Here is a 123,547-nt window from a genome sequence, read left to right as displayed (position 1 = left end):
GTATAGAGTATAGAGTATAGAGTATAGAGTATAGAGTATAGAGTATAGAGTATAGAGTATAGAGTATAGAGTATAGAGTATAGAGTATAGAGTATTAGTTTTTTTCACCCGTGAATATCATCTCATTTAAATTTCATCCTCAAGACCGTAAACACCATACATTGCTAATAAAAACCAAATAAACTTTTCTAGTTAACAATTTAATAAAATCAACTTTAATTAATCTCATGAAATGAGTGCTTCAGTATCTAATAATAAATGTATAATATAGATAATATTATCTATTGTAATTAAAAAAAACACTGACATTTTAGAAACAATTGTTTTTGTATATACTTTTTTTACTTTTGTAGTTTTGAACACTGTACATGCAAAGTTACGTGTTATGTATTACATAAAACTTCTCCATCAACCGGACTTGAGCTTCGATGCGTTTCAGTGACCTCAAATGGCTTATACACTTGATCAGGCTATTGTTTCCAAGTCTATACAGATATTTGTTGTAGCTACAGTAACTGATTATGTAAATTTGGTGCAGTCAAAACACATGCAAAAATAAAACTAAATCTTATTTTCAGCGTTTGTATAATTTGATTTCTTCTTAACTTTTAAATGAAAGAAGTAAACGCAAAACAGTAAAGTAAAACGCAAACAGGAAACTTATAAAGCTGAAACAAAATTACTTGTCACACGTTCAGGGAGTGGTAGTAGGGTTAAATTAACCTTTGCTTTTAAAAATTAGAATTTTTTAGGATTCAAAACATTTTTACGTTGAAACAATTTTAAACATTTTTTTTTGACTTTAAATTACAAATTAAAATTGCAAACGACTCATTTCTTCAATACTATATTTATTGTTATAGTATTATAAAACAATGAACTGTTGCCTGAGTTGTTTATCACGAAACAAGTGAAGTGACGAGTGCTGTAAAGAGAACAAATAGAAGCGTTTTTATAAAAGTGTGTTTATTTGGGAAAACACATTTGCAATTAAAAATCAGTTATTTTCACTAAGGTTTGCAACAAATCACTCGTTGGAGTATTCAGAGCTGTGGAAAACGCAAATGGTATTATATTCTCTGGGGTGCAGTGCAAAATAGAGCTTATATTAATTTAACCTTGGTTAATAAAAACAGTGAAATTGCCATTGTGTGCATTTACCGAAATGAGGGAGGATTAAACAGGAATATACATACATATGTTTTCAAAGCAGCACTTTCTCAACCCTTTCTGTCCTGTTATAATCACAACCGTGAATAATACCTAATTTAAAATACAAATTTATGTGTATGAAATGGTTTACAGTTGTTAAACAGACCAATAATAAACATAACTTTAATTGTAGTTCAATTATTTAGTTATTTGTAACAAACACTATTTGGTTAATACTTCACTTCGAGCAAGTACATAACAGATACACTTCTACAGTTTTTTATCAACAAATGAACAAATAACCACGAAACATTTAAACAGAGTTTAGAGCAGTTTGCAAACTATGTTAAATGTATTAATAAATTAGCAGGATCACATTTATAAAACTTTCTATATTTTAAATGTAAAAAAGTGTACTTTTTCAAGAATGAACTCACTGAAAGCTTTGTAAAAAAATTATTCACACGTTGAAGGTTATTTCATTTTGTTTGTGTTTTACTTCAAATAAAAATAAGGCAGTTATTTGGACAATTTTGTGAAATGTGAAATAAAAAAAATTGCAAAATTTGTTACTGCCCGAGTTACAAAGCTTTAAATGTACTAGATCTTACAAAATAAAATTAAGGAAGCGGCTATTAACGTATAATGTCATAAGCAGTGCCAGCGAGCAGACATTTTCTTGGTAATGACCAAAAGTATTACTTTCTAACCACGTTGTGCTTTTACGATGTTAGAAAATTAGGTTTTGACCAATTAATACTAATTAATTGCTCAAATTCGTTACATCATTTATCAAAAGTTGTTTCTAGAAAGTGACAATAATTTTGTTACCAACGTATGAATGACCATCTATCTAAACTAAAATTAGATTAAAGTTAGATCTGTGACCGTAATTTTCAAATTAGGTATTATTAAATGTTGAAAGGGTAACACAACAATATGACCTGGAACCCAGCTTAATGAGCGTATATTTTAAGTTTACACAGCGTGAATAATAATTAAAGATGCAAACATCTATCGCACTTTGCATTCTTGCCCTTGCTAATTTTGATATTTAAAAACCTGCCAGAAAAATCCCATTTTGATTGGATTTAATATCGCTTTTAGAGCTAACTGCCAGATTTGAGAAACTACTCTCAGAGAATAACGTGATTTCCATAATCAGTAATCAATACGCTATTGGTGGTTTTTCTTGTTCTTTTAACTCGCAAAAAGCCGTTATAAATGAATTACTTGAAAATTGTATCTTTGAAGAAAATTGTTGTGTCAGGTGCTCAGATTGAAATTGTTTTAAGTAAATTGCGTTTAATATTTGTATTCGAAACATGGTCTGAGTGCCGATCTTAGACATCTGCTTTAGGAGAACTCTATTTGTTGAGCTGCGCGAATTGTTAGTTATTGGTTTTGGATGTATAAACAGTTATGAGTATTGCAGATATAATATTGACTAATCACAATTTCTACTAAACTAAAGCGATTTTTTCAAATGTTGTCAATAAATTAATATTTTTTTGCTTTTTCGAAGAAGTGCCTTTTTCTGGATATTGTAGTTTTTTAGCACTTTGGTGTAACCATTTCCAGGAGACAGTGTTGCATCCCTAGTAATAAAATTGAAGCAAACTTGGAAACTGTACGGTGAAAAGGAAAATTAGAAAATTGATGAAGCAATCCTTTGCACTAGGGGAAAACTAAAGAGTTTAATTGTGCTAAGATATAACGTAACAGCTGTGCTAATGTATTATTACTTCAAAAATTGTATCTTTTTTTTGTTTTCAATACAATTAAAAAAATAAAAGATGATTTCATCAGTTTTTCGAATGCACAAAAATTGCTATAATTTTTTTAGAATCAAGCGAATTGTTCGAATCAGCGTGAAATTGGCCTATTACCTGCCTTCCTTTCGTTTTAGAGACGGTTAAGATTAATATACCCTCTTTTTTCGTACCTAAATAAATACGAGTCATTTTTATTTATTGCGTAATATATAGGAAAAAATATGTTATTAATTGAATGAAAATATAAGTTTTCGCATCTAATCTAAAGCCAAGTTAATTAAATAGTTTGAAACATAATTCGTAACAAGTAAGAAACCACATAAAACTTTTTCGATCATTGTTTGTTTTATTGTCGAAGTAAAACAAGCATTGAAAATTTTACTAAGCATTTTTTACGTCCAAATAATCTAAATATTACTAATTTTTTTTTAGAAAAAATATTGTGATTAAATTTTTCAGAATTACTAAACAATATACACATTTGCAAAAATTATTAGGTAATAAGATTTAATAATTTACGTCAGTTTTGGTGTCGCATCTACTATTGCAAATATATTTTTAAAGAACATAATAAACAAAAATACAAAGTTTTATTTAGTAGGTTTACAATGAAAACAAAAATGGTGGATGCGCTGGGATAACTATATTGTCTTAATTTTTAAACAAAACTAATAAACACAACAATTAAAACTATTATATCAATTAAATAATATATTAAATTAATTAATTATTATTATTATTAAATAACAATAAATATATTTAGCAACTTTTTTTTCTTGTTATTGAAATTAAAATTATTAAAGTAATAATAAAAAAATAAATAATAAACTATAAAAAAAATTACAATAATCAAAATCATAGACTGAACAGTTTTTAGTATTCAATTTGACTTTGCCATTATGAAACACTGGCATCAAATTCTAAAACTTTTACAGTATTTAAAAATATAATGTAAAATTTGAATATAAATACAGGATGCGCCAGAACTCGCGCTCCAGAGAAAATTTTCAAGTAAGGTAAGTTACCAGAAACATGAAAAAAATTGTTTAAAAAATTCTATCTATCAAAAAATTTTGACATTTATTTTTTGACATTTGACATGTTTTTATATCTATTTAATGATACTGATGCCACATATAACATTGCGCAGAGTTACAATTTAGGATACAGCTTCCTTGTTTCCTCTTTTAAGAGCCTATAGCAAAAAAACTTGGAAAATTATTTTTACAACAGAAATAAATAGAGTCAAAGTGCAAACTTTAAACCCTCATAACTTCGAAATTTTTACAGATAAAATTTTTTTAACATTTTTTCCATGTTCCTGGTATCTTACCTTATATGGCATTTTTCCCTGAGGGCGCGAGTTCTGGCGTACCCTGTATACTTATTTTAAATACATAGGCTTTTTATTGTTTGTATGTAAGAGTAACCTTCAAATAAAAAAAATAATTAAATGTTGGAAATATTCCAATTAGTAAAAGACTAAAATCTTTTCTAAAATAAGTGTCCATTCATGAAATTTGAATGAATACTCTTTCAAAGCCTTGAGAGAGCCACTTGAAAATAAGTTTTTGCAATTTCGCATTTTTTACAAATAAATACGTCAGTAGTTGTTTTACAAAGAAAAAAGAGGTTTCCGGCTTGTTGAGTCGAAAGCAAATATTAATTTTATGGAACGCTTTTGAACAATTTATCTTCAGTCAGTTTGAAACTGGCCTAACCATTTCATAGAAAAAAGTCAATCTGTAGAAAAATTTGAAATAAAGGCTATTTGTTTAAATATTCTGCAAACAAGAATGTTGGGTGTCACAATCCAACATAGGAGCAATAGTATGCTTTTAACACAAAACTGATTTATTAGATTTATTATTTAATATCAAAAATACTATGCAATATTTTTCCACTAAGTACATGATTGTGTACCCATTTCTCAGAAGATTGTTTACTTTCTCCACTACTAAATAAATTAAACTAATTTATCTTTGTGTTTTATCTTAAATTTTATCTATCTTTTTAATGGTAGGAATTGGAAAAATAAAAAAAATGAATTGAATTTTTATTAAATGCTCAGTTGAATTGTCACAATCTCTCTGATATAATATCGACAAGAGCACAAAAATAAAAGATTCTATTTCAGGGCGTCTTAGTTTTCCGTACAGCCGTTACAAAATTGTGTGTTTTTGATTGAAATAATTATACATCAAAGAGGAATAAGATACTCAATTTATGTAAATAAACTCCACCTCCAAATTCGACAAAATAGCGGATTTTATTCACAGCCCAAATAATAAATTTTGTTAATTCGGGGTTGCAAACGAGGAAGCATCGATTCAGCAACCTAAGCTGAATTTACATCAACTATTGAAAGTCCAACGCTGGTTTAAATTAGGAACCATTGTGGACTTGTATTGTAAGATAGTGAATGTGTTATTAAGCTTTGGAGATCCCCGGAATTACTCCCTTTTTGCCTACAAAGCCTGGCTGTGACCGATGGCTGAAGATCTTTACGGGAAATCATCGCGCTTTTAACGCTAAATATCCACAAGTCGGTTTTACTCACCGAGTTTTTGCTTTTCATTTACATTATTATCTCACTTTTCAGTAGAACTTTTTGAAAATGCTAATTCAATCAAAAACGTGTTTATTAAACAACTGGAATACAGAATAATTTTACACGGCTGTCGTTGTTTGTCAAGTATGATAAACGATAGATATCGGATTAAAATTCATTACAAGGTATTCCTTCATGCTATAGCAAAATTGATTCATCCATCACAACAAATAAATGACCGTTATTGAATCTGCCACTCCTTCAAATAAATGGCAAAGTGTATGTTGAAAGAATAAGTTCATAAAATTATAAATTAGTTTTGGTTTGTTTCCATTTTTAAAAAAGATTTTTTAAAAGATTAAAGTTATAATAATTCTTTTTTAATTGATGTTCAAGTTTTGTTGCAAAACAAAAAAAGTATGTAAAAACTTTTTTTTAATATAATAATAACTGTCTGTTTACCACTACAAAACTTTTTATTTTTTTCATATTTTACTCGTGTAGTAAATTCATATTGACATTTTTCAACATTTCTTAATTATTTAACAGTTTTTAGGACTATTTTTTTATTGAAAAAGGGCTTACTGGTAAATTAATTACCCAGTAAATTTGAATCCTAGAACAACAAATTAAACAAAGGACAAGCACTCTAGATTGCATAAATTACTATATTATGACCAAATCCTTCCTGAACTTTCCATTAAGATAGCTCGTAGGAGAAATTATAGGATCAGAAGGCTTTCGCGGAAATTTTTTCACCATGTCAAAGTAAGTGGGTTTAAGTGCTTTGACATCTTTAAAGCAATTCTACTACTACGTCATAAGACAAGCACCTTTAAACACTTTTTGATAAAATCAAGTCTTTGCTTTATGTTTAACTAACAACCGGAACTGTAAATATTTGCCAACTGAAAATATATTTCATTATCCATTTGTCATACTTTAGAGATCAATGACTGAAACAGGAGGCCTAAATCACGTGATTTATTTCGTTGAATTCCGTGTTTTTTTTTTTAAATTGATAGTTTGAAATTTATACCAGTCGTTTAGGTGTATATTAGAGTGTAGCATGATTGAAAGAAAAATCTAAACATAAAATTGTAGGCCATATTTTTCTTAGATAAGAGCACACTCTTTCACAAAAAGACACCTTGTATCTAACAAAGTAGATTTGACGCTAATGTGACATATTCTTGGCAACGATATAAGGCATGTTTATTGGACAAACGACAGAGATTCTACAAATAGCGATTAGCACGTGTGGAATTTCGTCTATTCAATTTTGAGAAAAAAGTTATTTAAAAAAATATAAACATCTAATTTCATTTAATAATTTGTTTACATTAAAAAATGTGTTTGATGTTGTTTTTAAACAAGATTACATAATTTTTTTAAAACATCAAATACCTACTTTTAAATTGGGTTATTTTACATTATGCTAACTACAAAAAGTTCATTTTAATTGCTTCAAAAATGTTCGTGTTTTTAGCGGCCAAATTCAGACGTCTTTTTTGAAGAATTTTAAAGATGATTTCATCATAATTCTTGCTTGCGTGATCTGCTTATGAAAGGTTTGCTAATATATAATTCGCAACCGAAAGTATTAGGTAAATAAATTTGAGTGCAAAATATACAGCTTTCAAACTGAATTTATTTCGTCCAAACATATTTAATGCCATTCGTAAATTTACGGAAAATTGCCATCACTTAATTTCATTTTGTTTAACTTTTTTAGATAAGAACAAAAATAATCACTAGATAGTATTGATTTATTCTGTTAAGATACTTGTCAAAGTGTATTATTTAGTATTCACATCAAACTTCACATTGTGTAATGTGAAGCCAGCTAGACTTGATACCAATATCATACTATTATAATACAGGGTCGCTAAAAATACCTACAGTTAAATATTATAGAAACTATTCATTAAAACTTATTGAAATTTGGAATATGTTTAAAAGTATTTAAATTCCATCGCCTCAGATGTTTATCTTGTTCTGGGAATACAAAGGTAACTTGTTTTTTTTAATCTCAAGAAAGGTGAAATTTGATATTTTTAAGAAGAGCATTTTTCTTTGAGTTCTTTAATGTAATAGATGCATACTTTATTTGAAAAAAGAATATCGATCTAACTAAATTTTGAAAAATGTAAAATTTTTTAGCCTTGGAAATGTCGTCTTTATCTATCGTTAGCTTTTTGCCGCCTGAATTTTGACCAAAAATAGGTAAACTGTTTCCCAAATTTCAACTTGGTCTGCTAATCCGTTCTAAAAATATTTAACTGTATCCATACTTTTTAGCAACCGGTATAATAATATTAAATTATAATATCTATTAAATTCTTGAAACAAACTAACTAAAATTGATAACTCTGTGTGTTTGTGACCCCATTTCAATTTATTATAATTAATAAACTGAGTTTCAGCGTTCTTTGTTGAGTCTCAAATTCCGATATTTTGACCAGATGTAATTGTATCTCTTAGATATATTACGTCGGGGTGGACAACAAATGTAGGAAACCACTATACATAAAATATACGCATTGACATATTTTTGCATTTTGTAGACTTTTAACATTACAAGTGTAAAATATTCTTGAAGTGTCAATAACTATTACCTACCAAAAATTTCAACACTTTATTTTTCTGCAATTTTTTATATTTGAGTGGTTGGAATTCCACGAATTTGAATTGTGAGGATATACTCGTAGTGTATTTACATATTCAGCAAAGATTCAATAAAATAAATCCGGACACAGCGTCTAGGTAATAAAATAGATTCTAGAAGAACTCAACTGAAAGCAGGAGTATTGAAATATATCAAAATGTACCATAGAGCTCTTCTCTCATGTTGCATTTACAATAATGTGCTTTAAAAGTTGAATTTCTTGAGCATGCAATGTCTGTTAAAAACTATTATTTATTATCTACAAACCTAACTAATGATATAATTTAACAATTGTACTTAGTTAATTAACTTGCAGGAACATGACTGATGTTTGTATTTCATGCTCTTACGAACATAAAAAATTTAATTATTAGATAATTCTCAAGAATCTATTAATAAGTTTTTGCAAAAATGTTAAATGTTTTAAACCAACAGTTACATTTTTAATACTTTTGTGTTTTTGTAGGTTGCATTTATTTGTGTATAACATTTACATTTTACTTATTGATTCATTTTTTATTAAATTTTTTAGCATTGGGTAAAATCTATAGTTTCGAAACCGTGGAAGAAATAAAGTAGGTCATTTGATAAAAAAATGCTTTTTGTGTTTTATACAACTTGAGAAAGTATGATAAAAAATTCAATATTTTTGGCCAAAATTCGTTTCTTACAAACACTTGTTTTATTTTTTATTAAAAGTATTTTTTTTTAATTAAAAACAAATAGTAACAGTGTTCGTTTATACGGAATGTTAAAAAGGCATTTAATTTAAATCAAATACGTCAAACAAAGGTAGGCATGAAACACATTAATCTGTGTTAATTTTTTATACCGTAATTAGCTTAAAGTTTGACATTATTTAGCTGGGACACTCGGCATACGTAATACTGACATAACAGCCAACGTAACTTTGTTGGTTGTGATTATCCGAAATTTTACTTTTTGCCTATTTGTTATACTTTTAGAAAGTTTAATTTTCAGAGAATTTAATAATCCATTGTTTCAGACACAAGCACACCTGCTTCCTGAAACAATCAAAGATATTAATCTGTTGTTGAGCTAGAAAATTTGTTATAAGCGAAATTGACGTGGATATTTTCTTCGTATAGGCACAGATGAAATTCTTATCTGACACTTATTGAAATATATATACGAAAGCAGAAAGGTGGAAGCTTTCAATCACACAAGAATGTGCCTAAGATGTAAATCTACTCATTAAATGATTTTTTTTTGATTAAATTATCAACTTAAAGCAAAATTGAAAACAAATCTATTATGAGTACATTTTGAGTAAACACTTTTTTGGATTATTGTATTTACAAATATAAATATCACAAAATTATGTTTGTTTAAAAAAAATGCAAAAATGGTGGATGCGCCGGGCTAATAATATTTAAAACCATTCTAATTCTTAATTTTAAACAAACTTAAACATTTATATTTTTAGTTAAACAGTTATAACAACTATAATAGTTTTATAAAAAAAGCGCTCAATAATAATAGTTATTTATTATACAAGACGATAAAGAAATTGTTTACCTACGAGTGAAAAGGTCAAGTTTACGAGTGACGAAATCACGAGTGGACTTTTTTCACGAGTAGATAAACAATCTTTATCCTTGTGTATAATATTTCGTTTTATTTTGTACTCACCTACCAGAATTTCTTGTGTCTGGCTGATGGAGTCTGGTCAAAGTGGAGTAGATAAAAATAACTTTAGTTCACTAGACGATAAAAGACTACTTTATCTAGTGAAATTAGTTGATAAAACTACTCTTTACCATTGAGTACAAAATAAACACATTTTAAAACCAAGATTATTAACCGTGGAATTACGAATTAGTCACAATTTCTTTTTGAACTTACATTTTACAATTCGCATTTTTTATTATAAAATAGATTTTTTTAATTAATCAACAGAATATTTGTGTTACTTAACAAAACATCACAGCGTTTGCCTAATTAACAATCAAACCTTGACAACAACAAAATTTTGCTTGCATTATCGTTACTCTATCGGAAAATAAATTACGATTGTGACAAGTGCAGCAAGCTGTAGAGCTAATGAGCGAAAAATGCTGCGCCATTCCACCTGTTTAATTAAATTTGTGTTGTAGAAAAACGTTTCTGTCAAACTGATGATGAATCACATAAAACGAAAGAGAAAACTGTGAAAATCTGTTTTAGTCTTGTTATTTTATTTTTCTGTGGTGACAAACAAATTATTATCTTTTTTAGACCAAGTTACAAAAATATTTTATTAGCAGTTTTCGTCAACGCTTCCGATTAGAATAAACCATCCTTAATTTTCTATTAAACTTTTCTTAAGCTGACATCTTTAAATTGCAAAACTTTTACTTTTGTAGCAAAGAGTGAAAACTTTCAACGAAATGTTAATTGTGTTCTTTCAAAGAATGTTTCTTTCATTGGATCAAATTTAGTGTACAAACAAATTCGTTGCACGTATCTGATGTCAACAGACGAATATTAATTTACTGACTTTGATTCGATTTCTGAATTTTCATCTATTGACACCAAGGGATATTTTTTGCAAGAAAATTTTGTTATTTTTGAAGTATACGAGTTTCCTTGTAAATGTTATACAATTTAATTTCAACAAATGTAATTTTGATTATTTTACGCAAATATACCAGTAGGTACAACAAAATAAAAATAAATTCGTAATAAATAATGCAAGCAATACTGCACCTGGGCATTTTATATTTAGTTTATTTTACAATATTGAAATATTAAAAATATTTGAAAAATGTAAAACGCATTTACTTTTTGCATTATCATGAATTCAGCATCTTTAATGAATGCAAATCGCAATGACATGTAGCAATCAATAAACTTACACAATAAATTTATATCAAAAGTTCGTTTCAAACTTTTCTAGAGTCACTTAAAGATTTCGATAATTTAGACTCGAGCTTTTAATCGAAAAAATTTTAAAATGGGTCCAACATAAATTACTTACCAACAATCACTGCAAATTAAACGGAAAAAACTAATTATAGTAGTTAAAAAATAGCGTCTTTATACTCTAATTATCAAGTCCTAATTTTGAAGATATCAATTACTGAAAATTATTTTATTTTTTGATCTGACATTTTATATTAATTTGTTATCAGCCATCACTACTGTAATAATATGCTCGTGCTAAAATAAATAAATCTTGTATATTGTTATGATATACTCGTACAAGGTTTTATCTTCATTTACTCAAAGTTGAGAAAATTAGATTTTACACCTTCTTATTTTAATATCAACATATTAATTAGATTGATATATAATGGCTATGCAGTACAAAATTTCTATCTACACTTAAATGCAACTATTGATAAATACGTTCTACTTAAATGTAAATTTTTATCTTCCTATCCGCAATATGTTAGTAGCAAAATTATCAATCTTCACATATAAGTGTTCTTGTGAAGACTATTCATGTTTTTTTAAATTTGCGTCGGCAGTGTAAAGACGCTGTTAAACTTGCTTTTGACAACTATTTAGCAAACATCAAATTTGTGTTGAACCAAAGAAATTTTCCAATTTCATCAAGAATAAGACACCAAAATCAAATTTTTTTGCTAATGAAACATATTGATAATAATATGCTGTTTGATCTAAAATCGGTCAGTGATAAAATCGAATTTCAGTTCAAAAATAAAAATTAATTTGATCATCATTACCTTAGTGCCAAAGAAGTAGACTTTGTTTTTCGAAACTTGGATGTAAGCAAAGATCTTGGTACTGATGAATTGATTTACTCCTTCTTTTTAGAAATAGTTATTATGTCTTGACCTGATCCCTTCATATTTTATTAATTTATCTCTACACTTGGAAGTTTTTGCAACCACATGGCATTATAATTCCGATTTATAAGTCTACTTTAAAGAATAAGATTGTAAACTATCGGCCAATCTCTATTTTGTCTATAATTAATAGGGTGTGAAATCTTTCTCAGTTCAAAATTCCCTCTTCTATTTTTTTCCAAAGCCATTCAACTGCTACTAATTTATTTTTCTACGTGGATTTTATATGAAACGCTTTTTTTTCAACCTAGTGTAGCACTTTTCGAAACAACAAACTTGCAATTTCCTACTAATTAACTTTTGTCGATTTATTATTCACTTGTAGCAAATTTTTACAAATTGCTTAATTATGTTACTTTAAATTTAATTAGTTAATTGGACAAAGTCTTCTTTGACACGAATTTAAATGAGGGCGTGGCTTACCTACTTAATAAAAAAGAGGTAAAACCAAAGGAACCGCGCTAAAAAATTATTATAATTAAAACAATTTAATTAAAAGCATAATTGGTATTATAAAATGCATTTAATAAAAACGTCGTAAATTAAATTATGTAAAAAGCGCAACGACAAACATTTAAAGGTAAAAACGTAATGTTATTGCAAAACGATTTTTACATTAGCATAATGTTTTTGTAATAAGAAAAATGCATACAGCATCCGGTGTTTACCAGTGTTCTATAAATGACTTTATGGTAATCAGTTTGCAATATAATGCAGCGACCCATATTTGTAATCTAAGCGTCATACTGCCATTATTCACTTCAAAAAAATCTTTATTTTAAGCACCCTAAACATATTTTTGTCTAATTACTGTCATACTTCCCATTTCCTAGATTTAGATATAACAGTTTTTAGTTCCAAATCCTTTGTGTCCACGCAAGATAGCCATCGTTTCAAAGACTTAAAAAGGGTCGAGCTTGATAAATTTCAGGAAGGGTGTAGTCGAACACACTGTTAACTTCTAAATTCGTTTCCGCATATTTTAACGGAAACCCAGAGAATTCTAATAAAGTCTTTGTAAAATTTCACTTGTTTGCAGAAGGTCAAATGATAAATATATGTTGTTTAATTGGCTTTTTTTATTTCATGTCACTTTGAGGGTTACGCTACACTTGGAAGAAGATGGAATATTTTCCTTTGAGAGTCATTCAAAAAAATCTAATCACATAAATCAAATGAATTTTAGATGCACGGTTTCTGGTACTTTAAAACACGCGAGATAAATATTTAGTGTTTTTTGTAAAAATAACAATAATTAATATCGTATGTGAGTGTGTCATTATTTGTTTCTTTTATTTTTCTAGTGCTTTAGTGAGCGTCACGGGAAATAAATTTAGTACTTTACTTTTTTGGTTACTTTTTTCATTTTTCAGGAATTGTTTCATAAAAAATTAATCGTGTTTTTTATAACATTTTATACCAGGGAAATATGTAATTACACCCGATTTATCTATCTCTTGTGGCATTTTTAAATCGCAAATGAGCTTTAGTTTACGCATTTAATTTTCTTTTTTACCTTAACAAGAAAACATTAAACCTTTTATTCATGTTTTAACATAAATACGTAAACATTGCTTTGTGGAAAATCTGTCTTTAAGCGGTTTGTTGATTTTAGATTTTACAAAAAGTGATTTTTGAGGTAATATGCTTGCTTTAAAAAACGCACTAAATAAACAAAAATTAAAAAATTATGTAACATAACGAGAATTGTTTGTTTAATTTTTTTATAATCGAATGGAGCAGATTAATCAATGTACCTACCTACATAAAAACCGTTTTGAAAATATGGGCTAAAAATAAAATAAATGATAGAGATGTGACTAGACATACGATATCAAGGTAAGATGGATGACCACATGGAAACGACCTACCTGAAAAAAATGCACAACATACATATAGAAACTTGAAAAACTGTAGTAACATTATTTCTAATTTTTAAAAATTTTTATTACAGTAAAATAAATAATTCAAAAAACATAAAAAATTTACAAAACTTTTAACAAAAAGAGAAACTACGTAGATTGTTTCGTTTTTGCATCATCGATCCATTTTTATTCAACAAGTTAAAAGAAACACACCCGCCATCGCATATATTTCTATTTCCTTGTGTGAATTACCATTCAGTAAGTTTATCCAAAAATCTAGAAGTTTTAATGAAAAAATCAAACATACCTTATCGAATGTTTCAATCCTGCAATAATTGACACAAGATCAGACTTTTTACGTGAAACACGTCACGAGGGAAAAATCAAACATAGTTTCACTCGAGTGAATTTCAGCTCTCGCAAAATTCAGTTTCACGGCATGCAGGCTTTCAGGATACTGAAGGAAAGTGCTCTTCCATTCAAAAGTTGGCTGACATGCGCTTTTTATCGATGATACATTTGATGGTGGAATAATTTAATTTTTTCTCAATATTTCTGTTTACTTCATTGAATAAAGAGACTTAATTGTAATTCGGTATATTGCCTCACGATTTCATGAAAGAAAGTTAATGTAATTATGTTGTCGTTAGTTTACTACTAGTAAGGCGCCTTCCAGCGCACAACACGTTTTAAAAATTTTAGATTTAAAAATGGGAATTATTTCAAGGATTTAACAAAGTAACATTTTTTACGTACCAGCCCAAATTTTAAAGATTCTGCCCTGTTTTTAAGAAATATAAAATTTAATTTCGGCAAAAAATATCCACCTTTGAAAAAACAGTTACAATTTAAGGATTTTACTCCGTTTTTAAAGCATGTAAAAAAGCCTTCGACTCATGAGCCTCGGCTGCGATTTCAAGACATTTCGATCTCTTTTTTAAGTTTGTACTATATGGGTCAGTTCACCACATAACTTATTTCATCTCTTACTACTCTGTTTTTAGATACGGGGTAAGGTAAAAGATAACAGAAACATGAAAAAAAAGTGTTAAAAAAATTTTAACTGGAAAATTTTAAAGTTATGAAAGTTTAAATTTTTCATTTTAACTTTTTTGAATAATTTTCCAATTTTTTTTGCTACAGGCTATTATCGAGCGATCAAGATAATTTGTAATCAAGTCATCCTTGGATCCGAAAACGTATGTCTGTAAAATGTCATGTAAAATGTCGAAAGGTAAAGTGGCATTATCAAAAAGGTGATGATTATAATACCTAAATTTATTCTTCAAAAAAAAAACGGTCCTACTCGTGGGCGAATAATTCCAGCCCATTTCGACGTTTTACCTTTTGACTTGTCATTTTAGTTGACGTTTCATGTGCAGTTAGTTCAAAAATAGACATATGTTTTCGGATGCAAAAAAGACTCTATTACAAATTATCTTGGTCGCTCGATATAAGAGGAAATAAGGAAGCTGTATCCTAAATTGTGACTTAGTTTAATGTTATTTATAGCTCTTATTGACAAAATTGTTTTACCTTTACTAAATAATTGTAAAAAAACATATGCAAGATCATCAGTAACATTAAATAGACATAAAAAATTCAAATGTCAAAAATAAATAAAAATTTGTGTTCTTGGTATTTTATCTTACTTGAAATTTATCTCTGGGCTGCAAGTTTCGACATACACTGTAAAAAAATTCTGCGAATCAAAAATTTCTGTTTTCATTTTTTTAAATTATGTAACTGTAATTTTTTTTTCTATGAATTTTTGTTCTATGAAGCATTTTTATGTTTCGTTTCTCTTAAACTGCAGATACACTACTATGTGCTATGTTCAGCGAAATAAAATCCCCAGTGTATATTTTTAAACATTTTTTAGTACTTAATAAAAACTAGTATTCAAAAATGCCCTGTCTCACGAACCCACTCGTTACGCTTATGGCCAAACTCTACGTGTGAGATCGTGCTGTACTCGTTTGAAATGATCCCTAACATCATGCCTTTTTTGTGAAATTGCAACATTTCTAGCTGAAAAATTGTTATTTTTTCTAAAATATTGATATTATTTGATAGCCGCTGCGGAAACTGCTTGAAAAATGATAAAACTTTTACACCTATTTTACACATCAGTCCTACCATGTGGTCGTACCATATCACTCTCATTTAGTGTTTTGAAGAATTCCTGAAAGTCGTATCCAAGATAAACACTTTCAGTGTGCATTACATATTTTTAAAAAATAAAATTTGATAAATTGCTGACTGCATTTTTTTGTAAATGACATCTAAGTTTGTTAAAAAATTAAATTAGCTTTCTAAGCGGGACGATCCATAAAATCAACTAGTTCTTCTACCGGAAAGCATTTATCCTCTTATTAAGAGAATTCGTAAAGTTCAGACTATTGATTCAAAATAGTTGATACTGCGTCGTGATTTTTTCTCAAAATTTCTATTTATTTCAATGAATAAAGAAACTTAATTGTAATTCGGAATATTGCCTCAGCTTGATGTTTTTCACAAAATCAAGTTAATTTAATTATGTTGTCGCTAGTTTTGAATCCAAATTAACCCTCAACGACGTACATCTACTATAACGTTTTAACACATACCTTAAACTTTAAACGGAAATTCATTCAGTGAGGTATGTGAACGTTTTATTACCCAATCGTCATTTTAATTTTGTTAGAAGGGGGTTGATAGCCTTGTAAATAAATTATTAATTACTACAATTAAATCTGACAAAAGTAATTACCAAAAATTACGGAAAAGCAGTGTATTTGAAGATACTTCTTTGTACAACTATAATAGGTAGGTACTTACTGTACAAATATTTTATTAGTTCAGCTTTAAAGTTAAAGAATTTGATTAAGAATTGCCAAAAAACTTGTGGAAACAAAAACAAAAAATACCTTAAAAAGATTGAAGGTGTAGGGTTTCACAAAAATAAAAAAATACGTGGTATTCAGTTGTTGTCATTTATTTCTTTCTCCTCGGTAAGAACGAAGGATGAAAGTTTGCCAAAGATCGTGCAGCTATTCGTTGTGACAAATATTGCCTAGTCAGGAAATTGGATATAAAAATATCTTAGTGTTAAAATGTTAATAAATGTCTATAGTTCAAGTTCAAATTAATTTAACATTAATAACAATTAATAATAATAATGATTGGTTACTTTAAATTACGCTTACTCGGAAGAAATCATTCAATAGTTGCAGCATAGGATAGTCAATACCGAAGTTACATTTGAAAAACTTGAATTGTTGAAATAATGAATATTTATTAATTTTTTACCAATTAAAGAAACGTATTTCTAAAACATCCATCTGTTAAATGCGAAAGCGAAAATTTGAGTTAATTAACACTCAAAATGCAAATGGAAGTAATTTTGTTACAAAGTTACATAATTTATTGTAACTAATTTAAAAACAAATGTTCACGTATTTTACAACAAATAAAATTTCTAACTCCCAACTGTAAAATTTAAAGTTGTTTAAAATGAGAAAAAGTTTTATTAGCAAACATTTTTTCAACACCACTTCAAGCTTTTTAAAACTCTGACGAAAGTGGAAAAGTTCTTGTTATCATATTATCATTTCAAACATCCAAAAACATACAAGAGTCACATCGATTTACCAATATGAGCCTTCTTCGTCATGTGCGTGAGTGAATGAACCAATTCAGAAGAAGAAATCCGGAAAACGCTTTTAAGAGTGTCATAAAAAAAATAACTGCGAAACACGACCTAAACAAATACGTATTTAGAATGAGAAATACACTATTATTTTTGTGAAATAAAAATCTACTGTAATTCTTTTTCCACACAAAGTATTATGAGTATTATGACTTTAAAAATATTGGTTGCAAATCTTACACTAGTTAGCGTTAGTTATGCAGAACTCAAAACATTTTTTTGTTTTTTTTTTGTATTTGGCGATGTGGTGATATCTGTTGCAATTTTGTTTTTTTAAATTAGAATAATGACAGTTTGTGGTGGTAAATCAAATAATGTTTTAATCACAGCCACTCCATTTGTTAGTACATAATAAAAAATAATAAAAAAGCCTCAGCTGTTACTGACACTGAATTAAATTTTATTTGCTTTAAGCTGGATTACACACGAAATCTTTTTAATGAAATTTTTATTTTACTTAGCTTAGTTAAATACTGATATATGGTTTTCATTAATTATTTTCATGTTATACCTACGTATTTTGATTAGCAAAGAAATATTCTTAAAGATGAAGTTTCAAAGTAATTAATTTCTTTGAGCTGAATTAAATTTCTCACTCTTCTAACTCTTCTGTTTTGTTTTATCAAAGTTTTTAAATTTTACACAAACCTAAATCAAACTTTATACTACGGATACCTAAAGATAGTATATAGTTCTCCGTACTTTATACTAAATACATAATGTAATTAAAAGAGTCAAACAACAATTATTTATTTATTAGATTTTTTTATTACATGGAGTAAATCGTTCTTTTTTTCTGCTCTATAGGGCAGAACTAGTGCAAATCACATTATGAAAACAGAGCCTTTTATGATAAAAATTTTGCAAATAATATTAAAATATTAACTACAAATGCAACAGATGCAGCTTGCTTAAAGGAACACACTGGTTCCATCAACAATTTTCGACGAGAATTGGAGATACATTAGTTCCGCTCTAATAAGAGAACGAAGTATGTATACTTAATTATTTATCTGTTTGCTTCAAGTTTTTCTAAATTAAGTTACAGTTGTTTCTTTTGCACTTTGAAACACGATCTGATGAACACAAGTATAATAAAAAAATATCTGCAAAATATGATTTCTCAACTTTGCTAAAAATACATCATTTTATTCATTTTGATTTTTGTCGGAGTTTTCAAACGTTTTAAACTTATTGTATTTGCATATACTTATTTACTTTTAATTGACTGGTGAATGTACTCAAAGAAAATTAAATTTAAAATGATATTACAAGTAGATGAAAACATTAAATTATAATAAACATTTTTACATGCTTATAAAATGTTGGGTAATAGCAAGTAATTACTTTTGCTACTTGTATAAAAAATTTCTTTTACAAATTCTTGGAATTTCATTATACCAAAAGTCCAAATATAGCTAATAAATATTTGCCAAGGACAAGAACAATTATATTAAAACTTTCTCATTACGCTAAGTTTCTGTGGGTGAAACAAGAAAGTTAAGCAATACTTTTCATAAATATGGATTCCTTTATTTGCATATTAATATAACAATTTTATTGTACGCTTGGAATCTAGCAACTGCCTGTATTGTATTTTACAATCGCATAAACATGTAGAACACAAATTTAGTACAGACTTTGTGATATTCAACCTCTTCAAAGTGTAAAGTTTAATACCTATTATCATGTTGCTAAAATTGGGTTTAGATTGGACAAATCAGGATAAATCCCGGATAGAAACAGTCATTTTTCGTGAGATGGGGATTGTAGTAACAACGACCCTCGCATTAATTCTCAACAAAACATAAGGCATATTTGTCCCGGGAATTAATTTGAGTGGAAAGTAGAAGCCTTACAAATTACGAGTATGAGATATCACCGAAAATTTACCGTAAAAATTATCTGTGCTTGGACATGAATATAATAATTGTAATAAGCTTGCCTCAGATGCACTCACATCGTATGCTTATTATTCTTATCCTCTTGAGAACAATTTAAACACAAAGAGAAGATAGTTACGTGAAAAGTTATATTTGAAAGTTTCATGAAAAGGAAAATATAAAAATGCAAAATTAAAAAGAACACACACATATTATGATCAAAATATAGAAATGTTTACTACACAAAACAATGGGTAATTAGAGAGATTTAGGTTTTATTTTCTGACCTATTTTTATATCGACCTAAATTGAGTTTCGAGTTTCGATTCAAATACAAATTCACTAGAAATTAAGCAACTAACGAAAAAATAGAACCGTGTAAAATAAATCAGAAAGATAACGTAAGTAGTCGAACATTTCTTATTTTACATCCTTTTTGTAAGCCGGTCACGTAAAGCAGCTTGCCAGCAAGCTTTTAACTTTAAAAGTATAGTCACCTTACACGTCTCCTAAACCAAACTATTTTTCAATTGTTAAAGGTCAAAAAACTCAATCCGATAAAATACACATCGAGAGTGAAATGTTTAGAACAAAACAAATATCACACACAAAGTCAATGGCCTAACAAGCTTCTGTATACTTAATCTTAATGAGACGAGAGAGTAAACAGAGCTTGTCACCAGTAACGAATCCACGAGACTTCCTTTCAAGATTTCAAGAAAGCTTTTTAGCAAAACTGGAAACATTAATTTGGTTCTAAGTTTTCAAACCGTTTTATTTTGCTTTTCGTTGATCATTTGCTCCCTGTTAGGCACTTATTTAACAAATGCAATATTTCAAATTATTGAATGAACGACAAGAGGAGTTATTTAAAGCGTCACACTTGTGTCGTTTACGTAACAAAATAAAGAGTGTTTTATTAAAAAAAAAAAATAGAAAAGCGGATTATCTCATCCTTGTTTAACAAAACCATTTAAGATTAATTGCACAAAGCATTATAAACTTAGACAGTCACCTCATATTTGTTATTTAGGTTCGGCAATTATCACAATAGTACGTTTAATCTCTCGGGAGTTATCTGTTTGATAAATTTCTGCCTTTGTATAAAAGATGGAAGCGTTATATACCACTATAAAAACCATATTGCCTATAATTTACCCGAAACGATGTAATAAATGATCCGCCAGCTTATAACGTAGTATCTCTGATAAAATAAACAAACTCTGCTCAGAATATATATTTTCTGAAGTGAAGGACATTCACCCTAAAGGAGAACCAATAACATGATAAAAAAGTCTATGTATAAAATGTATGAGAGAATAACATAAAGAGGATTTTAAAAATAAAATCTTTTACACCCTGACAAAATAGAGATTTATTTTTGAAGTAGGTAAGAATACAATAATGCATTTCTTACAAGTTTGAATCATTGAAATTTGATAATAGTCGTATAATATTTAAAAAGCATCCTCTTTGTGCTATTTAATATTTAATGAATTTGGTATTTCAAGAAAAAATAAAGAGTTAAATTTTATTTTGTTTACTAGTAAATAAAGTAAAGTAAAATAAAATTTAATTGCAAAATTAAATTTTTGTAATAGTCGTCAATGTTGTGTCAGAAATTTTTTACAATACTCAATGACACCCTGCGCTGATGTCACTGACGATGCATTTTTCTAAAAAGCCAAAGAAACGTAGTCAAAAATCCTTTAATTACTTATAGATTTTAAACATGAATAAAGTAAAACTAACCAATCTTGAAACAATTAACTGAACTAAATCATGAATTAAACAGAGAAGTTTAGATGCAAACATTTGACTCCCACGGGTTAGCCTTTAGGCAGGCTATAAACTGAGGTCATTTACCTGGCGCCTCCACCATTTGTCATCATCATCGTCAAAGTCACGTCCTTTTATTTCAAGTTTCAGCAATGGAAGAGATAAACCGGTCACAATATTCTCGTCTTTGTTTCCATTTACCTTTCAGAAATCAATAAAGCGGCGGTAACTACACCTACAGAAAACAAATTTTCAGCAGTTTTAATTTCACAGGAGATTGGGCTTTTGTATTTATACTCCGTAAGCTGCTTAACTGACAAAATGGCACGTTAGAGTCACAAGATGTCACCAAAAAATCCTCAACCATTTTTTAACTAAATGTATCTATTTGGCTTATAATAAACAAATTGCGTTGTCATTACAATAATGTATTATTACATAAGTAGTTTTCGGTATTTACTGTCTCTGATATAAACAAAATTATTAAAAACTATACAGGATGTCCCAGCGAGTTGAAAAAGTCGAACTAACTTTTAAATGGTAACATTAAAAAAATTATATATCACATTGATAGATACTAATCTAATCCATCACTTAAAATGATTTCCAATTATTTATACAGCGTGTTTCAAAAATAAGTTACAATACAAACTTGTGTTTTTTTAAATGAAACACCAAATGTTTCTTAGCGTTTTTGGATGTAGGTTTTTATGACAACGTTTTTAAGCTAAACTTTTATTGGTCGATTTTGCTTAGTTTTAAAAATAAGACGGTTTTTTTTGACAAAATATCTAGAAATATTTTTTTACAACCGCAAAGAAGAAGGCTATAAGGTTGTAACATTTTTTTAGTGTGTTGCATTTGCAATGATAAAAAAATGAAGGCGTTTGTTAAAAGTTACATAACTTACAAAATTTAAATGAAGTACCGTATTTACTGTTTTTCCATTTAAAAAATGATTAAATTGTTTTTCTAAAATTATTTACTTTTAGGTAACTAAAATAACTAAAAAGATATTTAACCTTAAGCATTAAATCAAATAAATAAAATTTTTTCAGTAGCACAGTTGCACAAGAGATGGAAGAACTACACTTAATAATCACATTTGTGTTAAACTGAATCCACTATTCTTTATTTTTACCATAACATAATTTCAATTTCAGTATTTATAACGACTTTTACAATCTCTGGATAAATCAACGAATAAGCGATCCGTGGTATAATTACTATGGTTGCTACAGGGTGTTTCACACAACTTTACGAGGCTTGCGTCTAATGTCCGCACCCAAATATACAAAATTTACAAAACACTAGATACAAAAAATTCACATTTAATTATTTAATATTTGGAACCCATGACAGTAGCAACACCCTGTATAGTATCAACAATGCTCAGATATTGATAAGCATTGTTGCTACAATTAATATTGAATGTTAAATATGTATTTTCTCAAAGAAACATACGGTGTTTCATTTGGAAAACACATGTATCGTAACTTATTTTTGGAACATGCTATATAGTTGAAAATAATTTTAGGTGATGTACTAGATTAGTATCTATCAATGTCCTATACAATTAATACAATGAAACCGGAAATTGAGTAGATGTATCCGATTTTCGTAATTACTAGTTTAAAAGGTATGTTCTCACAAGTAATCATTCCAAATTTTATAATACTTGGTCAAATGATTCCAAAGTTATTACAAAAAAAATAAATTTCCATACCCACATTCCGAGGGCTATAAAATTCTTATAAATAGAGATCGGACACGAGTTATTATTTAAATTAACATCATTTTATAGGTCATTTTTGAGGTTCAAATATTGCTTCATATTTATGAATAATCCTGTATTAATAGCTAATTTGTTTACTACACCTTTTTTTTATTTAAATTATCAGTTCTAGGTTCAAATATTGCTTCATATTTATGAATAACCCTGTATTAATAGCTAATTTGTTTACTAGACCTTTTTTTATTTAAAATACCAGTTGGGCCCTAAAATTTGAATCACTTTACTCCGCAAGTAACTTATGCAACCAATAAAACAATTTTCTATTTATGATTTTTTTTATTGTTTTAAAAATTTTGCGTTTATTAACAATAAAACAAAATATAATAAATTTCAGTAAAGTTCAAAATAATTTTAATGTTAATATTGTGCCAAAAGACAAAGAAAATTTCAGACTTTTTCCTTCTTAACAGCTGACAGCTCCTGTCAAAATAAAAGTCAAAAATGGCGGCGGTAATATTTACGGGTGCACAATTATTAAGTGAGTACCTAATGTTTAATGTTTAATTAAATAATTGTATAGAAAATATCTATTTTAATTTTGTTTTAAACGGATTTTGTAAATCATGCGAAATAATTTCGAAAAATGTATTACATAACATAACCTCAACTGTATGTTTCAGAACAACAGGGCGGTTTTATAGGAATCGCCTACGTAAGAGCTGCTAATTACAGCACCGAGAGCAAAGCATACAACTTATCAGCATTAAAACGGGGCACTGGAGGCAGATCGAGTTTCAATGGAATAGTAGCGACAGTTTTTGGTTGCGGGGGTTTTATAGGACGATATGTTTGCAACAGGCTTGGAAAAACAGGAAGCCAGGTAAAATCTCATACTGAACCCAAGCAATGTTACCAAATAAAAAATTTTAGTTAATTTTGCCCTACAGAGGCGATCCCTACGATGTAATGCGTTTGAAAGTATGTGGGGATTTGGGACAAGTGTATTTTCATCCATTCGATTTAAGAGATGAAGAGTCAATTGAAAAAGTCTGCCGTTATTCAAATGTGGTCATAAATTTGATTGGACGGGATTGGGAAACGAGAAACTTTAGTTTTGATGATGTTCATGTGAAGGGTGCAAGACTTTTAGCAAAAGTTGCCAAAAGGTCAGGTGTTGAGAGATTTATTCATTTATCTGCTTTGAATGCTGAAGAGAGGCCCGAAGCAGTTATCTTGAAAGGTGGTTCGAAATTTTTAGCCAGTAAATGGAGGGGGGAGCAAGCAGTTATGGAGGAGTTTCCAGAGGCCACTATTTTCAGGCCCGCGGACGTGTATGGACAGGAAGACAGATTTCTGAAGTATTTCCGACTTAAATCGTTTGTTTTATTTTTAATAACAATACTTTTTTCTGTTTACTTTAGGTATTACGCACACATTTGGAGACGCCAAGCTACCTACCTACCCTTGTGGAAGAAAGGCGAAGAAACAATCAAACAGCCGGTATTTGTCAGCGACTTGGCGTCTGGAATAATGGCCGCTTTAAAAGATTCTGATACCGCTGGAAAAGTCTATCAAGCTGTGGGGTACTTATTTTGAATTTTTTGTAAAACTGTTATATTATGCAATATTTTTGCAGTCCAAAACAGTACTACCTCTCCGAGCTTGTGGACTGGTTTTACAGGGTGATGCGTAAAGACAAAGATTGGGGATATTATCGGTACGACATGCGTTATGACCCATTCTTCCAAATGAGAATCACGTTGACTGAAAAACTGCGGGTTGGTTTTCCTATTGGAAATTTACACTGGGAACGTGTTGAAAGAGAACATGTCACAGATGTTGTTCACAGTGAAGTTCCAACACTTGAAGATTTAGGTGTCGCTTTGACTCACATGGAAGATCAAGTCCCGTGGGAGTTGAAACCTTACACGTACGGATTGTACCAAGGAATTGATGTGGAGGAACCCTACTCCACACCAGCGCCACCTACTCCTGTAGCTTAAATTATTGTGTATATTCAATCAGAAAAGAAACTAATTATTGTATAAATTAAATCATGAGCAGGTGTTATTTAAAGAATAAGATTCTTTTTATTAAAAACGATAAATTTGCATATCACTCTTCAGAATTCCTTCTGTTTCTTGCTGTTCTTTTGCTGTTTTTTGTCTTTTTAGGTAAAGAATCTTCCCCCGAGTCGTCATCACTATCAGACTGCACTTTTCTCGCCCTTTTAGCTCTGTTGTTTTTTTTTCTTGCTGACTTTGTAACCGTTGGTGGTTTAGCGGGTTGTCCGTTTTCGTTTATTTCGAAAACGGACGCAATACAGTTCTCTAACTCCGTAACAATCGGCTAAAATGAAGAAAACATCAATTCCGTTGGCATATCAAATTTTTTGCTTACCCTTAAATCAGCTCTGCCGGCTTTTGTCTTATTGCATTCATTCAATATTTGTTTAAAGATCGAGTAAATTTCTTTATCAGTCAAATTGTGCCGATAACAGGGGAACATATCTCGTAATTTTCTCAAAGCTTTGTCGTTATAATTAACTAAAGACAGGCAGTAAGTTATGTTTCGGTTGAGTCTAAAGTTTTCATCTGGCGTGTATTTGTGACAAAAACGGTCGACCAAGTTTTCCAACCGTTTAGGCGCGTCCACCAAATCGAACAAATATCTGCAATTTCAAACAATTTTAACAAATATTTCACTAGAAAAAGATTTTTACGAAAAACTGTATCTACATAGGGCAAACTCAAATAAACAATACTCACTTCAAAACATATCTTAGTTCTTCTTCACTGATCTCCTCTTGTTTGACCAAATAAGTGAAGATATCGGGAATGATATTAACGAGATTATTGTTATCTTTTTGAGCAATTTTTTTAAAAAAGGTCTGACATATTTCATTAACTTCCGGATCCGGGTCGATCAAGCAAGCCGCCATCTCCGATATGCGGCTGGATGCTCTGATCATGTTTCTCAGGATTAAATTTGATAGTGAGAAAAATGCTTTTTTCCTCACTTCAACTAGGCGATCTTTCAACATTTCGTAAAGTCGTGGACTCCACGGATCGACGATATTCGGAAATCTCGTCAATAAATCGACGCAGTGGAGCAAAATCGTGGATTTGATATCGGAATAATTCGTTTTTGCCAGAATCGTAAATAACAACTGAATGTTGGCAGAGCAAAAGCTACTCGAAACCAACATGTACCTGTAAAATTTTCTACTGTTATAAGTTTGCTTAATATTACATACATATTTAAATGTGTAGAAAGATAATTAGCCAGCTTTGATGCTAAAAGTGCGAAACTAGATCACACTATTCACTTTTTACTCAATTACCTCATAAGAGCTGTTACTGCAACCATCTGCAATAAAATATTGCTGTAAAAATCCGGCCTTTGACAGATCTTCAATATGAAAGCAGCATATTGGCCTAAAACACCTTTCGTGGAGACCACATCATTTTCTAAAACCGAAATGATGTATTCCGTGTCGACATCTTCAGCATCGGCTCCCATTAAAATACTTCCATTCTAAAACATTTTTGTGTAATTCTTAAAAAAAAAAAGAAAAACGAAATATTACCAGACTAGATTCGCTTGTAGCACTAGTGTCGAGTAGTGAACTTTGTCTTTTAACTTTCCTAGTGTTTTTTTTGTTGGACTTTTTGCGCTCTTCTCTTAGAAAGTTTCTTCTTTTCAATTCTCGGTGCACGCTGTTATCCAAATACTCCAAAAATTTCACGGCTACACATCCCAACAATTCAAGCAATCTAATAATTAAAACCAATTCTTTTGAACGCTTTCTGAATCGTTGATCGATTTCTTTAAGCATTTTCTCGAGAATTTCCATCGGTTTAGAACACAGTCGGAAAATAAAATCAATACCCGCTTGCATAGCCTCCGAATAATACGGTAAATTTTTGAAAAAATTCTCGATTAAAGTATCTGATAACTGTTGAAATATTTCATCTGTTTGTTTGATTCTGAATGGTGTATTTTTACTTTGTATATCAATTTTATCTAAACCCGCAACCGCCAAGAGACGACATGAGCTTGCCAAAAACAACATATCGTCCTTATGGATATCGCTGAATGCGATTTTTGAAACAACATTGATGTTTTTTGATATTATCGTGCTTCTACCCATCGCAGCCATTCGGAGTAATTCGGCCGCTGCTCGAGCATCATCATCGGAGACTTGTTCACGTTGAGTGTAGAATTGCCAACATCTATCGATGACGGCGTTGTCCAAAATACCTTTAGAAGTCCATTCCGAGACAACACTTTGGAAGTCATCCAAACTGTCATAGGTTAAAGCCCTCATCAGTGCAAAAAGACGGTTCAAAATGGTCGTAGTGTGCTCGCTACAAAACCGGTTATTATAATTTAAGCATATTTAAAAAACGTAAAATTAAGAACTTTTATTTTACACATATTTTTTTCGTAATAGTAATAAGATACTATACTTACGCCATACTCCTAGTATCAGTCACCAAATATATAGTTTTGAATGCCTCAATGACTGCAGTTTTACGGTCTTGTTCATTACAACGCATCATCTTTAACATTTCTGAAATAAAACAATCATTGTTAAATGTTCAAGCAAATAAATCAGTTTACCTAAAATCCCCTCGGACGCATTGTCAATTTGAAAATGATAGGCCGTAATAAAAAAATTAATGGCTTCATTAGAATCACTCATCGTTTGTGAAAAAAGCAGTGTTTTCATTGGTTCAATGGCCGAATAAGCTACTCTTAAAAAGTCCACCGTGTCTTCAAAATATTTAATGACACCTTCCAGAGTTTTAATTTTTTGAACATCTTCTTCTTTCATCCCGGCTCCAGTTTGTAATTCTGTCACAAATTTAACAGTGTTGATATAAAATGAATGCAGAAGAGTCATGTAGAGTTTGACTCGATCTTCGTTCGATTTTAACACATTTCGACATTCGGCAATGTTGTTTTTGAACCGGTGGCACAATTGGAAAGCTTCAGCGTACTTTTTCTCATGCAAGAGAGACTGAAGATGTTCCACATCCTGTTCAGTTTCAATCACTGGTGCTCGTTCAGTCCCCTCATCCTCATCGTCACCTTCTTCATCCTCATCGTCTATTCTCTTCAACTCTTCCTCCACCACTTTTAATACATCATTTTCTATCTCCGCCCATTCAGTTTCCAACTGTTGTACTTTCATCAAAAGCTGTTCTTTGTAAGCTGATTCCATCTTGCTCAACAATTCCCTTTTTTTAGCCAACTGTTCTTCAGCTTTCGTCAATTGAAGCTACAAGTTTTCATTATGAATCAAACTCATCACAACAATAAAACAATTACGTTTGCTCCGAATGGATTGTGTTCCAAAAAAGTCGTAACACAGTTGACTGCACATTTCCTAACCGCTGCTGATTTATCCAACAAATGTTTAATAACTTTACTCAAAACCTCATTTTGAAAGGCCAAAGGTATAGCATTCTCCTTCTGAAGTTTGGCCAAATGTTGTATAACTTTGGCTCGAATTACGGCCGAATTGTCCAAAATGTGTTCAATTAAAGTATCAAAACATTCATCGCGTGATTCCTTTTCCTGGTCGCTTAAATTGTGTTTTGTTAAAACGTTCAGAATGATTTCAGTTATGACGTTCAAAACGGCTTGACGGAGAGGAACTGACTGAAATGATTTGGATTAATTTTAGCAAAAAGTAAGTACAGAGAAAATACGTCGTGTGCTAGATATCGATTGAGATTTTCCAATTCGGGAAGAATTAAATTGGGGACTACCATAGCCAACTCTGTGAGAAAAATGGAACAACAACGAGTGCCTTGAACATCTTGAATCGTTTCGTCCGCTTGCCATTCGGTTGCCTCCTTTACGAGATGGTGGACCAATAATTGACAATTAAACTGTTCAATTATCATTTTGATGCCTTCGGGAACACAGTGCACCACGTGTTCGTACGTACATATATTTCTTATCATTCGCGCAACAAATGTCTCACCGTAATTGTACGATTTTACTAGATTACCAAATATTCCAAAAATATCCATTACCACCTGTTTCTCCTGCTTTATAGAAGGATTTTGTAAAAGAACAAAACACAATTCGCTCAACAAACCGATATAATCATGTTCTACAATCGGTGGTTCCCAGAGGGTATTTATCGGTCTTTGGATTATATTATTCAATGCGTTCAAAATTTCGGATTTATTTATTCCGGAGTTGTCACTTTTATTCTCCTTTTTACCTTTACCGAGCAAGTCGCCTTGTTTTTTTTTACTTTTTTCTTCTAAATTTAAAACGAATTGAACGAAAATGTAGGTCAGCATCTTTAGGGTGTTGACCATTTTCAATTTTGATTCTTCACTTAAGTTTTCTGGATCTTCGAGTAAGAAGAGAATCGTGTTGTTGAGCTCTTTGACCGCTTTAAGTAAACTGTTGAAGGCTTTCTGAATTATGTCCAAACGTACTTTACTGTCTTGATGTAAAATAGAGTAATAGGTATCGAAATTGTCCAAAATGAAGTATGGGCCTTCTTCGCGAAGACTTGTGTGGGCCTCTGTGACAAAAATTCGCAATTAAAAACTGACAATTACGATTTTCACTAAAACTGTAAGTTTTAAGAACAATTTGGCTTTATTTTTGTGATAAAGTTGAATTGTGATAAATTTTGATTTTTTGGATATTTTATAACTTCGTCACTTAGAAAACAACTTCTAAGGTTAGTCAGTTTCCAGTTTGTAAAAACGTTTGCATTGTTCAAAAACCAAACTATTGGTCGTAGATTGAGTTTCTGTAACCAAATCCATGGTTTGTCAAAGTTTTACCTTCTAGTTTTTTGACGATTTCAGATGGAACCACAACATGTTTCACTGAGTAGTTTCTACCACTCACGTCCAGAAGATCTGCTCGATCAGTGGGGATCGAAAAAAGCATCCCGTTCATTTTTTATCTAAAAACAAACATAATTATTAATTAATCATTTCAGTAATAATGAAACTTACTTAATAAGTAAAAATAGATTTAGGCACACTTACTACAGTTCACTAATACACTTTAAACAATTACAGGAGAAATAAAAACGTCTTTTAAAGAACACAATAAAAACATCCAAACACGACAGGGAAAACACAAATGACGGTTTAAAAATCATACAGCCAGGTTGCCGGATGTCGTTTCCGTTTAGTAGATATGTCTAAAAATGACTTTCAGGTAAAAAAAAAACATAGTTTTTTGAATTATTTTACTAAATTAAAAACAGCAGTTGTTTGGTATGACCCAAATAATTTTATAATTGATAATAAATATGCATTTTTTTAAATTGTCAATTTGGCAACAAGGTTAGAGTATTTGAATTTGAAAAACGGACGACGACGTAAAATTTCAAATGTTGTTGGTTTTAGGTTGAATTGTAAAAATTTTTATTACTATATTGTGCCATGGGGTTTTTGAAAACAATTATTTGTTGCGAAAAAAACATAACAAAAAAATATTAATGAAATGCGTGAAGATTCTGTTTGGTCCACTCTATTTTTCGCGCTTCGACGCCTCGTTGATTAAAACCAATTTACATATCACTTTTGACAGGACTACAATGTGACACGAATTGCAAAAAACTTTTCAACAAAAATAAACAATTAAAGGCAAGAATGGGTGTTTCCCGAGTGATAAAGACACTTTTATTAATTGTTGTGTGTTGTGTTTTTGTGGTGTCGGAAGATGTACCCGCCCCAAGCCGAACTTTACCAGCAGCTGTCTCTCCAGTGGCCGCCGAGGGGGGCCCCATTATGCTTCCAAACGACACGACTCACATGGGCCGCGAACACATGATAAAGGTGAATCACAATAAAGTCACACCGGATTTTGTGGTGGGTCAGAAAAGTGATAACAAGACGAGTGTACCTAAAAAAGGCGCTGTTTTGCCAGACTCTAAAGTCAAATCGACATCGTCGTCAACGACGACTACAACTACAAGTACGACGACGACGACAACCACAACCACCACTACGATACCCCCTAAACCAACGTTGACAATTGGCGAGGACGAAGAACCTCTAAATGAAAAACACGATATTAACAGACAGTCAGTTGTTGAGAAGCATAAAAAAACTGACTATGTTGTGCCTATTGTTGTTGTAATACTCTCAGTTCCTTTGGTAGCTATTATTTTTTCAGTTTTGTACAAACGCGGCTCAGATTGGTGGCAACATAGACATTATAGAAGGATGGACTTTCTTATCAACGGGATGTACGATAATTAATTCAATTCTCCAAAGATTTGACTGTGCTAACTGTCATCGCATTTATCTTAATCTTAGCTGTAAATACTTGTACTGTGCCTTACAAACGCAATTATTTTGTGATATTTCCAGATAATAATTTGTTGATTCTGTGTATTTTTCTACCATAATAAAAGTGAATAGAAATTGAAAACATTTATTATATTTGACATGTACACATAACCTCCTTGTTGTATATTATTTTTATTATATGTAAATATGACCCAATTCAAAGCAGAAGATAATTATTTTGAAATAATTTATGATAACAAACTGCATGAGAAAGTAACTTGAGCCAAAATACTATTTTTTTCTTTTGATTTTACTAAATTTGACATTTAAACATAACCTCACCTTGTCCATCATGACCTTTCTTCTAATTCCATCAAATCCGCCCGAATAGTGCGATAATGACTGAAAAATACGCTTTAGTCGAACATTCCAGTACGTTAAACAACATTATACGCAACACATTTGAAACGACACACCGAATAAAAGTAATTAAAGGTTACGAGCTTTGCCCCTTTTTCATAAATCTGTTTCCAGTTCACAGCGTTTGATGTTTCCCACAAATATGCTATTTTCGGCGTTAACAGTGGTGGCATTTATATTTTCAGTCGTGAGTCTTGCCAGTTTCTCAAATTAATCCCCAGTACTGTAAGAATTGACTTCCCATATTTTACCCCCCAAAAACACCGATTTTGTAGCATGGCCCTGCAAATTTACTTTTTATTTCCCCAAACGAAAAAAATCTCGCCATTGCCGTTTTAACAGGACTTGTTGTTGTCCTTGAGGACTTCTCAGAAACAGACTTCCAACAACAAATTTTCACTGAACATGAAGGCAACAACATAACTGCTATAAAATGGAACGGAAACGATTTATACTGCGGGGACAACACTGGCCGTGTTTCTGTGGTAGCTCTCCGGAATTTTTTGGTAAAACTTGCCCAAACCTCCAGCAAGTGAAAAATAAATCAAATTTCAGACAGTGTTTCAAACTCCAGTCGCTTGTCTCATGCATTTGGATTCTCCAATCGTGCAACTCGACACCTACTCTAAATTTCTCCTAGTGTCGACGCAAACTCGTTCGTTGTTATGTGACACAGAGTCCGAAAAATACCGACAAATTGGTAAAAAAATGCGCGACGGCACTTTTGGCGCCTGTTTTGTTACCGCGGGGAATCCAGATAAAATTAGCGACACCAGTGCACGTACTAGAGGCCTTTTTGAAATTTTGGGCGACTCTGAACAACTATCAGCACCCATGAACGACGATAAAGTCAAGATTTATTGCGCCAGACCGGGGGTGAGACTTTGGCAGGCCGATTTTCAAGCCAACGTTGTTGTAACTCACCAGTTTAGATCGTCTTTAGGACTAAATTCTAGCAAGGTTGTTCAATGGGACGATTCCGACCAACTTAAAATGAAAATTTTGCCTGCTAAAATCGGGGAATTTAATTTCGGAAAAATTTACAGTTTTTTGAACAGATTTATTTTGACTTTTCGAGACGATGGTTGTTATATTTTTGACCCATTTTCAAGTACTTTTCAATACTGGAGTACTCATGCGAGTATAAAAGACGTAAAAATTGTTGATTCGTTTTTGTATGTTTGGCATAACGATTTAGAAGTTAGCGTTTTGTCGTTGTTGACTGTTGAAGAGTTGGTTTTGAGGAGTTTAATGAGGAAAAAGTATAAATTATGTTCCGAAATTTGCTTAGAGTTTTATGATGATGTCCAATTATTGATTGAGACGTCAAAAAAAATTCATTTAATTTCGATTTTAGAATCAAAGTTAGACGATTGTGAAGTGTTACTTAAATTAGGTCCGATTTTTAAACGCTTGAAAGACTGTGCGGCAATACCGACTCTAGAAAGATATAAAAATGGAATTGTTACAGTTAATGCCTTACCCGTTTTACCAGAATCGGTTGAAAATTTTCAAGGTGATAAAGACACCAAAAAACAAGAAAACAGTATTTTAGTCGAGCAATTTAAGGTTAATAAAATTAATAAGACTATTGAAACGAGCGATTTTACTCAATTTATGAAGACTTTAAATCCGAATGAACTTTACGATGTTATCCGACAGTTTGAGCAAGAATCGAGCGAAAGTTGTGACGACTGGTGCAAAGAAATGTTTTTGAAATATATAAAAATTTCTCCCGAAATCAATCCTGAGGCTTTAGACTACACATACCAAGCTTTTTTTCACTTCAACATGAACAAGAAATTTGTTTGTAGTTGCAATTTTCCTCTACCTCAAGCTCACGAATTTCGGCCAAAATTTTACGAAATAGGAACTAAACTAATGGATAAGTCCGATCATTACGAAGACTTTCTCAAAAATGTTCCATACATGTATAAATACGTTTTGGAAAAAATCAGTGATACGAAAGAAATTCACCTAAAGTTGCCTCTCATAATTCAGTTTAGTGACTCCAAAATCATTGAAATTCACTTGAATAAACTTACTTATGATCTTTGGGACGAGTCAATTTGCTTTTTACTTAAATTAAAGTCTGGTCAGTGCCTGAATTGTGGTGCCAAAGTCGATATTGCAGCTACTTTCGACTGGACAAATTTCGGAACAAAAATAGTCGATTCCATAAAGCCAACCAACGCTCTTAAACTATTTAAACGTTACGCTCATCTATTACCTAAAGGCGAATTAAAGCCATTTTTTTATCAGTATTGCATCTTTTCAACCGCTTCGAATATAAAAAACGACATTTTTAAGAGAACTTTAGAGAATGAAAATGCCAGTAAGCAGGTTGGTTTTTTTACTAGTTTACCAGTGATGGAATTTAATTATTTTTAGTTTGAAACAGCCGTAGGAGGATATCTACGTAAGAAATATTTGTGTGGTGATTTATACGACCCACCCAATCGCAATTCAATGGATTTAATAAATTGTGATCACTGCCACTTGCCTTTAAAAATACCAATACTCGAAGAAAATACAAAATTGACATGTGGACATAACTACCATCAAACGTGTCTGTTACACAATAAGAGTCAATGTCCGAAGTGTGAACTTTTATAATTTTTACAATGCAATAAATTTTAAAAGAGCAATTGGCGCTTTAATTTGAATTCCTAGTGACTTGGTACATTGGTACACCTGACAAATCGAATTTCTTTGGTCCACGAAATTCGTAAAAAATAATAATATATTATTTTATAAATTTTGTGGTGGGTCACAGAAGTTACATTTAAAAATCCTGTTAACATTCTTAAGTCTGAACCCTACAATTGTGTACTTGGGCCCCAAATTACATTTTTTTGAGATTTGGTTACTTTAACTGGTATGGTTGGCAACTCACATTGTGGAAAAAGTGTCATGGCAGTACAAATGTAAAAGTAACAGTAAACTTTGTGTTCCTGTAATTAATTTGAGCCTTATTTAGAAAGTTACTGATTGTTTAATAATGTGTGAGTTCGTCCGAAATCAAATTGTTTAAAAAATTAAAAGTGTAAGTGTGTATTATTACAACGATGATGGAATTATCACTCGAAGTGCCAGATGATATCCTAAACGCCTATAGAACACAAAAAGGAGATATGATGTGCCCCCCTTCGGTTTCTTGCCTATTACCGGAAGATAACGACATCATCGATTCGTCCAAATTTAATTTCAGCGACGACGAAAATTGGTAATGTCGACAATTAGTCACATTGCCTCATTTATAGCCCCCAGAACGGCATTTACGATTCTGTTGTTGTCGTACAGTAGTCGTTTTACTCAGTATATTTGAACAGATTTGTGCCATTTTTTTTATAAAAAATTAAAATTTTCGGTCACGAGCCGTCTATCTGAAGGATATTTTGTTATTTCAGGAGAAATACACATCTCAAATGTGGAATGTGTATATTTATTGAAAAATTGTTTATATTTTGATTTTTTATTATTATTTTCAGTATACAATTTTTAATAATCCAACTTTTTACGAACTATAGGGCAGGCTAAACGACTACTGTGGGTCGAGTCGTGGGGACATTTTAACATTATGTTTTTAATGTTATTATTTGGCTACAGGTTGTGCGAATGCTCAAGTAAATCAAACACAGACACAGACCTCCAGAACTGGCTTTACGGTGACGGTGACGAGTCCGCCCCTCGGGACTCTAAACTCAAAAATATCGACACTCGGACTTTTACGCGCCCGAAAAAACGTTTCACACGCCCAAGTATAGAAAAATACAATGAAGAATTATATGGTAACGACCTAAAAGAATTGACCGATAGCGGAATCCAGTTAAATGGGTGCTCGCAGGACGAAACGCCGACTAAACCACTTCATTTTGACTTGGGTCAAGCTTCTACTAGTGTTTATTTTGATAATATTTTAGCGAATGCTCCCATGGTAGATTCGTTTCAAAATATGTCACCTCCTAGTCTTGTAAATTCAATGTGTTCGTCGACTTTTGCGAATTTGATGGAGAATAGTTTTATTAAAAATGATCCGGTTTTGAGGGAAATTAGGGATACTGATTTTACCGTATCGATATTGCAGCAAGAAACTGAACCCATGTTTCAATCTATTACAGAGAGTTGTAGTAGTCTGAATTCGGATATTCCGGAACATTTTCTCAAGAAGGTTTCGTTTGAGGAAAAAAACGAGGATGAAGACACGATTATCTTGAATACGACTTTTGCCAAAGAGGATTTAAAAGATCGTACGTTTGTTATTTTGCCAAATAAACAAAAACATAATATTTATTTATTTTGCAGACACTGTAACAGTCAATGATATCTTGAATAACACTTTTGCCAAACAGGATTTAAGGGATCGTACGTTTGTAATTTGTAATTGTCAAATAAACTAAAACATAATATTTTTTGTAGAGACTGTAACAATCAATGATACCAAGATTGAAGAGAGATTAGAAGGGAAACAAACGAAAAATGAAACATTTAACACATATCAAAGCGTACCTAAAAGCACAAATCGATTCAGCGACAGTCAAGTATTAAATCACACTTTCCAGCGCCGAAAAATCACGAAACCCGCACTTGTAAAAAGAGATTTAAATTCGACAATAACTGTAGATTCTGCAAAAAACACACCAGATCACGAGAAATCATTCGAAAATATCAAACGTTTACTTGATAGAAGAGGCTCACCTTCGCTTGACCTAAACCGTCTCAGTTACCTCGCCGATAAAAACGAACAAATGAACGCTACTTTCCCAAGTGAGATTCCGAAACGTAACTCTTTTGGCTCGACCGACTCTGGTGAAAATTTAGACTTTATGAGTCTTTCCTCCGGTAGTAGTAAAAGCTCAAAAGTGCGTAGCACTGACGGCTTGAATAAAATTGTCGATCTCCAAATCATGTCGACCCCCAAACCCCGGTCAAAAACCACGGCTCTGTGGCAAAATCACGAAATTTCACCAATTAGGGACCGCAATTCCGACCCTGAACTGTCTTCCAACGAACTACCGAAAGCTATCAGAAAACAAAAGAGCGTTGGTCACCTAGCACAGAAATTACCCAATCCGAAAAGCGTCAACACTTTGACGAAAAATCCAATTCGGGGTTCGCAACCAAACTTGAAAATCAGCGAAACTCGAACATTGCAAAAACCCACGAATTTGAATTCTATGGGGCACGCTCTGAAGGGCTCCTACACAAGTCTTAAACCGACCAATCCTAATTTGCCAGTCGCCCCGCCTCCTTTAGATACCACTGTAACAGTAAAAAATCCGACTGTGGCTCAGGTGAGTTGTTTTTTTTTGCGGTTGGGGGTATGTTAAGGTGTTGTAGGTGTCACCAGTGCCAAGGGAAGTGCCCAAAAGTCAAGATGCTCAATTTGCAAAACCCCAGCCCCCCAGGAGTGGGTTGCCGAGGCCGGTTACGGGGATTCCCAGACCGGTCTCTAGGATTCCCGCGCCAAAAAGTGTTAGGTGAGTTTTGGGGGATTTACTGGAGGACAATATAATTATGGGGGTTGTGATTTCTAGGCCTTTTTCTAAGTCGGCGGGGTATCAAGGGAGACACTAGTTGTATATAATATCAATATTTAGTGCCTTATTTGAATGAAAAAAATATATATCTTAATTAATTATTGTTATGTAAGTTTTTGCCAAGTTTGTTTTAAAGCAATATAGGTTGAGTCTTTGAAACTAAATCAATTGTATTTCGAACCACATGACAAAAAACCGACTGATTTACATTGAAATAAATTTATAAATATGTACATTTGCTAATTTATAGTCTTTGTCGAAGCTTTTGTAATGTGATTGAATCTCTATATTGTATAAACTATTTTGATAAAAGAATGTGTGATATAAATTTGTGTATTCTGATTGTGTTTATAATTATATCCATAAGTGCCTTTTTACGTCATATTTATTTCATTAATAAGTAAATGGTTTGTTGTTATTGCGTTGTAATAACTTCGTAACCACTTTTAATGGTTAATAATTACTTCAATATATTTTAGTCATATTTTGAAAGTGATTTATTTCTACTAATGTGACTTTTATCATTTGTTAATTTTTGTACTAATAAAAAAATCTTAAGAAAGTTGTATTTTTATTGCCACCCTCAAATCGGGCTTCCACAATTAATTGATTTAGAAAAACGCATTGTTCAGTATACTGAATGACAAAATCTAATGTCACTTGTCAAAAAATGACATAACCTAAAAGGCCGCGTCATTACATTATAAATAATAAATGTTTTTAATATTTTTCTATGGAATTAAATAAATTTACTAGTCAATTAAGTTAAGATTTTAGCATATTACAAAATGGATTTACACAAACCGGTGGATATAGCGAATAAGGTAACAAAAATGACTTTCCGATTTTCTTATCTAATAATTGGATTATAGTCGGTTGAGGAATTAACACCTGAGGAAAAATGGAGGCTAGAGCATCAGAAATTACATGAGCAACACAAAGGGCACGAAAAAATGCACGCAGAGATGGTCCTTATACTAATTCTAACTTTAGTAGTAGCCCAAGTAGTTTTAATTGAATGGAAAAAACGCCATTCCCGCTCGTATCTTGTACATACTGCCACGTATAGAATATTCCCAACTAACGCCTAATTTTCAGTTAGTAACGCTACTCGGAATGTGGATAATTCCATTAATTATATGTCTGCGTAATCGCTGGTGGCGTTTCATCTATATCTGGTTGCTATTTTCATGTATCACAAGTCTAATAGTACGAAAAGCGATGCAAAAACCTATCACGGGTACCACCCCACGGTAACACTCTCTCCAGCACGCACCCTCATCTAAATCTCATTTTTTAGACTAGTCTATAAATGGTTTCTTTTTATCTATAAACTAAGCTACGTTTTGGGTATCTTAGGCTACTTTATCATGATGGCGACTTTTTTCGGTCTCAATTTAGTTTTTAACGCAAAAGCTAACACTTGGATGGACTGCGCTTTACTTTTAGTTTTTTACGGGTTATATTACGGCGTTTTGGGACGCGACATTTCTGAGATTTGCGCCGATAAAATGGCTTCGCATGTTGGGGTAAATAAGAGCACACTTTTTCGCTGGTTTCTAATCACCGGTTCCAGTATTACACTAATCAAGGCATGCCAACGCGGAATTTGGATCCCTCAGTGTGTGCTGTTTGCGGAAATAAATTATTAGTTAGTGAAAATGAAGAGGGGGTCATAGAAAACACCTACAAGCTGACTTGTGACCACGTGTAAGGCCTTTTTTCAAACAAACGCATCTTTGTAATTTATTTTACAGGTTTCATGAGTTTTGTATACGAGGGTGGTGTATCGTGGGTAAAAAACAGACGTGTCCCTATTGTAAGGAGAAAGTTGACTTAAAAAAAATGTTTTGTAATCCATGGGAGAAGCCGCATGTGCTTTACGGGCAGCTACTGGACTGGATTAGGTGGCTCGTGGCTTGGCAACCCATGATTTTGTTTCTGGTACAAGGGATTAATTGGGTTCTGGGGCTAGAATAAGGGTTGTTTAAGCAATGAAAAAATGTTTTAAAGCAAAATGACTTTTTTTATTCCTTGAATCCAGTTGCTGTTGAAATTTTTTGACACTTGACCTGTCAAAAAGTGACATTTCGTAACTTTAATGCAAGAAAATGAGTGTAAAAATGATAAAATAATTTTAGTTTTATATGTCTGGAAATACAATGTTTTTAGCAAGGATGCAACTCAAAATAGCAGATTTTAAATATTGAGGTCTGTTGGTGGCGCCGCTGTGGCAGATTTCGTAACTAAAAGAATTGAAGTGGAAATAGTTTAGTGACATTAGTGGCCGTTTACGAGTCGGTTGTGTGGTGAATTTATAATTTTTTTATTTATCTCAAGCGTTTAATGTTTGGGAGAGGTTGAGACAATCCTCGTGTGCATGTTTTAACCCCACCTCGTGGTCCGGATACGTTCTTTTGTTTTTTCTCATCAACCTGATCCAGGTGAGTTCAAGCCGATGACGTTATACCCACTGAAAGCCACCTTCCATATTCATTACAATTAAAAACGTGTGTGAATTCGTGTTCATAAATCCGGTTATGTATAGTGAACGCCTACTCTTAGGGTAGGTAAGTGAACTACCTGTGAAGGCCGCTCGGGCACCTGTAGGAGTCGGAAGCTGGGGTCCTCCCAACGGGGGACATGAAATTCTTATGACCGGTATTCGCCCCATTAGAATCTATTTACATGCCGCAACCGCTTTCTCGTTTTCTGATAACTCCAGTCGATATCTCCGGTTTGGTGGGACGCGCTTCTTCGATCTGTTGGGCTTTTATTAGAATGTTTTGTCAATTGTTGAACACTCCACATAATCAATTTGCATAAACGACGCAATACTACGGCTATTGAAAATTTTTCGGACCGGATTTCCGTTAATACCAACCCAGGAAAAAATGACGGGTTTTGAAAGTCGGGGCGAAATAGAGGCTAAAAAGACGCTGAGTGGGTGAGTCGTATGATTGTTTTTTAATTATGTATGGAGATCAATGAAATGATCATTATCACAATCGATAACAACAACTCCTGTTGTCTTACCAGAATGATTTCAGGAAGATATTAATCAGTTAATATTCAAAGACAGACCGGACTCTTCAACTTATAAACGATACGTTTATCCAACTGTTTTCAACTTTGGTAGGTGTTATCTACAGTTGCTTATAGTGACTCACAAATGCATACAAATTAAAAATAAATAATGAATAAATGCGTGAGAATCTTGAAAAGTATCGTTTACGATGATATGCAAACTATTGGTGATAAATTTTGTAAATAAATACTTTAATTACAAGGAAAATCAACAACTCATCATTTATCCTTTTAAATACTGAATGTCCGGAAAACACGTTGAAAGATTTCGGCGGGTGGTTCTCTAGGTCAAAATAAGAAAGAAAGTTCCTATAGACCTATGCCCGGAAATGCTTCCTTTTTTTCAATTATCTCAGTAACCAGTGAACATAAATTTACGAGAGTTTGCATATGGAGTAATTTTTGGCGCTGAATCTATGGCTGAACAAAAATTGTGTATGTACCCTAATTGGGGGTCGTAGACACTGGACTCAATCTATTTAAGGCGTAAAATTTTACTTTGGAAGAATTTTTTGATTTTCTTTGACAGATTTGGATTTATTGGCTAATTTTCTTCAAAAAATTTTCTTTGTGTTACGCACGTTTTCAAGAAAAACGAGGTTTTATTTTAAATCATACACCGACCTTTATTCGGAAAAGCAACTCACGCAGTAAGAGACATATGACATAGGGAAACACCCCCCCGAAATCTTGCAACGTTTTTTCCGGACATTCTATATATGCATATTTTTCTCTATTAAAAAAGCTTCAGACACATTATGCTTATTTTTTTATTACAAAAATGTGATGTATTTTTGTTAAAGCTAACTGTAACTGGTAACAAGTAAGAAACCTAATTTAGTAAATAAGCAGGAAATGTAAAAATTTGTTCCCAAAATTTAGGTAAATAAAATAACAAAATACTTATGTATCATATTTTATCCGTAGATGATTCATTATTATTGATAGAGGTTAATTAAAAACGTAGAAATCAATTTTGTGTTATCATAATTGTGAAACGGGAAGTAATATCCAGTTTAGATAATTTTAATAAAATAGCTTCCGTTATCCAAATAATAATCCAACAAAAAAAAAAAACAGTTTGATGCTTTTTGAAAATCCACTGTAGAAATTTGACTTGTCAAAACCTCCAAAATACCAAGAATACCACCGACAACACAGAATATATCAAGGTCAAACTTGGGTTATTATCTAAGGGCCGTTTTACATTTAATATCAATAGATTAGCTACCATTTTTTTGTGGGTGATCTAACTATTTATCGATTTATCGGTTTTACTTATTAGGACCGATAATATAGCTATCCGTTTAAAGTTCATATAGGGACTAGAAATGTTTAGAGGCAAATACATATTTTTTTTATTTCTTTAAAAAGCTTGTTTGGTACAAAAACAGTTATGAAAGAGAAATAAACAGAGTTACAATGAATAATTTTCGTTTTGTTTGAATTATAAATAAAATGTATTCCAAGTGATTTATTTACATCCTTGAGGGAAGCTAATTAAAATTGTGGGAATTCATTTAACCGTCATAAATATCCCGAATCAGAATCGTAATTAAACTTGTAACACAGTAGTTGAACGAAGTTTTAATAAACATGAATTTTAGAGTACTTTTCAAAGTTCTTTCATTGCTCTACAAAAGGATAATAAATCGTAATCAAGCCAGGACATGTGTGAACCAAATGCGACAATAGTTGACTGTATCTTGTTACCTACTTTCTTCACAATCAATTTTTTAATTGATGCTTCGGAATGGGATGCAAATGATTGATTACGGCACGACTAATAAAATAGAATGGAAATCGAGCGGAAAATTTGAAAATAATAAAATTAAACATTGAAAGAGAACGAGAAATGCTGGCAAAAAAATGTAACTTCAATTGCGGAAACAAACTAAAAGTTTTGTTTTTTTTCTTTAATTAAAATCGTTGGTCGGTGGAAAAATTCCATTGGCACGTACTCCACTAATCGCTAATTAAACGAATTTGCATGGAGCGAGCCGACATGGAAAATCAAGCAAGAAGTAAATGGGACGAGAACTGTTCTGATAACGACACTCGAATCGGTTGTGATTAAAATGGATTAATTTGTCCAATTTTGTCACTCAAATTTAAGCGCAAAATGAACTTTTAACTACTTTTTCTAGATTATTAATAATGAAAGTCACTTAAAACAATTCCTCTTACGAGATGTTTAGTTGACAATCGATTTAAATGCATCGATGTCACGGCCGGGCGAAATTGTCGACAAAGATGTCTCATAACTGCACCGCATTCTTCGCGTATGAGAGCGTCTCATGGTCGTGTTTCCTTGAAATGAAGAGACTCTCCCACCTGGGGGTCAACATCTCAACCGTAAAATTTAATCAGGCGAGAATTTTACTAAAAAAATATTTCTATAAATAGGTGTGGCTGTTTTATCATTTTATCTCTCAATTTTGAAACGATTGATTGAGATTGATGATGCATCGTGATGGTATTAAAAGCAAAAATTATTAACGGTGCAGATAAGATGAGAAGTATTTTAATTATTGCAGCTGTTATGAATATGAATTGTGGTATTTGCGATAAAATAATCAGGATATGTCTAACGATAGTAAAAAAGTGTTTACTTGTCCCAATTATAAGTAAACTAGAGAGAGATATTCTAGTCGTAATTGCATACAATAAACAGTCTATGAGTAAGAGTCATTATCGACGGATTTACGTCCGATTTCAATTAACAAAGTGTGAGGAAAATTCGGTTTTCGCGATCGTTGATTTTAAGTTTGATTGAGATCAAGACGCTGAAGGCAACGACCTTTAAATTATACTTCTCGTTAATTGGTTACAATGGTCTAGCGAGTTTATAACTGATAATGCATTTGCAAATGCATTAACATGCAAGACTTGGAGGAATAAAAATTGTTTTAGCCTTGACTTAAGGAATGACGCTAGTCATACTCATAACTGAACGTAAAAGTTAAATTTTCACGTATTTTATAGTTTTATTTCTCTTATCTTTATCTCAATATGTATTCGGTAATCAAAATGTTTATTTGATTTAGTGGCGTTTTGACCTAGACATTCCATTTATTATTTCACTCCAGTTTTATATGATTGTTTGTAATTGATCACAGTTTTTGTAAACAAAGCGTTTCCATCTTATCGATCGTTTTATTGAGGTTTTCTTGCATCAGTTCCGGCCGATTGTTCTGTTTCATTTTCATTTTCTCACGATGTAAAATTGAAACCAATTTGGAATAAATCGTGCGAAATTTCATAAGATTCTAAAGTGCGTAATGTAAGAGAAGAATAATTTTGTGCTATCATGAAATCAGATAAATAGACAAAAGGTATTTATTAGTGACGCTAATAATTATGAAACGAGATGCGGTATCTGGCTATTAGGACAATATGTATTTCAATATCTTTCCACACCTAAGCAAACTTACTGAAAATTTTAAACAGTGCATAGAATAAACTGATCATATAAAAGTTTGTTTGCCGTTACATGATTTTTTTAATGTTATTTTTTAAATGTATTTCAGTTTTCAACAATTTTTATTTTCTTTTTTTGAAAACTAAAAATTTGTTTCAGTTACCAGTCCAAAAATTGTTAATGTTAGTTTTTATTTTATTTTATTTTCATGTTGTTTAATTTTTTAATATGTAAAATAGGCTTTTGGTTCTTAAACTTAATATTATAATAAAAATATTAAAAGTAATCAAATTGTTTTATTAATCCGCAAAATGTGTATTTAATACTGAAATTATTGTTATGCCAGCATTGTTAATTCATATTATTATGTTTTCAGCATTTCCACGTGTCCCATTTTTACAGCAAGTCTTTAATTTAATTTTGACCATTTCCCATAACCCTTTACAAATAATTTATCACATCATTACGCGCCAACGACATCCACGTGTAACTGACCTAAATCTTCGTTTTCGAACCAATCGATCGAAAAAAACTAACCTATCGTCAATAAATTCTTTGTTTCTCACACGCCTACAAACCGTGCAATTATCCCACACCAAACAATCTGGCGCGATCACACACACCGATAAGACAACCACGGTCCATATTTCGCAAGCTGTGTTTTCCGAGTCACCAAACTATCTCCTCGACGATGTTTGCATTGTTGTTATCAAGACAACAACAGCGTCACGCGACGAGCCGCCAATGGAACAAACCGAAGCCCCAAAACGTAAATATCGGTCATTAAGCTGTCGTCGCCTTGACTCAGTTCCGTTGTGAACGTCGCGACGCCCAACTTATTCACAGGTGTCATCTAATCGAGGCCCCCCATAACTGAAGAATGCGGTTCGTCCAGAATACCATCATTGGAATTTCTTGTTGAATCGGGCAATCGGGACAACCATTATCATATCATCATCATGGATTGCTGCTTTACCATCAGGTGGGATAGCGGCCCGATAATAGCAATTAAATCTATTTGGGATTTGGAGCGAGAAGTGTGTGAATAAAATTTTCGAATTTTTGTACTTTAACGGGATTTAGGTCGATACGCGTGTGATTGCGATGGTCAGCGCGTAATTGGATTATTAAAGAGAGGAAAAAATTGACGACGTGGAGGAAACGGGACGGCAAATCGACGTGATCATTAGGATTTTTTACTGGCGGATTTTATTGCAAAAATAACTATTCGACACGAAGTACACGGAAAATGTGTTTATTTTTCTCGACTTTAATAGTTATACCGGCATTTTAGATCTCGCAGGTTGGGGTCACTTACCCACAAGTGACGGAGCATAATAATACGTTAAAAAACTAGTTGGTAACATAAATTCTATTTAGTATCATTTCGATATTTAAAAAAGTTTTTGATTTGTCATGAAAGTATGAAGTTGAACTAAGGAGTTTATAAATGATTTTCCCGTCTGTTTATGCGAGATTTTTGATATCACGATGTATTAATAATACATATAATGGATCGTACAAAATTCAAGGTTGTACATACTTTTTTTAGGTTTTATAAATGCTTCAGAGACATGGAAAATGTGTTTTTTTCAACTAAATATGGGACTTATCAAGAACCTTGGCTTTATGTAGGATTATTAAATGAATGGAAACAAAAGTCTATTATCCCACTGTTTTTTTATAAGTAATTTGTCTAAATATTACACGTACTCGTTGAAAAAGAAGCATTTAAAATAAAACAATTTTGATTTCATTTCTTATGGAAAATAAATAATTAATGATTAATTGACTCGTAAATTTGTAGTGAGAGTTAAAAATGTTCTATAAATATTTAACAAATTAATGTTATTTATAGAAACGATTAAAAATAAATCAATTAAAACGGTTTAAAAACTCACCAATCAAATTGCATTTTTTGTCTGAATATTTTCATCAAAATTTTTAAAACGAGCAGTAAAAAGTGAGCTCACATAATCTCTCTCCCATATCAGTGATTTAAAGTCCGATTACACAAAATAGACCAAACAATTTCTATGTCACGGAAAACGCTATCAACTTTAATTATCACGAATGCCATTCAATTTTCCCATTTGACAACGTAATTACTGCACGCCACTGCCCGAGACCGTGCGGACAAAACAGAAATGTTTGAAATAATAATACTGAACTCATAGAACATGATTTTCAGTGGAAATTTATGGTTGCAAATCTAATAAAATAATTTTCCGAAGGTAAACAAGTTTTATGCATTATGACTTATGACTAATGGTCCCCCCTTAAAGTAGTAAAAATTCCGTTTCAGGTGCGGAGGCCGAACCATGTCGCATCACAGCGATGACAACATGCTGATCGCGACCAGCGACTCCTTCTGGGAACCGGGCAATTACAAGAAAACCACCAAGAGGATCGAAGACGGCTACAAGCTGTGCACCGAACTGATGACCTTAGTGAACGAGCGCGCAGAGATCGAAAAGGCGTACGCGAAGAGTCTCAAGACATGGTCGAAGAAGTGGAACGACTCTATTGAGAAGGGACCGGAATACGGAACTACGGAAGCGGCCTGGAAGGGAGTCCTCGGCGAAGCCGACAGACGATGTGATCTTCATACGAAAATTAGAGACAATCTCACCAACGATGTGATAAATAAAATTAAAGTCTGGCAGAAAGATGCATATCATAAAGTAAGTTGTCGTAACAACTAAAGGGTGAATCTAATTTTATTTCATTTTTAAGTCGATGATGAATATTAAAGAAAAGAAAGATATGGACGATGCGTTTAAAAAAGCACAGAAACCATGGGCGAAGTTGCTGCAAAAGGTCGAAAAGGCCAAGAGTGATTATCACACGGCGTGTAAAACGGAAAAGTCAGCGGCCAATCAGGAGAGGAATGCAGCAGGGGATAGCTCGTTTTCGGCCGATCAGGTGAGAAATTTTTTACAATTACTCTCAAACACATTAGCACTTTAATCTTGTTTTTGCACAAGCGACAGACTATGGTAAGTAGCACTTTTAACTATACTTATCAAAAATAAATTAAACAAGTCACACTTTCGTCTAATTACAATTTTCTGCTTTTTGCGATAACAATTACAAAATCCGTGATTCCAGAATCGCCTTGACGTAAATGCGTTCCTAATTTTTAATCACACGCTACAACATGTAAAAATGTTTTTTTGCTTGTAAAAAGTGAATTTTGATTGTTCTTCAGGTGAAAAAGATGCAAGACCGTGTCCAGAAATCAAAGGAAGAGGTGCAAAAATGCAAAGAAAAGTACGAATTGGCCCTGCAAGAGATCAATCAATACAATCCTAAATACATGGAAGATATGACCGTAGTATTTGACAAATGCCAAGAAATGGAAGCTCAAAGGTTGAATTTTATCAAAGGGACCCTTTTCGACATCCACAAATACCTAAATGTTTCCCAAGACCCGACGTAAGTGAAAATTACGTGTTGTAATACCTGATAAGTGATAGCATACATCCAAGTAGATAATACAATCGTTACATAATACTAAAGTCCGTTTCACACTCGCAGGTTACAACAAATTTACGAGGAATTGTACCACACGATTAATAATGCCGACTATGAGAAGGACTTGAAATGGTGGTCAAACAACCATGGGGTGAACATGGCTATGAATTGGCCGCAATTCGAGGTATTGCCCCCGACTAATCCCCTATTGCATGAGTTTTTGTTTGTTTACGTGTTTGGTGTTTTTTTGATTAGGATTATACCGAGGAATTCCGCGATATACACAAAGGCAAATCGAAGGATTCGGCCACGTCCGGCATCACGTTAATAAACCAGAGGCCCGTCGGGGAAGACTTGCATGTAGGCTGCTTTTATTTTATTTTTGCATGACTTTCCTGAGTATTGTTCGTACAAAAATTGATTTTTCCCATTTGCGATAGGAATATTCCAGCAATAACAAAGCATTGAAAGCTAAAACTACCGTGACTGCTGTCAAAGTCAACAATACGCCGCCAGTTCAGAAGAAGGACGTCAAACCGGCGACAGTTGAAAAGGTCGAGAGTCCTGCGAATCGAGCGTCGACTATAACGTATGATTTCTTGTTATTTTGAGCGAGAGGGTGATGGGGTGGTTGTAGGAACGGGTCGAGTACAAAAGATGCGAATCCTTTTGACGAGGAGGAGTGGGACGAGAGTGATGCCCTGGTGGATAATGGGGAGCCGGGGGTTCCGGTTAAGGCGTTGTATGACTATGAAGGAGCGGAAAACGACGAACTAAGTTTCAAAACAGGTAAAATTTGATTTTTTTAAGCAACCATTAGTAAGTGGGTTCCAGGTGACATATTTGAGAAATTAGAAGATGAGGACGAGCAAGGATGGTGTAAGGGGCGTAAAGACGGGCGAGTGGGGCTGTATCCAGCCAATTATGTTGAAGTGGTGCCACATTGATACGTGTCAAAATGTTAATTGTTGTTATTTTTGAAATATATAGAGCTATTGCTCGTTACGAAATATAAGTTTTTGTTGACTGGCATAAGTATTGCCTTACAGTATTGTACAAATTGATGGGATAAAAACAGATTATAATTTATGATATTATGAAGCATTTTTTTCTGTTCGGTTGTAACGTTTTTTTAGAGAATATAACGTAATAGTGTTAGGCCTACTCATTGCATTAATGTATATACATTTGATTAAATCAGAACACTTCCAGTGGGTACATATGATCATTTAGTTTAGGTATTTGTAAATTATTACCTAGAATAGAGTGATTATAAATTGTATATAACGTAAAAACAGTAATAAATTATAATCTATTTTATAGCGATTTCTTGCTTGACCTGTTAAAAAAGAGCCATTTATTTTGTATTTTCTGTTTTTATTAATCAAGTTACATAAATAAAATAATTTACACTTAAAACCACTTCTTTAATTACACAAAATTAGTACCTATACTTGGTTGAATAATCTTTAGGAGATACAACCAAACCACGTCCTTTCCTAGCTCCCCTATACACAGTTTCAATAATATCAATCATTTCTTGTTTATCCTCCAAAGGCCAGTTTATTTTATTATTATTACCAGTACCTAAATCAATCATGATGTGTTTATTTCTGAAGAAGAACATTACAGTACAAGGATCGTACAATTCATACCTAAAAACATACACATTAGGCCTCAACCGTTGCAAAAAATATTCACAATTACATTTTATTAAAATCTGGAACTTCCGTAATATCCACAAGATAAATAACAGCAAAGTTTTTCACTTTTTCGGCGATACTATACATAACTTCGTCCATTTTCATACAAGAGGGGTCCCAGTCGTGTCCAAAACGAATCACCTAAAAGGGAAAATTAACAAGGGGTAAAAAAGGAGCCCGGGAAACACTTACCACGACTCGGTCCTCTTCAGACAATATGGCTTGGTCCACTTGCCAGCCGTTGTGTAAATGAGCCAACATATACGACATTTTGACTGTTTTGTTCAAAATGCGCCACAAACAAGCTTAAATTTCGAAAATACAAACAATAATAACAGAAATAATGACAACAACTGTCAGTGTGTCAATGTCAAATTGCCAAATGTCGCAATGTCGATAATGTAGGAATCGTGGTAAGAATTTTCTAGAAACGTAACAGGCGTCATCTATTACGTTAATTACTTTACTAAATTTTAACATAAAAAAATGTTTTAGGGAATATTGTTCTTGTATTTTGTTTATTTCGTTAATTGCGGCGTGATGAATTAAAAAATAGTTATTTATGTATCAATTACGCAAAATAGGGTTTTAGGGGACGAATCGTAATTAATGACGAGGCGACGTAGGAGCCGAGCCTTTAATGAGAGGAGTCACCTAAAACCTTTTGTGTACGTGGTGCATACAAGATTTTTTTTGTTAAGGCTCCCAAAACACGAATTCACACCTCTTACTAATTAAAAAAATTTCGTTACCGTAGTAACTAATTTTTTAATTTTTAGTCCTCAAAAACGGTTTTTGGGACTGAGTACCTTTTTTTATTGAGTCCGGAGTCAAATGAGTCCCTAAAACAGCTGTTTTCGCGAGCGTATACAAAAAAAACATTTCATCCTTATACGTTTTATTGGATGGTAAATTAAAAAAAACCTAGTCACCTCTGACAAAACAACTGAATCAACTGACAATAAGAAAAATGCATCAATCTGATAAATTGTCGATTGACCGACAATCAGTTGGAAAAGATGGAAAAACAGTGCTAGAATGCCCCAAGGTCACAACGAGGGGCTATTATTCGGAAATTATAACGAGTGAAGACTATGGGTGCGCCGTGGATGCCGAGGGTTTGATAGGTTGTTCCCGAAAAACAAATTTTTTATGGCAAGTCAAAACCGAAAAACACGCCCCAACAGTTTTCAAATTTCAATCACCGAGAAAAAAACTCGACTTAAAAGATGCCGAAAGGTGGATGACGTTCGACGAGGATGAGTTAATTGTATTTTTTGGAAATTGTGTGTCTAGACTAATAAGCCAAAAAAATATTTCAGGAATTTTCTGTTGATACTTTCAAACCGAAAGTGCAGCTCCAGCAAACTGTTTACCCCTTTGAGATGACCCGGAGTGTAGCTACGGAGCGGCTACGCAGGTCTTACCAGGTTTAAAAAGTTTTCAAAACAGTTTAAAATATACTTACCAGGAAGCGAGACACAATTTAATTCAATTTGCCTTGATTTATTGTTATTACGTAATTTTGTTTGAGCGATTTACCCTAACCATAAAGCTCTTTATAAAGCTTTTGTTCATAAACGAGTTAATTAAGGTCATTATTATGGCAAGGACTATGTAATTACGACATTATTTACTGTAACAGCAAAATGTTTGGGCTATCAGTAGGAAGGAGCTTCGAAGAATAAACATGATATACAAATATAGTTAATTAACTTAACTGGCTTTGGAGCTCTTAAGTACATTTTTATTATAGGACTTCATTTCGTAAATTCTGTGATTAAGAAAACATTCACAACATCACAAGAATAGCTAATTTGTGTTTCTTTTTACGTGGCTAAAGTTTAAAAGCTCCATTTATATTTTGTTATGTTTATTCCTCCAAGTTACATAACGAAAAACATTGCCAATGACACAGATTTAGAAATAAATCGTTTTTATAAGAAAATCCAGTATCTTTTTGATAAAAATAGTAATCTAATTAACTGCTATAGGTGTTTCTTACCTCTTACGTTGACTCCCGTGTTTTTACAGTATCTGATTAGAAAAAGAAATGAAATACAGAGTACCGACCTATTGAGTTTTTTCATGATGAAAATTTCAAGCAATTTTTATTTTAAATGTTAATTTATTCATTAATTCTTCTCATCTTGTAATATTTTTTTCGATATGTTTCAATTAAAAAATAAGAATAAATTTCGACGTAAAATATTTCGACAAAAATCTTTTAATCAATAGGTTATCTATGATTATTGATAAAAATCACCAATTTGTGTCTTATGGTGTAAAAAACATTTCCCAAAAGAGAAAAGTTTTGTATGCATAAAAATCGTTAATTCCTCGAATGAAAACGTACGATCTCGGGATTAAAATAGTTGTTTATTCCCTTGATACATAAATAAACTGTCGAAAATGTAAATATTTGAAGGTTTACATTGTCAAAATTGATGTCACAAAACCGGGCAACATTTTTATGGCTGCGCCAATACTTATTTAAACAATTAAATACAATTAAGAGATGTTGAATAAAGATTTGTATGGCACATGTATGTTATTACAAATAAGTCATTTAAAAAAAGTACCCTACTTGCCCCACGGGCTCTTGCGTGACTTATTTATTGTAATATAACACACTTGTGCCATAATAGTATATTATGTAACTAGTGCTATAAACGAAACTTTAGACATGAGTTTTATTAAGCACGAACGAAGGGCAAAGGAGCGAGTCTTTAATAAATCGAATGTCTATAGAAGTTTATACACGTGTTACATACTATACTTTTTCTACAACCACAAAAAAATTTACATAATTTGGAATTTGTGACAACTTACCGTGGAGGAAGAAACAACTGGAGGGAGCATAAGCACTGAAACCGTGCTCCCTGCCCAAACACCTTTTATGATCCCTTTCAATCTTTCAAATAAAAATAGTAGTCATTATTAGTGTAGTAACTATTCCAAATTATATAATATTTCGTCGTTACAAAAAAAACAAATTTTCATACCCACATTCCAAGGGCTGTAAAATTCTTAACAGTAGAGATAGGACACAAGTTATTATTTAAATTGAAATCATTTTATAGGTCATTTTTGAGGTTCAAATATTGCTTCATATTTATGAATAACCCTGTATATGATAATTCTTGTTTTAGATGTGGGAGTAGAAAAATAACTATAAAATAGTTAAAGTCAGCAAATTCAGCAAATAATGTCAGCAAAATAAAATGTATTGAATAAAATAGTTTTTCAATAAAAGAGAAAGTTCAAATTACAAAGGTATCTTATTTTGTGTAGATTGCGAACATTTCAAATGCAAGTTATTTTTAATTGGATGAAAATAGAGAACAAACCATTAATTAATTAAAGCATTTTTTTTGTTTTCTTTAAAATTCATTTCTGGCTTGAAGAGATATGATTTATTGAGATATATTTTGCTAATTTAAATAAAATTTGACACTGCATTTTATTCCATTTTTATACAAAGTTTGTTTTCCGCTTACTGAATTTTTTTTTAACTGTACAGGCAACAAAAGGAAAAACTGATCATCCGTGTAGGTATCGTGTTCCGATCAAACGAAGACATTTAATAAAGAACAGTTTTTATTTTCTTTACAAGTTGGAGGAAAATAATTACTTTCCGCATATTCCGACAAATGATCTTGTATAAAATTTGCATACAGAATGTGAAATGAAAGGGAAAAATCTTTTTTTAGAACTGTATTTCAAATATAAATGGACTTTTACGGTCTTCTTTCCTAGGCTAAGAATATTCAATTATTGCTCGAGAAATTGAAGATCGAACCGACCCATATGGTTTCAGTGCAGCTTTTAGAACAATACTACCCCAATAAGGTTCCTCACGTTAACATCACCACGAATTACCTGCCTTTGGAACTATTTGACGACGAGGAATACGATTGCAGGTCTGCCACCGCACAATCCAATTACAAAATAATTACTTCATCAGTAGCATCCAAATAAAGTCGCGCTTTAATCAAGCTCCGTTTGTCCCGATCTTTTATTAATATCTATTTCGTCAGAACACCGGAAAATTGGTTAGAATTGGGAATCGTCAAAGGTATGCGCAATCCCCTACCTGGCGAAGCCTTCGTACCTGTTGAATCTTACGTCTTGGAACCCTTCACCCGCCTCAACGATCTTTTTGCCAATTTGGGACAATGGGTAAACGTCGCTGTTCAGGATTACAATACCGAAACCAAACTTTGGAAGATTTTGACTCTTGATGGCACCCGAAGATCCTTCGAATTACCCCGTATTTATGTCATGTTTAAAGCTGAAGATCCATCAGTTTTCGCGCGGAGAATTAAAGCCGCCGTGGATTTACGACGTGAAACTGAAGCTACTTTAAGGTACGAAAAACGTGATTTAATTAAAATTACCGAACACGTGCTTAAAAGTTATAAAGTCGTGTTTTGTAATGGAGAGAGCAGAGTTAAGCCACTTATCAACAAATAAAAAGCAAAAGTTTTAATAAAAAACGGCGGTTTTCAGTCATTATTAATTTGTGCCAAAGTAAAGAATTAACGTTGACGTTTCGATAAATAGAATATTTGTGCAAGTGGTTTTTAATCACGTCCTGCTTGAATGTAAAGTTTAATTAAAGGAAATTGTGTTGCAAACGCTACAATATTAAGGAGTTACCGCACAACATACGATAGGTTTTCGGTTACGAAAACGATAAAAATCATAAAAATGTTAAAATGCCCATGCGTCGTGTGTATCGGACAAGGACGTTATATTCATCTAACCTCCTTGGTATTGGAATGATAAAAGTTTTCAGTATCGTATGAAATTATGATAACTTTAAAAGTTATCGCTCTTTGTTTTCGTTACGATAATCACATTTTGTGACATATGTGACGTTTAGTGACAATGATTGTAATAATTGCACTGGCATTTTTAAGTTTTTGAACTAAAACCGCAACTTCTAATATTTCTTCCATATTATGAAACGTAGTAATTTACTACGTCTCCATGAGGAATTGAATTCGAATTGAAAATGGTATTGGGATTGAGTCCGTGTGTGTTTCCATGAAGTAGTTCGAAATCTTTTTTTTTGAGAAAAAAAAAAGAAAAACGAAACCAAAATGACTTTACACAACAACGACAGCTTTTCAACGACAACTTTTTGCCACAAGCCCGGCAATCTACGGTTGGATTCAGTACGATACTGTTTCCATGCACAAAATCGTACTTTCAATCCCGATACGATCCTAGAATTTGCCGTATCGACCTTGAGATTCAAATAGATTTCAGTACCCATTTTAAAGGGTTTTCATGGCAGTATTGAATCTCAGTACCGTTTTCAATTCGAATTCAATTCCTCATGGAAACGTAGTAATTATATGTAAAGTACTAAAACAGCATTTGAACGGTTTTTTATAAGATTGACCTCATTTTTGTAGAATATATCAAGGATGATGGGGGGCTAATTTTTATCGGTGACCCCTCATTATTTCAATTTTTACACTAATAAGTGCATTTATGCCTCATTTTATGGAAGTTACTTAATCGTAAAGTATTATTAAAAGAAACCAATGAGACGCAGAACAAAAGCAAGAAATCAACCAATAAACGAAAAATACTTGCGAATTATACCAAAAAGACTTTCAACGACGACAATAATAATGTTACTGTCAATGTTAAATTGACAAATTCAGTCGAACATGACATTTAAGTAGTGTGGTTGAAGTACTTATGTAAATTAATGTTCAAGGTTAACATCCTGAGAGACCCTTTAATTGGTTAAATTTACATTGTGATAGAATTTTTTTTTCACTTTTTTTTTTTTTTTAATATTTTTGTCAATTTCTGATACAGCTATACACCATAGAATCTATACACGAAAACTTGTCACGTGATTTTTTATTGTTTTTGGATGTGCGGTAACTCCCTATTATTAGGGAAGATTGTAATAAACGCAAAATGTAGTTTACTATTTTATACATGTGCATTATACATTACAATTCAATTAAAGTAAATTAAAATTAGTTAATAATAATAATCAATTATTAGTGCACTTTATTTTTGATAGGTGAATCAGTTTTAATAAAAATTTGTTTATTATAGTAATAAAAAAGTAGAAAACAACACAATTTTTACTTGTCATCTACTTTTACATAGGGATGACTAAAAATTAAGTAATTTTACTAAAATGGTGGATGCGCCGGGTTTAAGGTTCCTGTTTTAGATATAAATTCTATTTAAATACAATGCTTCTTGTCGACATACCTGAATTGGATGACGATTTAATAGACAGGATTTATTATTCTGCGACTAGAAACAATTTTATGAAAGAAGCGGCTTCATGGTCGAAGGTTCGTTTGATATCACCTTTACTCAATATTTAAAAAAGAGTTTTAGCTCGTCAAACAAGTGCAATTCTCTTATCAGCAAACACATTGCGATCTTCAGTTCAGAAGAGATGCTGAGAAAGACGCGAGATTAAAGCCTTATGTCGAAATGACAGCCAAAGGATGGGATGAAACTCTTAGAAGTTGTGTTTGCGCTTGTTTTTTACATTTGTTACATTATTTTTTATAGTTGTTCCTAAATTCAAAACTGGGATGAAATCGTTTTCGGGAATGTGTGAATATTTTAAATGGATGAACATTTACGTGACTCCTGAGACGTATCGAGCCATGTTTTTAGTAGTTGGAGAATGTTTAAAAATCGAGCAAATGTCCCTATTTACTAAAAGTTACGGAATCAAACATATCACACTTGAGGAGTTTGACACGGTGCAATCTCAGTGCACTAATAATGTAAAAGCATTTCCGAGAAGAACAAATTTAGTTACATTTTTTACAGGTCATCAAACATATGCAAGGACAGTGGGTCGAAACGGTTGTTTATAATATAAGAATGTGTTTAGGTGACGTGGGTAAAGGTTGGTTCGATATCAGCGTTTACAATTACGAAGTATACGAGGTTTCCAAGTTAAAAAGGTTTATGGAATTGGTTAAATATCGGATGCAGTACACTTTGAGAATCCTTGTTCTCCATTCCATCGAAGTGTTTATCGATCTGGTTGAAACTCCTTGCTTGCCGTGTCTCGGAGTTGAAGATGATTTCGTGTGGGGGTCCAACCTGATTGATAGCCCTTTCGTGTCAAGAGCTTCGGCAATTTTCATTTTACAATTAAAGATGGACGAGAATTCTGCTTTCTACTCAACGCATTTGGAACAATTTGAGAAAGTTTTGCTTAGATTGTACGACACGGCACTGACTTTTACGCACAAAATCAAGCAGGTGCATCCGTTTCTATTAAAGAATTTAAACTTTCCTCATGATTTGATGTTATCATCTATTGGTTTATTGGCAGAAGAGGTAGTTAGTGTCAGGGAGAGATTTCTTTTGGCTTACAAGAAGGCACTAATACCTTTAAGAGCATTTGCCAAAGAGTTTGACATTTACATTGAGCTTTTTACCCTCGATGTCAAAGACTACGTCGAGTAATTTTTATAGTTTGTGAGGGATAGGTAATACTCAAACAATTTTTTTAGACAGTTTAAAAATGACCAACACACGGCTTCCGAAGTTAAGGAAGAAGTTTCCTTTCATTTGAGAATGAAAGCTAATTTGGAGGCTACTTTACCGACGACTATAATCATAGGTCCGTTTTTCGTCACAATCGAGCAATTGAGACACTTTTTGATTAGTAAACGCCAAGAGCTTGCAACTAAACTTTTGGATATGTTTTGTCAAAGAATGAAAAATTGTATACTGGATGTTCTCGCAGAATACAACAGAATAAGTGAGAAATTGAATGAAAAACCGGATAATATCGAAAATGTTTTCGAGATACGGGAATGGATGGAGACCATACCGATGTTGGTCCGAACTCAAGAAGATTTGGTTCGACGATATGTAATTGAATATGATGTTTTGGAGCACTTTTGGTATGCTCTACCTCAAGAAGATTTTGAAAATAAATGGGAAGCTGTCGGTTGGTCTTATAAACTTTCAAAACAGGTCGAACAAACTGAACAGTATCTCAAAGAAGAAGAGGAGAAGTTCTACAAGATTCAACTGAACGACGAATATAACCTTCAAGAGAAAATTGAAGGTTTTACCGCACAAGTTGTCAAAATGGCCAAAGAGAAGGATTTTTCTCGAACTCACGAAATCGCCGTCGATATGCGTCGACTGTGGAAGGCCTTGAAAGAGGCACAAGAACAAGGACAGCTTTTGAATCAGAGACAAAAACTCTTTAACATTCCCGTTGTTCCGTTTGATAATCTTTTAAAATTGATCAAAGAGTTCGAGCCCTATAAAACACTCTGGATTACGGCTTCGGATTGGTTGAGAGCATATGAAATGTGGATGGACAATCCCCTTGTCAACATTGACAGCGAAGCAATAGAAAGATTAGTTACAGATATGTACAAAACTATAGTCAAATCGGTTCGAGTTTTCGCCGAAATTGAGGCAGTCCAACAAGTAGCACTAGAGGTGAAAAGGCAGATCGAAGAGTTCAAACCCTTGATTCCCCTTTTGTTAAGTTTGAGAAATCCGGGGATGAGGCAAAGACATTGGGATAAATTTAAAGAAGAGACGGATATTAACTTAATTTGGACTCCTGCGACTACGTTTAAGGATTGCCTTGACCTGGGCGTGGCAGAATATACCGAGAGATTAGTAGGAATCGCTGATGAAGCAAGTAAGGAGTATACAGTCGAGCAGACATTACAAAAAATGATGAACGAGTGGGAGAATTGCACAATGGAGCTAACTCCTTATAAAGATACAGGGACGTATATTATGAAAATTCCCGAAGAGACGCAACAGATGCTCGATGATCACCTGGTATTGACTCAACAGGTCAGTTTTAGTCCGTTCAAGGGACCGTTCGAGCAAATGATTGACCAGTGGGAGGAAAATCTTAAGATTACTTCAGATGTCATCGAGGAATGGATGGATGTGCAAAAGTATTTTTTTACCAATAATTAATAATTTTGGGGTTAATGCTGTTTACTCTAGACAGTGGATGTATTTAGAACCTATCCTAACAAGTGAAGATATCAGAATACAACTTCCGGCAGAAAGTAAAAAATACGGTTCGATGGAACGGACCTGGCGCCGCATTATGAGAGGAGCTCGCGATAATCCATATGTAACATTTCGGTTTACGATTTCGAAGGAATGTATTAATCAATTGTAGATTTTGAAATATTGCGCTGACCGAAAATTGTACGAGAGTCTTAAAGACGCCAACCACATTCTAGATATAGTCCAAAAGGGACTTGCGGATTATTTAGAAACTAAACGAATGGTATTCCCTCGATTGTACTTCTTGAGTGACGACGAATTGTTAGAGATTTTGTCGCACGCCAAGAATCCTTTGGCCGTGCAACCTCATTTGCGTAAATGCTTTGAAAACATTGCGAGGGTAAGTCTAATATAAGCGTTTGATTAAATAAAAGTTTCCGATTTCATTCACGACACGTTTCCAATTTATGAGCCTTGCGACATATTCGTCTTGTCCAATATCATTATTTTGACCCACTTTTTAGCTTCAATTCGAGACAGATCTGTGCATCACTCAGATGTTTTCGGCCGAAGATGAATGCGTTAGTCTCACCCCCACTCTCTACCCCACTGCAAACGTAGAAAATTGGTTACTTCTAGTGGAATCAAGTATGAGAAATACAATACGGACGATCCTTGGAGATTCATTAAAAGAAATCAATGATAAACCGAGAGACCAGTGGGTGCTCGAATGGCCAGGACAAGTGGTCATAGCAGGAAGTCAAACTTTTTGGACTGCCGGCGTGGAACACGGAATTGGGGAAAATACCCTGAATGATTTTCTGGAGAATGTCGTTTTTACTAATGTAATTAATTTAGGTATTTCACTTTGGACGAATTTCATTTGTCATTTTAGTTGGATGCGCTTCGCGGTTTGGTCAAAGGTTCTTTGTCGTTCCTGCATCGAGAAATTCTTTCAGCTTTGATTGTAATTGAAGTACACGCACGTGACGTAACACAAAAATTGGTCGACTTGAATATCACAAACGTGAATGATTTTGATTGGATAAGTCAATTGAGATATTATTGGGTGGATCCCGACCTTAAGGTTCGAGCAGTGAATGCAGAATTTCAATATGGTTACGAATATTTGGGCAACAGCGGTCGTTTGGTTATAACCCCTTTAACCGATCGGTGTTACTTGACCTTGACAGGAGCTCTCCATTTGAAATTCGGAGGTGCTCCGGCTGGTCCGGCCGGTACTGGAAAAACGGAAACCACCAAAGATTTAGCCAAAGCAATGGCTTTGCAATGTGTCGTATTTAACTGTTCAGACCAATTAGATTTCATGGCTATGGGCAAGTTTTTCAAAGGATTGGCCAGTTCCGGCGCTTGGGCGTGTTTCGATGAGTTTAATCGAATTGATATTGAAGTCTTATCAGTGGTAGCTCAACAAATCACGACTATTCAAAAAGCGCAACAAGCTCGTCTTGATGTCTTTATTTTCGAAGGGTCTGAAATCAAATTAAAGGAATCTTGCGCTGTTTTTATAACAATGAATCCTGGTTATGCCGGCCGAACCGAACTACCCGATAATTTGAAAGCACTTTTCCGACCTGTTTCAATGATGGTCCCGGATTATAGCTTAATTTCTGAAATTTCTCTGTTTTCGTTTGGATTTAGTAATGCGAAGTTGTTGGCAAATAAAATAACCACAACTTTTAAATTGAGTTCGGAACAATTGAGCACACAGGATCATTACGATTTCGGAATGAGAGCTGTCAAAACTGTGATAGCAGTTGCTGGGAATTTGAAACGAGAGAAACCAGAAATGAACGAAAGTCAGATTGTGTTGAGAGCGTTGCGGGATGTGAACGTTCCCAAGTTTTTGAAGGACGACCTTAAATTGTTTAATGGTACGTTAATTAATTTTATGTAAATTTGCCGACATTAAAACCTTTCGTAACATTTATCATAAAAATCGCATATTCAATAAGAGGTACATATTTGATGGTGTTGAAAATGAGGTTTAAAACTGAATTTTTTACATGCTTATGTAAAGTTTACTTTAAATGTGTTGATGTTTGTCCAAACGTTGTGCTTTTTTGTCGCATATTGCTTTCAATAAATTGTTATAGGAATAGTATCTGATCTGTTTCCAAAAATGGTGGAGGAGCCGGTCGATTACGGCGTGTTGGAGGAATCGATTCGTGCGTCTTGTATCAAGATGGGATTAGAAGACGTGAACGGTAAGCTTTGTAGGGTGGTAAAGGTCGAGCAGATGCTGTTAATTAAGATTCCAGAATTTGTCCGGAAAGTGATTCAATTATACGAAACTACGATAGTCCGACATGGATTAATGCTGGTGGGACCGACGGCGTCCGGGAAAACAAAGGTAGGGCAAAATCGAAAGAAATGACGATTATTTTCGTTATTTATGCGAGTTTACCTCATATAGACAGTCGTAAAGTCGATGAGTAATGAGACGTCATTTTTAAATCGTTTATTTCAACATCGAGGACATTAAACAACAAGTTCAAATAAATAAATAAAAAATGTCAGTGGACCCTCTGTTTCTCGCTCAGCATGATCTAAAAAAATCAAATTAATTAAGTTTTAATAAAACAAGGTGGATTTTCTTACCACTTGTTATGGAAAGGAGTGCTAGCTAACCGTTTTAAATTATTCCGAAGGAGTTGCCAGAGACAACGACGAAATGTCACGCCGCACATTGCGTAAAGTAAAAAGTTTATGCTAAAGTTGGTATAATAAAGCAACATGGCGAACTGCTGAATACAGTATAAGGTTTCAGGAGGGTTTTTTTGCTGAAGGGTGAAGACAAAATACACAGAGAGACGAGTCACATAACTATAATAATGTTTTTTTTAATTATTTTCTAGTATGAACTTTGGTTTAATTACCTTGGAAAATTCAGTGCAATGAAGACGGACGATATTAGGAGAAGCATTTTTGTAATGTTTTGTTGGCTTCGCGTTGAAGCAATGTTTCTCGCTGACATTTTTATATCTAGAAGAAATTCTCATTATTGCAACTTTGGTGTGCTACCTTCAAACCGCATCATTAAAACAGTTTTGGAAGTAGGAACCTTACTAAACAATAATTACACTTTGAAGTCATTAGAAAATAACGTCCCACATGCTCCTTTCAATTACGTTGCGCTTTGAAACGGTGATCGACACAAACAAAATCACGAAATTTCAGCGAATTTTTTTTTGTGGGAAAATATTGACAAAATTTTGACAAAAACTGAACGATTCTTAAAATGTACTGTACAAATTATTTATACATTTAAGAATAAATATAAAAAAATAGACAAATAATTTTGAAACTTACGTATGCACGGACATCTTTCTAGTTGGTTGTTGTTGTATTTTTTACTTGATCTTGAAGGATTCGATTTTTGGGAAACGTGAGATTGCTGGGAGCCTTGACGTCTATTGGAACAGCCACTCTAGAAACAAATTCCAGTTCGTTTTTTAAAAAACTCGAATCTGACAGATTTTTAATCTATAAATTATTGCTTAACGTCGGATGTTAAATTCTCGACGGAATGTTAAATTCTAGAGTTTCTATTAAGGAAATTGGTGGTTAATCTAATACAGAAATTGATATACAGATCATCGTGTCACATACTTAAATTAATCAAACAAATTAAAAGTGCAAACAATAAAAAGTTATATCATAGACCGTAGATTAGACAACATACGAATCGAGTAAATTTCACCAGAATATTCAAAAAGAAAACATTATTCGTGAATTTAATTGTCTATAAACAATCCTTGTCCAACAACAGAATAAATTCAACTCGCTTGAGAAACAGCAGCTGCTTTCCCATTTTCGGTACTTTCCAACAAGAATTAATAAATTTGTTAACATAAATTATCTTACTTGGCTCGGTCTCATAATTTTAAATATAAGTAATATCTGCGCCTTTTAACATTCGATCAATTTTAGCAACGAGTTTTCATGGCTCGTATCATCGTCATTGTTTGTTTACACTTTTCCTCCTTAAGGATGTCAACAACAGATTTAAAGGCAAATATTTATATCACAAAATTGTTCTAACTTAGATTTGTAGGTAGTAAACAATAGTTTTAAATCAATCGTTTTAGGAAAAACGGGAGTTCATCAAAGCACAAGGCATGTAATGTTAGCATTCAAGTTAAATTTAATTGTTAATTAAGTAATCCGGTCCTTACCCCAATATTAAGTTTAATTTCGCGACTGGATTAAAACATAACTGTTTTTTTTTGATGAGTATATAATTTGATAAAACTATAAATCCAACGCTAGTCCGCCCCTCATTGTCGCCATCGTAAATTTGATATGACTACAAATAAATACCGTTAATGACGTTATTTCGGAAAAATACCTTTCTATGGAAGATTTATGTAAAACTGCCATTCATTAATTTTCTTTTGGTTGATATTTCAATTGAAACGCAAATTCCGTCGTATATTTTTCAGTGTTCCAGAGGTGTAGGTATAGGGAATAATTAATCAATCAGTATATAGAAAGGCGTTTTTTTTTTAATCGTGAAGGGTTGTCACTGAATGGTTTACGGAAATAAAGGCTTTATAAAGCTTGGATCGATACGTTAGTGGCGCTGAAACTTATAACAATTATATTTTATTAAATTAAGTACCTGAACGTTTGAGTGCTGAAGTTCGGTTTTATCAGTATCAGTGTCTAGATACTCGTCAATGGAACTAGCCTGGAGTCTTCTCCGGAACAGGAAAAGATTTCTCGCAATCATCGTATTCATAGTGACTATCAGTACAAAAGGAACAATTAGAGTCGCCATAGTATCGACAAAATTGATCACTTTCATGAATTCAAAGTATGCCGGCTTCATTTCACATTCGGGATGCTTTCCGTCGTGATTATTGATAACACCAGCTATCCAAAAGAGATATAGTTGAGATAACATAGCAACAGCCGTCAAACTGATAACGACAGTTTTGGCCCTCGAAACAGTACAAATATGTGGCCTTTGCAAAGGATATTGTACGGCAATGAACCTCTCGACGGTGAAGGCTACGATAAGCCAAACACTTAAAGAAGCACATACAGAGCTCAAGTAAACGAAAAATTGACACCATCCGTCCGAATTGTATATTTCAAAAACGTTATTAAAGCTGCAATGCACCACTAAAACTACGCACAAGAAGCCAAAATCGGCGATGGCCAAAGCGGCCAAATAATAGCTAGAACTACGCATTTTTAAGTGAGTGCTCAAGAAGACCACGCAAGAGAGGAAGTTGCCGACGAAGCCGACAGCGATTATGATGGGAATGTAGTAAGTATGGAGAAGTTTGAGATAGGAATGGAAAGGGTCGCAGTAGTAGCCACCAGGGTCTAAATCGGTGGAATTGATAAGAAACTCCTCCGAGAAGTTCGCGAAGATTTGGTTCAAGCGACGCATCGTGAGGACGTCGCGACGCGTACTGAAGTGTCTTATAGCCAGCGTTGATTTACACGAAACACGCACGCGTTATTGCAACAGGACTTCTGATTTTTCACTCGATTGGATTGTTTTATATATATTAAGCTAAATTGTAGTGGTCAAAAGACTAAAACTTTATTAAACAAAATACTTTACACTTTTTTATGTGCAATAATATACCGAATGTCCTACGGTTTATATTAAAAAATAATACAAAATTCCACTTTCGATTTTAAAATAAAAATGAACTAAGAGTCTCTAACTTTCCAAAATGTTGAATCTTTTTGGTATTTTATACAAAAAATACCTGAAAATTTTGAGAAATCAAATTTTGCGTTTTCAAATTTTTGAAACTATTCACAACAATTGGTAAATCCAAACTAAAATAATGACTTTGTTTAGTGTTATGAAGTGTTAAAAGCTGCGATGACGGCGCTCGAGGGCCAACCCCAACCCAGCGGCCAACCATTTCGCCCCGTCCACACCTATGTCATGAACCCCAAATCCATCACAATGGGGCAACTATACGGTGAATTTGATTTGCAGACCCACGAATGGTATTTTCTCTCAAGTGGTTAAAACTCAATTAACTTTGCACAGGACCGACGGGATTCTTCCCTGTTTGGTCCGCATAGGAGTGGCTGCGGAAAACAAAGACAAGCGTTGGTACGTTTTCGACGGTCCCGTGGATGCCGTCTGGATCGAAAACATGAACACTGTCCTCGACGATAACAAAAAACTGTGTTTAAGCAGTGGCGAAATTATTAAACTGCGAGATACAATGACGATGATGTTTGAAGTTGCAGATCTAGCTGTGGCTTCTCCGGCGACTGTCTCTCGATGTGGGATGGTTTACCTTGAGCCGGGAGTTTTGGGATTAGCGCCGTTTATCAACTGTTGGTTGAAACGACTCCCGAAGGTGGGTCACGTTTTTAATTCATTTTTTCCCTGCTTGAAGTCGTAAAGCAACACGTGGGCGCTTGATGTTGAAATAAAAAAGCAATTACAGGTGGAAGAAATTTGGTATAGGGTTCTATATAAAGAGAGAAAAAAATTAATTTCGAGCTGTCCTTGTTAGATAATTCCGTTTCTATAAGAGTTCGTCGATTGCTTATAGGTAACGAAATCCTGCCGGCTGTTTTATGATATGATTCAGGCAGATAGTTTTACAAATGACAAATTCAGAAAAATTACAAATCAATAACATTTTTTTATATTTTTAGTTGGCAGCACCGTATGCGGAAAAATTCAAAGAATTAATTTATACTTATGTAGTGCCAGGAATTGAACTGGTACGTAATCGTCTTAGAGAGATTTTGACTTCAGTGGATTCGGCTCTTTTGTATAAATTTTTACGTTTGATGGATTACTGGCTTTTGCCGTTATCCGGGCGTGATAATAAACCACCACCAGGACCGCAATTTTTAGCCTTGATTCGTATTACATTCTAAAAATTGCCAAAATCCAATCAAATTTTAATTTCTAGCCGGGCTTTTGGCCCCTTGGGTTATTTTTTCCATGATTTGGAGCGTCGGTTGTACTTGTGATAATCGGAGTCGTGTCTTTTTTGACCACTGGCTTCGAGAAAAAATGTCTGAGGAACGAAATGAGCCTTATTTTCCCCGAAATGGTCTAGTGTACGATTATAGATTGCACGATGGTGGGTTTACTGACCCTACAGAAGATGGGCAACCCATCCCACCTCAATGGTATAGTTGGATGGATAATGTGGAAGAATTTAAAATTACTGTCGACATGAAATATTCTGATATGGAAGTTCCGACTATGGATAATGTCCGAAACGCGAAAATGTTAGAAATAGTTTTGAACAATTACGATAATGTGTTATGCGTGGGCCCCACGGGAACGGGAAAATCTCTCACAGTTGTCGGAAAGTTAAGTCGAAGTATGCACAAGAAGTTTATTTGCGATTTTATGAGTTTCTCAGCGAGAACTTCAGCCAATCAGACTCAGGTATTAAAGGGAATTCAAAATTATGGCAAGTCCTAGTCTCTATTATTCAGGATTTGCTCGATTCGAAACTGGATCGACGCAGAAAAGGCGTGTTCGGTCCTCCGGTCCTAAAACGTCAGATATTTTTTATCGATGATTTTAACATGCCGGCTTTAGAAGTGTACGGTGCCCAACCCCCCATTGAACTAATTCGACAATGGATGGATTTCGGAGGTAACCTGTAAACTTGTAAACATATGTTTACTCCAGTTTTAGGCTGGTACGACCGGAAAAACATCGGCGACTTTCGTACAATCATCGATACAAATTTTTGCGTCGCAATGGGACCCCCTGAAGGAGGCAGAAACCCGGTCACGGCTAGATTATTAAGACATTTCCATTATTTGGCCTTCATCGAAATGGAGGATGATAGTAAAGTTGGTTTAACCCAGATTTTTGTGGGTTAGAATTAATGAAACTGTCATAGAGGAAAATTTTCGGAACGATTTTTAAATTTTGGATGGACCGAATTCCGGAAGAGTATTCTCTGGGAGAATATTACGAACCGATTTTAGAAGCAACACTCAGTGTTTATAGCACGATTTTAAAAGAGTTGCTTCCTACGCCCGCAAAAACACACTATACCTTTAATTTGCGAGATTTGAGTAAAGTTTTTCAAGGGTTGTTAATGTTTAATCCGGAAAAAATGACAGTAAGTATAAGTTAATAAGATTTGTAAATGATGTCGTATTTTCTGTCACCAAATAAAGGATATAAATTTATTGGTGCGTTTGTGGTACCACGAATGTTGTCGCATTTTCCAAGATAGATTAGTGAACGACGACGACAGAAACTGGTTTGCAAATTTGCTCAAAAGTAAAATCGAGAGTGACTACGATGTTGATCCTGCTTCGGCTCTTGGGACACAAATGTTGTTTTTCGCTGATTTTATCGATCCTACGACTGATTATCGCGAGTATGAACAAATCACTGACCCAACGAGAGTACGTTTCATGAATTGCAATGGATTATTTGTGATTTTGAGGGTTATTTTAGTTATCGAACGTCCTTGATTATTATTTGAACGAGTATAACGACCAGAGCACTCGTCCGATGAAGTTAGTCCTATTCCTTGATGCAATTTCGCACGTTTGTCGCATTTCGAGGATCATTCGTCAGCCACTAGGCAATGCACTTCTATTGGGTGTAGGCGGATCCGGTAATGAGCGTCTTTTGCCAATTTCCGTTTAAGTTAATCAAGTTTTATCTAGGCAGACAGAGTCTGACGAGACTGGCGACCTTTATGGCGGAGTACGTTTGTTTCCAGATTGAAATTCACAAAACTTACGGCATGTTTGAATGGCGCGAGGACATCAAAGGACTTATGCTTAAAGCCGGTCTTCAAAGACGCGAAACTGTTTTTCTTTTCTCAGACACACAAATTAAATCCGAGTCATTTCTAGAAGACTTGAATAATGTGCTAAATTCTGGAGACGTCCCTAATATTTATCAACCGGACGAATTGGATAAGATTTTCCAAGAAATGAGAGGTGTGGTACAAGAAATGGGTCTCGTGGCGACAAAATCAAATCTATTTGCCACTTATCAGAAAGTTGTTAGGTCGAATTTGCACACAGTTGTTACAATGAGGTCGGTTTTGAATAAAGCAAGTAGTCAAAGCGATTAACTTTTGTTGTAGTCCGATCGGTGATATTTTCCGGGCTAGACTGCGCCAGTTTCCGGCTTTAGTCAATTGTTGTACAATCGACTGGTTTAGCGAATGGCCGGATTCTGCCCTTCAGGTATATGTCGTAGAACTAGAGCGAAATATTTATTTTTGAAGTTTTGAAAAGTCGGTAGCGTTTCAATTTTTGGATGACATGGCAGAATTGAACGTGGAAGAAGAAGTCCTTCATGGAATCGTTATGGTGTGTCAATTTATGCATGCGAGTGTCGTCGATGCGAGCATACTTTACAAGCAAGAGCTGTCAAGACATAATTATGTCACACCAACGTCGTATCTCGAACTTTTGTCGAGCTATACTGATCTCATGTTGAAAAAAAGGGGAGCTTTATCGGAAGGCATCACGAGATTGTCGACCGGTAAACAAATTTTTTAATGTTTTACTTTAATTTATTTTAATTATTACAAGGGTTGGATAAGCTCAAAAGCACTGCAGAAGAAGTAAAAATCCTCCAGGCCAGCCTCGAAGAAATGAAGCCGGCGTTGGAAGCCGCGAAACAAGACGCCGAAATAATGATCGCCGAAATCGCTAAAGACCAAATCGTGGCCGAAGAGACGAAAGAAATCGTTGAAAAAGAAGAGCTCGAGGCGGCTAAAAAAGCTCTCGAAACCCAAACAATCGCCGACGACGCTCAACGAGATTTAGGTTACATGTTTTAATTACGACACTTTGGTTTAAAAATAATTCAATCAATCCGCAGATGAGGCAATGCCGGATCTGTTAGCGGCTGAGGCTAGTTTGAAATCGCTTAATAAAAATGATATTTCTGAAGTGCGATCGATGAAGCGTCCGCCGGCAGGGGTAGTATATGTCATTGAATCGATTTGCATCATTAAAAACATCAAACCGGCGAAATTACCCGGAAGAATGCCTGGAGAAAAAGTTTTAGACTACTGGGAACCGGGGCGCAACATGCTCGCTGATCCGGGCGTGTTTTTAGCCTCGTTAATGAACTTTGATAAAGAATCAATCACCGAAGAAATGATCGACAAGTTAAAAAATTACGTATCGAATCCACAATTTCAGCCGGCAAAAGTGGCGAAAGTTTCGAAAGCGTGCAAGTCGCTTTGTATGTGGGTCCACGCGATGTACAAATACTACTTTGTAAATAGGCGAGTAGCGCCAAAGAAAGCCGCTTTGGCACAGGCGAAAGCCGAGTTAGCCAAAACTGAAGCGGCTTTAGCCGAGGCCAAAGCTAAAATGCAAGCGGTTATGAATAATTTACGGTTGTTACAAGAAAAATTAGGGGCAAAAATTGCATTCAAAGAGGAGAAAGAAGCGAGTATCCAAATTTGTTTAGAACGGATGAGTCGAGCAGTTCGCTTAATCAACGGATTATCTGACGAGAGAGTTCGCTGGTTGAACACCATTTCAAGTATTGAAGCGAGTGTTGTCAACGTCACGGGAGACATCCTATTGAGTGCCGGAGCTGTGGCTTATCTCACCCCGTTTACGGATAAATACCGACGAGGGTTGTTGTCCGAATGGTTAAAAGCGATAAGGGAACAGAAAATTCCCTGTTCGGTTGATCCTAATCCGGTTTCGGTGTTAGCCGAACCGGTCCAAATACGTGCATGGCAGTTGGACGGCCTACCGAGGGATTATTTCTCAACGGAGAATGCTGTTCTTGTTTCAAATTCGAAACGTTGGCCTTTGTTTATAGATCCTCAAGGCCAAGCCAACAAATGGGTGAAGAATATGGAAAGGGCTCAAGGGTTGGCGGTGTGTAAGATGGCCGATAAGGAGCTGTTGCGTACTTTAGAGTCAGCGGTTAGGTGGGCTATATCTTTTTTTTTCTTTTTTTTACGTTTTGGTTACACTAAACCTTTTATTATAGGTTTGGTAAACCAGTTTTGATCGAAGGAATCGGAACAGATTTAGATCCGTCTCTGGATCCTGTTTTGCTTAGACAAAAGTTTAAACAGGCAGGAACCTGGATGTTGAAGTTGGGTGAAGTCGTAGTGCCTTACGATGACGATTTCCACTTATACATGACTACGAAATTACCAAATCCCCATTATACTCCTGAAGTTTCAGTTAAGGTTCTTTTGGTGAACTTTACTCTGGTCCCGAGTGGCTTGCAAGACCAGTTACTGGCTTTGGTTGTAATGCAGGAACGTCCCGACTTGGAGGACCAGAGAAGTCAGTTGATTGTCGGGAGTACACAGATGAAACAGGAATTGAAAGAAATCGAAGATAGGATTTTGTATAAGTTGAGTTCGTTGGAAGGTTCACCTTTGGATGATTTAGATTTTATAATAACACTCGAAGCATCGAAAGTTAAGAGCGACGATATTAAAGTATGGCAAGGATAAGAGAGGAACTGCAAATTAAATTGTCTTTTGTGTACAGAATAAAGTGGTCGCCGCAGAAATAACACAAATCGACATCGACAATACACGTGCCCTGTACATTCCAGTGGCAAATAGGGCACAGATATTATTCTTCTGTTTGTCCGATTTATCAAACGTCGACCCTATGTATCAATACTCGTTGGAGTGGTTCGTCGGTATTTTTATAGCAAGTATGGCTGATACGGAACGAACCGGTGGGTATATTAGTTATGAGTTATTGAAACTTCTCTCTATGTGTAAACATTGAAATATTGATGGCTTTTATTTACACACGCGTATCTACGTTTCAAACCAACAGTTTTCGGTTTAAAGAAATGATCTAATTTTTGGTTTGTTTTAGAAAATATTGAAGAAAGAGTTGTGATAATTAACGACTTCTTTACGTTCAGTTTGTATAGTAATGTTTGTCGCAGTTTGTTTGAAAAACACAAATTACATTTTGCGTTTTTGATGTGTGCAAGGATATTAATGGACAAAGGGAAAATCGACGGACATGAATGGCACCACTTTTTGGCAGGAAGCACCCCTCTTTCGGTATCCTATCCCCTTCTAATAATTTTTTATGGCAAATAGTTCTCTATATCTCGTGCCACAGCCATTGCCACTTTTCACAATGTTTTTTCCGTATGCAAAGGAATTTTCTGGCTAAAATTTGTCACTATAGGGTTCAGTTGTAACAAAGATTTTTCTTTAAACAGAAATCAAATATTTCTGACCTATTTCCACCTCAAAAAACGCCGTTGCGACGTAGTTAGTACATATTATTATAAAAAAAATTACTTTAACCGATTTAAGGATTGTTGTGACGTTTGGTAATGTCTTCATTTTAAAAGTCAAAATTTGATCTAATTGCCTTTTAAGACATCGCATATGATAACGTCGCGTTCTTTAATATGTCTACTTATTATTATTAGAGAGTCAAAGTGGAGGCAAATTTAAAAAGAATATATTTTGTTGAAAAAAGTATCACACCAATTTACAGTAGATCTATAATCAGTGAATCTTGTTAAGATCTGAATATTAATTACTACATTCGGTACCGGATATTTCGGGATATTCTTTTTTATCCGAGTTTTGTATGTGTCAAATTCGAATCCAAATTTAGATTCGAGCAAACGTCCAGCCCTTGTTTTACCATGCAATTGGGACTATGTAATAAGAAAATTTGCTGCTTCATTTAGTTTTTTTTTAGAAAATGTGACAAAATAAAAATTCTTTCATCTTAATTTTTATTTTTCTATAAACAGGAAGATCCAAACCCCGCGCCTGATTGGCTCTCAGGCAAAGCGTGGAAGGAAATCCTCGCAATGCGCGTCCTTCCAAATTACATCCAATTCGTCGATACTTTTGATCAATACAAAGAAGATTATCGCGTCATATTTGAGTCTGCAGATCCACACAGGTTTGTCCTAGTATTGATACAATCCGCCCCATACTCAATTCTCTCGAAATAGAAAACCTTTACCTGAAGAGTTCGAAAAGTCATTCTCCGAGTTTCAAAAGCTATTAGTTTTGAAGTGTTTACGTCCCGACAAAGTGACAAACGCCATGCAAGACTTTATTTCGTCCAAAATGGGTCAGAGATTTATCGAGCCACAGACCACGGATTTATCAGTCGTGTTCAAAGACTCCGGTCCTACAACGCCTTTGATTTTCGTCCTATCCACCGGAACGGATCCGGCCGCAGATCTCTACAAGTTTGCAGACAAGATGAAATTCGCCAAGAGGATGTTTTCGATTTCGTTGGGTCAAGGCCAAGGACCGATTGCTGAGAAAATGCTACACAATGGAACCGAACTCGGGTCGTGGATTTTCTTCCAGAATTGTCACCTGGCCCCTAGTTGGATGCCACGTTTGGAACGTCTAGTAGAGAATATCTCGCCAGAAATTGTGCATCGCGATTTCAGAATTTGGTTGACGTCGACACCGTCGCCGCACTTCCCAGTCTCTATCTTACAAAACGGGAGTAAGATGACCATTGAACCTCCGGCGGGGATTAAAGCCAACATCATGCGTGCTTACACGAATCAGGTGTCTGATTTGATCGATATCCTGCACGGCGAAGGCCCGAAAAATTTTAATTTTAAATGGTTGTTGTTTTCGTTGAGTCTCTTTCACGGCGTTTTGCTCGAACGACGCAAATTTGGACCATTGGGATTCAATATCCCTTATGAATTTACAGACGGTGATTTGAAAATTTGCATCTCACAGCTTAGGATGTTCCTGTGGGAGTACGTCGACATTCCTTTCAAAGTTTTAACCTACACGGCAGGTCATATCAATTACGGGGGAAGAGTAACCGATGATTGGGATAGGAGGTGTCTGATGAATATTTTGGCCGATTATTATAAGCCGGAAGTGGTCAATGGGGATTACGTCTTTGACGCACTCGGATTTTACCACCAAGTATTTTGCGTTGACAATATTAGTATTTTGTTGTAGAAAAAAATTGTAGATGCCTGCAGAGACTTCGTATTATGATTACTTGGACTATATCAAACACTTTCCGATTAACGATGATCCGGAACTGTTCGGAATGCATCCTAATGCTGACATCTCATTTGCACAAGCACAAACTTATAGTTGCTTATCAACTCTGCTGACGCTGCAGCCGAGACAAGTCGGAGGTGCAGCTGCGAGTGAAGAGGAAATTATTGCACAAACGGCAGCTTCCATACTTAATCATTTGCCGAGACCATTCGATTTGGAAGCGATTTCCGTGAAGTAGGCATTCAGGGTTGGCCTTTAATAGACGAAGGATAAAGAACCATTATATTAATCTATTTTCTGATTTAGAATACAAAAAATAAAGATAACCTGATATGTTCAATGTCCTCGTCCTTTAAACACCACCTTCACAAAAATTTCTATTCTCTAAACCACCCTTATTATGATGTAGATATCCGGTCCTGTATGAGGAATCATTAAACACAGTTTTAATTCAAGAAGGAATTCGCTTTAACCGCCTTCTCAAAGCAATCGAAAGCAGCCTCAAAGACCTTCTTAAGGCCATCAAAGGCCTTGTTGTAATGTCCGAAGCACTTGATAAAATGGCGACTAGTTTATTTAGCAACATCGTACCAGCCCTATGGTCTAGTAAAGCCTACCCTTCACTCAAACCTTTAGGTACCTGATAAAAACTAAAAAATACATTCAACCCCTAAATTCCAGGCGCTTGGGTTGCGGATTTAGACGCCCGTGTCAAGTTTTTAAACACGTGGGTCGAGCAAGGCATTCCTGCCGTTTTCTGGATTTCGGGTTTCTACTTCCCTCAAGCTTTCCTCACTGCGACTTTGCAGAATTTCGCTCGAAAATATGTTGTGTCAATCGATACGATTAATTTTTCGTTTGAGGTGTGTATTGATGCGTTTTGGAATTGCGTAATCCGAGTCGTAGGTTCTCGAGAATGCTCCAGTAAGGCGGCCGGATGATGGGTGTTGTATATGGGGGCTGTTTCTGGAGGGTGCTAGATGGAATAGTTCGTTACAGACTTTAGATGAATCGCACCCTAAAGAATTGTATACTGAAATGCCGGTGGTTTGGTTACTACCAGAGGAAAATCATGTTAAACCGGAAGGGAGATATGTGTGTCCGGTTTACAAGACTTTGACTAGAGCTGGGGTTTTGTCGACTACAGGACACTCGACAAATTATGTTTTAGCGATTGAAGTGCCGAGCAAAAAATCGGAAGCGCATTGGATCAAAAGAGGAGTAGCACTAATCTGTGCACTGGATTACTAAATGAAAAGAATTTTTATTTTAAGTTTTTTTTATTTAATTAAATATATTTTTGTAACAAACTTGGTAACAAAGGTTTTTCATTATAACTGTTTTCTAAAGCGCAAGCTAAAAATCTTTGAACGTTTAAAATTTCACCAGAAATTACATTAATAAACGTCCTCTCTTTACCGTGAGTAAAGAGAAGTCGTTTACTTATGTAATCACCATACAATGACAAATAACCAATTTCTACATACTTTCCTGAATAATTCGAAAACATTTCTATTGAAACTTTCAAACTTTCACCTACTTTTAAACTAGCAGCGGGAGCGTAAACTAAGCGCAAATGATAATTTAAAGGTTCATAAATTTCACGAATTTGTTCTATCAGTATGTCAAAAATTTCATTGCTATTATCACTAGTAGCTACAAAAATTTGCCCGACCGTATTTTGACTTAAATTTAATAAATCGGGGCCACTTCCAGGACTGTATTTGCGCCCCAATGTAAAAAATTTCAGAGGTAGGAGAGTGGATTGTATTGAGTGTTTGGCGAAATATGCCATGAAAGAGTACAACGAGGCGCCCCCGACCACATGTAGCCGATTTATCTCGTTGTTTGAACCATCCAAAGTAAAAATTTTATTTTTGTCCAAATAATCGGTCCCGCAACCCTCGACAACGAGACTACGAGCAAAATCAGCGTTTGAAAATTGGGTGAATCCTTGATTTAGTAAGGTTATCTGGAAATAATTTGTTATAGCAAATTCGAAAAGAGCGGCGTCTGATTTTAGATAACATAGAGTCGGGTTTGTGTATTCAATTAAATTGAGGGATTTACCAATTTGAATGTGATTTTCTGAAATCGGTTTGGGTTGCTCTAAAAATTCATGGATAATTGTATGAGAATCAAGAGGTGTTTTATGGTGTAATAAATTGGGTAAGGATAAAACACCCAAATTAGCATTCTCTTCAAGGCCGTAACTATATTCTTTCACGTTTTTTAGGTCGTCTTTTACTAATTTAACATGAACTAATAATTTCTCGATATCACTCTTATTTTGTTCTTCCCCCTCTTGTTTTAGTTTATTTATTAAATTATGTATTTCAGTTTTAGTGAATTCAAGGACAGTTCTGTGATCATCAATCATCTTAAAAAAATTCCAACGGCGCTCAATTTTATCTAAATCAATCTTTAACTTACGCGCTTGTATACTTTTAAGTAAATCATTTTTATTTTTAATTATTTCATCAAAATCAATATAAGGCGTGAGGACTACAAAATGACTTTGAGCTTTATCACCTGTTACATACAAAGCCGACGAAAATCGGCGCACAGTTTTTGAAAGCACTTGCATTAGTTTTGCCATTATGCAACTTTCAGTTTCTTGGCTTCAGAGACAACTTCAGGGTCAATCGTTTCAATTTTCCGTTTCTCCGGTGCTTTCCAGTTACCAAATCCGGCGGCTCGTTCGGATTCTTCTATCGTGTAGGGCTCCAACTCTAGGGCTTTCAGTCTGCGTTTGTGGACTTTGGTTCTGAAGTGTTCGTGCAGAGCGTGGTTATCAATGAAATAACGCGCACAATGAACGCAATAAAATTGAGCAGTGCCAGGCTTATCGTAGTCTACTTCTTGATTCACCAATTTTTCGGCATTTTCGGGCTTGATGTCTTCATCAATCTGTACGAATTCAGCGAACACGTGAGCTTTTTTCGAGGTTAGGACTACTAAGACGTTACCTGATCCAAATCCTTTGTTCGTCGTTTCGTACGCCACTTTTTTTTCAAGTGCGTATCGCCGTAATGGTACTTTTTGCGTTTATACACCATTTAAAAATAAATTCGTTGCAAAATTAAATAAACACTTTTTGGCACCCTGGAAGTGATCAAGGTTGCGCGATGTGTCAAAAAGAATGTCAATTTTGCGCGGAAATTTCAAACAAAAAATATTCACATAACTTTTATTTATGTTAATATTATAACATTGCCCAATCTTTGAGTGTGTGTAACATTCGTTTTTTACAAACCGTGCAATACAATACTATTATCTTACAACTTAACTGATCAAAGATGTTTTTACAAGGATACAGACGTCCACTGCACTTTTTAGAATGGTCAAATTGTAAGTTTAATGCCCATTCTATTAACATATTTAAGTCATTGTTACTTGTTCCTACAAAAGCGTCACTTTCAGGCTCAACAGATTCTTCTTGTTTAATACTGAAACAATGTGGTGTCTTTAAATGAAAAAATAAGCGTGTATATTATAGTTACCTGTCAATTTCTAGAGTCTCAAACTGCTCAATTTTAAGGGGTATGTTTATTTCCTGACCAAAATCTAAGTCTTGGTTAGAATCCAGCTCCTCTTTGACTTCAATTTTCTGTAAACGATAAAAAAATAAAGCTGAAATTTTGTAATGCAATTTTTACCATAAAGGAGAGCAATGGGTCATTAACAACAGTCTCAGAAACAGATTTGTGATTATTTTCCTTGTCTCTCTGTACAAAATTAAGTTGCCTTGAGTCCACTTCTTTTTGAGTTTTTGTAGGTATTAGCCGTTTTAAGCCTCTTGAGGTTCGCCGAAATTTCGGCATTTTGTCTAATTTTGAGTTGTCGTGATTTAGTTATGGGTGTTTTAAATGGTGATTTGGGGCATGGGTTGGGATATTAAAGGGGGCGTTTCTGTGGTGCTGCAAAGATGATTGGTTAATTCTGGCATGTTTTTTTGGTGTAATAACTTACTTGTTTATTTTTTATCGGTCGTGAAATTTGTTGTTTTTTTCATTTCGTGACAAAACTGATATTTTTGTGAAATTGACGTTGTTTTGGTTGAGATAGAGGGCGCAATGTGGAGTAGATTGCCCATTTACCGGCAGAGTGTTGTGGATTGTAGATGGCGCTGTGTCGAAAAATTGGCATTTGAACTAATATTTTGTGTTGTCAAAACTTTGTGATTTTTTATAATAAAGAGTCGGTGTTAGAGTGGCGGTGGGTCGCGTAAAAGGTCGTCCGTGTGGCGGGCGAGTGTCGACGTCTTGGGGCAGCTTCGTAGGGGGCTGTTCCGGTGTCGTACGTCTCGAGTAAAACCCTCCTTCGCGCCTTACAATAACGGGGAACCGGCCGCCATATTGGTAATAGTCTTGTCAAGCATCATGGGTTAGCACGGTGCATAATTTGGAGGCGAATTTGTAGTGAAAAATCATTTTTCGGTAATGCAGAACGTTGAGAGTTGTTTATATTCGGTGCATCTTTGAACGTTGTTGACGGTGGAGCGTTGTGCGACCGCGGGTGCGATGGTTCTGCGCATTAATACGGTCAGAGTGAGTGCAACGTCGTGCTAGCGCAGGGAGTCGTCAACTGCCTGGCCAGCAGCTACCCCGGGAGGTGCAGAAATCGGCGTCGGGGCCGTCGCGGAAATGACACGTGCGTCGCTTTAAACGCGCCACTATGGCCAAAATTCCCGACAAGAATGCGGCCACGTACCCCAAGGAGCGCGACGGCTTCCTCCGGGACCTGCACCACTTCCACGAGACGCGCGGGTAAGTTACAGGAACGCTCCGGGAGCCTCTCTCACGTTATATTCCAGGACGCCGTTTAGAAGGCCACCCATACTCGGCGGCAAGGAAGTCGACCTACACCTCCTCTACACCCTAGTGACCAGCCAAGGCGGATGGATCAAGGTATGTTGAGTAGTCAGTCTTTCCGCGAAACCGTGCCCCACGTCCACCGAAAGGGAAACCGCCGGTGGTGGGGTGACACGCCGTGACCGAGGCCTTCTTCTCGTCGCGTACGAGTGTGTGTATGTCCTATCGGGGGGCGAGGCGGAGACCAGAGAATAGGAACACACAGACCCTGACCTAGTAGAACGTACCGTGTCCTGCCATCAGTGTGGTGTCGACGGAGGCGGCGAATGCACCGAAATAGTGATGCGCGATCCGGCTTGCGATACGATACATTCATGCGAATTTATGTCGGTTTCTGTTTGTTTTTCGCATTTTTTTCGGACGGGTTTTTTCCATTGCGTACTGTCGTCAAGTGGGAATTGATGTCGATAGAGCCATTATTAGTTATTGTTGTAGACGAAATGACTTTCTTATAACTCATTGATTAACTTGAACTGAATGTTGACCGTCGACAAAGAATGCCCTTATATACCAGTGGCAATCATTGATTTTATTTCGACAATTTTGAGATCAAGCAATAAATTGAGATGTACGAGAAAATGTTGGCGGAAGCGGTTTTAGGGGGGATTTTCAATTAGTTACCTAAATATTTTCGGATTTGGAAATCAAGAGGAGGGTTTAGTTGTTGTTTTTCATACTTCTAAGTTTTACATGTTAGATTTATAAAAGCTTTATTTTTTATTGAATACCGATTAACGGAAATCTTTATCCCTAAAAGTAACTACAGTGAAAAATAGGCTATTAGCGAACAATTTACGATTAAAAAGACAATATTTTTTTAATTTGTGGCTGAATGTAGGATGGTAATATTTACGTGAAAGGTGTGAAACATTAATGAATTAACTTTCAAAATGTATTGAGTACTTACTAATAAAATATGCCACAAAAGTCCTGTCCAAATCTCAAATTAATACCTGTTTGTTAATGCCATAGGCTAACCACTAATCATATTTTTATTAGAAATAATAATCCTAAAAGCAACTTTATGCACATATAATTTGTGATTAAAACATTAAGCAAACCTATCCTAAATTTTAGTTAATTTTAATTCTGCGTTTTTGTAGAGTACAATATTTATTTATTTTTTTAATTTCGTAAGTTCCGTTTAGCTATTATTAATGTATAATTTGTATTGTCGGTATGTTTTTAAAGCTCAATTTTTAAATTAAAATTGGCAAATGAATCAATATTATAGTAATAGAATGTATTTCATTCAAAATATGGGAATATTGGGAAAATAAAATAGCTGTTATTACATTGTTATGTATATCGAATATTTTTATTTACGTTTAATTTTGATATAGCTAATTGTGTCATAATAAAAAACGGAAGTTCACTCAACTGAATACTACTATTCTATTCAGAAATGCTTTATAATTAGAAGTCATGCTGGTTCACATTATTTTCCTTTAAAAAATCGATTTTGAAAATAATTCTTAATAGCTGTTGTTGCAAACGCTCGTATTTGTTTTTCGAAGCCGTACAAGGATTCAACTAATTAAATGAACAAAACAATTACATTCTATTTTTCTTTACTACCAAGTACGATGGCGACCATAAAATTTTGGTAGGTAATGTCATTATGGAACTTTATCTTTTTGTCAAAAAAAGTTCTTTCCCTGTGTAATTTTGACAAGAGGGTATATTAGGGAATGACATTGACTACTAAAATTTAATACTCGCCATTGTACCTATTCGATACCCAGATATATATACTATATACTACATTTCAGTTCCATGCAATAAAGAATCTTAGGAGAAGGTGTGGATAAAAAGTCTGTAATTGCGCCAACTCGATTAGCCACCATAAAAATGTGTTTGAGATTATTCTTATAGGAATGAAAGACACCAGTTGGTGTTTAAATATTTGTAATTTATGTCTACTTATTTAAGAATCTGTGTTAAAATGTTAAAATTACTTGTTAAATATTCATACTTGTATCTTATAAGAACAATAATAAGAAGAAAGTCATCGGTGTATGTGCAGAGTTGGGAATTTATAAATAACTTGGGAGTATCTAGTTTATTTAAAAAAAGTCGTTTGTTTATCGTTGATGTGCGCTTCCTATCAAACAATATCCGGAAGAAGTCGATTCGTGACTCGCGAGGTCATACGTTATAACCGCTTAAAACAATCGCACGACGTCTTCGCCGACGTCATCACGATGTAACTCGATCGTGCCGTTGTCGTTCTTCTTTGAAAACGAACGAGTTTCTCGGGCCGTGTACACCACACCGCAATCCACCGTCGGTCGGTGAACTTGCTGCGGGTGTCGGCAAGCTGGCAAACCGATGTTTATTATATGCCCGTTCGTTTCTCGCATCTCTCCCTTCTTACTCTCTTCCGATCTATATCTATTTTTGTCTGACTCATGAACGTAAAAATCGTCATGTCTCTGTTTAGTCGGCCAGCCGGTTGTATAAGCACGGTACGGTGTTGTCACGATAAATGCAAGGTTGCCAAATCGGATTATAACCGACTGACTCAGCGATTATGATGTGGTTTTGTCAAGGACGAGAAGTGTGTGGTTTCGTCGATGATTTTTCGGCCGGAAATCTGTAGGAAAGCTTGAGGGTTTTTGAGAATGCCGAAAGAAAAGTTTTTCAACGGTTAAAAACCGTTGGGAAATTTTCAGTTTTCGACATCTGGAGCACGTGGCATTAGAACGAACCGTTAATTGTCACGTGGTACGTAGACCAGGTGTCTAAATTTATTTCGGGAAAAATTCTAATAGGAATAAAGTTTTAAAGGGATTTAGACATGGAATATTGAGGTTTAAGCAAATTATTTTCGAGTTCGTTGCAGATGTTCAGGGTTATGGTTTTTATTCGGAATGCATGCGATGACGAATGACAAAAAATTAAAAAAAAGGAAGCTGTATTTGCGGTAACGGTTATTTGATATTTCAAGTGGCTATTTGCAGAATTAGTGTTGGAATCTATTTAGCTATGTGATTCATGGATCTTCATTATATTATATTTTTTACTTTCTGATGTAACAAAGATTGTTATAGATATGTGACATCAAATTAAACACAAATCGTGTTTTATTTCATTCTTCAAAATCCTGTAATCCTAAACCAAGTTAAAACCAAGGTCGATCAATAAAAGCCGGATTTAGAGAAAAATGGAGGTATTTTTTAGATAGTAACAAAAAATTTCAATAGAAAGATTGAAAAATTCTTCTTCACAAGTGTTTAATAGCTTCGTCCTTCATGAATATTTTGGAAGGAATTGAAAATAAGGTTTTCTGTTCAATTATTACTTTTCTAATCGAAATTCAGTTGATTTAATTCAATTAGTTTTGTATGATTTTGATTTAAATTTAATTTTCAATAACAATACGTACACATTCGATTTTGCATTTATACCAAGAGTTTGTCAAAGGTCTATCTTCAGAGTTTCTACAAAAATTCAAAAAGTTTATTAAAAAACATTTTTTTAAGTTGCATAAAAGTTCAGCAATGTTTTACATTGTCTTGTAATGATAATTAACATAAAATAGGTAACTAAGAGCGTAATAAGAAATCCATACTATTTTTAATTTGTATTATAATAATGGAACCATGGAGGTAGACTATACTAGGTCCATAATGGAACACAATAATGTATTCAGATATTGTCACTAATTTATTTTGGTTTCGTACTTTAGTAGGGACTCTTAGTTATAATGATATAAAATGGTATTAATAAAAAATACAAATTTTGACAATAGTTTTTATAATATGTATACACATACAGTTAGAGACAATGTGTCAATGTGTGTCAGTGTCAATGTCACTTGAGTGACATTAAATTGTAAAGAATACTTTAGGACTGTTAATCTTATTTTTAGTGAATATTAGATCATATGAATATCAAATTGTTGTCATTCAGAACAACTTTTTACAATTGACATCTTCTGAAAGTAATTTTAATTTATTCTTTTGCGCCACCGTTACGTTCCCGACTTAGCCTTCTTAGAGCGACGAATAAGCTGTCGGAACACTGACCCTCTTCTAGCGTTTTATTTTTAGCAAGTGCATGCACGTTATCGCCTTTAAAAAAATTCCAAATAAAAATAAATTGCCCTAGTAAAGATCAATAAATCTGCCTTACTGATCGTCCGCTAAAACGCTTCTCTGCAAATTCGGTGCCCCCGAACTGTCTACCGCATTTTAAATCGAATAAAACACGTCGTTGGCGACGGTGTCCGCATGATTCTGCGACGGCGGCAATGATGCGCCGAATCCTTTTGTCGCAGGTATGCGTAGATGCGATCCTGGTAGCAGGACAGCAGAAATTTTGCAGAGGTCCCCATCTATCAAAATGTTAATTGTTTGGTGTTTTTCTTGCAGGTGAATTCGAAAAACGGCTGGACCGAGATCTTGGACCAGTTGCGTCTGCCGAAGGAGTGCGTCAACGGCAGCGTCGCCCTGAAACAGATCTACCTGAGGTGAGTTTTATCATACTGTAACAAGTCGCGGTCTTGTGACGGCGTCGCGAGACGCTCACGTGGTGCGCTCATTCACGTGGCCGTCTCTCGGTGTCGTAGGTCAGTAACGAGTGACGGAGGTTCCGGCGTGACCTGCCGCTCTGCTTGCTATGGTGCTATGTACCGGTCTGCTTTGAGTGCTGATATGTGGTTTGCAGGTACTTGGATCGGTGGGAGAAAGTGCATTTCTTAGGAGAAGAGGCCGACAGAGGCAGCGACGACGATGAAGAGAGCAGACACAAGAGGTGGTCGGCGAGGGCGTTACATTCCGTACCGCTCACGTATAATTATAATCAGCACGTGATAGCAGGTGAGGATTAGGAGAAGGAGGAGGAGGTGAAGGAGGTGGTGAGGTGATTGATGACACGATGGGATTATAAAGAACAACGGGTGGAGATGTTTAGGTTTAATTGAGACTGTGAGTTTTGTTCGGAGAGAAAAGTAAATACAAAATTATTACCTTATCTATTCATTTTGAATTTTATTATTACAATTTAAAATATTTTGTTAAGTAATAGCTAAAAACTAATAAGTTCTTATGAATGAAAAATTGTGTAGTTTCAAAATCGGATGAATATTTTATTTCATCGGACTAATAAGCAGACTATAATGAGAAATAAAGAAGGAATAAATAATGCGTATGTGTGAGTAATGTGAATAATGAAGAATTAAGTAAAATTAAATTAAATGTTTCAAGTTAACTTTAATACTTTTCTCTAATGATTTAATCTCTAACGTTCCAATAATGAGTTTTGAAACGTAAAATTAGAAAACACAATTAAAGAAATGTGTAATGAATAAGCAACTCATTATCTGATGAATATTTTAATGGTGGGGTTGTTTCAATGGAATAAAAATAATTCCATAATAAATTAATGAGCAACTCTTAGTTATTACTGTTTAGAAAATCAATGCAAATAGTTTAATTTCTTATTAAAGTTTTATTTATAGGATTGAATTTGTTCGATAATGAACAATAGGCGTTCATACGTTTCGTTAAGAAAAAAAAAACAAAAACTTAAAAAAAAATGTGTAAAATTGTGACTGCAGTGGAGAAATTCTAACTTGAAAGTTTGGCCGTGATTTTTGTTGTGTGGTTGATGTTAATACAAACTTTATCACTTACAGTTTATCAGTTACAGTTACAAGTTTAAATGAAAAGTCATTTTGATGAAGAAAAATCTGACAATTCTAATATAAAATGAACGATCATTACTTTAGGTTTTTTTACCATAGCTTCCCTTTGTTTAAATTTTATGAATGTAATAATTTAGTGTAGTGTTCATAAATTAAAAAATACGAAATTTGTGATATCGCAAAAATCTAATTTTTGGTAGAGTTAAAAAAAAATATTTTCTTCTTTTTAGCATACGATGTTTTAACTGGGAGACTCTGCTTTATGATAATCAATCAGTACAATATTTTTCTCTTTTTAGTTCTGTATGTAATTTGAAATCAAACGTTTTAGACTAATGGGTCATTCTGCGTTTTTTCTGTTTCTTTATTTGCGTTGGTAATTAATCTTTGGTCAAAAACAACTATTAGATCTATTAATCATTCACAAACTCTTGGATGAGGGTTGACTACAAATGTATTTATGATTTCAAGTTAGACAAAATATTGGAATACGCACAAAAATGTCAATAAGCAAAGTTAGTACAAAAAGTTAGAGAAAAAAGGTTATTTTCTTAAAGAGATTGTGAATTAGTTAATGTGTAAGGTAACAAAATTCCAAATCGAATTGAACATTGAATTTGAATTAATTTTGATTGCTTATTTATCGTCATTTTTGATTCTTCGATAACAGAGTCGATTAAAAAAATTGCGCTAAAGATTAAGTAAATCTCATATGTTCCTTTTTTAGACGCCTCAAATTAATGTAAAAAAAAGATAAATTTCTCGCGACATTTGACCCTATATGTCGGCATTTAAATCTTTGCAATGTCCGAACGTGTTTTTAGCGACCGTTAATTTCTATCGTAATTTTCCGCCGCCGAAGTTGAAAGAATCTCGCCGACACCGCCTCTCTTTTCGTCACGTGTTGCGTCCAACGAGACAAATTATAGATCAACAAAAGCGAAGCAGCGATCCATTGTTGTGATTGCGCAAAAGGTGGTTGCGCGATGACAAATGTAATCGGAGGGCCCAGGCGCGAAATGCTTCGTCCTCTTTTATTATGATATGTTGATCAATAGACCTGCCACTGGACATATCGACGAAAGAATCCAGTTGTACAAATGCCCAGGAATTGCCCGATCCGGATCGATTTCCCAGGATTTTTTAAAAATGAGCGACTTTCTCTTGAAATGTTTTAACGGCTCTGGTTGCGCTGCTATTTTGTTTTTGGTGTATTTTTTGCGAACACGCCTCGACGTGGATATGTTGCGCATTTTTACAGGTGTAGCAGAATGAAATATTGATTTGGATTCGGTCGTGACGAGCGAGATGAACGATTGTATGTTCCTCTTGTTGCAACTGAGGAATGCGTTTCATACAGGCTGATCCTGCATTATTGATTTTTTTTTAACTGCAATTAATGGACCACCAGTGTTTAAGCCAGCTATTCCTCTCTATCCAATAAAAAAAAAATGGGGATACTTTTCAATTCCTCGGAAAATGCTGACGGGAAACTATTTGTAGCAATCATTTGACACCAAGTTTTAGCAAAAAAATAATAAAAAATTTATAAATCCTTTTATTTGTAAAGAGAGACTTTGTTTTGAGGTATTTCTTTTACAGATACGAACCGAGAGTACAACCATTTGTCGACGAATATATACAAATCGTCTGATTACGACAGGTTAGCCTTATCGTTGATATCTCCGTTACCCAACGAGCAAGATTTTGCCATAAACGTTTGTACTTTACTCTCCAACGATGGCAAACACACACTCAAGCTCGACAAACATCCGAGGATCGTCGATTATCTTTTGGCACATGCTGGTGTTTTTTGTCATAGTGAGTATTGCATATGGTAAAAACGCCGTTTAAATAAATTGTTTATTATTTAGGCTCTCTCCGACGTCTCTTCGTACACAGTTACTCGACGATCAGAAAACACCCCATTCACAATTTCTGGTCGGAAGTGCTCGAATCGAAGGAATTTTTGGATCTCACCGACGAAAACTCTGTCTTTATAAAATCTGAAGGTGTCGATAGTAGTGAAAGCGCGAATTGCGGACTGCCGAAAATCGTAGAGGAAAAATGTGATTCTGATAGTGACTGTGAAATAACGGATAATAAACGATTTAAAATAACCCCAAGTGATCGTGAACTGTTCTGTTTGGAACGCGGACTCGGTACCCAAGACTATATCGGCCAGAGAGTGCTTCAAGTGACTACAATTTTGAGGAATCTCAGTTTCATCGAAGAAAACGTATTGATTTTATTACAAAACAAGACTTTTTTGCGGTTTTTGTTATTGTGTGCGTCGTCGAGGTGGGGCTATTTGAAGAATTTAGGCTTGGACATGTTGGGTAACATCGCGACGGAGTTTTTAGTCAAGGATTATCCCAACGATAGATTAGCGGCGATTTTATTAAAAATTATTGTTAAAGGCTTGAAAAGTGAAGATCGAGCATTGTGTATTTCTTCACTGGAAGTTTTAAATAAATTAAGTCAGAATGAACTGAACGAAGAAACACTTTTGCGATTTTTAGAAGTTGACGTTTACGAAAAAGTCTGTTCGTTTTTGACGATCCACGATGTGATGTTACTCATTTACACTTTGGAGTGTTTGTATTCGTTATCGTCGCTTGGGGAACGTTCCTGTAATTTAATTGTAAGCAATCACGGCGTGGTTGACACTCTTGTATCTTTAGTAACAGTCGAAGGGAAAAGTTACGGACCGAAAGCTTGTATCGGGATGAAATTAGTGGAGACACTACCAGGTGGTGTTAGCACGACGGCTAGTCAAGCGATAACGACGCCGGCTGCTACCACGACGAATTCTACTGTTGCCAATACCTCGACGACTACGACGGCCACCAGTGCGGTTTTATCGACAATTACGGCCGTCAAAACAAGTGTACAGACGACGCCAGTGAGGACGGTCCAAATTACACCTCAAAGGCTCTTGACTATTTCGCCGAGTTCTTCAACCGGTACGTTTTTACTCGGGACAAAAGTAGTTTTAGCTATGCAAATTTGATTTAATTTAATATGTTGAAATCAAATACAGCGGATTGGCAGAGGAGAATGTAGAAACTGGTTTTAATTTTGTGGTATCTGTTATTTTAAAATCCTAAATGATTTGTTAATTGGCTACAAAGGTTGTTATTTTATGATTTAGAAAAAGAATAAATTGATAGTTGTAGCAATAAATGAAGACGACTCCAATAATAAAATACATATTTATTATTATTAATTTTTTTGGGAAAAAGGCACTTCTTGTAAAATGCATTATGTAAAAAGGGCAAAATCACGAGATTATGGCCCGAAGGAATGTTTAATTTTATTTTTTCGAGGGCCATTCTCGACTACCGTTTTATTCTGTTTTTTCCTAAAACATTCAAAAACCATTTTGATATTGTTAGGGATATTATTGGGTATTGAATCTTATTGGATAATGGAATTTTGATTAGTCTGAGCCATAAATGGCATTATTCCAATAAAACCAGTTTCAAATTTGAACTTAGTCGGTTTGTTTTTCTTAATATTTTTTATTGTTTTAATTTTAAAGACTTTCTGAATTACTCTTCTACAAACGAGAAAAATCAATTGCTGTTTCAAAAAATACTAATCGTAAAAAAGATATGTTTTGTACATTGCTTTTATATACTTTTTTAAGAGAATTTGTGTGAATGTAAGCATTTTTTGATAAAATTTTGTTTTATTATCTTATTTACATAGCGTTGTTTCTCTACAAAATTATTATGAAAAAAAAGGTGTGTATTCAAGTCACAAAAAATATGTTTTCAGTAACAACGACTCCTACGACGCCAGCACAGACCATGACTCCCCAGCAGCTCATCCAGCAACAGCACGCTCATCAGCAGGCCATCCACGAGAACGAGCAATTCGCTTTGGCGTGGCTGAGGGCCACCTACGAGCCCTGCGTCAACGGTAAAGTTGATCATCAGGAGTTGTACAAACAGTATCTTAATTCGTGTTCGAAAATCGGTCGACGAGGGGTGATTTCACCCTTGCATTTTCCGAGATGCGTTAGGTGAGTTGGTGATTTTGTGAAATTTTTCGTTATCTTCATTTGTTTATGATGCAGGTCAGTATTTGGCGGGACGGTTGGCCCGAATCCGATGAAGCCGTCCAGCGCGAACGAGCCCCAGTATTATGAAGGGATAAAGGTGCGAGCTCAACCTCTCATTATTAATATCCAACCGGCTTCCACCAATCCCGTCACCCCACCACCACAGCCCACAAGTACTAAAGGATCAAACAGGCGAAATAAGCAAACGGCCACAACAAGTCCCTCACAAACGCCAACTTTGACGGTCATGGCCGACAATAGTAATTCCAACGACACTATGAATAACCCACCCGTCTCTCCCGCCTCACCTATCCTCAAGGCGCAGCTAAGTGCTCCCCCCAAACAGAGGGACGCCACTGTGGCTTCGCCGCCCACTAGTAAAGGCGATATGAAAAGTCAGGTAATTGAGAGACACAAAACGGCTGTCAGAACTTTTCATTTCATTTCTATCGCTGTTTCTTCCTTTTATAATAATTTCTAACCTTCCCCTAACACATTATCATCAAATAAAATTGATTTTTTTTTGTTATTAATCTGATTGGGTTTTTGGGCGTTAAGGTCATGGCACATCCGCATTTGAGCCAAGCTTTATTGGGCAGTAATTCAGCGCAGACGACCGCCGGCTCAAGTAAAGATAATCAGGCAGGTCAAAGCAACACGTCACTCATCAAAAGCTTACTGGCCACAAAGGTAAACGATTGCATGACTACAGTGAGCATGAGGACTGCAACAGACTGCCAAAATGTAGCTCAGGTAACACACTAATCAAATTAGCCTAATAAAAACAAAACACGAGAAAATAAATAATTAAGGAAATTACGAAACCTTCCTTAAATATTTCCTGCTTCAGATCTTTAATTGCGTTTTTCAAGTACGTCGCATGTTTTTAGTGTTTTGTAATAAAATTACTAACAATTTCTATTAATGTGTTTATTTTTGTTACTAATACGACTCGAATAACGCTTATTGTGTTTTTCTAGTAATTTTCTATAATTACGCTGTATTATGAACGTTAATCCCACTTTTGACTGATGTGCAGAGCAACTTCGAAATCTCGAGCATTAAAATTATTTTATATTGAATTATTAAACATTGAATTAATGTTTTAATTTTTATTATCACTTTAAAAATTCAACTCAAGTAACTTAATTTCCAGCAAAATATTGGTAGCGGTACCTCGTGAGATAACTCTGTATAGAAATACTTTTAGTTTTTATTAGGCGTAAATGTTATTAGCGAAATGCTGATATTTTTAAAATCGTTTCTCTTGCATATTTAGGTCGTTGCGCGTCAACAAAAACTCCTGGCCCAACAAGTGAACGCGACTACTGCCACAACGACGACGACGTCTACAACAGATAAGACGCCAGTCAAGACTGAAAATCAAAAATCACGATTGAACGGCGCGCGTCAATTGTTTCCCGATGGTGAAGTGGGCGACCCTTCCGTTTCATCTACGACACAATTTACAAATATGTTCAAGGGTAAAAAAGAACCACCTCAACCACCACCTCCGTTGGCTCCTTTAAGCAATAATAAAAAATCATCGCGTATAGACAACGAAGATAGCGATTCTACCGGTAACAATTCGTTAGCATCTAGTTCGGGTGTGGGGACGATCTGTATAGGGGGGATATCGTCGACGGAAGATGGTGATAATTCCTTGACGAGTTTCGAGGGTATTTTGAACGGGATTCCGAATATTGATAATCCGTTAAACGAGGATAGCAATTCGAAAGATTCGATAAAAGTCGGTGGTGAGATTTTAAAAAATAAGCCATTGAGACTTGCCGATTTGTTAGAAAAGAAGGTGGAAAAGACACCCCCGACAATGATGAACGGAACGCTAGGTAAAGAGTTACGGTTAGACCTGGTTGAGAATCACATTGAGAAGGCACTAAGTCGCGAAAATGAAAACCATGAAGAGGATAAGAAAAGCGTTAAGCGAACCGCAAGTGAAGAAATCGTCGAAAGCGAACCGAAAAAAGCCAAATTGAATGTCAATGGGTCCGCGGGGGCGGATTCCCCTGCACCCGATTCGGTTTCAAGTTCAAATGGTGACGAAAGCTCGACACAGGTGTCTACAGCAGCGGCTAAACTTTTCGCCGACATTGCGGCTGATATTCTCGAAGGAGAAGATGAGGAACAACTCATGCAAGAAGCATCAAATCCTCCACCCGTTGAACAATCACCAGTGGCGACGCCCTCTACACCGGTCCAACAATTATTAGTTGATAACAATCAACAAGTATTATTGACCCAACCGAGACAAATAATTGTTTCACAGCCGAAAACTCAGACTGGCCAAACTGTGATAGTACAAAATGCCGGACAACAAAGAACTCCAATGGTTTTGCAACAAAATACGGGACAAATTCTGTTGTCTCAAGGGTTGCAAGGCCAAGTCCAGCTAGTCGCGAGTACGACACAACCGGGGCAATATGTGCTGCAAACTAGTGGCACGCAAGGGACATACATGGTGGCGCAGCCTCAAACAGCAGTAGTTCACGGACAGCCCCAAACCGTCTTGGTGGCCCAAACGGCACAACAGCAGGGTAGTGGCACTAAAACTATAATTATTCTTCAACAACAGCCCTCGTCCACACAGAAAGTAGTCCTTCCCCAAGGACAACAAATGGTCGTCACGCAAGTACACAGGCCGGTATTGCAGAGTTCTACAGTGACTAATAATGTGGTACCGACGACGTCAGTGATAAAGACAACGCCATCGTCGGGGACGAGTAACGGTGTTGTGGAAAAAAAGGAGGAAAAGCCGAAAATTATAAGGGATTTAACGACGCCCTTTGTGTGCGAATGGGGGGATTGTAATGTGTAAGTGGTTACAGTTAACGTGAAGGTGGTTTTTGATTGGTTCATTTATAGGGATACTAAGTTTAAATCGGCCAATCAGGTGTATTTACATGTGTGCGAAGCACACGTTCCTAAAGGTAGTGAAGAAATTGTCTGTCAATGGGACCGTTGTGATAATATGAAAAGGAAGAGGTTTTCGTTGATGACTCATCTAAATGATAAGCACTGTAATACTGAGGTAAGAAAAAGTGGATCTTTATGAAATGTCGATTTAAAAAAAATTTGTTTTTCAAAGGCTATGAAACAAAGTTTAACGCGTCGAAAGCAAGTATCACAAGGAGGTAAAGTAGAGCCTCCTCCCCCCGCTCCTACGTCGCACCCTGGTTACGCTCCTGACGCGGCATTGCATGCCATCAAGAGGCACGCGTTGGAGTTTGTTAATCCCAAAGAATTACAAGTAAGTAGAAAATATCGCATTTTGTGTCCTTTTTTGTCCGGGTTAAATCGGTTTGTACAATTGTTCGTTTTGTGAATAGAAAACGCCGGCAAAGCAGGGCACACCGAGTGTGCCTGCTCCTCCGCCCCGAGCCGGGCCCACTCCGCCCGAACAGGTGAGGTGTTTGTGCGTGTTTGAACACAGCTTGAAATTTATTTTTGCGGTTTTGTGTAGCGACAATATCGGTAGTTTGATGCCTGTGATGATTTATTTTCTCTTGCACGTGTTTTTGAGATGTGTGGTTGGAGAAGAGATTTTTTATTGGTTGGTGTTTTAGGATGACAATGAGGGTCCCGTGACGAAGAGTATAAGATTGACAGCGTCGTTAATCCTTAGGAATCTCGTTATTTACAGCAGTAATTGTAGAAGGTGGGTGTTTTTCGGTTGGAGGTGTTTAGATAGGTTTTATCGTGTTTTTTGTGATTTTTTTAAGGTACTTAAAGCACTACGAGCCTCATTTAGCGAATGTAGCCCTTAGTAACGTAGAGTCGTCGAGGACGATAGCACAAGTTTTGTACGATATGAACGAAGGATCGAATCACAGGTGACCGGCACGCAAAAGGACGTTAGTTGTTAGGGACGCCCAGTGAAAGTGTGTGAATTTTGACAAAAACCTGTCTGTAAATTATTAAGTGGAAGTGTACAAATGTTTAGATTGATAGGTACTAAAAGCCTAATGATTGTTATTTTTATATTATTTACTAGTGTAAACAAGCTTCTGGAATTATGCAAATTTTTATTTCAGTCATCGTCGTAAATAAACAATTTTCTATCTGTGCAATTTATTGAATTTGATCGAATTGTAGCTACTGTAAATAATTCCAAACATGTACGGTGGATGATCATATTAAGATTTTTTGTTGATACTTGTGATATATAAAGCACATCGTTTATTTATCAGTATTATCTGAACCTGTAACTTGGTATTGTTTCGAAATTTCTGTGAGGTAACAGAATCTCTAGTTGACTGATTTTGTGTTATACATGAGAAGAAGTGTTATGGTACTAATTTTCATGTGCTTAGCATATCCACATCTTAACTTACCAGTAAAACTCTGTAAAATGTTTACTATTATAAAAGAAAATAAACTGCATTTAATGTGATTATATTTCTTACAGCCTTTTCAAGATTTTTCCTGCAACGAACGTAAAACTATGAGCGTACAGTTTGAATTCGACGCTTGAAAGAAAGTAGGAATACTTGAGAATCTTGGTTGGCAAGATTGAGAGCGGTCATTTTTGAAGTCTTCAAAATTTCAAGAACATCTCTGACAATTACATCAGTCGCAATGGTACCAAACTTTACTCCAATAAAAACTAGTAGATTAATAAATTGTAATATACACCATCAGAACACATCATCATTTTCTAAAACCGACTTTGCATCTGGTGGAAATAACCAAAGGTTGGTAATGCTAGGGGAATTCTCATGAACCAATATTCTCGCGATTGTAATTCTCGCTTGCGCATTGCTATTTTTGCTGCACACGTGAAGTTTTAAACCGTTTTTGTAGTAATTTTGCGTAATAATTCGTAAGTTGACAACCTACAATGGGTTTAATTGACGAAACAGTTACTACTTTTTATGATAAAGAAGCGAGTTTTGCGGTAAGCTTTTAGTAAATTTAGGTTACCTAACTCATTGTTCCTTATTCAGGAAGACCAAATAAAATCTTTGAAAAAACAGATAACACAGTTGCAGCAAAACATCAAGAATAAAACAGTTGACACATCACAGAATACTGAACTCCAAAAATTAGTTACTGAAAATACAAAGTTGAAACATCGTCTCACCATATTGAAGAGGGTATGTGGCATTTTAGTGGTTTAAATTTGAATTAAAATTATGCTGATTTAGGCTATTTCGAATTTGAGTCATTCGCATACGCCCCGAGACCCCACCAGAATGCAGAACATTCAAGAAATCCTTGATGAGATTTTTGGCACTGCTATTTCATCAGCCTGCCCTGATATCACGGACCCCCCAGTTGTCATCACTCTAAGTAATAACGCGAAATTCGGTGATTATCAGTGCAATTCTGCTATGCAAATTTCTAACGTTTACAAGCAGTTGGGTAAAAAAGTTTCGCCGCGAGACGTCGCGAATAAAATTATTGAGAACGTGAATCCACACGAATTGATTGAAAAGCTAGAAGTTGCTGGTCCGGGATTCATTAATGTTTTTGTGAGTAAATCGTTCGGTTTGCGTAATTTAACCACAATTTTCACGCATGGAGTCCGACCGCCCCCATACAAGAAATTGCGAGTTGTTGTTGATTTATCATCGCCGAATATCGCGAAAGAAATGCACGTGGGGCATTTAAGGTCGACGATAATCGGCGACACGGTTTGTCGCTTGTTGGAATATTTAGGACACGATGTTCTGCGCATTAATCATATAGGTGATTGGGGAACGCAGTTTGGGATGTTGATTGTCCATTTACAAGAGAAATTTCCCGATTATTTGACTAAAGCGCCTCCAATTTCCGATTTGCAAGCTTTCTATAAAGAATCGAAAAAACGGTTTGATGAAGATGAAGACTTTAAAAAGCGGGCCTATGCCGGGGTTGTCAAGTTGCAGTCAGGGGATCCTAATTTTATTAAAGCTTGGCAGTTAATTTGCGACGTTTCCCGTAAAGAATTTCAAGTAATTTATGATCGCTTGGATATAAAGTTAATTGAACGTGGAGAGTCTTTTTATCAGTCTCGAATGAACGAAATTGTTAAAGAATTAGAAGATGGGGGTTATTTAGAAGAGGATGAGGGACGTAAAGTAATGTGGGGTGATAAAAATGATGGGAATATACCATTTACTGTTGTTAAATCGGACGGTGGTTACACTTATGACACCTCTGATTTGGCTACTATTAAACAAAGAATAGTTGAAGAGAAAGGCGAATGGTTGATTTATGTAACAGACGCTGGGCAAGGGAGTCATTTCCACATACTGTTCCAAATTGCTCGAAAAATTGGTTTATTGACTGATAATATCCGGGTCGATCATGTCCCGTTTGGAGTAGTTTTGGGTGAAGATAAGAAGAAATTTAAGACACGGTCCGGAGACACAGTTCGACTTATAGACCTTTTGGAAGAAGGTCTCAAGCGTGCTTTGGATAAGCTTAAGGAGAAAGGTCGTGATCAGGTATTGACTCCTGAAGAATTGAAACAAGCACAGGAATCTATAGCTTACGGGTGTATTAAATACGCTGATTTGAGCCACAATCGTCACCACGAGTACGTTTTTAGTTTTGATAAAATGTTGGAAGATAAGGGAAATACTGCCGTTTATTTATTGTATGCCTATACACGTATAAAGTCAATTGCGCGTACTGCGAATTTTGATGATAAGAAAATCGAAGAGGTGGCGAAAAATCACACGATTTCTTTAGATCATGAAAAAGAGTGGAAATTGGCGAAAGTATTGTTGAGGTTTCCAGAAGAACTTGATAAAGTTACGAAGGATTTATGTCCGCACCATTTGTGTGAATACGTCTACGAAATAGCAACGACCTTCACAGAGTTTTACGATTCTTGCTACTGTGTAGAGAAAGATTCATCAGGGGATATTGTGAAAGTGAATCACGGGAGGATTCTGCTAGCGGAAGCTACAGCCCGTGTTATGGAGAAGTGTCTCAATATTTTGGGCCTTAAACCTGTTGCAAAAATGTAAAGACTATTTATTGTATGTTTCAATAAATTTGTTTCTGAATTTAATAAAAAAAATTCAACAGTCAATACATATTTGAGTTTTTTTCTTATAATGGATATTTACAATTAAAATCTGGGAAGACAATTATCTTCAAAGCAACTAATTCGTAATATTTACAAAAAAAGTCTTTGGTTTTGAGTTGTCAGATTCTTGGCACGTTTCTTCTTGGCAATGATATCAGCGTCAAGAATTGAGATTTAATCCCAATCTCGCTAACACCATTTCCTTCCTTAATCGAACGATCTCCCAATAGACGTCATGTGCTAAAAAGATATCAAATTATTGCTTAATTTTGTAACTGCAATTTGTCTAAATTACCGGAACTTTTCACGAGACCACGTTCAATATATTTGAGATAGTTTAAAAAATCACAAACAGCAATTAACTGAAAAAAAAAACCTTTAATGATTTACGATGCGTTAGATGAAACCAGCTTACCCTATTTCTACATATCTGTGATATGCTGTACCAGGTATCCATCTCTCCTATGTTCATTCGATAGAAACACAGCCTTTGCACTTCAAGTAAAGCGCATTTTCTACAAAAAAAATACTCAAATATGTCATATGAATACCATTTAAACCGCGTCACGTACTTAGGAAACATGGCCTTAGTTTTGTCTCCCACAGCCTCGATGAGTATAGTTCCCGCTTCAACTGCCTCTCGTACTTTTTTCGACAAATCTTCATTACTAAACGTCAAACACAGATCGATATCTTCCCGGTAAATTCTATGCACGAATGGATCGCCTTTGTCCAAACATGGTTTTTGCCTCCATGCCAGAAATTCCCGATGAACGTTCGGATCAACTTCCAACCCCTCCTTATTCTCAACTTCGCACGGTATGTGGTACACCTCCTTCACTGGTGACTCCGGCGGCGAGTTTTCCCGTCCATATTTCAAATTGAAATGACTTGGCGACCTGCGATGCTTCTTACTTTCATCTTTCATTCGTCCGTCGATCTGGGGATGCAGATGAGGATTTGGTCTGCTCGGAGTCGATGTCAAGACCAACGTCTTCAACGCTGCAACTTCAGCTGTTAAGACATCGACCTTCATTTGACTTTCTTTCAAAGCCTTTTCAGCAGTCGCTTGTTTCTCATTCGCCTCCCTGACCATGTTGTGAGCTTCCTGTCAAACAAATAAAAACAATTGATTGCTATTTTTACTCACTAGATCTCGGCAATCAGTCGAGATTTTTTCAACTTCCGCTCTTAGTTCTAGCAAACTACGGCTAAGACGTTTTCGAAATGGAGTTTTTAGTTTGTTCGCCATTTTGAATGGGTGGAACAGGAACTTGTAATCTTTTTGTCCGTTTTTAATCTACTCGTAATTTACTCAATAATTAACCAGACTTTTCTAATTACTTTTCCTTTATTATTGGACAATTGGATTTAATCCAAGACAAATTTGGCACTAATTTCCGCATTTATCATTTGGGAAGTCTTACAATGTCGACATTTCTTGGCGCCGGAGAACTTTAAACGCGCAGTTCTCAAAATAAAACATTTACTTAACAATTTCACGTTTTGATAATATTGATTTTCTTGGGAGAAAATGCATGGAAATAATTATTTTTGCGTGCTAACCCGTCAAACTATAAATTCCGACAAATACAAACAGTTCTGAAAACGATTAATATTATACTCAGCAGGAGGCTATCTCAGTAACAGTAAAAAATAACAAATTACCGTGTTTATATAACAAAAATAAAAATGAAATGTCATGTTTCGCTCCAGTTGTGAGAGTCATTAAATTAAGAGTGACAAAATTACGGAGAAATTTTTCCTTAAAAAGGTTCCCATTATCGCGTCACAAGTCGGCCAAGACAAAAACAATAAAATATGAAACAATTGAAACAATAATCATCAAGGTGAAACGTAATTTGACCCACCTGTAAAGAAAATCGAAAAAAACCCGTAAATACTCGATATTTTCCTATTTGTGTCAAGGGTAATAAACCTTTAATGATTTGACGTCACGCTTAACTTCGCTTTAAATTCGGAAATAATTTCTCAACGAATTAATTTGGTGTTTTCCTGTCTACCATCGTTGCTTTCACCATCAATTTTTCATTAAAAAAAACTTTCACGGCCGTACAAATTTCGCGTTGTGAATCTGTCTTTTTTAAATCTCCGGTGAAAGTCTAATAGTGCGAATCTACCAAACACAAAAGCCTCCACGTTCCTGCATAACCTTGCAGGTGAACGACCGGTTCCAGCTATTTGCTACATAGTTCAATCAAAGTTCACCTGAAAGAGACTCGCAGTCAAGTCTTCGAGTTCGGCCTCCACATCCTGTCTAATCCGCGACAATCTCGCGACTTCTTCGTCTTTCAACTTCAACTCTTCATGGGCATCTCGGAGTTCATCTTGAAGCCGCGTAAAAGTCTGTTCTTTTGCTCCTACCACTTGTCTTGCCCAATCTGGCTGATCTTCTCCTTTTTCCAATTTGTCTAATCCCAAATCACTGTAGACTGAACTGTCGGAACTGTTCCGATGCATCACCTTATCGGTGATGGTCGCGATGTCTGAAAACGATCCAAAATCACTACTGTCATGGTTGAAAAGTTTCGTAGGGTTTCGAAGGTCGGGTTCGTCAATCTCGACGTTGTCTTCTTCATCGGTTGTATAGGATTCGTCTCCGGTCGTACCCGTCGAGCCCGCACGTCGATGTTGCAAAATCGCGGCGTTTTTGGGTACCATTAGGAGACCCTTGCTTAGTTTACTCGGCGACGACTCAGTCGCCGTTTCTTTCATCTTCACGGAGAAATTTCAACACTTCATCGTTTCGTTTCTGCAAATATGGAAAGTTTTTTATCCCCAATTGTAAAAAAAAAACAAATTAATTATTAACACGTGAAGGACTGACATTCGCAACTTTTTTTTCTTACTTTCTGACAAATTACAATTTTTGCACATAGAAGATATTGCGGATTCAACGACGATTTATCGATTTCACTTGCGATTATTGTTATTTTTCGCTAAATTACACAGACACGGATTTATTAATGTTTTGTTTTTTGAAGTAAATTATGCGAAGGATAGAGAAATCTAACGGTGCTTTCCACCGATGTGGACTTTGACGATATTATCCATAATTAATGAGGTAACGATACAGACAACGTTACTGCTATAATAGGAAAGACCAGTTGACGTCAGAATTTAGTATCTGAGAGAGTTTAGTTTGGAGACGTTATTATTTCAAGATTTGAATGAATTACCTCAACCAAATTACCAATAGTAATGTTAATGCATTATTAACGAAAAGAAAATGGTAACTTTCTCAATGAAATGATTCAGGCAACGAATAAAAAAGATGAATAGTAAAAGTGCTCTCATTGCCCTCAAAAAATGCATTCGCTATAACAATTTGAAATAAATTAATCTAGGACTTCCTTTTTACGATAATTAAAAATCAAGTTCCATATTATTAATATCAAGGTTAAAAACGTAAAAGATTTAACAATCAATGCTCTGAACTAACTCTACGATTGAAATCGAATGCCTCATAACAATTTTATTAATTAGTAACTGCATTGTGTTTACACTGAAAGTCAGTCAATTATAACAAAAATTTCCACTATTTCATTTTTACCATAAAATTCCCAACACAAATTATTTCCGCATCATACGTAGGTACGCTAAAAATACGATAACTGTTAACGTAATATGAGAAGTAATTTTTCAAGGGAAATTATTTTATACAGGTTACATAAAGTTTTCCTCGGTCAACCAATAAAAAATTATTTTGGCAAAAAATATTTAGCAAAATAAAGAATTTAAATTTAACGAATTGTAAAATAAAAATAGCTGTTCCTATTTCTTAAACTAATGAAGTTATGAAACATTCTATTGATAGAAATTGGTAAGTGTAATGTTTTTATTTCAGGAAATATCTGTTACAATGTAATAATTTACATATCTGTATTTTGCAATTTTGTGAACTTATGGTTATGTAATAGAAAACATTACTTTTTGTTTACCGGTAACAAAGATAATATTGACCAGAGAATTCTTATGAGCCAAGTCAAGTTTTTCTCCACATAAAAAATAGCATTACCTGAATTCAATCTGTTACGAATACATGATGAATTTAAATTGTTAGTCTATACGCAACGCCCACCTTATTATAATAAAAATTGTTCAAGTGAAATTCATAATACAATTATTACACAACCAAAAAAAACTAAAAATTCTTACGAAACGCAGCCACCATCACGGCTAGCGAAATAAATATTGAACGTGGCAAACATCCCCCTGATCTATTCTGTAGTAGCCAATAACTCACGAGAAGCGAATTGCTTCTGACAAATTTAGGAAAGGTTAAAAGTATCCTCGGGATATTACGTAATTCACGCAAACCCAATTCCGAATGTTTATTTAATTTGAAATCTAGTATAACGCAACGAGTACGAAAAATATCTACACGTTAATAAAATATAGAACGTAACGGAACATTTAGCAACAGTGAACTAGAATAATAAAGAAAACAGATACATAAATAAAATTCACACGATAATAATAATTTTCTCAGTGTCAGTTGCGCCTACTTTTCAACTCATGTGAAACGTCGAAAAATCCAAAACGATTTCCATTTTCAGGTCACGTCTGGCAATGTGCAATAACATTCGTAAAACTCCCGAGTAATAAAAGCACAAAAATATTTCAACGATGCGTTTATTATAAATTCCATACATGACGTCCATACCAAGTAACATAAACAAAAAACATTTGCTACGGTCATAAACGTGTGTTTCTTTTACGTCGGACCGGACTCAACCGGAAAGCCACAATTTTGTAATCTTTCTCAATGACATTATTGTTATTACATTCATATTCCATTCGCGTCCACTATTATTACATCTTGTTAATCCCTTTTAAAGTGTCACGTACATCACACTCACCCTATATTTAAACATCCATAACAACCAGAAACAAAACACTCACAAACATCGCAACAACTCGACTCTCACTACAGCGCGTTGTGCGCTTTCTACGCGGGATGCGAAGAACGACGCTCGTTGCTTGGCAACGCTCCTTGTTTTGAGGGGGACTCCCCCATCCTCCTCAAACAAGCATCGATATTTTGCGATTCGTACGGTATTTTTAGGCGATTACGTTCGATTCGTTGCAGTAAATAAAGCAATTAATTAGGTATCCGTCAAGGTTGTTTTTTTTCTTCTCTATATACACCTTGAAACAGCTCTTATCACGGTATTTGATGTTAAAATGCGCTGCGGCGGCTTTGTCCTAGATATGCGGAATCCGGTGCCTGGCACTGGCAGCGCGCTGTACCAGCAATTAGTGAAAGGTAAGCGAACATACGTTACATTGTATTGGAATCGAGGATGATTGAAGATAAAAAAATGAAGAATTGTTTTCGTGAGGGGTATGGATTGAAGTGTCTGAATATGAGAGTCATGAAAAATTAATAAAAACCTATAAGGCCATGGTCGCGTTATGTTGATGACACATCCAAGTGTCAATTAACCCACATAGATTTGTGTAGGATGGACCAAATTTGATTTGATTCTCGAAGGTTTTCTTTCCTTTGTGGGAGAAAAGTTAAATCTTAGACAAACTGGCGGGGTAAATTAATTATAACAGGTTCAATATTGTAGGTTTCTATGATTTTTATCAGTAGATCTACAGATTGCAAATGAATTTTCTGATAACAATTGCAATGAGATTAATTTAAAGTATTTCTAGTAATATGTCATATATTATTATTTTACATCGTATTTGTGTCCATTATGTGATATGACATTATCACGTCAATAATTATCTAAATCTACCACCAAAAAGTATTTCAGGCAGGCAATAAGTTTTGTAAACATGTTTTTTCAAGAATTCAATTCCATGGAAAATTTATAGGAGACTTAAATAACTGTTTTAATAGATTTTTTTTTGCAAACATTTAAAGAAAATGTAAACTTATAAAATGCATAGTGTTAATTATTCTGCATTAAAACTATGAAAATTTGTGCGGAAATTAAATTGTCGTATTGTTTAACACTGTAACAAACTATAGAGTTAACATATGGGTGCAACAATAGGGAAACAAAAACATTCCGCATGCAATTAAAGGAATGTTTTATTGCATTATTAACAACTATGAAATTTTTATATTTATTTAATCAGTGCTTTTTTCAGGGGCAATTATACCCAGAAATCCGTGAAACTGATTTTTGTAAATTAGCAAATAATGTAAAACTACTCGTATGTATGTACTAATTAATTCTGATAACAGCACGATGTACAATATTGATGATCATCACCGTGTGCATGTTATTCCGAGATGTCAAAAAACTGTTATTTACCTATTTTGTTTTGAGGACCAGTATTTTTTTTTTTTAGTATAAATTTGAAAGTCAAATTACTAGTGTTTATTCCTGATTGTATACAATTTGCAAACTTAATTCCCGGTTAAACGCAAAAAAATTAATCAAAATCTAAAAATTTTCCTGATAATTAATCGTAAATCACAAGAGAACGTCAAATTTAATTGATGTTAAATTATTTACCAGACATAAACACGTCTTTCACTTTTCAAACAATTGATATTCTCATAATTCATGGAATTATGAATTTGTATAAAACGCTGAACAAGAAAACCTTGACATTTCTATTTTATGTACTGTTCACGACTAAACCAAAATAAATTTCAGATGCCCTTAAGACCCTCCCGATAACAATGTCCATGTGTAAAATAAAAACAAAAATGTGAATCACTTCAGAAACATTAATAAATCACTGATAAGAGTGATAAGTCTAAGCTTTATCTCTCACACGATCAGCAAAAGAAGACACAAAGAAAATTAAAACGACCGGAAACACATTTGACTTTCTCATGAAATTATCTTTTGTTCTTGCTCACCCGGAGCTAAAAATTTGCAATTCCGACTCACAAATCCCTTTAAATGCCCTCACACTGTCGCTACGCTAATCGCATTATTAAACAAACAACCGCACCGAAAAATCAAATTTCCTTATTATCGCTTTGCAAACAATGATTAGTTATAAACATACACGTTTCTCTTAACCTTGATCCATGCAAATTGAATGAAAAAGATGGAATTGTACATTTTTTTTATGTGAAATTTATTCAAAAATTATCAACAATCAGGGTCAGCGCGCCTGCGTCATGACCCCTGCTATTTTTTTTACACAAGTGGGAGTCCGAGCTCTAATCCGAATGGAATGCGGAGCAACAGGAAACCAGATTTTCTTATCTATTTATCAAATTTGACAAGAAATAAATATTACGCAGACGACTATGTTGCGATTCCATGATTTCGAGACAAGGGGGAAAAACTGTTTGAGATGACAGAAAAATGATTTGGGCGCATTGTTTACATGCCAATTACGTGATGAGAAAGCATTTACTTACCCGGGGAGGTCAGTAAACAGTAATTTCTCAAGAGACACACAATGCTATGTTTACACACTCCTCGACACGAACATATTCTGAATTCTGATTGGATCGGTTTGACACATTCCGACGTAACTCAGCAAGCTTAGTTTAAAACAGCGGGCGCCATCTTCTCAATTTTCATTAAAGCTGTGTTACAGGTTTCTAAAAAAAAAACACTCATGTACTGTTGGTTGCTGAAGAATATAAATTTTGTTAAAATTGTATTGACTAATATGATTAAAATTAGTTATAGGGTTCAAAAATAAATATCGATAATTCTTTTATTGTATAACATGTTTATTTAATAAAAAATATAATTACTGGCCATTAATGCACTGCTTCAGAGTAATTCTGCAAAACTTTCATGAGCGGTTTATAGACTAGTTTGGCAGCATGTTTGCCAAATAAAAAGTCAACGTGATTGAAACTTTCTAATGGCACTTGATACATGCCAACATTATTTGTCAAATTCTGAGACAACCTAATTACGTCCTGAAAAAAACAGGATTACTTCACTGAATTACCCAATATTGATTGCACTTACGATATAACTCGCTAGAAAATCATTAAGTGCGTACATTAAATACGTCTTAACTTTAATATTGAGTAATTTATATTGGGGTGGCGTTAGGGTACCATATTTAATTTTATTCCCATCGGGACCATAATCATACTGTTGGAACTTGCCGTCATATTTTATTTCCTGCGAATAATGTAGGACTGTTTTGGTGGAAGATCCGGCGGGATCATGACTCAAAACAACTGGCAAAAGCTCTTCGTTGAACTCCTCTTTATCAAAACCACACAATGTAAAAATAACATCTTCGCAAATTTCCTTATCGATTTTCAACAACTCGCAGTCATAGCCCAAAAATTTCATTATTTTATTGTTGGGTAGAAATTGATTTAGACCCAAATATCGTGCTAGCCATTCGAAATCGTAAGCGAATGGTGACAAATACCGGATTGGGGACTTCACATGTGTCATATAAGCCACCGGTGCTAGAGCTACCATCAGTTTTACGTTTTTAGCAACTTGTGGCTTTGTTGATGCCAAAACGAAAAACATAGTAGTACCCATTGAGTGCCCCACGTAGATTATTTCGCCCGGTTTGTTTGTTGTGTTACTGACGTAATAGAGTGCAGCTGGTAGATCGTAAATTCCCATCTCGTGCCAACTAAAGTTCCAATATTGGGGGCTTTGGATGGGGAGAGTCAGATGAGCTTTCGAATAAGTGTTACCTCGAGCGTTACCCATCCAAACATCATAGCCGGCATCGGCCAACATAAAACCTTATGAGACTGTAATTCTTAAGTTAAAAACAAAATACTACGAACCTAGAGACTCATTTCCTGCTATTATCCAATCGGCACTACTCGAAAGTAGTCCGTGTTGGAGAAAGACAGGTTGGCCCCCACGTTCGCCGGTTTTAGGCCCTGGGATTCGATGAATAGTAAGTATATAGCCGTCTTCGGTTGTGACGTAGTGAGATTCGGCCGGATAGCCATGTCTTCGGGCGATTTGGGGCTGAGAGAAATTTTAATTGGAGTAATGTTGTGGATTTTACTTACTGTGTCTAAATCAGCGTCAGGATTGTAAGGACAAGCCGCAAGATTTTCAAACGAACATTTGACACTATCTATAACATTTTCACAAAGAAAAATAGGTAAAAATAGGACGAGGAGCAAAAATCGATGCATCGCTAAGACGATGACAATTAACCTAACTTTAGACACACCAAAACCAGTTTTACGGATCAAGGCTGCGAAACTGACTAAGTAATGAATTTTTTAAGCGATTAAAAGTAATTCTGCATTTAAAATGCGATAGCCCCAAATGAGTCATAATAGTAATGTAATTTCATTGGTTTTTACTTACCAAGGCCGATTATATCACTGACGTGAGGTACAAAGTCGGAGCAAATCACTCTATTTATTGTGATTAACTAATTTTCTTTAAACTTTTATCTAATTTGGGAGAAATTGAGAACAAAAATTATTGTGTTGCGGTTTGAATTTTGCGCCGCCATTTTGTTTGGTGAATTCCATGGGTAAATTGATGTAGTTACTTTCCAAGGAAAACACATTACAATTTAATTCAAATTTATGTGAATTACAATTACAATATATTATTTTGTGTACATTAATAACTCTTTTTAAGTAAATTGTAAAAATAGCTTTATAATTCAAAAATTAAACTCTAAAAAACACTAACATTTAAACTTTCAAGTTGGCAACGTGAGTGTTTGGCATCTGTCAAATGTCAAAATTCTTTTTCATCAATAATAACAATGTTTGTATTGTGTTTTAAAAATTAAAAACATTGATTATTCAAAAAATGGGAAGCGAAAAGGTATATATTCCCCTTATATTTTTTCTAACCCATTTCTCATTTAATTACAATTTTTACCGGTTATTTTTAACCTGTACAAACAACTCATTTTTAGCTTTTGTTCCGCTTGGAGCAGCCCCACGGCACTGGTGATATTTACACGGCATGGCAAAATGGCTCTGGCATGTATCTCGCAACGACCGGAGTCGACTGTATAGTAAATATTTTCGACCGGTATGGGCAAATCCTGGACCGTATTCGCTTGCCGAGGTATCCAATTCCTTCCGATTTTCTCCTAAATTAACATCGCAATTGCAGTCTTTGCACCGGTTTTGGGTGGGATTCAGATGGAGATCTTTTAGCGGTAATTTGCCAATCACCTCAACTTACACTGTGGGATGCAAACACTCAGAAAAAGATTCAAATTGATGTCAGATTGAAAGACCAAATGTCGTGTTTAATATGGGCTAAGACTGGCCCCATGCTGGTTGTGGGGACCATCAAGGGCAATATTTCTATTTATAATCACAACACATCAAAGTTGAGTCATTCTCTAATTGTCTTTTTGCCTATTGATGATTTTTAGACGCACTCCTGTTATTGGTAAGCACGCGAAAAAAATCACGTGTGGAGCTTGGAACACCGAGAATTTACTTGCATTAGGATCTGAGGATAAAACAATTTCCATCAGTAATGTAGACGGGGATACTCTCAGAGTGATCAATTTGCGAGCGGAGCCCTCTGAAATAAATTTTTCTGAAATGAAACTCGACGAGCGTATGGGAGGCGAAAATACCGTAATTTATTAATGTTTTATGTTATTTCGCTTTAATTGGATAGTTTCAGGTCAGCGTAATTGTGGGAAAACGCACTCTTTATCTTTACAATTTGTTAGATCCTGACAATCCTATTGAATTAGCTTTTCAGCAACATTATGGTTCAATTGTCACGTATAAGTGGTTTGGAGACGGCTATATCTTAATTGGTTTCAACGCCGGTTATTTTATCGCCATCTCTACTCACATTAAGGAAGTGGGCCAAGAGTTATTTCAGGTCCGTAATCACAAAAATACCCTTACCGATATTACACTAAACGAGAAAATTGGAAAAGCTGCATCGTGTGGCGATAACACGTATTAATTTAAATCAAGCCAAGTCACTATTTTTACATATAATTTTTCAGCGTTAAAATACACGACTTGAGCAACCTCCAGGAAACATCAAGTGTCTTAACTTTATCACAGGAGGCCGGTTTAGAGAGGATAAGTTGGAGTGTTGATGGTCAGTTGTTTTCAGTGTGTACACGTGGCGGTTCTTTGAACGTCTACGTGTCACACGTGCCGTTATTAACTTCAGTTTCAACACCTAGAATTGCGATTTTGTCGAGTTTGACCGAAATTAGCCTTTACAACTATTCGTCAGAAAAAGTAATCAAGTGGAAATTTGAAATAAGACATAAATCATTTGTTTTAGACTAAATTGAAACCGATTCCTATAACATTGGAAACTGAGCCTAGTTTTATCGCCGTCGGCCCTTATCATATTGCCGCCGGTATGAATAACCGCGTTTGGTTTTATGACTTGACGCGACCCCAACCGGGAGTAGATGACGCTCCTTTAATGCTCAAAGATCGACAGTATTTAGGGGGCGTCACTAGCATTAAACTCAACCCTGAATACGCTTCTGTTTTGTTTGAAGGAAAACTACAGTTACATATGGTGATAAGTTCTTGCGTTTTTTTTGCTGTATTTAATTTTTTATTACAGATTGAACAACCGGAAGTTTGCCACGAAGATCGCGAAACGATAATGTTTCCCAATGCAAATTCACCTAATTTATACATAACTTGCCATTTTTTAACAACCGATTTTTTAATTTACGGCACCGATATGGGAAATATTGTTTATTTCCACATTGAAGAATGGGCTTTGGCACATGAATATAAGCATGAAGTTGGTATCGTGAATATTTTTGCCGATCCCGCCGGAACTAGATTAGTTTTTGTTGATATTAAAGGCCAAGGTTACGTCTACAATGCTGTAAGTAATTATTACTCTTCAAACATGGAAATATTTTTTTTGTTATTTGAGGTGATAAATGAAGTTGTACACATACCAAACCTACCAAATAAAGTATTAGGTGTTACGTGGGATAGCAATATAAACGATCGCAACATTTTCATAGTGTATGATCGACACGACATTTTTACTTATGTTTACGTCAGATACTCAATTAATGGTTTGTAACACTTAATGTGAAAGAAAAGTAAAACAATTACAATTTTAGGTTCCTCGGTCCAAAAAGTCGGCCAAACTTCGCTCGTAACCAAACAAATCCCTTTATTAATGTACTCGGGTGAAGTAATATCAGCGACTCCCGGCGGTCAAATAACTCAACTAATTTTAAACACCCATGACTCGCCTCAAATTGGTATCACCGAACGTGATCAAACCATTCAAGAAACTAATTTTAACAAGCAGATTGCATTGTATAGGTAACAAATTATAGTCGTCTTCTATTTGTTAAAAACAATAATATAGATTTTCGGCCGCTTGGACTACTTGTGAGAATCTTAAATCGGAAGAATTATGGAGAAAACTCGCAATAGAGGCAATGAAACACTTGGAAATCGATTTGGCAATTCGGGTATTTAAACTCCTAGATGACGTCTCTATGGTGTGGTCGTTGGAGAGCATCGCCGGCGTAGAGGATCATAAATTGTTGTGCGGTTACGTTGCGATGTTTTTGAACGACTTTGATTTAGCACAGGAGTGGTTCATGGGGTCGAGTTATCCAGTGGCGGCTTTGGAAATGCGAAGGGATCTCCTCCAATGGGATCAGGCATTGCAACTGGCGAAAAAAATGGCACCGGAGCAGATCGCGTTGATTTCACGCGAGTATGCCCAACAGCTCGAATTCACGTAATTGTTTATCACAGTTATCTTTGTGTTTTTTATTGTAATTTTCTATAGCGGTAATTACTCGGAAGCGCATATACACTATGAAAAAGGTCTTCAAGAGGATCTAAGTCCCGAACATACGTTTATTTGCAAAGCTGGAATTGCAAGGACTGCTCTTCATTGTAATAATACTCGACACGGGATTAGTATAGCCTTAGAATTGGATAATAAACAACTTATGAAAGAGTGTGCCGAAATTCTCGAAAAAAATAAACACTTAAATGAAGCCGCGAATTTGTTCGAAAAGTGTCAGAATTACGATCGAGCAGCTTTGAATTACATTAAATTGAGAAACTGGCACAAAATTGGGGAACTTTTGCCTAAAATTACTTCGAACAAAATACATCTTCAATACGCAGTTGCGAAAGAAAACGAAGGTAAGTATGAAGAGGCAGTTCGAGCTTATTATACGGCAAAAGATTACGATTCCGTGATACGACTCCAATTGGAACACTTAAATAACCCTGAAATTGCCGTTGAACTGGTCCAAGAGACGAAAAGTTCCGAAGGAGCGAAACTCGTAGCGAAATTTTTCCAAAAGTTAAACGATTATACTTCTGCAATTAAATTTCTCGTGATGTCGAAATGTAACGAGGAGGCTTTCGATTTGGCCCGAAAGCACGGCAAAATGCAACTTTACGGCGAAGTTTTACTAAATACTTTATCACCAGATGAATTAAGGCCTCAAGATTTTAATAGTATTGCAACATATTTTGAGAATGAACGAAATAACTTGCTTGCGGGGATTTACTGGTTTCACGCTAAGGAATATTCCAAGGCTATGAAACATTTACTAAAGGCCGCCAAATCAAATTCGAAGGAAAATGAAGCTATAACGGCAGCCATCGACGTTGTTGCGTCGTCCAAAAACGAGACACTTTCGTCCCAATTGATTGAATTTCTATTAGGCGAATCGGATGGCCTACCAAAAGACCCGAAATATTTATTCCGATTATACATGGCAAGAAAACAATACAAGGAGGCATCAAAGTCGGCTCTGATTATAGCAAATGAGGAGCAAATCAATGGTAATTACCGAAACGCCCACGATGTCTTATTCGCAATGTATCAAGAGCTTAAACAGAACGGAATTAAAGTCCCTAACGAAATGCAAGCCAATCTTATGTTACTACATAGTTACATCCTGGTGCGTCTTCATGTCAAGAGAGGTGATCATTTGAAAGGGGCTCGAATGTTGATCAGGGTTGCCAACAACATATCGAAATTTCCCTCCCGTAAGTCCACGAACTAGATTAGTTTTGGAATTGTCTTGTTTGTCCGTAGACAAAGTTCCTATTTTAACGTCGACGGTTATCGAGTGTCACCGAGCAGGGCTTAAACACTCTGCTTTCAAATATGCGACAATGTTGATGAATCCCGAGTATAGAAAAAGTGTCGACGCAAAATACGCAAAGAAGATTGAAGCAGTTGTGCGGAAACCTCCAAAGTCTGGGAAAGCCGGTGATGGGGTTGGGGATCCAATAGAGCCGCTGACGCCATGTCCCTACTGTGAGAATTTGTTGCCCGAGACCGAAACAAATTGCAACAGTTGTAAAAATAATATCCCTTTTTGTATAGTTACGGTAATTGCTATTTCATTGTCTAATAACTGGTGTTTTATTCTGGAGTTGTAGGGCCGCCACATTGTTACAGCAGACTTGACCGCTTGTCCCGAATGTGATTTTCCGGCTTTGCGATCACAGTTTATTGAGTAAAAAATGTAAAACCTATGTTGTGATGTAATTTTGGGTTATTTTTTTCAGGATTCTCGATAGTGAAGATTCTTGTCCCATGTGTTCGGAAAAGGTTGATTCTCGCCGGTTACCTAGAATTGATGATCCTAAGCCGTACTTAAACATCGAATAATTTTATTTGATCTCAATTGGAGTATTATTTATTTATTTATTTTAGTACAATTAGATTTTAGAAAGAAGTGATTTTAGCGAATGAAACTTGTTCCGTCCATTTTTTTTTAGTGCAATAGACTATTGTTGAATTGTGAAATAAAAAATTAAATAGAAAGTGTCTTTTTATACCCAAAACCTACAAGCCTAATGCAATCATTTGCACAATTAGTGAAATACACGTCGAAAAAAAATCTCAATTTTGAAGTAGGCAAATTGATAGTTAAAAAAATACTTGCGGTTACAAAAATATCTATAAAACACACGAGAACACTATAACTACATCAATGTTTACAGTGTTTAGTCGTATTTTTAAAGTATTGAATACCAATGTTTGATTAAAATAAGTATACTTCTTGTTTAAACACAAGAAAATTACAAATAACTAAGATTTTTTTATCTGTGTATTTCTCGGTACTTATATCAAAGTATATGATAAAAATAATATTAAAAATTGAAAAAAAACTAAAATAATCGATACTTACTTCAATGGGATTAGATGAAATTAAAAGTAACAAAGTTTTCAAATTGTAAAAACCTGGTAAGTTAACGTCGTAGGAGTAACATGTTTCGGCAATCGAATGCCGTAAGTAATGTTAAATAATTTGATTCCAAATTGACTTATTAAATTATTACAATTTAGGGTAGTGACTTTATCTTCAACCCATTCAACTAAAATGTTTATTTTACTGTAAAATAAGTTGTAAAAAAGTGTGTTAATTCTTCTTAATTGGGCGTGACTGAAAAAAGTTAGAAAAGTGGTTTTGTAATATACACATTTATTTGCGGTAAATATTTTTATTACTTGAACAAATAATAATTAAATTCTAGTTGTTAAACTACTTTTAATATATATGAAAAGGCAATAAAAATCTCAATTACCCCTAAATCGTCGTTTTTATTCATTTGTATTTTGCAAATGTTAAAATATATTCCAATTTTTGGAGGTATTTTCCAATAAAATTGTGCAATTTTTTCGGGTTAAAGTTTGGCAAGTTGTCGATTTTGCATCAAACCCCTGTCCACCTCCTGTCCACTAAGTTTCTCCACGTAATAAACTGTTGAATCCTCTTGCTGTTTTGGCATCTACCTTCCAACTTCCTCTGCTATAAAATCCGCAATCGAAAACCTTCGTTCGATAAGTGATTTCCCCCTGATGCATCCCCATCTTTTAAAAAATCGGAAATTTAACTGGAAAAATGCGTGTTTGACGTTCCGTTTCCGCAACGGGGAGGTTAATTTTATTTTAATATAGCGGTCGCGCGCCGCATCTATCGGAAAAGAATTAAGGAACGGCGGCGGCGGAGCGTCATTTGGCAGTCCCGTGAGACTGTTTCGATTTCCAAACTATTAGCATAATTCCGAACTTGCGGCCTCTTATAATTCGATGATAAATGTGTTGGAAGACTTGGAGATATCCGAGGGTCACTCCCAGGAGTTGGTAATGGGCGTCGCGACGCCGCTCCGAGGCCCTTCCCGATAGATTACACCGTCGGGATTTGAACTTGGCAAGTTTGCTCTTAATCCGTGATTTGCAAATGGCCGATCCCGACGCGGCCTCACATTACCCGGAAACGGCCCGGAGTCATTAAAAATGTATCCGGGAACGCACGAAACTAGACCGATTTTTCCGAGGATCGGAAACTTGCTAAACCCATTTCGGTAATTAAAGGGGATCTAAAGTTTAAGTTATTGCGACAAACGTCTTTTATTTTGAGACAGAGTTGGAAAACGTTAAAGATATTTTTGAGAAAAAGTCGCGTTTATCAGAATTAAGACGGGTTAGGTAACGGAGTGGCGTGCAAATATTAATTAAATTATCTTTAATTATTGTTTGCTCTGTATATAAAATGATAAATTGCAGAATTCCAGAGTCAGAATTTAATACCTATCTACTTGTAATGAATGAGAAACTATTTCAATTATTTTCAATTTTGATTTAACGTACTTCGTTATTTCCCCGTTGTTTTCAATTAGCGAAGTTATTAATTAAATATTTTATTATTTTATGGACTCTTTCATGTACACGCTTCATGAACGTGTATAGTTTCGAATAAACAAAAAACACACCGAATTAATTTTATAAATTGATTGAAAACAATGCTGAAATGCCTTTGTTCCAATGGATTAGCAAAAAACTAATTTCGCACGATTTTACAACCCTCGTCAATTCAATAGATTTCATTTTTACAATCAACCAACACCGAATTGTTAAAATATTACACCGATACAAACAAAACCTCTGCAGGTCGTAATAAAGCACTTTTTTTTTGGGCTATTTAATGCGAGTTATTCAAAAAATTGCGCTGGAAAGGTGTTAAGTTGTAACCATGAGCAATAAATAGTCTACTTATTTATTTTATTTATTCCTCCATGGTTGTAACTTAGGCATTTATAGTTTGACAAATCAGACAATTAGAAACGTACAGTTGGAGACAAAATACTTTGGTAGTCAATGTCACTTGACTGACATTAAATTGTAAAGCATGTTTTAGGACTGTTAACCTTATTTTTAGCCACTGTTTGATAGGAAAATATAATAGCTGTCATTAATTTGAAATTGTCATTCATTTTAACGTTAAAGCTTGAATTACCTACATTAAAGTGTCGAAAATGTGACCACCAAAGTATTTTGTCTCCAACTGTAACCTTACCAATAAAGTTTATTAATAAGTACAATGACAGACTCGGAATTTCGGACATCAAGTTTATATCAGTTCAAAAAATGTCAATGTGAGCCACGCTTTATTTTCATTGAGATTGACGTTTGAGACTAAAATTTGAAAGTTGTAGTTGAAATATATTTTTGGCGTCGATTTTCCGAAACAATAATGGCAGCAAGATGTGTTTTTATATAAGTTCAATAAATTATTTTGATTTATTGACATTTTTTCTCTAGCTGTCAGGATAAAAATTACAAAAACCGAAACTGAGGTTAGTTGCATAAGGTTCGTTTTTATATCAGTCAAATGACAAATCTTCCAAAATTCTGTGTCCATAATTAAAATAAACTTAATTTTAGTAGAACGTCACTAATAAGGTAATAATCATTAACTAGGTTCGAGTATCGAAATAAAAATTGTTTATTAAAAAAATTGTTTGTTTTTATTAAAGGTTATAACAAAAATACGAATAGATGTATATTATTCATCTATACTGTAAGTATTCACGAAAATGAAGTTTATAAAACGAGTTTTGTAGTTATCTGAATGAACAAAAGCAGTTTATACAAAGTGCCAATTTTAAAACTTACAACCGGCAATATCTCTAGAACTGAACAAGTTATTATTCAAAACCGTTTTGATGGTTCCTAGGGGGTATAAAAATGACATGTTAAAGACATGGTAAGCACCTCCACCCACAGTTGAAACCACAGCTACCCGAAGTTAAAAAATTTAAATGGCACTACCCTACTTGTGATACATCGTCGGAAAGTTTTTTAAAAATGTCATACAACAGCCTATTTGGTACAGCCGCTTTCTAATTATTTAAAAACGAAGACTTTAAATTTTCATTTTTTTATTATATTTAAGGGTGAGTAAAGGTGTGTTATTTAGGTACCATGCCATTCCTAGGAACCACCGAAACGGTTTTAAGTGATTCTCAATAACTTTTTCAGTTCCAGGTATTGCCAATTGCAACTTTTTAAATTGACTCACTGTATGTTAGAAGAATATTCTTATTATACTTTGAACTTTGTTCATTAATTTTTTGGCTCGATTTTTGGTATTGAATTAGTTGACATCTCAATTTTATTTAAAAAAAGAGATATAATGTAATTTAACACCTTTGGTTAAATTTTGTTTACTTTGTGTAAAAAAAAGCTAATAGTATAAAAATTAACATAGTGGTTACAATTATATTATATTTTTATTTGTATAGGTGAACAACAACACGATTAAACCCGTCACACCAAATTTCAAACACAACGTGTTTCAACCACAAAGTGGTCATCCTCAGGTGAGAATATAACTGTATAGGTACCATTTTTTGCAGTTGTTACATTTTTAGTGTTACGCAGTAGGTTTTGGGCTACGGATAACGTGTTTATTTAAGTATTTTAAGGAAAGTTTTAGTTGGGATAGCCTTTGTTTATCGCCAGTTATCACATTATCGTTATCGTATCCGGAAATTTATCGTAAATGCGTTTCCTAATAAATTAACGGCAAAGCGAATTTTTAAATGAAATTATTGTTCAGCAAGTGTAAATGTAATATTTAATTAAAAGAAAAAAACCGTCGAATTGACATTCAATTTATTGATAAAACAATAGCTGGGGCCGCTGGTGAGCTTTATTCTTCGTTTACGGACACGCCATTAACCGTCTGTCATTGCAACGGCCGATAAGAAAAACGCGACAATTTATAAATTTCGAAGCGAGTCTGACCGTCCCTCCTCCGGCGGGCAAAAAAAGAACGAATCCGCATAAAGTTAATGGAATCTTAATTTTTAATCTCGCAAACACAGGGAGATTTTATTTTATCTCTCATAAACAAGGCAATTCCCGACTTTTACCTCATAACCTCCGGCTGAAATTTCTAATTAATGTTCTGTATGAAATTTAATTACGCATTACTCTCGAACACAACAAATCACAAGTTGTTTTTTTTTTGCTCTGGGATCGAATGTAATTTTAAAGCACGTGTCCGAATCTCTTAGACAAACACTGCGATGAGCGATGACTGCGCTATGTCATCGTTCAACCCCCCCGGACTTTATCGCAGAGGGCCATTAGTAAAGATTATGATAATCAGAAATTTTAGGATTATTGGACGCAGATCTGGCAGCGATAGATGGCACGTGACCGCTGCGGCCACTGATACCGACAGCTCACGTGGCCCATACCGAATATTTCACTCCATTCGGAGAAAAAAGCCGAAACACAATGACCGGATTAGGGGTGACATCGTGGGAAATCGCAGAGGGATGATGCAGTTTACACGCAATTCGCCACCTCATGCTTGTCGCCTCCGAATAAAAGAACGCCTTTTAATCGAATTAAACTCCCTTGGTGCGAAAAGGGATTTCTTACAACCGGAATTTGACTAATTCCGCGGTGCAGGGGGCATGTTTTTGTTAGTTTTCAATTCTTAAATTGAAATTTTGAAATTTCAAACTTGAAAAAAATATTTTTTTGGAAAACTATTGCCAACTGGAGTTTATTTTTTATACAAATTTGGATTTGGTGTATCTTTGAGTCGTTTTTTTCTCACGAAATCCCGCGAAAGGGGTGAGCTTGAGTGCACCCCTCGTTGCAGCAGCAAATTCCCGACTGAAAAGTAAACTTCGTCTCGGTTAATGTTTGCCGGAGGTTTATGAAGATATGCTAAACAGTCTTGAGAAGTGTACATTAATAGTCCACCAGATGCTAACTTACGGTTACGCTTCGGTGGTTTTAGGAAATCATTGTTATTCTCAAAATAGATTAACGTATATTTGCACTGAAAGTCAGAAACAGAAGTGAGTCCCTATTCACGTTTTCATCTCAATTTCGCAATTCCGCGAGCTTCTCTTTTATTTTTTTCGCAGACGTTATTTAGTTTGAGGCTTCGCTCTACAGGGGTCTGTTTTAAATAGTTAAAATGCGATATTTCACGCAACTTTCCTAAACTTTAAATGCACTAAAGCAAAGGCTAATTGTTATGAATTTATGGTGCCAAACGAAAGTTTCCTAAAACAAAAAACCTAATTATACTAAGAGAAAAAACGGGCTGCAATTTGAAGCTTTTAGATTAACAAAATAAAGTGAAAATATAATTTCAATGTAACTGACAAGAAATAAAAGCTTTTTAAATGTCTAAACCCATAACAGTTAGGGCATTCAGGAAAGGTCAGTAATAAAAAAGATGAAAAAACCCAAGTATGTAACTGGAAATGAAAACTATTTAATTAAAAAGCTTTTGATTTGAAATATTAACAATATATACATTTAACATTTATTTATATACTTTTAAGCCTTTACCATTTTCTTTACAAAAATCAAGATTACATTTACAATGCACAACAGAAGAAAAATATTAAGTAGGTATTCATCAGTTTTGAAATAAGTTCGTACAGTTCAAATTATGGTTAAAATTCTTGAGAGATATTGACGCCATAATAATGCTTTGAAATATAATTTCAACAGAAGTCTAGCCGATTTTTTTTTAACCGAATTGAAAAAAAAACAAAAAACTTTTGATTGCATTAAAACTTAAAACATCAAAAAAATTGAAATTATTTTATTTGCTACATTGTAGATATAAGAATTTAAATTTTATTAATGATCTTTCCGCTCTAGTTATCTAAACTGCAGTTTCTGCAACTCCAATAAAAATTCATGTTGGTTTACTTTTCAGGATGTGTTGTCTAAAATGAGTAAAATTCTACGTTTTTGTAAAAACCAATTGTAGAATAAATCAAATTCATATTTGGCTTTCTCCGTTTTTCTTACGAGTATGTTTACTTTTATTTTGCATCAAAAAAATAAAATTATTTAAATTAGATTTTTATGTTATTTGTTCGTTTATAATTTCCGCAATTTGTGATTCCGATCTCCGTTCAATCGGTGACAAGTTGTCCCACTCGTTAAACTCGGTCGTTGCGAGCGTCGCGACGTCGTTTCTTTCCCGAATTTACTAAACCGTTTTCGACGTCTTATCGTGTAGTCGGCATAAAATTGAATTTATCGTCCGCGAAACGTACCGTCGAAATTAATCCCTTTTATTACCGAAAACATTTAAAATTCGACTTTAATTAAAAGTCCGATTTAGACTCCCACATACATGGGCGATTTTCTCCATCTCTCCCATCGGCAAAGCTCCCATCGACATCAAACCCTACTTCGCGTCCATCTAAATATTTGACATGACGTATTTGACAGGCGGTGCGACTGTCTTCTGTTATTCCATCCCCACCCCTTTCCAAAAAATATCGGAGCTTTCGTGCGCGAAAGCTCGCAAAGCTCGCGACGAGACAGCGGCGGCACGACGCGCATTCCGAGTCCGGACGTCGTCGTGTGTACACGTATCAAGACTAATACGAGAACACAAAACACGATTTCGCGAGTGTTTGGTTCGGTTTGTGTTTCAGTGACGAGCTTTTGACAACACCTGAAAAGCAACGCGACGAAAGCTGTAAGTACTCCAAAAATCTTTTTTCAATTAAAAGCTCCGAATGACAGTTGCGAACACGTGTTCACGCCAGGAGTGAATCGGCCAAGAAACGAATAAACCAGCCAGATTTTTATCCCAACAGTTCGAGAAATGATTTTCCAATAATGGGGTTTTTTCGGTCTCGGCGCTAACTCATCCGTAAAATTACTTATTTCTAATCAATTTACAAAAGTGGACTAGAGAAAGCGCGACATTTGCATAATTCAGGTGTTTTCCTCGCAATTATGGGACAGTTGAAATTGTTTCATTAAATTATATTTAAATTGAGAAATGTTAATTAATTTTACCGTGTTTGTCTCCTTTTCCTTCTTTAATAAATTCAAACAATGATCACGTCATAAAAATTGATCAGGTTTTAAATTTAAAACGAGTTCGTCGATAAGAAATCCATTAACATTTTAATTTAATTATTTAATTACGAGTATCGAATGCAAAAATATATGGTGTGTCTGTAATGGTCGCCCCAAGTGGAGCAGAATAATCAGTGTAACGGGTCCACGAAAAAAATTAAAACGCTTTTATATTTGGACTGTGTTGCTTAAAGTTCTTGCTTAATTTGCATGAAAAACAAAACGAGAATTTTACCATAAATTTCGCGCAACGCGACAGTTTCTTGCGAAGGATGACAAATTTAGTTTATTGAACAGTGAATGGGAGAAAAAATCCCGAGTGTACGCCACTGATCCCATCTCCCTTCGTCCCTACATAATGGACTCGAGAAAAAACAAATTTGTTTTTTACGCTCAAATAGAGAAACAAAATTGAAAAGGAAACTGTAATAAGACCGGCTCGTCCACTCCCCGGTTTTCGTGTTGTTTTTACATTTCGTTCGATCATGCATACTTTTGTCCGTTTATATTTATTCTCCCTTATTTATTGTCGTGCGACACTAGGGCAAAAAAGCGGTAATTATAGCACCGGAGTGGCTCCGGAGCGCCCACTCTCGTTCCTTCGATCCCTTTAAAATAAAACGGAAACGGAACGTTGTTGACATAGGATGATTATCTCAATAAGTTTGGAGAGGAGACGAAGAAACCGTGAGCTTTGTCGATATTGTCAATCACTGTTCGATCTGTTTACAGAGACACGGCGACTTGACCGCACTTCTTTCCCTTCTTTTATTGCCGGATCGATCCCTTTTTAAATTCAAACAAACACGCGATTAATGTTTTACAGGGGAGAAAGAAACTGTGATTAGGTTAAACGATGGGCGGCGGAAATGATCAACTCCCACAAGGACGGACCGCAGTTCCGGGGACTCTCGGACATTGATCCAAAACAATCACATTATCTTACCCACACACACGATTTTTCGCTCATCAATAATTAAGGAAATTGCTGTTTGTATTGTGACCATCGCCGGGTTATCGAATGGATTCACCGATTGTTCTGATTAAATCACAATAAAACTAATTGAATTCGATTAAGAAAATTAAAAAGCTTCGAGTGACCCGCACGACTCCACCTATGGACCTATGCTATCCACTCCGTCTTTGGATAAATTCGTTAAAAAATAACAATCTCCATGCACCCCCATATTTTCCAAACAAGCTTATTCAATCACGATCCACTCGAAATTATATTCAAACCGAACACGGGCATAAACAAATCCAATTAAGTACGCATTTATTCTGACAAGCAGACCTCCCCTTTTTGACTGGTCGCATATGTGGAACAGGGTGAACTCGACGAGGGGATGAATTACGCGCGACAGGGTTTCACGACGAATATATTTCGTATCGTTGTATTATACCTGATTTATTTTTATTGTTGCATAATAAACTATTGTATGTGTTGGGTTTAAGAAAACGTGGCGAGAAAATTAAGCCGGGAGGGCCCCACGAAACGGGTTTTAACCCCTTTTTGTGGTGAAAAGAACGAGTTTTGGTTGAAGAAAGTGTTGAGTAATTGAAAGGAAACAAATAATCAACGATAAAATATTATTCTGGTCTATTAAAAAGCAAGAGAAAAGAACATGAATAAGAATAAGAAAAAACAGATCTGGTAATAATAATCTATGTTTATGTCATATTTAAAGAAATAAATAATTATATTTATGTTTTAATATTTTAAATTTAATACATACCTACTCTATTTTTGAGAATTATTGAGCTTTAATTGAAAAAAATCTTAAAGAAAGACCTTAACACTTTTTTTGAGAAATCTTTCAAGAGTTAACTAAATATAAAAAATATAAAATAAGTTGTGGCAAATTATGTCAAATTTTTCAGAGATTTATCTATACATAGTGTGAAAAAGGTTAGAAAACCATCAAAAAAAATGTCGTATTTGGTGGTATTGCCATCATAGTCAGTGTTAAAAACGAAATGGAAAAACATGGAAACATGGAGGCCAAATTACAATATAAAAAAAAATCAATTTGCGTTTTTTTTTGCACTCAAGTGTATCTAAAAATCTCACATTGTACCTCAGGCAATAAAGAAGCAACAAAAAGAAAACAATTCTTAAAATCAAAAAAATAAATTTGCAAAAAGACTGCTTGTAAAGCAAAATTTCATATTGGAGAATAAAAAAAATTAATAAAAGCAAAACAGTCGTCCTTTAGAATAAGGTAAAAAAATAAAGCTTTAAACTTCTGCCCCATCACAAAACTATTTGGTTTAGATTTAATAAAGTGAATGTATTATTTGTAACTGAAAAACTGTAACTTAACATTGAAATTAATACTTATTTTAAACTTAGCTTTAAATATGTATTTGTATTACAAGGGAGGAAAGTTTTCCTGCCGCAGGTGGAAGTACCTAAACACCAGTGTAATACATATAATTTTACCTACAACTCAGTAAGAAAAACTTTAAAACTAACAATTTCTTTTGATATCCCATGAAATCTAGCAACATGTTTTTCTATTTCTATGGAAGAGGTATTTTTTTTTATTTCTCTGAGAGGTTGTATATAAGTATATTTTTATTGTAATTTTGACAGATGAGGAAAGTAAAATGTTTATCTCTCTAAGAGGTAATTGGCTCCCTTTCTTTTCTGAAATTAGAGTGGAAAAACTTTTTGTTAGGTTTGTAGGAAAAATATTTTATCCACAAACGTCACAAGTAACAAGTAAAAGTTTTACTTTTCAGCCATGAAATCAAATTTTTATTTTTGCTCTTAAGCGTTTTTACTTTTTCCATGATATTTACTTGTGTCTTTCTTGTCTTTTGTGCTGATTTAGCCATTTCTGCAGAGGTATATTGTAGATTATCAGCATTCAACATTTTGCACTACTAACTGCACTAGTTAAATTAATAAACACTTTTGAAAATGTTGGTACTGACGCGTGATGTTTGTTTATAAACGTTGTTATGATTTCATTGCAGATCGTCCTGATTATTCGATTCAGTTACTTGCGTCCTAATTATTTTATTCATTTACTTGTTAATTATAGATAAAATAGTATATGTTATTCAGCTCAGCTGAGTTTTTTGCCTCACTACGTTTGACAAAATAAATGTTTGGCTTCGCCACATAAATACTCACTTTTACTCCTAATAAGATGATATACCATTAACAAATCATCTTTTATGATGAAAAAAACGGACTAAAAACTACTGGCAAGATTTACGAAAAAAGCTCAATATTTTCTCCTACTCAATTTTGGGAGTGTATCTACCTTTACGAGCGAAAGAGATTTAATGATGATTATTCATGAAGGCAACAAAGCTTTGATTTTGGTGCCACAGAATAAAAAAATATTGTACTTCTAGATTACTGATACATAATTGTTTAGAGATTAGAGAGAGGCATGCCTATTGAAAAAAAAAATCAAAGTTCCGTTCTTCGTAAGTTTGCTGAGCAAAAGCGTAACACAGAGATTAAAAAGATGCGGATGCAAACCTTGCAGTTTTTATTATTTTACTGCAATTAACAGATAACCTAATAAAAAGAGTTTGTGTTCTGTTGTGACTTGAATTACAATAATGTTTGCATAGAAAATGCCTAGAGTAAGTATCAAAAACCGCTTCAGATTTTAATTAAATCCTCTCGATTGGCGGCGACTCCGCGTATGAATAAACCACTTCCCCGTCCGTAATTAAACAAGACACGCGTCAGGGGTAGGTACCCCCCCGGATTCGGTAGTTTCGATCGTGTACAGTTTCCTCGCCGGCTCCGTTCGACGAAGGGGTTGGAGTTATACTTCATATCTGTAGTAAATTGCATTAGGCAGCCATCAGACAGATCTCCCCGATGATGTCTGAGAGAGAGGCCGAAAAGTGGCTTCGCTCCTACCCCGAAACAAAGCAATCCCATCAAGCGATACCATCGCACATTATGACGTATTATTAGCGCATTACGGCTATTGGAGAGCGATTCAATTATTGGAATAGCGCCATTGCGGCGAGCCGGCAAACTACGATCAAATATCGCAGATTTCGATGGGAGATTACCGGATTTTCTTTCGGGGCGACTCGATTTAATCAAAGAGTCGTCGCCGAAAACAGACGCGAATAACAAACATTCCGACACGTGGTGTGCAATTAAACGCGTGCGGTCACGTGGACCACGCCACCCCCGATGCATTCAAATGCAAATTTTGGAATGATATTTTTTAATAATGAAAGTTAAAAGTCGCATTCTACCGGCTTGTCATAACACTGTCATTTATATTACGATCTTTTTTAATTTTAAAAAATCTTTAAGAAGCGAATTAAACTTCCCGCCAGGATATTACGCGAATAAATCAAGTGGCCTGTCAGTTCTTCACTTGTTTTAATATCAATAACCCACTTTGCGTTCAAAGTTTCTTTTTATTAATTAATTTCTGCCGCTTAAATAATTAACTATTGATTTCTCAACTGCTGTCTTGCTCGATATCGGAGACTTCTCTCTCACGCAATGCCAATTTATTGCTCGGCAGATTATTCGACAACCTTTAATTAACGATTTAATTCCTGTATAAGGAGCAGAATTAAGAAACTGAAAGTGAAATAAATGCCTTCAGGAGACGCTCTACACACACTCGATCGACAAATTACAATACCATTCACCGAATTTAACAAAATTTGACGGCGTGCCTACAACCGATACTGAAAGGGAAGTCAAGTTTCAAGGGCCACCACAGAAAATTCACGAGAGTTACTAAAATAGAAGAAATGAAGATATATTTTAACTCAATGCACTTGGACGTAAAATATACAGGTTTATTTATAAAAAAACGGCAGGCTCTGTCGAATTTTTTTTATTTATGGTCCCATTTGAAAAATTAAAAAAAGGAATTAAATGGCTTCTATTATACTGTAAGCTGACAAATTTTGAATTTTTTTAAATGTTAATTTAATTTTAATATAATGTTAACTAACCCACTAACTATGAACCCACATTTTTTTATAATTTGAAACATACTAGTTTTCTTGGTACAGACATGTGCAATATGTTCTACTTTTACTAAAAATTATTGTTTAAAGAAATCAAAATAAAAATTAATAAAAGTTAATAACATCTAATTGCATGGTGTAAATAAAATATTGACGTTAACAATAATCTTATTAAAAGTAAACAAAATAAATAAATAGATAACAATAAAAGAAATTAATAACACTAAATTAGATGTTTTTCTGATTTGTTATAGGTAGTTATTATTCAATTTACAAAAATATTCGCAATATTTCCTTTCATTTGCTACTTCTTGACATTATAGTAATGGCACTGTCTTATTTGGCACCATGCAACTAAATTCTATTGACTTTTATTAATTTTTTTTACAGCTTTAATAATTTTTTTAAACAATAATTTTTAGAAAAAGTAGAACATATTGCACATGTCTGTATCAAAAAAACTAATATCTTTCAATGAATGATGAAGAAAAAAATATGGGTTTCAATTAAAAATTGGAAAGTTGAATATAGCTCAAAATATACTATACATATGTATAACACTTAGAAAGATMCTAAAATTGTCAGCTTATATATATTATATTAAAAGTTATTTAATTATTTTTTTCAACTTTTAAAATCGGATCATAAATAAACATTCTGCAGTGTCTGCAGTTTTTAAAAATCATACTGTATAACTAGAGATGTTTTGTTTAAAAAAATGTCACTTTTATTTTTTAAAGTGAAAAGTATATTTATATCAAATAAAAATAATGGAAATTATTTTTGTAAAAAATATTTGACGCATTAGATTCAAAGTAACTTTTGTAAGACTGTTGTAGAAAAAGCTCAATTAAAAAAGAACAAGAGTTCACAAAATTGTGTGTATGAGAAAAGACTTTCAGAAGTAAAAAAATCGAATGTTATACGAGTTTTATAAGACGACCTATTATCGTATGAAAAATTGAACAAATCATCGTAGCTTTTTATTATTTTTTTGATTTATTGATATTTTTTTTGAAAAAAGTTTAAACTAAAAACTAAGGAGTATATCAGAGTTTTTCAAACATTCCTTGCAAGATTGCAGATGCTTTACTTTAAGCATCTCTATTTTTAATAGACTTTGAAGTAAAAGTTTTTTGACAAAAATCTTCTAAATATGTTTCTTCACAATATATTTTTCCTAAAATTTCAATGTCAAGACCATGAACACCCTGTATAGTCTTACGTAAAAAAATTGATATTTAAACAAAATTGCTTTAAAATTTTAATTTTTTTGAAAGAAGTGTCAATTCTTGGCTACTCAGACTCATCCACTCTCACTCCTCTGTGTTGACATACTGGAAGAACATAAACACAGATGTTGATTTTTGTAAAAAATCAAATGTAAACACACTTAACTGTGTAAACGCGAAAACAATTAACCATGATGTAATGATAATGAATGTTAAAACAAAGTTAGAGACCTCTGGGGATCCATAAGCAATCAAATCGAACAGAAAAGCAATGTAATTAAGAGTCATGGCATATGTCAGATAACGTGATTCTTCGTGTAATTGGTATTTGTTTTTTGATTGGTAATGTTATCACGCGATTGGTCTAATTGTTCGCTTTTTTGTTGTAGGTAAGTGTCGTCCTCGGTCCGGATGAAACCCCCGCCAATGAAGGTAAACCAATTAAATGCCATTTAAGACGTCGCGCCACTTGTTTTTCGCAACTGCAATCGATAATAAATCATCGATGACAATCAGTAGTAGTCTCGGTCGTAAATAATAAAACGGTCAATTATCTCGACGGTTCCAATTTGCGTGCTGGACTGAATTAACTCTGCCTTGTTACGTTTATTTGACTTTTTTCGCGTAATATGCAAATGCTCCAAGTCGCGCGGTGTTCTGCAGGGATGGCTTTCGGGTTCGCGATTGCACGCTTATATAAAAATTAATTAACTCGGACGCATTTCGAGTGTCCGTTTTTAATTGAAACATTACATTTACATAGGAGTTGTGTCCCGTTTCCAAGAACAATTGCAGATAATTGGATCGGCTAGTACACAAATGACAATTAAAATGAAACGTTGCTCATTACCAACGCGAATAAAATATCATATCACAAAGATTAATTAAAACCGATTCCGCGGTCTAAAGGCGCCCACACATGATCGCGATTGATTGACCGAACGAACGGTCTTGCATAGAGGTCGACGCTAATTGAATTCTGTGTTTGCGGATGCTTATTACCAAATTAGCAACGCTTAATTACCGATGTGTTTTATTAGTAAACACAACTACTCGCTTACATTAGGCCGCATTAACGTTCAAAGCTTTACACTTCGACTAAACGAGGCCCGCTTTATTTAGTTTGTCGAACAAAGCGTTTCTTAATCTAAATATGTGCATACCCGGTTGAGACGTAATTGTTACCAGGGTGGGTGGGGCCGGTTCGAAAAAGTCATTTTTACAAACGAATAGCAACGAAAAGTGATGAAAGATGTAAACGGAAAAGAAGTTACCACATGGTTATGGCCCGGTTGTGTTAATCGACGACTGATGACTAGGCGAAGAAAAGGCTTTTCGTGAAAAAGCAATTGATACTGTTTGAAATCGAATAATTAAACTAACGGGTAAACTAGTTTTTGCTAAGATTTAACAGAAACGCGCGATTAAAGAGAAGAAAAGAAAAAAAGAAAAAACCTTAATTGCTATAAAATTATAAAAATGTAGGTGGATATACATACCAGCCTGTATGAGAGTTTAAATTTCGCATTTATTTCTGTTGGAAAAATAATTTTCGAAGTTTTTTTGCTATAGGCTGTTAAAAGAGAAAACAAGGAAGCTGTATCCTGAATTGTACAGTAACTCTGTTCAATGTTATTTGTGGCTTTTATGGCAAAAATTTTGTACCTTTACTAAATAATTGTAAAAAACATATACAAGATCATCAGTATCATTAAATAGATATAAAAAAATGTCAAATGTCAAAAAATAAATGTCAAAATTT

General features: G+C 34.5%; 19 protein-coding genes across 33 annotated transcripts in view; 11 read left to right on the top strand and 8 right to left on the bottom strand.

The window, feature by feature from the left end:
* The first annotated feature begins 23,346 nt into the window (after positions 1 to 23,346).
* LOC123005654 (NADH dehydrogenase [ubiquinone] 1 alpha subcomplex subunit 9, mitochondrial) lies at positions 23,347 to 25,027 on the top strand. Its single transcript, XM_044399497.1, has 5 exons — positions 23,347 to 23,452; positions 23,595 to 23,794; positions 23,845 to 24,272; positions 24,336 to 24,497; positions 24,551 to 25,027. The coding sequence occupies exons 1-5, from the start codon at positions 23,416 to 23,418 to the stop codon at positions 24,915 to 24,917; spliced, it is 1,194 nt and encodes a 397-aa protein (XP_044255432.1). The 5' UTR covers positions 23,347 to 23,415; the 3' UTR covers positions 24,918 to 25,027.
* Positions 24,982 to 30,052, bottom strand: LOC123005653 (condensin complex subunit 1). Of its 3 annotated transcripts, none has more exons than XM_044399495.1 (11): positions 29,949 to 30,052; positions 29,739 to 29,863; positions 28,635 to 29,470; positions 28,252 to 28,584; positions 27,541 to 28,201; positions 27,391 to 27,490; positions 26,504 to 27,284; positions 26,258 to 26,451; positions 25,683 to 26,126; positions 25,315 to 25,585; positions 24,982 to 25,263 (listed from the first exon to the last, which is right to left on the bottom strand). In XM_044399495.1, the coding sequence occupies exons 2-11, from the start codon at positions 29,854 to 29,856 to the stop codon at positions 25,030 to 25,032; spliced, it is 3,972 nt and encodes a 1,323-aa protein (XP_044255430.1). In that variant the 5' UTR covers positions 29,857 to 29,863; positions 29,949 to 30,052; the 3' UTR covers positions 24,982 to 25,029. The 3 variants fall into 3 exon arrangements, with proteins under 3 accessions (XP_044255430.1, XP_044255428.1, XP_044255431.1); XM_044399493.1 differs by having other exon boundaries at positions 29,916 to 30,050; XM_044399496.1 differs by lacking the exons at positions 29,739 to 29,863; positions 29,949 to 30,052 and having other exon boundaries at positions 28,635 to 28,976; positions 29,030 to 29,192.
* A 418-nt stretch (positions 30,053 to 30,470) lies between these two features.
* On the top strand, positions 30,471 to 31,339 carry LOC123005651 (phosphatidylinositol 4-kinase-like). Its single transcript, XM_044399491.1, has one exon. It carries the CDS (start codon positions 30,561 to 30,563, stop codon positions 31,170 to 31,172), a length of 612 nt encoding a protein of 203 aa, XP_044255426.1. The 5' UTR covers positions 30,471 to 30,560; the 3' UTR covers positions 31,173 to 31,339.
* A 171-nt stretch (positions 31,340 to 31,510) lies between these two features.
* LOC123005647 (Hermansky-Pudlak syndrome 5 protein homolog) lies at positions 31,511 to 34,270 on the top strand. The gene is made up of 5 exons (XM_044399484.1): positions 31,511 to 31,687; positions 31,737 to 31,847; positions 31,898 to 32,128; positions 32,178 to 33,965; positions 34,014 to 34,270. The coding sequence occupies exons 1-5, from the start codon at positions 31,601 to 31,603 to the stop codon at positions 34,236 to 34,238; spliced, it is 2,442 nt and encodes an 813-aa protein (XP_044255419.1). The 5' UTR covers positions 31,511 to 31,600; the 3' UTR covers positions 34,239 to 34,270.
* Positions 34,271 to 34,529: 259 nt separating this feature from the next.
* Positions 34,530 to 37,504, top strand: LOC123005648. Its single transcript, XM_044399485.1, has 6 exons — positions 34,530 to 34,848; positions 35,232 to 35,872; positions 35,928 to 35,987; positions 36,042 to 36,916; positions 36,963 to 37,102; positions 37,160 to 37,504. Exons 1-6 carry the CDS (start codon positions 34,691 to 34,693, stop codon positions 37,197 to 37,199), a joined length of 1,914 nt encoding a protein of 637 aa, XP_044255420.1. The 5' UTR covers positions 34,530 to 34,690; the 3' UTR covers positions 37,200 to 37,504.
* A 321-nt stretch (positions 37,505 to 37,825) lies between these two features.
* On the top strand, positions 37,826 to 39,174 carry LOC123005650 (RING finger protein 121). The gene is made up of 6 exons (XM_044399490.1): positions 37,826 to 37,986; positions 38,035 to 38,211; positions 38,261 to 38,415; positions 38,463 to 38,691; positions 38,739 to 38,872; positions 38,920 to 39,174. The coding sequence occupies exons 1-6, from the start codon at positions 37,951 to 37,953 to the stop codon at positions 39,140 to 39,142; spliced, it is 954 nt and encodes a 317-aa protein (XP_044255425.1). The 5' UTR covers positions 37,826 to 37,950; the 3' UTR covers positions 39,143 to 39,174.
* Positions 39,175 to 39,426: 252 nt separating this feature from the next.
* LOC123005649 (protein kinase C and casein kinase substrate in neurons protein 1) lies at positions 39,427 to 48,467 on the top strand. Of its 3 annotated transcripts, none has more exons than XM_044399488.1 (9): positions 39,427 to 39,606; positions 45,976 to 46,354; positions 46,407 to 46,595; positions 46,882 to 47,108; positions 47,211 to 47,331; positions 47,403 to 47,507; positions 47,588 to 47,736; positions 47,785 to 47,936; positions 47,982 to 48,467. In XM_044399488.1, exons 2-9 carry the CDS (start codon positions 45,992 to 45,994, stop codon positions 48,092 to 48,094), a joined length of 1,419 nt encoding a protein of 472 aa, XP_044255423.1. In that variant the 5' UTR covers positions 39,427 to 39,606; positions 45,976 to 45,991; the 3' UTR covers positions 48,095 to 48,467. The 3 variants fall into 3 exon arrangements, with proteins under 3 accessions (XP_044255423.1, XP_044255424.1, XP_044255422.1); XM_044399487.1 differs by lacking the exon at positions 39,427 to 39,606 and adding an exon at positions 39,881 to 40,109; XM_044399489.1 differs by lacking the exons at positions 39,427 to 39,606; positions 47,403 to 47,507 and adding an exon at positions 39,708 to 40,109.
* Positions 48,468 to 48,514: 47 nt separating this feature from the next.
* On the bottom strand, positions 48,515 to 49,220 carry LOC123005652 (thioredoxin-like protein 4A). The gene is made up of 3 exons (XM_044399492.1): positions 49,043 to 49,220; positions 48,855 to 48,991; positions 48,515 to 48,802 (listed from the first exon to the last, which is right to left on the bottom strand). Exons 1-3 carry the CDS (start codon positions 49,118 to 49,120, stop codon positions 48,589 to 48,591), a joined length of 429 nt encoding a protein of 142 aa, XP_044255427.1. The 5' UTR covers positions 49,121 to 49,220; the 3' UTR covers positions 48,515 to 48,588.
* A 601-nt stretch (positions 49,221 to 49,821) lies between these two features.
* Positions 49,822 to 73,183, top strand: LOC123005236 (dynein axonemal heavy chain 1-like). 3 transcript variants are annotated; one of them, XM_044398897.1, is made up of 38 exons: positions 49,822 to 50,113; positions 50,173 to 50,280; positions 52,610 to 52,773; positions 52,891 to 53,220; positions 55,062 to 55,188; positions 55,235 to 55,367; positions 55,415 to 55,635; positions 55,682 to 56,325; positions 56,377 to 57,801; positions 57,854 to 57,986; positions 58,035 to 58,262; positions 58,387 to 58,707; positions 58,758 to 59,757; positions 59,980 to 60,090; positions 60,145 to 60,236; positions 63,711 to 63,865; positions 63,909 to 64,227; positions 64,532 to 64,745; positions 64,795 to 65,282; positions 65,333 to 65,495; positions 65,538 to 65,698; positions 65,749 to 65,973; positions 66,032 to 66,265; positions 66,318 to 66,480; positions 66,533 to 66,911; positions 66,961 to 67,063; positions 67,115 to 67,364; positions 67,415 to 67,651; positions 67,707 to 68,781; positions 68,844 to 69,306; positions 69,359 to 69,554; positions 69,701 to 69,894; positions 70,608 to 70,762; positions 70,815 to 71,766; positions 71,816 to 72,084; positions 72,260 to 72,486; positions 72,532 to 72,713; positions 72,757 to 73,183. In XM_044398897.1, exons 2-38 carry the CDS (start codon positions 50,236 to 50,238, stop codon positions 73,099 to 73,101), a joined length of 12,123 nt encoding a protein of 4,040 aa, XP_044254832.1. In that variant the 5' UTR covers positions 49,822 to 50,113; positions 50,173 to 50,235; the 3' UTR covers positions 73,102 to 73,183. The 3 variants fall into 3 exon arrangements, with proteins under 3 accessions (XP_044254832.1, XP_044254831.1, XP_044254833.1); XM_044398896.1 differs by having other exon boundaries at positions 49,822 to 50,120; XM_044398898.1 differs by lacking the exons at positions 69,701 to 69,894; positions 70,815 to 71,766; positions 71,816 to 72,084; ... (1 more) ...; positions 72,532 to 72,713; positions 72,757 to 73,183 and having other exon boundaries at positions 49,822 to 50,120; positions 70,608 to 70,756.
* On the bottom strand, positions 60,349 to 63,287 carry LOC123005242 (thyrotropin-releasing hormone receptor). The gene is made up of 5 exons (XM_044398912.1): positions 62,508 to 63,287; positions 61,196 to 61,313; positions 60,763 to 60,868; positions 60,485 to 60,709; positions 60,349 to 60,432 (listed from the first exon to the last, which is right to left on the bottom strand). Coding segments are annotated over exons 1-5 (1,230 nt in total). The 3' UTR covers positions 60,349 to 60,431.
* On the bottom strand, positions 73,118 to 74,449 carry LOC123005239 (serine--tRNA synthetase-like protein Slimp). Its single transcript, XM_044398907.1, has one exon. It carries the CDS (start codon positions 74,447 to 74,449, stop codon positions 73,139 to 73,141), a length of 1,311 nt encoding a protein of 436 aa, XP_044254842.1. The 3' UTR covers positions 73,118 to 73,138.
* Positions 74,449 to 74,998, bottom strand: LOC123005244 (zinc finger protein 593 homolog). Its single transcript, XM_044398914.1, has 2 exons — positions 74,820 to 74,998; positions 74,449 to 74,760 (listed from the first exon to the last, which is right to left on the bottom strand). The coding sequence occupies exons 1-2, from the start codon at positions 74,907 to 74,909 to the stop codon at positions 74,449 to 74,451; spliced, it is 402 nt and encodes a 133-aa protein (XP_044254849.1). The 5' UTR covers positions 74,910 to 74,998.
* A 30-nt stretch (positions 74,999 to 75,028) lies between these two features.
* Positions 75,029 to 76,411, bottom strand: LOC123005243. The gene is made up of 4 exons (XM_044398913.1): positions 75,823 to 76,411; positions 75,510 to 75,770; positions 75,354 to 75,460; positions 75,029 to 75,299 (listed from the first exon to the last, which is right to left on the bottom strand). The coding sequence occupies exons 2-4, from the start codon at positions 75,672 to 75,674 to the stop codon at positions 75,056 to 75,058; spliced, it is 516 nt and encodes a 171-aa protein (XP_044254848.1). The 5' UTR covers positions 75,675 to 75,770; positions 75,823 to 76,411; the 3' UTR covers positions 75,029 to 75,055.
* LOC123005237 (AT-rich interactive domain-containing protein 2) lies at positions 75,970 to 90,854 on the top strand. 6 transcript variants are annotated; one of them, XM_044398901.1, is made up of 15 exons: positions 75,970 to 76,619; positions 76,667 to 76,760; positions 81,101 to 81,198; positions 81,396 to 81,547; positions 83,977 to 84,195; positions 84,249 to 85,340; positions 86,158 to 86,404; positions 86,459 to 86,843; positions 87,002 to 87,133; positions 87,723 to 89,275; positions 89,327 to 89,492; positions 89,550 to 89,711; positions 89,791 to 89,865; positions 90,028 to 90,119; positions 90,184 to 90,854. In XM_044398901.1, the coding sequence occupies exons 1-15, from the start codon at positions 76,528 to 76,530 to the stop codon at positions 90,296 to 90,298; spliced, it is 4,674 nt and encodes a 1,557-aa protein (XP_044254836.1). In that variant the 5' UTR covers positions 75,970 to 76,527; the 3' UTR covers positions 90,299 to 90,854. The 6 variants fall into 6 exon arrangements, with proteins under 6 accessions (XP_044254836.1, XP_044254835.1, XP_044254840.1 ...); XM_044398900.1 differs by having other exon boundaries at positions 87,002 to 87,196; XM_044398905.1 differs by having other exon boundaries at positions 75,971 to 76,619; positions 86,459 to 86,540; positions 87,002 to 87,196.
* Positions 90,855 to 91,147: 293 nt separating this feature from the next.
* On the top strand, positions 91,148 to 93,485 carry LOC123005238 (arginine--tRNA ligase, cytoplasmic). The gene is made up of 3 exons (XM_044398906.1): positions 91,148 to 91,358; positions 91,408 to 91,557; positions 91,609 to 93,485. The coding sequence occupies exons 1-3, from the start codon at positions 91,302 to 91,304 to the stop codon at positions 93,418 to 93,420; spliced, it is 2,019 nt and encodes a 672-aa protein (XP_044254841.1). The 5' UTR covers positions 91,148 to 91,301; the 3' UTR covers positions 93,421 to 93,485.
* On the bottom strand, positions 93,482 to 102,893 carry LOC123005240 (guanine nucleotide exchange factor for Rab-3A-like). Of its 2 annotated transcripts, XM_044398909.1 has the most exons (7): positions 102,755 to 102,893; positions 100,852 to 101,037; positions 95,712 to 96,255; positions 94,055 to 94,590; positions 93,898 to 93,997; positions 93,778 to 93,844; positions 93,482 to 93,722 (listed from the first exon to the last, which is right to left on the bottom strand). In XM_044398909.1, exons 3-7 carry the CDS (start codon positions 96,216 to 96,218, stop codon positions 93,643 to 93,645), a joined length of 1,290 nt encoding a protein of 429 aa, XP_044254844.1. In that variant the 5' UTR covers positions 96,219 to 96,255; positions 100,852 to 101,037; positions 102,755 to 102,893; the 3' UTR covers positions 93,482 to 93,642. The 2 variants fall into 2 exon arrangements, with proteins under 2 accessions (XP_044254844.1, XP_044254845.1); XM_044398910.1 differs by lacking the exons at positions 100,852 to 101,037; positions 102,755 to 102,893 and adding an exon at positions 98,366 to 98,514.
* On the bottom strand, positions 101,152 to 102,665 carry LOC123005241 (lipase 3-like). Its single transcript, XM_044398911.1, has 4 exons — positions 102,448 to 102,665; positions 102,214 to 102,403; positions 101,420 to 102,168; positions 101,152 to 101,367 (listed from the first exon to the last, which is right to left on the bottom strand). Exons 1-4 carry the CDS (start codon positions 102,574 to 102,576, stop codon positions 101,203 to 101,205), a joined length of 1,233 nt encoding a protein of 410 aa, XP_044254846.1. The 5' UTR covers positions 102,577 to 102,665; the 3' UTR covers positions 101,152 to 101,202.
* A 275-nt stretch (positions 102,894 to 103,168) lies between the features above and the next one.
* Positions 103,169 to 108,190, top strand: LOC123004758 (WD repeat-containing protein 19). Of its 2 annotated transcripts, none has more exons than XM_044398173.1 (15): positions 103,169 to 103,228; positions 103,323 to 103,477; positions 103,526 to 103,747; positions 103,794 to 104,004; positions 104,054 to 104,340; positions 104,391 to 104,634; positions 104,681 to 104,926; positions 104,975 to 105,247; positions 105,299 to 105,446; positions 105,495 to 105,696; positions 105,749 to 106,129; positions 106,181 to 107,403; positions 107,453 to 107,751; positions 107,803 to 107,879; positions 107,932 to 108,190. In XM_044398173.1, exons 1-15 carry the CDS (start codon positions 103,214 to 103,216, stop codon positions 108,032 to 108,034), a joined length of 4,086 nt encoding a protein of 1,361 aa, XP_044254108.1. In that variant the 5' UTR covers positions 103,169 to 103,213; the 3' UTR covers positions 108,035 to 108,190. The 2 variants fall into 2 exon arrangements, with proteins under 2 accessions (XP_044254108.1, XP_044254107.1); XM_044398172.1 differs by having other exon boundaries at positions 105,495 to 105,702.
* A 6,835-nt stretch (positions 108,191 to 115,025) lies between these two features.
* The window catches only part of LOC123004749 (LIM domain only protein 3-like), a 27,517-nt gene continuing 18,995 nt past the window's right edge, over positions 115,026 to 123,547 (top strand). Inside the window, exons 1-2 of one of the 2 annotated variants that reach the window (XM_044398160.1) lie at positions 115,026 to 115,187; positions 122,175 to 122,217. In XM_044398160.1, coding sequence (XP_044254095.1) covers positions 122,197 to 122,217 — 21 coding nt within the window. In that variant the 5' untranslated portion in view covers positions 115,026 to 115,187; positions 122,175 to 122,196. The remainder of the gene's footprint in view (positions 115,188 to 122,174; positions 122,218 to 123,547) is intronic. The other variant, XM_044398161.1, reaches the window with a different exon arrangement.

Source organism: Tribolium madens, unplaced genomic scaffold (genome assembly GCF_015345945.1).
Source record: "Tribolium madens isolate multiple individuals breed KSU strain unplaced genomic scaffold, Tmad_KSU_1.1 Scaffold_20;HRSCAF=117;Tcas5.2_LG4, whole genome shotgun sequence".
Lineage (NCBI taxonomy): Eukaryota > Metazoa > Arthropoda > Insecta > Coleoptera > Tenebrionidae > Tribolium > Tribolium madens.
This window is presented reverse-complemented; position numbering and strand designations above follow the sequence as displayed.

Bases quoted from the DNA above. Each gene is read 5' to 3' on its own strand.
- LOC123005652 (XM_044399492.1), bottom strand. From the start codon at position 49,120: ATGTCGTATATGTTGGCTCATTTACACAACGGCTGGCAAGTGGACCAA. The intron at 48,992-49,042 runs GTAAGTGTTTCC...TTTCCCTTTTAG, and splicing joins CTGAAGAGGACCGAGTCGTG to GTGATTCGTTTTGGACACGA. The intron at 48,803-48,854 runs GTAATTGTGAAT...GTATGTTTTTAG, and splicing joins GTTCCAGATTTTAATAAAAT to GTATGAATTGTACGATCCTT.
- LOC123005653 (XM_044399495.1), bottom strand. From the start codon at position 29,856: ATGAACGGGATGCTTTTTTCGATCCCCACTGATCGAGCAGATCTTCTG. The intron at 28,202-28,251 runs GTAATTGTTTTA...GAAAACTTGTAG, and splicing joins ACAATCCATTCGGAGCAAAC to CTTCAATTGACGAAAGCTGA. The intron at 25,264-25,314 runs GTAAGCAAAAAA...TCTTCATTTTAG, and splicing joins CCGGCAGAGCTGATTTAAGG to CCGATTGTTACGGAGTTAGA.
- LOC123005654 (XM_044399497.1), top strand. From the start codon at position 23,416: ATGGCGGCGGTAATATTTACGGGTGCACAATTATTAA. The intron at 23,453-23,594 runs GTGAGTACCTAA...TGTATGTTTCAG, and splicing joins TACGGGTGCACAATTATTAA to AACAACAGGGCGGTTTTATA. The intron at 24,273-24,335 runs GTATTTCCGACT...TGTTTACTTTAG, and splicing joins CAGGAAGACAGATTTCTGAA to GTATTACGCACACATTTGGA.
- LOC123005237 (XM_044398900.1), top strand. From the start codon at position 76,528: ATGGCCAAAATTCCCGACAAGAATGCGGCCACGTACCCCAAGGAGCGC. The intron at 81,199-81,395 runs GTGAGTTTTATC...TGTGGTTTGCAG, and splicing joins CTGAAACAGATCTACCTGAG to GTACTTGGATCGGTGGGAGA. The intron at 89,493-89,549 runs GTAAGAAAAAGT...TGTTTTTCAAAG, and splicing joins ATAAGCACTGTAATACTGAG to GCTATGAAACAAAGTTTAAC.
- LOC123005239 (XM_044398907.1), bottom strand. From the start codon at position 74,449: ATGGCAAAACTAATGCAAGTGCTTTCAAAAACTGTGCGCCGATTTTCG.
- LOC123005648 (XM_044399485.1), top strand. From the start codon at position 34,691: ATGATGGAATTATCACTCGAAGTGCCAGATGATATCCTAAACGCCTAT. The intron at 34,849-35,231 runs GTAATGTCGACA...ATTTGGCTACAG, and splicing joins TTCAGCGACGACGAAAATTG to GTTGTGCGAATGCTCAAGTA. The intron at 35,873-35,927 runs GTACGTTTGTTA...TTTATTTTGCAG, and splicing joins CAAAGAGGATTTAAAAGATC to ACACTGTAACAGTCAATGAT.
- LOC123005238 (XM_044398906.1), top strand. From the start codon at position 91,302: ATGGGTTTAATTGACGAAACAGTTACTACTTTTTATGATAAAGAAGCG. The intron at 91,359-91,407 runs GTAAGCTTTTAG...TTCCTTATTCAG, and splicing joins ATAAAGAAGCGAGTTTTGCG to GAAGACCAAATAAAATCTTT. The intron at 91,558-91,608 runs GTATGTGGCATT...ATGCTGATTTAG, and splicing joins GTCTCACCATATTGAAGAGG to GCTATTTCGAATTTGAGTCA.
- LOC123005647 (XM_044399484.1), top strand. From the start codon at position 31,601: ATGACTGAAAAATACGCTTTAGTCGAACATTCCAGTACGTTAAACAAC. The intron at 31,688-31,736 runs GTAATTAAAGGT...ATCTGTTTCCAG, and splicing joins AAACGACACACCGAATAAAA to TTCACAGCGTTTGATGTTTC. The intron at 33,966-34,013 runs GTTGGTTTTTTT...AATTATTTTTAG, and splicing joins ATGAAAATGCCAGTAAGCAG to TTTGAAACAGCCGTAGGAGG.
- LOC123005243 (XM_044398913.1), bottom strand. From the start codon at position 75,674: ATGCCGAAATTTCGGCGAACCTCAAGAGGCTTAAAACGGCTAATACCT. The intron at 75,461-75,509 runs GTAAAAATTGCA...TATCGTTTACAG, and splicing joins ACCCATTGCTCTCCTTTATG to AAAATTGAAGTCAAAGAGGA. The intron at 75,300-75,353 runs GTAACTATAATA...ACATTGTTTCAG, and splicing joins GAGACTCTAGAAATTGACAG to TATTAAACAAGAAGAATCTG.
- LOC123005649 (XM_044399487.1), top strand. From the start codon at position 40,057: ATGACGGGTTTTGAAAGTCGGGGCGAAATAGAGGCTAAAAAGACGCTG. The intron at 46,596-46,881 runs GTGAGAAATTTT...ATTGTTCTTCAG, and splicing joins GCTCGTTTTCGGCCGATCAG to GTGAAAAAGATGCAAGACCG. The intron at 47,332-47,402 runs GTATTGCCCCCG...TTTTTTGATTAG, and splicing joins TGAATTGGCCGCAATTCGAG to GATTATACCGAGGAATTCCG.
- LOC123005236 (XM_044398896.1), top strand. From the start codon at position 50,094: ATGACGTTCGACGAGGATGAGTTAATT. The intron at 52,774-52,890 runs GTCTGCCACCGC...CTATTTCGTCAG, and splicing joins GACGAGGAATACGATTGCAG to AACACCGGAAAATTGGTTAG. The intron at 56,326-56,376 runs GTAATTTTTATA...CAATTTTTTTAG, and splicing joins GATGTCAAAGACTACGTCGA to ACAGTTTAAAAATGACCAAC.
- LOC123004758 (XM_044398172.1), top strand. The intron at 104,927-104,974 runs GTGATAAGTTCT...TTTTTATTACAG, and splicing joins GAAAACTACAGTTACATATG to ATTGAACAACCGGAAGTTTG. The intron at 107,880-107,931 runs GTAAAAAATGTA...TATTTTTTTCAG, and splicing joins TTGCGATCACAGTTTATTGA to GATTCTCGATAGTGAAGATT.
- LOC123005240 (XM_044398909.1), bottom strand. From the start codon at position 96,218: ATGAAAGAAACGGCGACTGAGTCGTCGCCGAGTAAACTAAGCAAGGGT. The intron at 94,591-95,711 runs GTGAACTTTGAT...TTTGTTTGACAG, and splicing joins TGACTGCGAGTCTCTTTCAG to GAAGCTCACAACATGGTCAG. The intron at 93,845-93,897 runs GTAAGCTGGTTT...TTTTTTTTTCAG, and splicing joins CACAGATATGTAGAAATAGG to TTAATTGCTGTTTGTGATTT.
- LOC123005241 (XM_044398911.1), bottom strand. From the start codon at position 102,576: ATGCATCGATTTTTGCTCCTCGTCCTATTTTTACCTATTTTTCTTTGT. The intron at 102,169-102,213 runs GTTCGTAGTATT...CAGTCTCATAAG, and splicing joins AGCAGGAAATGAGTCTCTAG to GTTTTATGTTGGCCGATGCC. The intron at 101,368-101,419 runs GTAAGTGCAATC...TGTTTTTTTCAG, and splicing joins ATTTTCTAGCGAGTTATATC to GACGTAATTAGGTTGTCTCA.
- LOC123005650 (XM_044399490.1), top strand. From the start codon at position 37,951: ATGGATTTACACAAACCGGTGGATATAGCGAATAAG. The intron at 38,416-38,462 runs GTAACACTCTCT...CTCATTTTTTAG, and splicing joins ATCACGGGTACCACCCCACG to ACTAGTCTATAAATGGTTTC. The intron at 38,692-38,738 runs GTAAATAAGAGC...CACCGGTTCCAG, and splicing joins AAATGGCTTCGCATGTTGGG to TATTACACTAATCAAGGCAT.
- LOC123005242 (XM_044398912.1), bottom strand. From the start codon at position 63,287: ATGCGTCGCTTGAACCAAATCTTCGCGAACTTCTCGGAGGAGTTTCTT. The intron at 61,314-62,507 runs GTACTTAATTTA...ATTTGTTTCTAG, and splicing joins TTCAGCACTCAAACGTTCAG to AGTGGCTGTTCCAATAGACG. The intron at 60,710-60,762 runs GTAATTAAACCA...ACATTATTATAG, and splicing joins ATTGCACTGAATTTTCCAAG to TTATGTGACTCGTCTCTCTG.
- LOC123005244 (XM_044398914.1), bottom strand. From the start codon at position 74,909: ATGGTGTATAAACGCAAAAAGTACCATTACGGCGATACGCACTTGAAA. The intron at 74,761-74,819 runs GTAACGTCTTAG...GAATTCGTACAG, and splicing joins GAACAAAGGATTTGGATCAG to ATTGATGAAGACATCAAGCC.
- LOC123005651 (XM_044399491.1), top strand. From the start codon at position 30,561: ATGGGTGTTTCCCGAGTGATAAAGACACTTTTATTAATTGTTGTGTGT.